General features: G+C 28.3%; 3 protein-coding genes across 11 annotated transcripts; 2 read left to right on the forward strand and 1 right to left on the reverse strand.

Moving 5' to 3' along the window:
• The first annotated feature begins 2951 nt into the window (after nucleotides 1-2951).
• Nucleotides 2952-63749, forward strand: LOC123004858 (hepatic leukemia factor). Of its 4 annotated transcripts, none has more exons than XM_044398378.1 (5): nucleotides 2952-3431; nucleotides 59199-59374; nucleotides 59426-59603; nucleotides 61216-61469; nucleotides 62258-63749. In XM_044398378.1, exons 1-5 carry the CDS (start codon nucleotides 3338-3340, stop codon nucleotides 62342-62344), a joined length of 789 nt encoding a protein of 262 aa, XP_044254313.1. In that variant the 5' UTR covers nucleotides 2952-3337; the 3' UTR covers nucleotides 62345-63749. The 4 variants fall into 4 exon arrangements, with proteins under 4 accessions (XP_044254313.1, XP_044254285.1, XP_044254294.1 ...); XM_044398350.1 differs by lacking the exon at nucleotides 2952-3431 and adding an exon at nucleotides 24380-24689; XM_044398359.1 differs by lacking the exon at nucleotides 2952-3431 and adding an exon at nucleotides 24382-24689 and having other exon boundaries at nucleotides 61228-61469.
• A 7844-nt stretch (nucleotides 63750-71593) lies between these two features.
• Nucleotides 71594-112267, forward strand: LOC123005223 (G-protein coupled receptor Mth2-like). 6 transcript variants are annotated; one of them, XM_044398891.1, is made up of 7 exons: nucleotides 71594-72131; nucleotides 105923-106105; nucleotides 108864-108942; nucleotides 109479-109660; nucleotides 110216-110384; nucleotides 110646-110843; nucleotides 111695-112267. In XM_044398891.1, the coding sequence occupies exons 1-7, from the start codon at nucleotides 71780-71782 to the stop codon at nucleotides 111846-111848; spliced, it is 1317 nt and encodes a 438-aa protein (XP_044254826.1). In that variant the 5' UTR covers nucleotides 71594-71779; the 3' UTR covers nucleotides 111849-112267. The 6 variants fall into 6 exon arrangements, with proteins under 6 accessions (XP_044254826.1, XP_044254834.1, XP_044254818.1 ...); XM_044398899.1 differs by lacking the exon at nucleotides 71594-72131 and adding an exon at nucleotides 75382-75479; XM_044398883.1 differs by lacking the exon at nucleotides 71594-72131 and adding an exon at nucleotides 77899-78622.
• A 2528-nt stretch (nucleotides 112268-114795) lies between these two features.
• Nucleotides 114796-134285, reverse strand: LOC123015659 (pre-mRNA-processing-splicing factor 8). The gene is made up of 23 exons (XM_044415533.1): nucleotides 134154-134285; nucleotides 133811-134001; nucleotides 133593-133761; nucleotides 132950-133543; nucleotides 132761-132886; nucleotides 129914-130167; nucleotides 128726-129106; nucleotides 128450-128676; nucleotides 128073-128399; nucleotides 124721-125838; nucleotides 120828-120974; nucleotides 120626-120776; nucleotides 120394-120570; nucleotides 118409-118645; nucleotides 118166-118356; nucleotides 117804-118109; nucleotides 117472-117748; nucleotides 117255-117415; nucleotides 117009-117200; nucleotides 116528-116894; nucleotides 116185-116472; nucleotides 115074-116133; nucleotides 114796-115023 (listed from the first exon to the last, which is right to left on the reverse strand). Exons 2-23 carry the CDS (start codon nucleotides 133998-134000, stop codon nucleotides 114869-114871), a joined length of 7095 nt encoding a protein of 2364 aa, XP_044271468.1. The 5' UTR covers nucleotide 134001; nucleotides 134154-134285; the 3' UTR covers nucleotides 114796-114868.
• Nucleotides 134286-144179: the final 9894 nt, after the last annotated feature.

Raw genomic sequence — 144179 nt, forward strand, 5'->3', positions numbered from 1 at the left:
TCAATAGTCATTCTATTATTAAAAACATAGTTAAAAATTTTGTCAGGCTCATTATTCCTGGTGAATCACCTAATATTTAAAAAAAGTAAAAGAACACAAAACATAATAAGTGAACAAAACTAAAACGATTAAGAAAAAACAAAATAAACAAAAAATAAGAAACGATAATCTTTACTAATTTTTGCAGTCATATTTTTTTACAATATCTTCTAAATTTAACTTATTCTATGATAAAGTATAATCAGATGTAATTAAAATAAATTTCTTTGAAATTATCTACTGATTCTAGTCACAAAATAGGAATTTTTACAATGAAAAAATAGAATAGTATTTATTTATCAACTTATTTACTCCAGATTATCTATTTTCCATAATACTCCTATTGGTTAACAAAAAATTGATGTTCTCTCGACTACCTACCGTTGAAAAAAATGGGGTCATTCTATTTAAAAAAAGTAAATTATAGCTTTATAGTTTATAAATTTTTTCTCTTCTTTAAATCCATGTTGAGGGTGAAAAAAAAACCCTAAATTCATATAAGGATCTTATAAGACATTTATTCCAGTTTTTGACACTACCCTTATATTCTCTGTGTAGTCATTGGTAGCTGAGATATCGGTGATCAAAAACAAAAAGATCCTTTTTCATTTAAAGTCAGATATCTCAGCGTTAAATTGACGTAAAGAGAATATGAAAAAAGCGTATTAAAGGTAAACAAACATGTTATTTGGCCTATGAATTGAGTTAACTAAAAAAAAATCCCGACGTCCGTAGACCAAAAACAAAAACAACAAAATTTAGAATTTTTTTTCTCCCACTATTAGGATTGCGTGATAACCGTAGCACAGAAAAAAAATTACCGAAAGATCTCAAAACTATAAACTTGTTTTTTTAATCTAGATACGACCATTTTTAGATGAATTACAGCTTTTCAAAAATTACCAAAAAATTTAGGAAAAAATGTTGTTCCTTTAATTTTTACTTTCCTTATCATATAAGGAAAATACTATAATCGGATGAAACTTGACCTACATATATTTTTACAATTTTGGACGAATTATAGCTTCAAGACACCAAAAAAGTTGGTTTGGGCCATTGGGTCGTGTGTGTGTCTGTGTGTATGTCTGTAAACAGCATATCTCGAAAACGCTAAAAGCTAGAAACTTGGAATTTGGTATGTAAGTTATTTGTAGCAAGAGGACGTAGCACGAAGCAATTGGTAAAAATTATACGATTGAAAATACAATAAATTCATGAGGATAAAAATTATTTAGAATCATGAAATATACCTTATTAAATAGTAAAATATGATAAAACAATAATAATAATGGATACCAAAGTAAAAAAAAACTGAACCCCAGACTCGAACCCGCGACAACTATGATCTATTTCGCGTGCAATCCCGCAGATGGCACTAACGCAATTTAGGTTTGCTAGTCGGATTGCCAACACTAAATTATTGTCGTTAGGATGTTTTCCAAATGAGGATAAGGAAAGTTGTGTGATGTTCACACCAGATTTTTTGGAGTAGTGAATATTTTAACAGGTGATAGTAGAGTACAAAATAAGTCAAAATAAATAAACTTTTCTTATCCGAATGTTTATAGTTTCTGAGATATAGAATGAAGCTGCAACCTTCAAAATGGCATCGGAAAAATTGTTTAAAAAATGATAAACGAGGTTTGAACCTTTTGAGTACTTTATCCAAAAGTTTTTACCTTGTTTGTTGTCGGTAACATTGAGGTAATTAAATTCGGTGCTTCAACAAAAAAAAAATGTAAAATTTTTACTTACCGTTTAATAATTTTTTTTATATGAAGAGATTTTTTTCTTCTGCGCTTGTTTTTGCTAATTTTAACTCAATTTTTAAAAACAATTGTAGAGTTAAAGATTGCGCCCCAAATTTAAATTTATTCGACGAACTAAACTATATCTCAACAACTAGATATAAAGGGTAAGGCAAGTTGAATTATTTCATCATTGTAATAATGTATTTAATACCGGAGAAAAAAAAATTGCCTTTATTAACGACATTACTTGGAAAAGATCTAGGTATATACTTTTTCTGTAATAATTTCGATATAACATCAAAAGTCTGTAGAATATCGTTCCAAAAAATTAGGATCATTGAAAATTCAAAGATGAAATTATTTCATTATTTATATTTATTATTTATGCACCTATATATTTTAACAATTATATTTAATTACATCGAATTAAAATAAATTCCTTTGAAATGAACTGATTCACTGATTCTAGTCAAAAATAGGAATTTTTACAATGAAAAAATTGAATAGTATTTATTTATCAACTTATGTATTCAAGATGTTCCATAATATTAAATATTGGTTAACAAAGAATTGATGTTCTCTCGTTTACCGTTGAAAAAACTAAATTATAGCTTTATGACAAAAGTATCAAATACTGTATACATTTTACTCAGTTTGAGAAGGCAAATTCAAAAGTGCAATAAAAATAAATGGTTTCCATTTGAAATTTTCAAGTTGGCATTTTTTCGTAGTTTCAGAATTTCGAACATCTTGAAAATAATTTAATTGAATTAAGAATGGTCGATTTTGATTGCGTATAAAATTCAACGTCGAAGAATCAAATTTGTGAAAGAATATGTTTTTTCAATTTTTTCCCAAGTCACAGAAACATTGACCATAAGAGCCACAAATGACGTAAAAAATGTAGTTGCAATTCAGAATACAATTCCTTTGTTGATTTTTCAAAAGAAAACAAGAAAAAGAAAGACATGCGATTTTGATTGTTCTAATTTGACTGGATTGTTATTTGTTTTTTTCGTTTTTAAATGTTATTTTCAAAAACTAGTTAGTTCCTCTCCTGCAAAACACGTGTATTGCTGTTCGCCTAACTTTTCCTGCAACTCCTGCAAGGTTTTCTCAGATCGGTAGTTGGGTTGCAGCAGTCCAGGCGCAAGCGCCCTCCGCAGTAAAAATGTCAGATCCACAAGCAGGAACATGAAGATTGGTTATGTTGTAATGTATTACAGCATCGTTTAATTGCCGGCTATCATGTGTAATTTTCTATCGGCATTATTATCAGCATCGTTATCAACCTTGGACTGTAACCCGGAGCGGCGGTAGCAAGTCGCCAGAGTGCAGTAATGTCGCGCTGTGGAGCGAACTATTTTAGTACGAATTGATTGTGGTGGTCCGCAGGCCGAACCTCGTCTTATTTATGCAGTAAGTCCGCTTCTGGTGCGGTCACAAGGTTTTTTTTTATGGTATAGTGACGAGTGGTGTCAACACCACTCAAAAAAGCCGCCAAAATTCCGCGCTCAATCTACAATTTCAGTGATAGTGACAGTGAGATGAGCTACAAGGACCGCAGCTCACCAAATCTACTCGAAAGCGGTCTTAAATCCCTCCTTGGACATCCCGGACACAACTATCCTTTAATTAACGGTGAGTTACTTTGCCCTTTACAGGACGCTCTTGCGCGCTGACTCCGGTGCCCTTCCCCGGAGTTTTGTGACTCCGGCATGCACTTTTCATTCAGAAATTTCGTTTCTTTCTCATGTTTCCGGTACTATTTTCATTTACCGTCTACATATTTATAGTCACATGTTTCTTACAGTGTTGCGCATGTGTACAATTAAACTATTGCTTAAATGAAATGTTAATAATAAGGCGAGGAGTCGGTAGATTGACGTGTTCAAATAAATAGCACTAACGAGTTTGTTCTTTCGTGTTTGAAAACTATTTTAAAACTGAGCACATGAACACGTTATTTTTACTATTCTTGACGTCCGAATTATATGAGTGGCCTTGTCTGTGTTTCCTTCCTAAATTTCATAATTGCACTTTATCTTCATTGCATTTTATTTCAATGTTATCAAAAACATCCTTTGAAAAAAATGCTTCACTCTAAAATCAAGAATTCTGGATTCGAAAATATTGTTCATTCATTTTTTAATCAACTAATTAATGCTAATGTAAATTCGATGTCATTCACGTATTTATGTGTGTTAACATAAATTTTGAAAAAAATTTGTCAGTTTGATGACAAAGGCAATATTTTTTAAATTAAGACGTCTCCGAAACGACAAAGTTACATTTAGATCAAAAATTTCCCCTGAACTTTAAAATAATTGGCACGCAAGTGCGGTAATATATCAGGATGTATCTTAAATAACTTATTTTTGCACATTACAACAATAACAAATAAATGCAGCTGAGCTTGAAATAATATACAAATGCTACTAATTGTATATCATATTTATATAGAGTGCGCCAGAACTCGCGCTCCAGATACGATACCAAAATTCTATCTATAAAAATTTTGAAGTTATGAGATTATATTTTACACTTTCCTCTATTTATTTCTGTTGGAAAAATAATTTTTCCAAGTTTTTTTTGCTATAGATTATTAGAGATGAAAATAAGGAATCTGTATCCAAAATTGTAACTCTGTTTAATGTTACTTGTAGCTTTTATTAGCAAAATTTTTGTACCTTTACTAAATAATTATGAAAAAAGGGTGTTTTGGCTAAACCCCATATTAGAAGTATTGAGAGTTCTAACAGCGATATTTATCTAAAATTTTGATTACAGCCATAATCGTTTAGATCTTGCTTAATGAAAATGACAGCAGTTATGTTTTTTAATTGCGTTTTTAGATGACTCAAGTGATTTTGAGGGAGTTTTTATTAGACTTTCCTATACCTAAATTGAAGCGTTTTTGAAATTTTTAGACTTTTTTGAATATTTTTTTTATTCGCATCTTCTTTTCCAAAAATCAATAACTCTACCATTATTAATTAATTTAAAATCGTGTTTGGGCATATGAAAAAGAAAGGTTAGATATTTTCTTTCGTTTATTTATAATTGGAAAAATAATTAACAAACCTTCAAAATTTAAGGTTACGTTTGCGAAGCTTCAAATACTCGTAACAATTTTTTTTCAAATTGAAAGCCCCAATTTTTTCTTTACTAAATGAAAGAGAATTTAATTCTGCATCGATCTGTTTCAATATTCCCTATACCTAAATTTAATGGTTTCCAAGTTATTTTAACTTTTTTTTACAATGGAAGAAATTCATTACTATTCATGTTAGTTTTCGCATAGTTTGCCATGGAAATATTTTTCACCGAAAAAATGCAGTTTTTTTTTACAATTGTGTTATTTTTATTTTTTTTTTTGTAAATACCAATTAAATCTATTTAATCTAAATTATATACAGGGTGAATATAAAGTATGGAACCAAGCGGTTTTATTTTTAATCATTTGCCTCCGGAAAATAATAATTAATATAAATTGAAGTAATATAAAAAATGTGATCGTAATTTCAGAACGAAATTTTGTTTTGTTTTTGAGTTATGCGATTTTTTTTGTCAAAATTGCAATTTATATGAAAAAAATTTTTTGAAAAAATTAAAAATAAAGCAGATAGTTGTTTTCCTTAGAGTACAGCTTTTATGAGAAAAATGATTTTATAGTGGGTTGCTATTTAAAAAATTTAATTTTTTTGTAGAACTCAAAAATAAAAGGAAATTTCGAAAATTTTTATTCTTGTTAAATCATCACATTTTTATAGTACTTTAGCACTCATCAAATAGTTTTTTCAAAAAATAAATAGTTTAAGCAAAAAACGTTTGGTACCATACTTTTTATTCACCTGGTATAATAACTTTGATATTCTATTTTTTTCTTATTTCTATGGTAAAGTAGCTAATGATTTTTTCACAATATCAAAAGAAGTTACTATAACTTTAAAACGGTCAAATATAGGTTTAGGGAATGTTAATATATAGATCTAAGCAGAACTAAATTCTCCTCTATTTAGAGAAGAAAAAATTGGGGTGTTTTATTTAGAAAAATTGAATTAAAGGTATTTGAAGTTTCCGAAACGTAACCTTACATTTTGGCGGTTTGTTAATTATTTTTCCAATTATGAATACATCAACGGAAAGATCTAACCGTTCTCTCTCATATACCCAAATACGGTTTTAACATAATAAAAAATGGTAAAATAGGAAGATTTAAATCCAAAACTTTCTAAAGAGATCTAAATATTCGAAAACGGTTAAACTTAGGTATAGGGAAGGCTAATGAAAACTCTTTCAAAATCACTAGAGTAATCCAAAAACGCAATAAAAAATATAGCTTTCTATTCACCTCCGGTGTAACAAGAAGTGCCGCCGTCTTGAAAATATTTTCATTGAGCAGAATCTAACCGATTATGGCTATAAACAAAATTTTAGTTAAATATCATTATTAGAACTCCTAATACATATAATGTGGGGTTTAGCCGGATCAGCCTGTATACAAGATCATCATTATTAAATAGAGATAAAAAATGTAAAATGTCAAAAAATAAATGTTAAAATTTTTTGACAAATAGAATTTCTTAAAGATGTTTTCCATGTTCTTATTGGTTTCTTATCTTACTTGAAATTTTCCTCTGGGGCGCGAGTTCTGACACACCCTGTATATCTTATATGATTTTGCATTATTTTCATCTCGAAAAACTTGTGTTGATACTAATAGTCTTAAATAATAATATACAGAAATTTATTTGTATCAGTGTAATACCCTCCAATATCGGTATTTACCCACCTCTAATCCATTATTGCCCTTAGTCAATTATGAAAATGAGTAAATTAAATAAGCTTGTTGAGCAATTTGCACTTAAATAAATAATTTCACTCAATGGACGTAATATGTACTTACGTACGCATGAATTGTATGAATGCAGGTTTAAAAGTTAATTAAAGAAATTAAGGTTTTATTTAATTTCTCACTAACACAATAACGTTTTGTCAACATATTTACAACACACAGATTCTGGTGATTTCTGCAATTTTTTTTAAAATTACTTTAACTCTCGCATCAAGTTTTATTTATTTTTTGTTATCATCACACATTTCCATTTTGTGTTTACTAAGGTTCAACATAGAGTTGCTTTTAAGGTAAAAGTACATACAAGTTGGGAAAATTTTTAGCTCTTCAGAATTTAAAACTATAATTTTTTCTAATTTTTTCATGGAGGGTGTGGTAAATTAACAGGCTGCTGGTATTGGGATCTCAGGAGTGCTATTTTGTCACAAACGTTTTAATGTCTAAGCTAGAAAAAATTATAATACATTTATTCGTTTGGAAATTTTTTTATCAAAATATCTATTTAAAAACCACTTGTACAGATAATGTATGTAAAAGGTGAGAATCACAACTTGACGACTTTTGATAGATCAGAGATAGACATTTCAGAACGTGAATAAAAAAAATCACAGTAGTAAAAATAATCTCAATTTGTTTGAAAGCGATTAAAACCAATATGATTTTTTAAAATTAGTTTGTTTTTTATTTTATTAATAATATTTTTTAATAACTTTGGAGTTTTTTGTTTTTTAGTTTTTTTAAGGAAAATAAAGCACACTTTTGCTTCAGTATTCTTTAATGGAAAAACGCATTTGATAGTTATTCACATTATATTTCAGAATGCTTCATTATGTAGAAAAATTGATTAATGTCTTTGGTAATTTACAGTTACAAACATATACCTATTTTATAAATGACGGAAAATAAACTGTATAATAGTAAAAGTAAAAATATTTATTAAATAAGTACCTCACACACACAGTAACACAGAGTTTTTATCTCATTTTGAGTATTTGTAACTGATTGCAAAATTCAATAGTTTTAATTTTTTTTATGAAAAAGCGCATTATCAAAAAAATACAGTAATATAAGTGGGTAATCAACAATACGCCAAAAATAAATAAAAAAATTCTTCCCTACAGTTTTTTTATAAAAAAATAAAATGGCCAAAAATAGAGGTTTTTTTAAATTTATTTTTAAACGGCACCGATAAAAATTTCAAATTTATATATATTGCTGCTAAGGCCATCAAAAAGTTATGATATTTTTTTCAGAATTTTTAAATAACGATTTATTTTTTTATTCAGTATAGTTCAACCTTAATCTCATGAAACAACACGCTTGCTACACACTCCTGAAGTCAAAATCTCTTGATTCTTGATTATTAATTGCTCTATTAACAACACTTTCCATAATCTGTGCATAAGTAATAGATTATTAAATAAATACAATGAAGAAAACTGCAACTTCCTCCGCTCTAACATAAATAAAATAAAAGTGGTAGCAGTTCAAGACTTAAAATGAAGATGTTAATCGTTCCATCACGTTAAAAACTAGAAAATAAAATGAATATTATGTCAAAGATAAGCTCACAAGTGTTTGTTTGTCGTTTAACACATAACGTAAAAGTAAATAGGTAAACTTGAAATACGTCATCCATCCTCGACAACAATGTTTAATGTGTCAGTAAGAATATATAATTTAATGGAATTTACATATTCTTCATTTGTCAGATACTCATTGTTGTTAATAATTTTTTTATCTTAAGGTGTTTTACATTTAAATAAAATTTTAAGGTACGGATATTTCTAATAGAATATTACAACCGAGACGAGAATAGTATATTATATTACAAGGTAGAGTCGAGAGTTTTTATAGCCGAGCTGTTTATTACACGAGATGCGTAGCATCGAGGGAAATAATAAATGGGAGGCTATAAAAATCTTCTCTATCGTGTTTTTTTATTTAAATGGTTTTTAATTTTTTTAATTTTAATTGTTATTAATCGTCTGCGACTCGTTTTTTAAACTTCACCTTCGTGAATAATAGCCATCATTATACGCTCGTTGAATAATATACTATTCTCATTGAGCTCACTGCTTAAAGAATTATAATGCTATTCTATTTTTATGTTTATTGAGATAATTAATGAAGCCTTGACAATTTCCATCATTAAAGACTTCACGCGCTTGTCTGAAATGTGTTATGTTAGTCACGGAGTTTTTGCTCAATTTTTTATCAAGGGGACTCCGTCGTGTCAAACTTTTATTTCTCAACCTTTGATAAATCGAGAACTTTGAACACGAATGTGTAAAATTCCTCTTACTATAATATTACCTTATCTGAAGTCTTATCTGTTCGTTTGTGTCTCCTAAAAGTATAATTCATTTTTTCGAGGATCTTGCTGATAACCGACTTATTTAATAAAATTAGTTGCCAAAATAATTCTGCACGAGTTTTAGAAAAAAAAAAGTAGATAAAAATATAGTTGCACAATTATTTTGAAACTGTTTTCCAAGATAACAATTAATGTCAAGCTATCTAGATGATAAGGTCGATAAAATTTTACTAGACTCCACACTTAAAATTTTGTACTATATTGATAGACTTTTTTAAATTTAGTTTCCTTCCTTGCGATGTTATTTGCATGGAAGTTTTTCTGTATTTTCTATTTATATGCGCATTTAAATCGATTTTCCTTCTCCAATAAATGTTATAAATTTTGCACCGATAACACAATAACCTCCGAAGATCATGCGAATACTAAAGTACACACGTTAATGATATTTTGTTTACTTAATTTTAGTTGTGTTGATTCAATTAATTAATTAAAAATTATGCTTCGAAAGGTCTTCACAAATCAATGGTAAAAATGATTCACTCTGGGTATTTGTAGAAAAAACACTGTAACAAATGCAACGAGACGTTTGATAATAAGATAAACACAAGTATTAGATATTTCTTGACGCCCACATGTGTATTTTAAAATGTGTGTTTTCTGTAGTTTTCGCAGTCAGCTGACTATTATTAGGACAGTGCTGGACTACCATCACGTGAAAATTCCTGACATAATGCCAAGAAAATTACCGATAATACATAGTTATGTTATGTTATTTACTGCATTGAATGAACCTATGATTTTTACACAAGGTAGAGAAGTGATTTTTTTCTAACTGAGCTGTTTATTCCCCGAGATGCATAGCATCCAGGGAAATAATAATAGATACGAGGTTGCAAAAATCTTCTCTAGTGTGTTTTATATATATTTTTTTTAGTACTAGCACATTTATTACCCAACGGTAAATAATATAATCTTATTCACAACTACTATTTTTGTAAATTTATTATTATCTTCGGTAATTTATTAATTACTTACCTGATTTATTATTGTAATTATTGTAAATCTAAGAAGGAGTTTTCTAACTTGATGATAAGAAATATTTGTTAAATAAGATAGAAACTTCAAAGAAACGGGAAAAAGAGTTAAAATGTGCTCTACTACCGGTAGTATTTCAACATAAAATAAACATATTTGTTGTTTTGACAATTTTGACAAATATAGAAGCATTAGAGGTGGGGTTATTCCATTGTTTTTTAATGAAAAAATTTAAGTTGATTTTGCATTAATTTCATCTAGAAATATTTTCGTTAGTACCTGTGATGATAATAAATCTAGATGGATTTGTATCAATGCAATAGCCTCCAATATCGTTATTTCCCACCTCTAATCCACTACTGCCCTTGGTCAGTAATGAAAATGATTATTGATCACTAGGAGAGAAAAACAACTTTATCACTTCTCGATTAAATAATAAATAATGGAACTTTTTGCAACTACTAGTGAAAAAATAAGATGAGGTACATTTGGGATTACAGAAACTAGTTATTCTTTTCAATATTAGAATTACCCAAGTTGGAAATGATTCACGATTTGCGTTGTGCGGTGGAATCTAAAAATTAACTCGCGATAAATGTGGAACAAAATATTTGTTGTAGACGATTTTTGATTAGTGCGGAAACGTATGCGATCATTTAATTTGCGTATTTGGAAATAGTTAATCTGTTTATTAACTTAATTTACTCGTAGTTATATTCTGAATAATGTTATTTGAATGTCACTTTGTAAAAATATAAATATGATAGTTTAATATATTAATATTTTGATAAATTGTCCAAAATACCAAGCGTGGCTACATTATTGTTTATTATAAGTGAATGTCGAGAGATCAACGTTTTTGGGTCAAATTAATAACTAACTACACGCTTTTGTTGAGATAAAACAGATAAAAACCGCTTCTGTTCGATAATGATTTTGATCTACAATTTTTATCTTTAAAAAGTGGAAAAAAATTAACTCAAAAACTTATTAATTGACTATTGTCTGTACCAAATAAAGTTGAATAATTTATTTGCTTTGTCACCTGTTTTGTAAAATGGTTATCAATGAGTTAATGTCAATGTCACTATCCTAAATTATAATACAAATTTTGCCTACAGTTGGTACAATTGTATTACATTACCATCACAAATGATTGCGTAGAAATTTTCCCTAATAAATAGAATAGGATAATATATCATGTCTTGTTAGTTACTACTAATCATGTGACACAATTATTAAAACGGACAAGTTAAAAAAAATATGGGCAAGTAAATTAGAGGAAAATTAATTCAATGCAAATTCCTGGTCAAAATACCTTTCATTTGAGTGCCATTTAAAATTTTGAAAAGGTTGTTTTTATTACAAAGGGGGTTGCTACAACTTTCAAAAGTACAATAAAAGGTGTCTCCTTGTAAATAAAAATTGGCCTGTCCCTGAATTTCCTAATTTTTGTTTAGTTTTCTGAGATATTCAAGGTGGATTGATTATTTGGTTATTAATTATTAAACTTCAAAAATGTATACTTTGAATTTTTGTTTTTGTCATTTTGTCAAATATACAGTGGAACTTCTCTATAACGAGTCCCGGTTATAACGAAAAATCGGCTTTAATGAAAATTCTCCCTCTATAGCGAGTATTTTTCTGGAATTGAAGTGGATATAACAACACTTTTATTTTTTGTCCAATTCTGAGAAATTTCGGAAACAGATCGGTTATAACGAGAGTTCCTAAAAGAAATAAAAACCCTGCGAATTTCCATTACGTATTGTGTATTAGAATTTTTTGGATATGTCGTTTTGCGTGCTAATAGTCTTATTTTTCTCACTTTTTCAGTCTTGAATAACTTTTCAAGCAGAGAACACTTTGTCTTTCTGTATCAATATGTCGTCTTCGAGAAGAAAAATATTTTCTATCAAAGAAAAAATATCAATAATAAAAGAATTCGAAAGTGGTAAAAAATAATCTGTAATCTGCAAAGAGAAAAATTTAGCCAATTCTACATTGGCAACAATTTTGAAGAACAAGGACAAGATTACGAGTTCAACTGGTGAATTTTCGTCAAAAATGAAGAAGTTACATACTGCTAAAAATTAGATAAAGCCGTTCTTACGTGGTCTAAAGTGAATCGCGAATCCAATGTGCCCATAAGTGGGGCCATGTTAAAAGAAACTAATACATTTTGATGCGACTCGTAGCTTTTGTATGTGTTTTTATAAAAAAGAACTTTTCTGAAATACACTACATCACGAATTCTACACATTAGAAACACTCTAATTTAAATTTTTCTTGGCAACACGTTTGGGTATATTTTTTATTTGAAAATAGTCTTAAAAGACAACATTCAGAATTATTTCTCTTTTACACTAGTCCATTAACAATTTTAAAATAATTCAGCAGAGTTAAAAATTAGTTCGTTCACCTTCCAAATTATATTTTCGGATCTTTTTTTAGTTCATTATTAGCAAATGAATGTACAAATGTCAAACTAACCAAAGTTTAATAATCAAGATGGCCACCATTCCTTCTTATTAACATTAACATTATTTTCGAATTTCCACTTTTGCATCAAGGTGACCTAAAAGAAATGACATTAATAAAACCCACATAACATAGGTTTGAAATAATTTTTTTCCAAATCTATTGCTTGCGAAAATTTAAGCACAAATTTCACACACACGTGCGAAAAACCATCATCACGATTACAAATGCAACATGCAACTTGCATTCTTGGATGCATTGCGCTTGTCATTTACTGAACCACCTTCTGCTATCCTGGTAGGTGGGATGCAGTTATGGTGGTGACGTCATAAAGTGCAACTGCACTTGGCCGTTGTCGGAGAGCTGAAAATAACATCACCTGCTGCGGCTTATGCAGCATTCCACTTGACGTTGTTTCATCAATTAATGGAGCTGAAACTCTGGAAAATGAGAGAATAATTTTTGTTACGTTGGTCTAAAGTTTGTATTTTTACAGGGTGAACAAAAAACAAAAAACAAGATCTAGTTTCTAAAGTGATTTGATTTGAAAAAGATTTGCCCTTATATTTAAGACTCGTGCCTCTTAAACTTCTAGATCCTCTTTGCTCAATGATCAGTGGTCATTTTTACAACAAAAAAACTCTTTATTTGCTTTAAGTAAACAAACAGTTTTTGTTTATTCTAATTAGAACAAAGAAGGTGCAATTGACCATTTTTAAGCAAAAGAAGAATTTTAAAACAAATACTTTTATAAAAATGCAATTAACATACATTTCTCCTATATGGCGTAATACTTAAATAGCAAACCTTAACTTCAAAAAATCATATCTTGAAAACTACTCGGTATATTATTTTAAAAATTTGGATTCTTACTAATAAAAAGATGCTCTTCACGATGGTGTCGAAGAAAAAAAAATTACTCATAGGGTTTTTCTTAAATTACTTCGATTTACTTCGAACTTCTTCGAACACGTTCGAAGAAAAGCTTGCCAATATTCTATTTCAAATTTTATATCATTCTAAAGGGCAAGGCCATCTTTTTAGAATGGTCTTTATTTGAAGTAAATCGGCCTAATAGTTATTGAGTAAGGATTTTTTAAAGTTAAAGGATTTTAAATTCAATTAAATTAGAAAAAAAATATTTTGTTCAAAGTGTGTGGACTTTTAAAATTTTTTTTAGTGCATTTGATTTGTCTCACTGAGACAAAATTTGTCAAGTTGTCACGACATGATTTTTTTTGTCGCCTTGTGTGATCGTGTTTTGAGAATTAAATTTTGTTTTGTTTTTGAGTTATGTGATTATTTTCAAAATGAAAATTGAATAAAATGTAAATAGTTGTAATGCTTAGATCATTACTTTTGGGTAAAAAAAGGTTTTATAGTGGGTTGTCATTCGAAAAAATTACAAATTTTGCAGAACTTAAAACAAAAAAAATTCAAAAAATGTTATTTACATCACATTTTTACAGTATTTTGTCGTTCACCTGGTATATTTTTTACTTTATTGTATTTGTATTGTATCTAAACAGCAATTTTTTCTTCAAGAACCATGCTTGTTCTCACAGAAGCAATAATCACTTAATCAACCAAAAATAATTATCAAATATGAAAAAATGAAAGGTTTGGTATTTTAATTAATAAACTGGACTGTCAATTATTTTAAATTTATAATGTTTTAAAGTCTATTTTTTTTTCGTAGACCAAACTAAGATAATCGTCACATGATGGAATTATTTGAAATATTTGTTATATTGTGGTTTTCCATTTGTTTTACTTCTCAAATCCGTACACATTTTGTTTAAAACACGCCCCAAATTAATTAATTGCTTTTCATAAATTAAATATTTAACATTGCTTAATATTTGTTTACCATGATTTATTATTAAAGTAAAAAGATGAATTTAGGATGCGAAACATTGCAAACTATTTTTTATTGGGACTTGAAACGTACGACTATTTCGAAAATCTATTGATTAGAAATTTTGTCAGGGTTGTGATTTTGTAATTTGCTAATTAATTAAAAGAATTTGATGATGCCATGACCTAAGCACCAGACAATTAGCCACGTTTTTATCAGTCGAAAACATGCAGACGATCAACGAAGGAAAATTTTGCCACAGTTATAATACCATACGACAAAATAAACACAATAAAACTTGACACGTGTTTAGGATCCTTTTTCGTTTCCTTGTTTTAATATCAAATGTGAAAGAAAAAAATACTAAATCTGATTTTTATATCAGCACCTGTCTGAAAGCATTTTTTTGATAACATATTTACTTGATACTTAGACCTAGTAACTTCATATCTACAATCATATTATGTTCATTTCCTTAGTATTACTCCACTTTTGTCGCTTACATACAGGCTGACTAAAAACATTAGAAGTATTGGGAGTTCTGATATTGATATCTATCTAAAAATTTGTTTAGGTATATTCCGGATATACCGGAAGTGGACTTTGTTATTTTAAATAGAAAGCAATCTTTTTTTATTGCTTTTTTGGATTTGAGAGATTTTCCTTTACCTAAGTTTAGGAGTTTTCGAAATATTTAGATTTTTTAGATTTGCACCTTCCTTTCCAAAAATGAATAACTCTGCTATTTTTAATTATTTTGATATCATGTTTGGGCATATGAAAGAGAATGGTGAGACCATTCTTTTGTTTATTTTTGATTGAAAAAATAATTAACAAATTTCCAAAATTTGGGAAACTTCAAATACCCATAATTCAATTTTTCCAAATGGAAGGTTCTAATTTTTTGTTTATTAAATGAAGAAGAATTTAATTCTGTATCAATCTGAATCAACATTTTTTATACCTTTGTTAATGGTTTCTAATAGTTTCTTGACACCGGAACACTCTGTATATTTTTATCTAAACAGCATCATTTGAATTATCAAAAAATCAAAAGCTTTAAAGTTCATCTATGACTAATATAAGATAAAAATTTAATTATACTTTAATAAAAGTCAAGATGTTTTGTTTCAAAAAAAAATTGTTATACAGGGTGTCCCAAGTTAAAAAAAAATTGCTAATGCAAACGATAGAGGATTTCAAATTATTAATTGCAATTTTTTCTACATGATAAAATTCTTTGATTTTTGCTAATGGTAACTGTGAAAATTGAATAATGTAAAAGTTGATAGATTTTGAGTAATTAACATTTTAATATTAAAAATATGGAATTCTGGTGTATTTAATCATGTATCGTTTACACTATCAAAATTCTTATTAAATCAATTAGAAATGTTTGTTTTTGTGCCGGCCCTAAAACTTGGGACACCCTGTACATTATTATTTATATTATATTATCATAATGTTTCAACACAGTATTAAAATTTTAATAATTTCATTAAAATTTTGTATAATATATTTTTTTACATTTATATTCCCAGTACTAAACTTGAACTAGAACTAGTAGATTTTAATTTGCAATGTTTGTACTCAATGTTTGAAAATTGTTTAATTTCTTTTACGTATTTGTATTGTCTACACTTTTTTTACGTATTGTATTAATTATTATTACCTGAGAACGGGTACTTTGTAGTTATATTTAGTTTTATATTTATAGCAAGTTATTTATATCTAGCATTGAAAACAAACATGAAAACTTACACCATAGTAAATAATCCTCAGATAGGTATTGTAGCGTAAAAGTACAGGGTGATTTTAATAGTTGTGCACAAAGAACTAAAAAATGCAAGTTTTTTATTTTTTCTTATTCGAATAATGTTGAGTTGTTTTGGCATCTTTTTTCCTCTACTATCACCCATTAAAATTTCTGTAAAACTATTAAAATCACTCTGTATATATCGGTGATGCAATTCTGAAAGCAAATGAGTTTTTATGGTTGCCTATATTCATTTGAATATACACAAGATTATTTTTTCCCACTCTCATGAATATTCGCAAGTTCGAAGAAGATTCAAACGTGATTTGTACTTTTATTTTTAATTTGCTATTCTACTCTACATTATGATAGCGTAACTTCCTATATATATGCTGTTGTCATAGTTACCTGACAAGCCTCGCACCTTAGTCCACGTGAGTTTTATAAACACGGTGTCGAACATGTGACCATTGATCTCTTACTACCATTTCTGTGTTTCTAATTAAAATTCATTCTACTCATAATAAACAAGTATGTTTAAAATATTGCTACCGCAAGCTATGATCCAAAACTGTACTGATTTATTTGCGCAAATTTTTGATACTTAATTAATTAACTGTTTCTTTTCCATTGCCTTAGAGCATGGAGAAATTACGGAAAATTTGACTTTTGATTACAAAAAAATTAAATACCTTTTTTTCTTGCTTTTTTATACAATACACTCTCCATCCACCCACATTTCAGTGCTTTTAAATAAATTATCACAGTTTTAAGGTTCCTTGATTCCGCTAACTTTCACTTCCCCGTTATAATATTATTTATTGCAAATTTATGTTGATTTATCAAGTTACGTTTCGATTTTTGGTGTCCCCTCCTTATTAAATCTTGGAGTAATTAAAACACATTCGCTTTACAAAAATGCTGGTTTTAAAATGCACGAATTTAAATAGAAAGTGCGTACAAAATTTAATTATACGTTCAGCGGAACGGCACGATTAAAAAAAAATTTTATTTAGTATTATCGTTTTGTTCATCTTCAAAGATTTTTACATTTTTTAACTATCCAATGTTTTTGACTATTTTGCAATTAGTAATTAGTAGTAGAATATTGTTTGTTTTGACTTATCAGCCTAAATGTCAAAATTCAAGCTTTCTATGAAAGTACGTTTTTAAAGTAAGAAAACAAATGTTTCAGTATGTGGTCTGAGCAGGTCTGCCTTCTCAGTAGACACCTACATCGTTGGTAACTTTCACTTTTATCGACTTGAAAGAAATGGTGAATATAATATGTGTAGGAATTAATTATCGTAAAAATGAACTTGTTTTATCTTAAAACGAACGATAAACACTGGAGTATTTATTATAGCTAGTTAATATTATTATGCCTTATGTAAAGTTATTCATGACTGATTATGATTATAATCATAATTGTTAATCTTTTAAAAGAGTATGTGTACTAATTAAGTGTGTAATAAGAAAAAATACTGGTGGCACCTGGACATGGAAGTGTGGTCGTCAAATTTTTTAATTAAAAAAAAATAAAAATTAATTAAAAAAATTACACGCCGAAATTAATTTGTCAATATAATTCAACATGTAAAATGGTTAACACAATTTTTTGTGCAAACAAATATTTATTACGTTTATAGGTTAGGAGACCCAAAAAGAGTGCGTTAACAGCCTTGTATGTTTTAATGTTGGTGCAATTGCGCGAAATTTGCTTTTAATAAACTTACTAGTTTTCTGAATTTTCGGTGGCGAATATGAACAAATCGTGAGATTACACACAATAATGACAAATGCCAGACGCAAAATTCCCTAAATTTATTTTTTTTCTCCTTAAAAACGGCTATAGGTGTAGAAAAACTATTTTAAGCTGACTATATTTGACATTTATGCTTTGAGATAAAACGAAATTAGTTTTTCTAGTTGAAACTGAATGAAGTAAAACAAAATTTAATTCTGAATTAGATCAAATTATAAATTTTGATTTTACACACTTATCATATCGAAAGTTTATTTGAACGTGAAATGTTTTATTTATTATGACTACTTGACATAGTTTTTTATTAGGTATCGATCATGTTTTGTCTAATGAAATGGGATCTGAATTTAAACATTCTTTTATTAGCAATAAAAATTGGTCACAATTACTGATTTTATTCGTTTTTGATCATTCAATGGAAATTATTGTCAAATTAGTACATTATCAACTTTTTTAATTAGAATGGTATACTAAAATACGAGTTGCATATAAAATATACTACATAATTTTTTCTATATTGCGTTTTGATGATATTTTTAAAGAAAAAAATTAGTTCTATTAATTTTTTATGTTTACAGCCGAAAATTCAGAAAATTAAAGTCTATTTTTCTTAAAATAATTGTTAAAGTGTTGTCATGTTGGTATCAGTCACTAGTTATTTGATGTCATTACGTTGGCAACGTAATTGCGCTACTGAAGGCGCAATTTAAAATAAAAAGTACAACGGTGAAGGTGGAATTAGTTGGAATTATTTCTGTGACGTTGCGGATGGCGAAAATACGCACCCCGAACAGAGGCGAAATGTTTTTTTTTTGTGGATTCTGCCGTTTTTGGGGAAATTATTACGATAATAAGTCAGTCTAGCTCTCGTACGAGTTGAAATTTGAAAATTTTGAATCAGATTCTGAAAATGAATAAAAATGTATATTATCCATTAAATAAATTTTTCCCGTTTAGCAGTTCCATTTTCCGTCTTATTTCTTTTTGGTAAAAAATTTGCTTGAAACTTTTCTGGTATTTGAAAATTACTAACATAACCTTAAACATAATCTAGGGAGATTTTAATATACAAATGATCCGAAAATAAAGTAATTTTAGTAGTAATTTTAGTAATTTTATTGGCATTGTAATCAACATTAAAAGCAGACAATCAGATACACAAGAAGACCAGTACAATGAAATTATAAAAATAAATGTAAACATTAGTATTTATAGACAAATTATTTTTGTTGGTGGCAATTTTTGAACTTTTGTGACGCTATCTGCGTCTAGGATTTCAAAAGTTTGCTTAAATTGAAGAAGATATTGCTGCGCAAGGACATTAAAATCACTATGAGAGTAGATCCTTAATTATTGTTAATTTTCATTTAAAAAAATTGTAACTTTTTAAAAAGAAAGCAAATCTTTTAGGTATTATTTCAGTCACGTGATTCGTTTTTATACTCTACAGGATGAACAAACCAAGCAGAACGAAATTTTGTTGATAAAAATTGAATAAGATGTAGATAGTTGTAAAAAACAGTTTATAGCTGGTTACGATTTGGAAAAATTAACATTTTTTTTGAAGAAATGAAAAAACGTTTGGTTCACCTGGTAGATTACAAAGTGTGCACTTGTAAATATAGAAGCGAGAAATTTCCGCCGCAACAATAAGGCGGGCACGAGTCGTGGCACGTTGCAAGCTGCGTGAATAAAATCGTCCACGTGTGATCTGGTGTGTTTTGCACCCCCAGACTCTTCTCACCTGGAGGCATATCTTTGTAGTCAGTATTTCCTGATAAGCTTTCAATTTCGGTCGTGCTTAGACCAGTTTTTAGTGATTGAATTTCGACCGTCTTTTACCGTTTGTGTGAAATTTTTTGATTCTTAAGCAAACGGGGTTGTAACATTCCAAATTTTCATTGTTATTATATACCGCGATTGTTAGTTGTGGTCATTTGATACCATTTGCTTTTTTAATTGAGTTGTTTCATTCGATGTATCTAAAGTCTGTTTTTTAACGGAAATCACCAAGTCAAAATTTTGGAGAAAAAAGTGCTGTTTGTTTTCTGTTTTTGTCTTAAAAATTCTGTTAAAAATTTGAATAAGTAAGTACAATGTTGTGGGCAAAAATTAAAAGTCAGACTCACGATGTTATGTACGTTTTTAAATGACATTAAAATTACCGATTTTTTATCAATTTCTGTGCTTTTTCTTCGACCAAATAGAAGTTTTTTGTTGATTTCAGGAAGGTAAAAATGCGAGTTTTCAACTACTCTTTCAAAAACAGTTTAAAGTATAGCCATTGGTATGATAACAGCTTTGCCACATCAAATCAATATGTAGAAATGAAAAAATTATAAATAACTATAAAACTGGAAAAACATTTTTGTAAAAAAAACCTTATTTTATTAAAACTGTTTTTTTTAATGTATTTCAAAAAAAAAGAAAAAAAACGGTAATAGAAGAAAGCAAAATATGTAAAACATTGAAACTTTATCAAATTTTAGGTATCTTAGATCATTTAAATTAATTGATTTAATAATAATAGTTGTAACAAGGAAAAAAAATTGGCTTGTTTCAAATAATATTTATAATAAGTAAATGTTTACACATTAAATTGTCAAAAGCATTATACATCTCATTTAGTAATCGGCGCTTAATAATTTCGATTTGTGCACTCGCTTCAATAAAAATTATGAAATAGAAGAGTATTTAACATTTCCGTTTAAAAAGAAACAGACTTTTCTTATTTTTCGATTTTTTCGTTACATTTTATTTTAACAACTTACAACAAAAAATCAATTTTATTTACTTTTTTTCATTAATATTTTTCAATTTTCACTATTACGCAGTCTTCACCTATAGCTTTGTAAGCAATAGCGTTGGATATTTTAAATTTTGGAATTTTTTTTAACTTTTAGCGGTTAAGTTTTACAATAATCAAATTTGGTTATAAGTAATTTGTATCTCTGTTGTTTACAAATATTTATTCAAAGATGACTACATTTTTAAATTATATTTTTCTATTAAAATTCACATTTTGCATTTAGAAATGTAATCACTAAGCCATAATTTGAAAAATCGTCGCAAAAACGCACCAAATAGTCTAATCCGTTTCCACTTCACAGCTCTTCTGACTAAAAGACTTTGTGAACGCACAAACATTTAATAAAATTCGAACATAGTGTAAAAAATTTCGGGCCCAACATGGCCTCGGGATAATTATGGTTACATTGCAATGAGCGCCGAATATCAGGACCGGGCCCAATTCTACGAGGACCCAAACGGGTCTTACGTTGGATGGGAGCAAACGCGACAATGGATTCCTTCCTTTTATAACAATCCGGGAGGTAATTCCCCGGGTTCACAATCGCATCCACCATGCCAAGGTATAGTCGATGTTAAACGAATGTGAGAAAACTGGAAACTTGCATGCCTTTCGATATTTGTTTTTGACCAGGTAATAGTATATTATGTCACAAAGCTGGTTATTACCCGAGATGCGTAGCATCGAGGGAAGTAATAAGTGCGAGGCTATAGAAATCTTCCCCACCGTGTTTTATATATTTTTTTCACTACTAGCACATTTATTACACTGAAATACAACTTTGAAGTATATAACCTCACTTAATAGGCATGTTGACGTAACATGTCGTTATTTACAATTGAGGTTATGTAATTTTTTAACTTCATAATATGCAATATTTGTTAAACTAACATAGAAACTGCAAAAAAGGGGAAAATTGATAAAATTTGGCCTACCACTGCTGGTATTTCAACAAGAAATAAGCCCTTTGTGGGGTTATTATGGTGTTTTTTAATGAGGAAAAAGTCTTTTTATTTGATTTTGTATTAATTTCATTTCCGTTAGATAATTATCTAATCTTTTATTGCTCTTGGTCATAATGAGAATGATTATTGACCACTAGTAGAGAATAACAACTTTACAACCTCTCGACAAACTAAATTGTGGTACAATTTGTAACAAGTTGTGAAAAAAAATTCCTCTTCTTTGAATACAAAAGGGTTATTTTTTCGAATCTGTTACATATTTATCGAATTGTTGTTAGGCGATTTTTATTGTGTGACCTTGCTAAGAAGACATCTCAAACACGTTTCAAAGACGTGTGTAGTTTTATATCCTTCTTTAATATTTTATTTGTTAGCAATCGTGGTTAATTTTTCTACAATTTCTGTCCTTATGGAATACTCATTTTTATGATAACATGCAGTATTTTCCGGTTATTAATTTCATTTTCCTAATAGATTACATTATCATGGATTCCCATGTGAGAGTTCTGTTTCTTCGATCCAATCAGTTTTATGAAGCACTCTTTATATTAAAATGTTTTAAAACTACCTTTCTAGTGAAATTGTTTTGGTCCCATAAGAGGACACTTAAGCTTATTAAAGGAAATATTTTGCATGACGTTTTTTATTCATAAGTACATTTAAATAATTTCCCTCTTTTTATAAGCAAATTGTGTGCCTAAGACATCTTTTTTCACTTATTTTTTAATAGCTGTTCAAGTTTACTAGTTTTAAAATAGCATGGCCTTGAGTATTTCCCCGAAGAATATTAAAATAACAAAGTAGATGCCTGAGTCTAATCACAGAAATCATAGTTGATGACGCCTCTTGATTCTTATTTATGTCTTTTAAGTGTAAGTTATGGTAAATTTTAAATTAAATTTTAAGCCATACAATATTTTGTTCTATTTTATATTTCGATAAATGAGTATTAGTAGTTACCTTTTAAGAAATATTTGGCTTCCTACAAAGGTTTAGTTATTTCAATTAAAACAAAATCGAAACGGATGGTTTATTTTCAGAAATAAACTAGTCTGAAATTGTCTAACAACAAATTCATGCTTGTTATAGATACTAGAAAAAGAAACTGCACGAAATTTTGTAAATTCGGTCGCCCACGCTAATGTACTTATTTCTTAGAAACACTGTATAATATGTTGTGTTTGAGAATAATTGTATTACTGGATTTATTTTGTTACAAAGCTAACTCCTCTTACAAACAATGAATTTTTATCTATTATTATTATTTAAAAAAAGAGGAATCTACAGGGAGAAGGAAAATAAAATGAATTTGAAAAATTCATCTTTTCAAATTATGATTTTAATGAAAAATATTCGAAAAAGCATTATAACATTTTTGCGTGCTTTATTTTATTTAATTATTTAATTTTATTTAATTAGAAGTCAATTTTAGATTAGTCTTTAATAAAAAAAAAATTGTAACAGTGGGTTGCCATTAATTTTTTTTTTTGCAAAACTCGAAAACTAAAAGGAATTTAGAAAAATGTTATTTTTTGTAAACGGTCACATTTTAATTGTACTTTACGCTACACTAATAATTTTTTTGTAAAGTAGTTGGTTTACGAAAGAAACGTTTAGTTCCATACTTTTTATTCACCGTATATGTTAACTTGTCTTGATGTGGAGTATAATTTGAAACTTCAAACGTAAAAGTTTAAAATACAACATAACAAGAGTTATCTCTGTCCTAAAAAGTAAACGTAAAGAACGTAACACGATTTCTATTTTTCAGTGGCTAACTATTTAATTCTGAAGTTTTATTAATATTGTTTGTTCACAATCACTAGCAATATTCCTAACCTTTTGGAGGTCGGGAAATTTGTCATTACATCCCGTGAAGGGATGTAACTAGCCCATCAAAAAATGTCAAAAACTCAATTTGTTTGCATAGCAACTGTCATTGTATCAACTTTCATAAAAAAATGGATTTTTTATTATTGAATGAAATGTGATTGTGAATAAAATATTATACAAACCTCGCCTCTCGACCGGATATCTATGCCCACGGGGTAGGTAATGAGACCTTTTCCACCTCGCATGTAATTTTTCGAGGGGCCGTTAACTTGCACAGAATGTATCCAACTAATTCCAATCCAAAAAAAATCTAGTAATTCCAAAAAAATACCGAAATTCTATTGTAATTCCAACATAATTTACGTAATTCTAAAATAATTCCTATAATTCCAAATTAATTTTAATAGTTCTAAAAATTTTAATGTAATTTTTAAAAGAAATTATCTCCGAAAATTTAAAAAAGAATAATCCATCGTATTTCTATTGTTTTTTTCCTATTATTACACCTGAGTAAAATAAAATTCCTGATTCGGAAGCTGCGAGCTCGTTAGTTCGATGTTAATGAATTCTTACATAATCCTACATCTACACGTTTATTAGAGCCTGAGAACTGGCTGAAAGAAATTTGGCTGAGTGAAAGTGTTGAGGTACCGAAATCTCCCCGGAAACAAAAAGGTACCATCATGGGGGCTCATTCTTAAATCATCATCGACGTTCTTCACATTCCGCAACAATAATCCAATTAATAAATCAATGATAACAGCAAACGTGTAGTCAAACAACAGAGAAAGAACAACAACAACAACAAACAATAAGCTCAAAGCCGGTAGTTTCCGGCATTTGCGAAACCGAGAGTGTTGTACACCGTCCCCCACCCGCGACTAGGTGGCCCATTCACTCAGCAGGGAGTTTGCAAGTCCTGCTTCATGTCCAGTTGCTCTTCCGGCTCGCAGAAGAGCGCTCAGCAGGTTTAGTGTTTGTTGTTACGGTAGTGCCGGACTGCAGTTAGCATGTTATAACATGAGTTTTGTGGTACCGGTGAAGGAAGCAGCGCAAAGAATGGAATACCAATTGCCAGCGCCGCCAGTGACCGCCCCCAATTTGGGGGCCCATCAGGTGCCTGTGGGTGTCATGCAGGGCACGCTTACCCATGTACAGGCCCAGGATGACCGATGGACGCAGTACCAGCAGCTCTGGAGGCAGCACGTTTACATGAACGGTACGACGTTTGACAACGAGTTTTTTTACATTTTTTGTCCGATTTTTTTCGAAATGGGGGTTTTTGTTGATGTGATAACGACGCTGGCATCACCACCTGTTGATTAGAAATTCGCTCAATTTTATCTCCGGACGACTCTTATTTCAATTTCAGGCAAACATTTACTGATAAGTAATTAAAATAATTTTACTAATGAAAAGTAAAAAAAAAATATTTGGTGCTTCTTGTATTATGATATTTTTCAACTATATTTCTTTCGTAGACACAAAAATCAAATAGTTTATTACTCCTAATATTTTATTAAGCTTTAACAAAGTGAAACATTAATTATTTTTTGATTGTAAATAGTATTTTTTTCATTTGACTAAAAACAAAATAACTTATTAAAGCAGAACCCATAATAATTATGTAGTGATAAAATAAAAAAAAAACATAAAAAGACATCAAACGTTTCATTAATATAGAAAGGCCACACAATTGAATCAAAAAATGAAAAATCTACACGACTGTAGGTTAAATAAAAAAATTGTAAAAAAATTGAATACAAGTTTAATTATTAAAATTGTAATAGATACGAGTACTTTTTTGAAATTGTTTCTAATTTGTTGCAAATAAAACGGTTAAAATTACAGAAATGTTGACAGTTTTACAAGCGTTTTAAAAAATCTGTTTACCAAAATGCTAATGTTAATAAAAAGTGAACTTAATTTTTTTATAGGATACTTTTTATTTTTTTTACTTTTTTGTTAATTCTATAAATTACAAATAACAACAAAATAAGAAATGGTACAAAATAACGGCGAAATAACACTTATACAGGATGTTTTGTTAATATTGTGGAAAATTGCAACCCCAAATACTACATCGAAAAATAACACTAATTTGTCAAATAAACCGTAGGCCTATAAAGTTTCGTAACCGATACCGATACAGGGTGATAAATTTTCATGATAAAAATTAAAATAAGTTTGAAAAATTTTATTCTTAAGAAACAGTGTATTTTTCACAAAATAATTTAAGCAAAAAACGTTTGGTTCCTTATTTTTTGTTCATCTGCTAAAAGAAATGCTAGAAATCTCTTTAAAAAATACAATTCAATGTGAATAATATTGAAATTTGTCTAATGTTCAAATTTAAGACTTTAAGAAGTTAAGAAATATTTTGTTTAAACTGTTTTCAATTTGTTTTCAGGAAAAATCTTTTAAAACTTTGACAAAACGCTATTTTTTTCAAAATATAAAATTTTCGGGTTTCTAAATATCGTACTTAGCCGAGGGGCCGTTAACTTGAAAAAACTAATTCTAATTTAAAAAAAAAACATCGAAATTCCAGTAATTCCAATAATCCTTGGAAATTCTATTGTAATTCCAACATAATTTGTGTAATTCCAAAATAATTCCTGCAATTCTAAATTAATTCTGATAGTTTAAAAAAAAATTACTAATTTTCAAAAGAACTCCAATTATTCTAAAAGGAATTTCAGTAATCGCAGATAATTCCAGTAATTTCAATATTTCAGTATTTCTACTGCTTTTAGATTAATTCCTATAATTACAAATTACTTCTTGTAATTCAAAAATATTTTCTCTAATTCTAAATTAGAGTTTTCTAGGTTTATAATCTCATATTCACATTCAAAAGATTGAGTCCGGAATAATGGAACTTTTGACATATTTCAAAATGATTTTAGTCCAATGCAAATTTAAGAACTTTTATGATAAAATATAAAGATATACTTTTATTCTATTATTATTCACAAAGTTATAGTTTATAAAACGAGCAGAGCGAGAGGAAAATTATACTTAGTCTTTACTCACGAGGTAATTTTGTTATCTCATCATTACGTACTACCTAGACATTATTAGGTTAACTTAAAAAAATTGTGTAAAAGTATTCTATCAGTAATTAGAAAGAAAAAAAATCCAGCAATTCACGAAAAATTCAATTACTTAATTAATTCCATTAATTACAAGCAATCCCAACATAATTTTTATAATTCCAAATAATTCCAAGCAATTTCGATTAATTTTTGATTTTTTTTAACTATTACCTTAAAAAATACAGAATTGCAATTGTATGTATAACAAGGTACAATCTGACAATAAGTATTTTTGTCTAAAAAAAAAGTAAAATCACTGAAATTTTATTGCTGGTAGGTACATTATGAATAAATAATTAGAAATAGACAAAATCAAGAACCAGGCTCAAAATTTCTGTTTCCTGTTTGTCTTGTGCAAAATTGTAAAAACCTATAATGTCATATTAGAATAAAAAGTGCAAATTTTGTCTAATTTAATAATCTGAACACGTAAATATAGAACTATTCTCCCATGTCTTAATAAAAGCATTAATTTTTGTTGAAAGAAAAACATGGGTATTGTAGCCATGCAATGTGTCAATTGTCATGGCCTTCAGTGAGGTTTTTTTCTCAGTTTAACGAACAAAAAATTGGGAACACATGTGGTTCAAAAGTGTAGTAAACCGGGAAATAAATGATAATTTGCCATATGAGCACAGAAGTGTTAAATTTTGTTTTTTAAATATTTCATTTTCATTCTCATGATTTTCCAAAACCTGCAATTTTATGCTAAAGAGCTGCTTAATACTTACTAATTTCAGTCCCTACGCTATTATTTTCTTAAAAGTTTAATTATTCAGGAAATGCAATTTACATTTTGTAAGTGAAATACACATTAATACTTTACGTAGTTTACCAATTGAAAAAAGTTATGTGTTAGGTATACATACAGGTTTTTATTAATGAAGTTTTACTTATTCAAGCTTTTAATTAGATAAATAAATTATATGCCGATGTTAAACTGTTAATTTATAGCGATTTATTTGCATTTTCTTGATTTGTATACACAAGACGTGCCAAATTTTAATTTACGTGAACCATTAATTTGAAATTAAGTTTCTTACCACTCTCCTAGCATTTAAGAGCTAATACATACAGGCTGTTTCCTTAGTATTGCAATAATTGCAAAAATAACGCTCATTTGTTAAAAAAATTAAAATCTATTAGTTCCTCCACTTTATTTATTAGTGTTATTTTTTGATGTAGAATATGTGGTTGCAATTTTTCGTAATATTATGAAAACACTCTGTATATACTGCTCAAAACAACGGATAATTTTATTGATATACAAGTAAATTAATTACAAGTCAAACTTATATTTATGCATCATCAAACCCAGCATTAGTATTTTTTACACTAAAAAAGAGAAATAAATTTTCAATGCTGTGTGCGAATGTCATGCAACAGTTAACATTGTTCTTTGAAACCTTGGTAATTTTTGTTGATTATCAAAAAAAAATCAAGTGTTTTTGAAGTTTTTTCCTAAAAAGACAGAAATTAGAAAAATCGTTTAGATGTTGATTTTTGCAAAGTATTTTCCGATTATATTTGCCAATTGATTAGTAATCAGAAACGTCCTTCAGTCTGTTCTCTTCGAAATGACAATACGAGGTGTGTTGGATAGTTTGATTAGGTACAAGCATTAGATTATTCCGTTTTCAATGTCAAAATTTACCATGTCAAAACGTTCAATGTTATTTTTAACAAAAGCACAATCGCCTCAACCCATTGGTACCATCACATGGTTACAATCAATGGTGCTTTAATATGCACCAATTTATAAAAATACAGCAACTCTCAGAATAAGAAGGGAAAAAGTGTTAAAATTCTACTATCTGTAGTATTTCAATATGAGATAAGCCTATTTGTTGTTTTGACAAAGGAACATTAAGTATTTTATTTGATTTTGCATTAATTTCATCTCGAAATACTTTTGTTAGTACTTGTGATAATAATAGTTTTAAATAATAATAATATTTTAAATATACATAGTGCGCCAGAATTCGCGCCCCAGAGAAAAATGCCACATTTGTTCAGTGTTAACAGCTCAAAACAATTAAATTCACTAGATCTGAGCTGAAAAGTTACCAGATTTACTCCTATTTTCACCAGATTACAAGATTATATCATTTAAAGTTATTTAACACTGTCGAAGATTCACGTTTTTTACATAAATCTGCTCAAAAACTTGCTAAACGCACAAAAAAATAAAAAAATGTTATTTTATTTATTCTAATTCTATAATTTTTTGGCTAGTCTTTAATTAAATTTTGCGAAACACCGAGTGACAAAAAATCTATTGGCTGAATTATTGGTAATCTTTCTAAATTTTTATATCTGAATGTTTTAAGTGACGGCTAAATCAGCAATCGGCCGTCGCAAATCAATGATAATTGCCTATAAAAGTTTGAATTTGAAAGCCAAGGTTGCCAAATTAATTTTTTTTAACACCAAACCAAAAACATGTCTAAAAAAAATAATTACTCAATTTGATGTTTTTTTGGTTTATTTTAGCAAAATCTTGCAATTAACACTATTTTCGACCAAATTTTGGGTTTTTCGTCCTATTATTTTGACAAAATTTTACTCAAAATGAGCTAAATCGAATGAAACAAACGAAATAACATCAATTTAGATTTATTTTTGTTGTGTTTAAGCATGTTTTGACAATATCCTGCAAAATAAATGACTCTCTGGTCATGAACTAAATCGAGCTAAAATGATTCCAATCTAATTTTCTAATTTTGTCAGTTTTTACAAAAATTTGAATGTATTTTAAAAACGTGCTGAAACACTCTAAAAATGCAAAAATAACGCCAGTTGTGGCCTAATTTAATAAATTTTTGGTTTGTTTTTAACGAAATTTAGCAAAAGCGTTCTGTTTCTGGCTAAAAACGCACTAAAACGCTCAGAAATGGAAAAAATAATGTACTTTTTGGCCCATTTTAACGATGTTTTTACCTTGTTGAGTGAAATATCATTTAGAAAAACAACTTTTCTCGATTTTTTAACTTGTTTTTGAGAAAATTCAGCAATTGAGTTTCTGATTGGCTAAAAAACGTGCAAATTGCGCAAAAAAAAAATCATCATTTTTGACTGAATTTATGATATCAATAATTAAAAAAGTTAATTTTACTAACATTTGGGCGAATACTCGATTAAAATTTTTTTTCAAAATACATTAATTTTCTGTTGCAACTACAGTCAGGTTTCTAAAAAAAATAATCAGAAATTAGAATTTTTACACAAGTTTTCACCAAATCTTAAGCTAGTATAAAAATCACCAAATCTAATGAAATTTCATCAGACCTGGCAACACTGCAATTGTTGACACAATTTAGTTTCTTCTGCTGCCAACATAGACACAACCCACACACTAGAAGTGGCGGGCTAGGGGCTGCCAACTTTGCAATTAATTAAATGGCCACAATGAATTAATCGCGACTTTACAGTATTATCAGTATCTTTAGACATAAAAAATGTCAAATGTCAAATTTTTTTGACAGATAGTTTTTAGTTTTTTTTCATGTTTCTGGTATCTTATCTTATTTGAATTTTTTTTCTGGGGCGCGTGTCACACCCTGTATTTACATTAGTGTAATAATACCAATCGATGTTTACCCACCTCTAATCCATTATTGCCCTTGGTCAATAATGAAATTGATTATTGACCATTGGGAGAGAAAAACAATTTTACCACCTTTCAACAAACTAAATAATAAGTAATTTACTATTTTTTGCAAATTTAATTGTTTTTTTTTAATTTGGTGCGTGCGCATGACATTTATCGTAGGTGTTTCACAACTCCGGTACGGTTGAAAGCATTCTGCCCCCGGAGACCGGTTTCAGTTTGCCAGACTGAGCGCTAAACTTTCTCCAAACTGCGAGTTCTTCCGGGATTGGGACATAGTGTATTGTATCTCGTTTCGATTCTTGAAACTTTCAAATACTCCGCTGCGTAAATAATTAAAAATTTCAATCAATTGAGCTTTTGGTAAACATTTTTAATAATCGGTCTGGAATTACGAGTTGATAAGGTAATTGCAGAGGCTATGTAGAGCCGGATTAAACAACTTATTGTAATATATGACTTTCCCATAAGATACATATCTCAGCTTTTTTACGACAATAACAATAATCACATCGATCACAGCAAATTATATACGATACTAAGAAAATATTGTACAACACAGGAAATAACATATTATGGACATCCTCGACTTCTGAATACGTAATTTTTATTTATTTTTTTTTAATACAAGAGATCGTTTTAAGTCAAACACGAAACCTAACATGTTTACCGTAAAAATAAAACCTGGCCCGGAAGAAAAACTAAACTGGAAGCGAAAGTTCCAAATTTTACTAACCAGTTCGGTTCGTGTTCACCAAAACAAATATTAACTGCTGCTTAAACAGAACTTTTACTTTTTATGATAAATTACTCTTAGATTCGCTTTCGGCTGCTAATTACCATCAGTGTTCTTGTACAATTTTCATGCGTGTCTCAGAATGACAAATTTGACTTTTGGTGTGTTTTGTCATTTTTATTATTTATTTTTTTTTTATCATTTTTTGATCGAAATACAAATGAGACGCTTTTATTTTGGCTAAAATCGTCTAGAGTCAATGAATTTGGAAAAGGAAAGTTGGCTTTCCTCGGGATTGGTCCACCTAAAAAACGATACAAGTTTACACAACTTCCTGTACTAAAGTTTCCAGTTTTTTGCACTTGGGTGTAAGTGGGTACACCTTTTTGTAGTATACTTTACTTTTTCAAAGAAACATGGAAAAATTGGGTGGTAAAAGTGGTCGCTGTTGCATAATTCTAAAATGCGGAAAGAATTCACAAAAATTGTTAATTAGGACTGAGTTAATTAAAAAAAAATGTTCAGTTTTCTTTCTTGGTTATAGGATTTCAATTAAGACAACTGACATACATATAATTCAAGAAAACATGGTCGTTAGTGAGAAAATAATTTTATTATCTAATAACATTATGTATATGAAATCAACTTGTGCATAATTTACACATTCACACCATTTTCACTATAACTTGGCTAGTAAGAATTTCCGTTTAGATTTTTTCAAAATATGCCATTTCACATAGGAAGTGAGCTGTTTTAGAATAAAACAAAAGTCACACAAACAAAACAAATGCGCTATCCATTCGCTTATTCTCTAATTAATTAAATCAAATTAAATTTTTGTATTTGTTTTGACTCATTTTTTTCAGAAATGAAAACTAAATATGTAATGTTTTTAATTTTAGTTTGTTTTTGCTGTTAACGAGTGTAGATCACTTTTATGTGTTGACTTATTATTTTTTTCTACGCTTCATTGACACTTGTTTTTTTAATGATTTGCACTTAATTTTTTAGCAAGATATACGAGTAGGTACATATCTTTTTAAAAAAAGTGTGTCAAAAACGAATTGATGAATGATAAAAGATTAAAATTTTCGATTTTTGTTTTGTTTTTGAATTCTGCAATTTTTTTAAATAGCAACTCATTATTAAATCTTTTTTTATAAAAGCTATGATCTAAGGTCTAAGAATTACAACTATGTATTCACATAGAAAAAATACTAAAGTAGTCCAAAATAGTCCGTAAAGTAGTAGTTTTCAGGACTCATATGTCACTAAAATTGCCAAGATAGTCCAAAGTGTGCATAGGTTTTATAATTTAAAAATTTATGGTTTTAGAGAAAAAATAACGCACTATGAGTATAGCAATTTTTTAAAAGTCATAGAATATGGTTATTCGTCAATTTATATGTATTTATTTATTAACTATTAATAGAAGTAGAAATCAAGTTTACAATTTTACTAAATTTAAGAGGATATTAAAAATATTTTGAAAGTGTTTTATGTTTCAATGATTGAAGATGAGTAAAAAATTTAAAGGATGGTTATTACTTAATATACAGGGTGTTAAAAAATATTGTAAAATATTTTAGGAGGTAATGGATGGACTGAAACAAAAGGAGATATTGAAGATTATTCGTTTTTTGAAACATTTATTTTCATTCTGTTCAAACAACAAAGAGTAGCTTCTAGTAAAAGTTCTAAAAAAAAACAAATTACAATCTTTTTTTAACACCCGATATAAATGTCGTCGTTTATAGTGTTGCAGGTAATTATAGTAGTTATTGTTTATCTACGAGTAGATATTATGAATGATAATGTGTAATAATCAAAAGACAAATGAATGAGTTTCCAGACTTCTATTGAAGAGAGACGTTTTAATAATATTTTTGATAGGATTGTAAAAAAAATTGAGTTTTTAAATCAAGAACCTGATTTTTTAATACTTTATTGAAATAGAAATAAATAAAAAAAAAAGTTAAAATTTCTCAAAAAATCATAAACTTCATTCTGGTAGTGCTAGTAGTTGAAATTTCTACTCAAATGATTGATTAATCGAAAAGATGACTGGCAAAATCACTTAAATTTTTATTCACAATGAGTGGTTTAAAAAATCATCGATTTACTGCTGTCTTAGTTTTCTAAAGTTTGAACAATTAAAAGACAATTAGAGGAGAGAAAATATTTAAATAGAATGAGAAAATTGTTGATTAATTTTTGTGTGGCAGATATTAGCTTAGGGTCTAATATGGGAGAATATCTTCCACTTATGGTCACCAAACTGGTTGTAGAAAAATATTAGCATCTCTTCTTTCACGGCTAACAACTTTTTATATATCGAACGAATGAAACAATCCAAGCGATTGTTTCGTTTTTTGATGCAAATTATTAGGTGGGATACTCACTTCACATAAAATCCTTTCCTCCCAACAAGGAATAAAGTGATGCTTTATTCTCTGGTTTTTATCTAAAAAAATTCTGGTTCTTTACTACCTCGGGCATAAAATAAACTGGATTTGAATGAATTGAATATTTTAAGTGCTTTTTGATTTAAATAACCGATTTTTACTCCTAAATTACAATTCAATGAACTGAATATTTTGATTTATGACAAATTTATTATTTTTTGTTATTAATAATTTAGTCTATTGGGAGAAAAATTTTGTATAAATTTCTAGAATATGTCCTTCGCTCTTTTCTTGTTTATTTCTTTGAAATAAATATTAGTTTCTTTATGATTTTGGTTACTAACACTTGGATCTTCAAGTTTAAGAATTTCTGGCAATCACAATAGAGTGAACACATTGTTTAATGAGTGTTCATTGTGGCTCGTCTGCGGAGAAAGTAAAATTAATAATTTTCTACACACGCTGAAAGTGTTACAGTCGACGCATCGCAGGACACAAATGAAGTAACTCTTGCACAATTCACTTTCTGTCTCACCTTTTTTCTAATATTCACACCGAGACTCATTGTTTGGTAATAATTAAGCGCTCAACTGTGAAAAATGCATGAATTAGCTTTACTTATCTTCCTTAATCGAAATTTGGTGGTTTTGATTTGATCGACTTGGTGAACCACAGCACTATCTTCATGAAGAAACTAAGACTTTTGAAAGGAATTGGATTTTAAACTAAATTACGAGGTGAACAAAAAATAATAAATAATGTGATCCTGAATTTTTTTTAAATGTATTAAAATTTTTGAGATAAAAATTGAATAAAATGTAGAGTTGTAATTTTTAGATGATAGCCTTTGTAAGAAAAAGAATTTTTTTTTGCAGAATTCAAGAACAAAAAAAATCGAAAAACTTCTCTAAAAACGGCACTTCATCATTTATCATTTAGTTAAAAAAAATAGTTTAGGCAGACAACTTTTGGTTTCATACTTTCTGTTCACCTGGTATTATTTTTAATGTTGTCAATGCCACTGTGTTTTATCGTCAGTGTCCTTTTTTGGATTTTTTAATTATAAACAACAATTACCAAACGTGTCAATAAAAGATTAGCAAAATTTTTGACGCTCGTACATTCTAAGTTTTTTTCTTTTATAGTTTCAAGATTAATGCTTTGTGTTGAAAGAAATTGTACATACTCGAGACGCGTCTCTAAATTTATTAATTTTGATATTGAATTTTTTTTTTTTTTTTGGGGAAAAAATAAATATTTTTTTTTTGTTAAATGCATAAAACAACACTTTTCTTAAAAACAGCATAAAAAAGTAAAATAGGAAAAATAGTATGCCTTCTGCAACTCGTAGTTTAATTTACAGCCTATAAAATTGTATACTCGTATACTATGAGCAATTGCCTAAAACAAGAATTTGTATATTTTTTCATAAAATTTTGAAAATTTAATTTTTATAGCATCTTTATTATCAACAAAAAAAAATAAATTTTGCACATTGGGAATCCACTTTGCTCTACTTTCTTTATGTATGTTGGTTATATAGGGTGTTCAGTATAGGTTTGATACTGATTTTTACTGTTAAAATTGAACTGTATATTTTAACAAGTTATTTAATATTATTTGACAAATTTGTAGTTTTCTTATGTTATTATTAATTTACTCGGTTGGGAGAAAATTTTTTATGCATCTCTGGAGTAAACATTGTCAATTCCTCGAATTTTCTCTTTATTCTCGGAATTAAAATAGTTGTTTATTCTCTTGATAAATAAATAAATATTATTACTAACCGCTTTACTTTGATTGATATAACTTGTAGTACCTATGGTATAAAATTGTATTGAACACATTGTCTTAAAATCGTCGTACTAGAAACTAGTTTCGAACATTTTTTGTCTATGCTTTTATTTTTACGGTTGCTCTCTATCAATTATGCCACATAAATTTGGTGAAAGTTAACTATTAACAATTATAACAGAAAAAATTACCAAATTGCCATGAAAAATTTTATTACCTTGTGCCAAGTTTTTACAACTTTTTATTGAAATACCATTGTGGGTAATTTCGTATTAAAATGAGATGTAAATAGTGAATAATAAAATAGTTAATACTCAAGATTTGTATTAAACTTTTTAACCGGAGATTTTTATTAATAAATATTAATAAATCAGAAATAAATTTTTATTAAAAAGTTGTATAAAATGGCATTTCAATAAATAATTTTTCAATAGGTATACAAAAGGGTATATTTTATAAATGTGTCTGAAGGATGGTGTTTTTTTGAGAGTTTTTACTGCACGCCATTTTTCTATAGTTGTCAATCGTATGTTAATTTGACGTTCACATGTTAGGAGAGCAAAAATGTTATTTTTTTCAATGAGAAATAATATTTTTTTTGTATATGCTTCTGAAATAGCTGTTTTAGGGATTCATTTGAGTCCCTAAAATGAGTTTAAATGGTCATTTTAGGTACTCAGTCCCCAAAAACAGTTGTCAATTTGGTTACTGCGTTGGCAAAATTTTTTTATTAGTAAGCGATGTGAATACGCTTTTTGGGAGCTTTAACAAAAAATGTTGTTTGTAACACGTATCTAAAACGTTTTGCGGACTTATCTGCTATTCCAGACTCGATAGGATACCAGGAACATGGAAAAAATGTTTAAAAAATTCTATCAAAAAATTTTAACATTTGATATTTTTATGTCTATTTAATGATACTGATGATTTTGTATATGTTTTTTAATAATTATTTAGTAAAAGTGCTAATAAAAGTCACAAATAACATTGAACCGAGTTACAATTTAAGATGCAGCTTCCTTGTTTCCTCTTCTAATAGCCTATAGCAAAAAAACTTTGAAAAATTATTTTTCCAACAGAAATAAATAGTTAAAGTGCAACATTTAAATTCTCATAACTATAGATAGAACTTTTTTTAAACATTTTTTCCATGTTCCTGGTATCTTGCCTTACATGGCATCTTACTCTGGGGCGTCAGTTTTGGCGCAAGGCATTTTAAAAATACGAATTGACTTTAATTCTTCGGATATGAAAAATGTTTAATGTAGTTTTTATTGCAAACATTGCCTTCAGTTTGTAGAACTGTTCAAGTTCCAATTAATGGTAGCAGTAATAATGATTTCCTTTTCAAGCTGCACTGGTGAAAGTTTTGCATAGGCTGCCGAAAATTATTGTCGCATGTGTTATGTGTGAATGTTGCTGAATAATGTTTTAAGTCTTTATCTCGATGGCGATTATATCAGAAAATTTAAAAAAATGACTTGCCTACTTTATCACCTAGACTTTCCCTCGTTTTTTTTTCTATTTTTTTGCATTTTATTTTATTTGTTTTTTGCACTCATGACCCAACAATCTGTTGTAAGTTGAACATTTAGTAAGACTGATTGACGCTAAATTACGTCACCTTAAAGATGGAATTGCCTGTGAACGTTGTTTGCTGTGTTAAACAGGAAGACCTCTTCGTATAAGTCAAATTATTGTAATTATGTTGGGCACGTCAGTACTTTCGTTTTCACTCGATGACTGGTTCAGTGGGACAACATTTGCGTTTTCTGTGCCACGATGTTCAATGAAAGTGAGATCGCACGCTATAATAACACGAAGAATGCAGATTTAGACTTTCATATAACAGATTCCACATTTCACGTAATCGATTCATTTAATTCAATATATTATGAGAGTTTTTTTTCTTTGTTACAGGTACGTTGCAGAATGCAGTTTACACTCTTTAACAAAGATGTGAGTATGAACCAGTCCTTAAATATTTGTCTTTTATTTCAACCTTGGTTCCTGGTTGGCACGTTCTGTAAAATTACATTACCCGCAGCGAAACCACACTGATGTACACTTGAACATGACTTCGTGATTATTTTCCAGGTAAAACCACAACTTGGTATTACGAGCAATTAACAAATGGATTTTTTTAAATACAATGCGGATATTTTTTAAAGAAAATTCATTTGCGTCTGGTGGATTGGCTAACAATAACTCCCACGTTAGCTTTTTTATGTTTATTATGATAGCTAAATTAGTGAAATACGTAATGCAAGCCATAATCATATACACATAATAGAAAACTCTTTTCATTTTATGTCATGTGAATACAAACGTGTCTGATTGTGGTTTTTTAAAAGGATCAAACCACCTGACTGCTTTTCTCATAAACTGTCTTGCCAATCTGCATATTGCAACAGTTTTTATAAAATTATTTTATAATTGTCGCATTTTAAACAGGCTACTTCATGAAAACAAGTTTCTAATAAATTGTGAAACAATATTATAATTTTTTTGGAGATCTATTTTTGGATAATTTTTATTTTATGTATTTATTTTTAGGTTTAGACTTAGGGACTAGGGAATTGCGAATTTTATAAAGAACTAGTTGCCATAAATGACTTATGAAACAAGTTTTTTATGCTATTTTTTTCTATTTTTGTACTTTTTTAACATAAAACTCAATTTTTCAAACTGTTACCCTAATAAGGTGGTGGTTGGTAAATAATAAATGTTACAAAGTTTGAAAAATTCAATTTTCGAAGTGTCAAGTCTCGAACATTTTTCAAAATTTACAATTATTACTGCTAATATTTTATGCACACCACCTGAAATAAGAGAAATCGCTCAAAACGCCGCTGAAAATCACCATTACCAACCTCTAGAAAGTAAATTGTACTAGTGTATTTTAGCACCCGAATTGGTGTTGAAATGGCTCATTAAAACATCAGTTTTGGTATCGAAATAAGCTTTCTTTCAGACCCAAAATAGAAAAATTCATTTGTAACACTATTGTAACGTAATATTACTAATATTGGAATTACCAACAAATTAGTAATAGTAGATCACATGTCAGTCGGAAAATATATGACATTTCCACTGAGGTTTCTATACTATTTTATTCACAATCAGAAAGTAGGAATAATGAAATCACTTTTCATGTGAAACTTCATTTAACAGATGATATGATATATCAGGTTCAAGTTGGGAAGTGGTCACTTCCTTATCAGTGGATATGTAATATGATGTATGATAATGCAGGTTTGGAAATGGCCACTTCCTAACCTAAACTGTCATACATGTGTTATGTTTTTCAAAATTATCGCTAACACGCCTTTGTAATGAAGCATTTCCCACCTCGGTATATAATCTACTATGATTCACAATGACATTTCTTTAAATAGTAAAATATCTGTTTTCTGTCAAAGTTAATACATGGACATAGTTTCCGGCAAATAAATTGAATTTTTGACATTTGTCGTTACTTCCCGACCACGAGATGTAATGACAAATTTCCCCACTTTGAAAAAGGTTATAAATCGGAAATATTTATGTAAGAGAGTTTTTGAAAATATAGCATAGTTGTATAGAATTATTATACTGTATTAGACTTTACAGTTTTAAATTATTTATGACATTTTATATGAAAAAGGAGTTAAAAAATCCAAATTCTTCAAGTAAATCACATGCAAGTAAATGTGTCTGGTTGTTGACACACGATAATGTTTCTTTCTCAAGAAAGTAGGAGAGTCGGCCTCGCCACTGGGTCAACAAGATACCATAGGCTATATACTCGTATACAATTGCAGCGTTACTATAAAGAAAGTGAAATTTCATACTTCCTAGTAGAGTTTGCAGCAATCACGTCCTATTCAAATCTCACTAATAGACATCAGAAACTCATCGATCTTGTTTCTCAATAGATTTTAAAACTACTCATCATTTGTGGTTTTTAATGCGACGCTTATGTCATAGAAATTGCAGCAATTATCTTCAAATTAAACTCAGAGAAAAAAACGATTATGATGGCGATGTCACTTTCTGAACTGTACCGAAATGCAAAGATTAATCTCTCAAGATTGCAAAGATTAATCTCTGTAGCGTAAATAGAAACTTGACAGCTATTATCGTTTCAATAGTAACAGATAACATGTGAACTCGAGATTTCCTCTCACAATCGCCGATTGAAATCACCGAGAACGTGCACTTAAAACTCATAATTAGTTTCAGGAAGACTAGATTAAGCAAAGAATTTATTGCGTTAACAAGACGATTGTTCACTCTGTATCTGGAATTGTATTTTTATCTACGGTTTCGTAGGTTTTTGCTTTCGCTTGTAGTGTTATTTTTCACGTTGTGACGATTTTATTAATGAGAGGTACAAATTAAATGCACGGTTTTGTGCTAAATGTCAAGAATTTGTCTTCAGTAAAAACAAATGCACTATGTGTTACATAGAAAAAAAAATTAGTACACAAAATGATAAACGCTCAGTAAAATAATAAATGTTCAGCAATACAATGATAAATAAATAAATAAATAATATTCTTGCGCAGGGCAATACATTGTTATGTAACCAAGACTGAAAATTTTAATTTTGATTAAAATTACTGAACGTTTGTTATTTTTACTGTCCCAATAGGATATTTTACCGTGCAAAAATTTATTAAATTATGATCATTCATTATAAACAAAGTCGAACTGATTACTGAACGCTTTATTACTATACCCATTAATAAGTACCGGAAGATTATTTATTATTAGAATAATATGTTAACTTTAATTTTATTACATTCTTCAAATATTTGATTATATAATTTAACCAAAATATTAATGATTCTCCTGATTTACAGAAATTGATGATTCATTAATTTAAAAAAGTGAAAGTTAATATTAATAAATTTGCCACTAGTGATAAAAACACTCACATTCAGGTATTTACTAGAAATATGGTATGTTGTTGAAATCAGCTGTAGAACTATGTACTAATAATTTTTTTTTTGTGGACTCACTCAATAATGTGTTTTTCTGCTTGTTTAGTGGTTTCTAGTGGTATAACAAATTATTATTATTCAAGAATTGATCGAATTATTGCATAAACCATTTTTATGTTTTATTCTTTAAAAAAACATTGTTTCAATTCTCTAAGTTGCTGAAGAAATTCTTTTGGAGTATTTTAAAAGAACAAAAGCAATGGAAAGTACAAAGCGTTTTTTTAAATCATTTGTCTTCAGAAAATAATAATTAATGAAAACTAAAGTGTTATAAAAAATGTGATCATGTTTTGAAAATGAAATTTTGTTTTATTTTTGAGTTATGCGATTTTTTTGTCAAAATGGCAATTTTATATAAAAAAAATTCGATAAAATGTACGTACATACATAGTTGTAATCTTTAGATTATAGCTTTTGTAAGAAAAAAATTATGCTTGCTATTTGAAAAAAATGAAAAATTTTTCTGAACTCAATCACAAAAAAATTTTGAAAAATTTTATTCTTGAGAATCGTCACATTTTTATAGTACCGGGTGACTAAATGATAGTCCTTTTTCCCTCAAATTGGTGTCAAATTTAAAATTTTAGTTTGGCAACCCTGACTTAAAAATTCAAATGTCAAACCTTTATAGGCAATTGTCATTTGTTTGCGACGGGCGACTACTGGTTTAGCCGTCACATGAAACATTCTGATATAACAAATTAGAAGAATTGCCAATAATTCAGTGTTGCCAATAGTCATTATTAATCAATTAGTTTTTTGGCAAAAAACGTTTGGTTGCATACTTTCAGTTCACCTGGTATATTATTTTGCAAAAAACATGGAAAAAAACATGAAAAAAAAGTCAGGCAACCCTTCACAAGGAGCAAATTAATTGGCTTAAAGGCCTTGTAGAGTATAACCACGCAAGTTTTTACCCGTTAAGGATGGTCGTATCAAATGTGATGTTACGCAATATGCCCGTTATGGTGTAAAATATTCAAAAATATGCACCTTATCCGGTCGATAATTATAACGCATCTTGAGTTGAGAGAAACTGATCGATCGCGTGTTTAATCTGAATGTTATATAATATGACACTATAATTTTATTGTTAATAAAATTCGCATCTGCATGATACAGGAAGACATCAAATATCAACACAGCAGGCTGAAGTTGTCTCGGCGTGACTTGTTTGGACGCCATTGATTCCATCAATGTTGCCAGCTCAAAAAAATTAAATTCACAAGATCACAATTCACAAGAGTTGAAAAAAGTTTACTGTTTTTATATAAACTGAGTGGTGAAAGCCTAAGAGTTAGGTAAAATCTAATATAATCTTTTTTTACTTTAATTTAGTGATTTTTAATTCGGTATGGCAAGTTTTAAACTAAAAAATCTGTTTAAACGCTTGAAAAAGACAGAAATGACATCATTTTCGGCCTAATTCTGTGATTTTTTTAGATTGTTTTTAACAAAATGTTACAAAATAATTGCATTTTTAGCCAAAAAACGTACTACAACACTGGGGAAATGTAAAAATAATTTAATTTGTTGATTTTTGGGTTGTCTTAGTGAAGTTTTGTGAAAAACCAGAGATTTTATTTCAAAAACGTGTTTAAGAGCATTTTCGACCAAATTTTGTGGTTTCTCGGCTTATTTTTGTCTTATTTTTACCCAAAAATTAGTTTTTGAGTATTTTAATTTTGTAATTTGTTAAACTGTTTAAACGAAATTGTTTGAATTTTTTGTTTTTATCCCAAAAACGTGCTTAAACACTCGAAAAAGGCAAACATAACAGCGTTTTTGGCCCATTTTGTTGAACTTTTGGTTTGTTTTTAAATTTTTGTTTTTAATAATTGTTTCAAGCTGAAAAACGTACACGCATTTAAAAAATGCAAAAGTAAATTGTCATTTTCGACCCTGTTTAGTAAAATCTTGTCAAAAAAGAAATTGAACTTTTTTTAACCAAGCTGGTTTTTCGATTTTTTTTTAGGAAATTTTTAAGCTTCTTATTGAAAAACATGGAAATTGAAAAGATGCAAAAATAGTATCATTTATTTTTGACCTAATTTACTAAATCATTAATTGGAAATGTAGTGTATTAATTGTTTGTTGGCACTAAATCACCAGATTTGGTGAAATTTCACCAGAACTGGCAACACTGCGTTCGATGGGATTTAATACTGAAAGTGGGAATTACCTAGTGTTTCATATATTTATTTTATGTCGTAATAAACAAATGCGTGGAATAGGGTTTATTTTTTTCTTCTTTTAAAATACTTTCTCAATTTGTTTCTAAAGGTGATGCACATTCTTAAGGACACCGTCAATTTAATGGTTTGCATTCATAATTAAGCCATAAGCGAGTTATTAATAATGTCTTAATTAGTGTAAAATTAAGCGCTATAATGGACTCAGTCTCTTAGACAGGACTCTCGTTTTCTAAAATTTATGAACCAAAAACAGTAATTGCAAATGTATATGTACTAACTTGTAGAAATTTTTGTTTGTTTATTTTATTTGGCGTGCAAACAGATGAAAAGGAAACTCCTATTGAGCAGATGTGATGCAAGCGCGAATTCGAGTGAAAGTAAATAATTATTTTATGAATTTGCTACTTACTGTCTGATCATATGTACGATTATTCGCATTTTATTGTGCATTTCAATTAGAATTTTACACGTGAAATATTGCATGACAAATAAGACTGGACATTTTCGCAGTAATAATTGGAATTCATTCGAAGCTTATTTAATATTCGTCGCTTGTAGACACTGAAAATTGTTAAACATATCACGAGACTCACATAAAAAATTGTTTCGGAGTAATCCGTTTCTACATCTTCTAATACTTCTTTAGGAATAAACTTTATATGAAATTCCTGAAGCGTACTTTTCAATAAAATGATAGTTACAAGTAATTGCAGTTTTATGGTCTTGGAATAGCATCATTTCCAATGTAATGTAAGTGCATTGCTGTCAAGGTTTTTATTTTTCAATGCTTTCTTTTATCTTTTATGTTACAAGTATTATGGAATAGTGGGAATGCGTTTTGAATATTAAAATAAAAGTCGACTTGTTGAATCTCTTTCTCCCAAGTTGGAATTTTTAAAACAAATCATTTACTTTACCATGTGCAACGTAATAAAGCAATAATGTTATTAATTTGTCATATACAGAGTGATCCTGAAATACATGACACTATTTAAACCTATAAATCTTGAAGGTATTATAAGAGAAATCGTTATAAAAATTTACTCTCAAAAAGTGACTCACCGTTGATGTAAAATAAATAATTCAGGGAGACAGTGTCGCCAGCCCAAAAAATAGAATTCACCATATCCAAATTGAAAAAGTTGCCAAATTTCCACCTATTTTCATCAGATTATAAGATCACAATCTAATCTTTCCAATAATGTGTTTTTGTTTACATAAATTGAGTGGTTAAAATATAAGTTGGTAAAAACAAGCTAAAATAATATCAATTTCGATATAATTAGATACTTTATCGCAAGTTTTAACAAATTTTAAATTTTACAAAATAATTGTGTTTCTATCTGAAAAATGTGCTAAGATACTAGAAAAAGCTAAAATAATGTCGTTTTCGACCAAATTAAGAAATTTTTCAACCTTGTAGAAAAATTAAGAAAACAATAATTTTTACAAATTTATTAATTTTTTTGACTTATTTTTCAAAAATTTGGCGAAATAATTGAGTTTTTGGTTGAAGAACGTGCAACATGATTGAAAATGCAAGAAATAGTGTAATTTTAATGTATTTTCTAACTTTAATCCGAAAAAACTGTAATTTTAGTTCAAAAACGTGCTCAAAGTTTTGAAGTAAGTAAAAAAAGCACCATTTTCGACCAAATTTTCAACTAAATATTGCCAAAAAACTTTTCAATTGACTTTAAACAAACAAAATAACATCAATTTCAATTTATTTTTATGATTTTTAAACGGGTTTTGAAAAGATCTTGCAAAATAAGTCTCTGGTTCATAAACCTACCAAATATAGCGAGACAAGCCAAAAAAAGGTTTATTTCGATAAAATTGGGTAATATTTTAAGCAAAATTGAAAAAAAAGTTGAAAGACGTTCTTCAACACATGGAAAAGACAAAACTAACACTATTTCTGGCGTAATTTAGTAAATTTGTGGCTTGTTTCAAACAAAATTTTACGAAGTAATTGCTTTTCTCTCTGAAAATGTGTTAAAACACTCGAAAAATCTAAAATAATATTGTTTTAGACCAAATTAAGCGATTTTCCAACCGTTTAGAAAAAAAAACAAAACATTGTTTTTTATTGATTTATTAGAGATTTTTTGTCTAATATAAATAATTGAGTTCTTGACAGAAAAAAATGCAAAATGTTTGAATATTGCCTAATTTAGTAGATAAGCATTTGGCAAAAATTAGGTCAAAATTTAATGTAGGTATTTTTTTTTTTGACAACTTTAACTTGATATGGTAAAATAGACAAAAGTCGGAGTTTTTAGCTTAAAAATCTGCATAAACACTCGAAAAATGCAGAAAGGACATCATTCTCCGCCTAATTGTGTGATGTTTTGGCTAGTTTTTAACAAAATTTTGCAAAATAATTAAGTTTTTAGCTAAAAAAAACGTGTTAAAGTGCTCCAGAAATGTAAAAATTATATAATTTGCAATTTTAATTTGTTGATTTTTGGTTGTTTTAGCGAAATCTTTCAAGAAAACCTGAGATTTTAGTACAAAAACGTGCTTAGAAGCATTTTCAACTCAATTTTGTAGTTTCTCTGCTTATTTTTGTTTTAAATTAGCTCAAAAATCAGTTAAATCGAGTAAAACAAATTAAAATGATATTAATATCATTTCTTTTTGTTATTTTTGGGAGTGTTTGGACAAGATTTGGTTAAACACTTGAAAGAGGAAAAAATAACATAATTTTTAGACTATTTTGTTGAATGTTTGGCTTGACTTTAACGAAATTTAGCGAAATAATTGTGTTTCTAACTGAAAAAGGCAAAAATAAATTGTCATTTTTGACCCTGTGTAGTATAATTTTATAAATTTTCAACTTTTTCAATTTTTTTTGAGAAAATTTGGTGAAATCAAGTTTTTGGTTGAAAAACGTGGAAAATGATCACCAGATCTGATGGAATTTACCAAACCTGGCAACACTGCAGGGAGGTACGATAAATTTTGACCGTCGAGACCGGGATGGAAAAGGGAAATTTAAATTTTTTGGATCTTACATTTTATCGACATGATTACTTAGTTTTATAATTTTTTTTTCATACAAGAGTGTACTTATTTGTTTAATTACTTTGTGTTTTTGCTGTACTTATAATTCAATTACTTTCATAATTTTTTGTGGTCATTAATAAATTTCGATTTTTAAATCTCGTCCAAATTATGTTAGCGAAGCGTATCGAAAGTGTCGAAATCCGAAAAGTGTGGTTTCCGAACTTTCTACCTGCGAGTAGGCACTCGTATATGCACCACGTTTAAAGTAGAAAAAATTTAATTAACGCCACCACACGTAGTTTTCCGGAAAAAGTCAAGATTACTACATGTCGCAGTTCTGCTTTTGGTAGGTATAAACGGGGCCACCAGAATCGATGTATTTGCTTTTTCCTTGTGAAAGTGAGAGTTGTTTCTTCTCTTTCTTGGTAACGTTGAGTGAAATTTACCGTGGCGTTTTACACGTGTACGCACAACAAGCCCGGAGACCAGATTTACGAAATGTTGCCTCATTTTTGAACTGGAAAGATCACTTCCGTTCACTTTTAATAATTATTTTTAATTGCGATTTTCTTGTTACCGGGGACTCACAGAGACCCATTGTGAGTGGGTGGGGGGATTACAACACATCCGTGTGAGCACGCGAATGCATTAGAGTGCAACAAACAGGAAATGCATTGCATCGAGACAGCGGCCGCCTGCTCTACTCTACTGATCTAGTCGCTTGGGGTTTCCTTTTCCTTAATGCTCTTCCTTCATTGCTTATTTAGGAACATTTGACGCGAAACTGCTTTCCGACGCCATAAAAATATTGGGAAATTCATAAAATGCATAAAAAACAATGACAACTAATCTTCATGACTTCATTGCTTGTAAACAAAATATTAAAAATGCATAATAGTTATTTATGTGTCAAGAGAATAAACAACTATTTTAATCCCAGAAGTGAATGAAGAGAGCCGAGGGCATTTTCATTCTAGAGATGCAAAACTTTCCTCCTAAATAACAAAAAAAAAAATTCAGTTTATCTAATTGCAATTTTAAGAGTAAAAGTCGGTATTTCATTTATTTTATTCCTGAGGGAATAAAATACCAGATTATTAGACAAAAACGAAGGAATAAATCTTTACTTTATTCCCTAAGGATCTTAATCGAATTCATTTTTAATATTAGAACTTTCACTCGCTACGCTCGTTCCGAAAGTTCCCTATACACAAAATTTGGCATTTTTTCAATGTATCATAATTAATTAATTAACCTTTCTACGAGTACAGATTTATCAACAAAAAATTACCACCTAGGATTTGAATTTTTTCATGTTGTTTGTAACTATAATTTTTAGAAGTAATTTTGATTGCCTAAGGTTGGTGACTCCTTGTTGACATATTCTGTCAACCTACTGTCAACTATCAATTGAGATATTCATATAAGCTGACTTAACCCACGACTTAACCTAAATTTTTGACAATAGTTACGAAACAAACCTAACCAAATTTATGGCAACCTAGTAACGAATATCCCTAAATCCTAGGCAGTAATTTCTTGTTGATACGACAATATTTTTGTTAACTCAATAAATTAAGATATTTCTATTTTTACCCATTTTAAATAACTTTTGTATTTAACATTTTAAAGGTTGAAATCTAAACAACTCAGGTTTTCTTCTCAGAATTTACTATAAAAATTATTATGACATTTTTCAGATGTTCTAAATTTCTACACTTGCTTGATAGAAAGACGTGTGTCTTTTTGACTATTGCTTAAAATGCAAAATACATAAAGGCAACACTGAAAAATTTTGAATAATAAAATGTTATAAAGAAAATAAAAATTGTTTAAGAATTGTATTTTATTTAATTAACATAGTAAATATTACAAGGTTTGTTATCAGTTGTGATAATAAACTATTATTTGAATGAAAAAAGTTCGTACAGGTCGGTATACTTTAGATTTTATCTGTGCACTTTTCTGCTTTTGTGTTTGTGTTATTAAGACTAAAAATTTATGAAAGTGAGCAGTTTACATACATATTTAAATTTATGATTATTAAAATTTATGATATTTAATTATCCAAAACTTAGGCACCATTGAACCTTTTACCTTGGAAATAAATTTGAAATTGTTATGGCAAAGAACCGAAAAATAATTTTTGTTATAAATGATGCTGTAAAAGTCAAGGAGCGAAAATAGTAACAATCGTTAAATTTTAGTTTTATAATTTATGACCATTTTTTAGGAACTAAGTCTCAAAAATAACTTCAAGTGTGATATAAATTGTAAATTTGTGACTTTTATGAGACCAATCGTTGTACTCCTTTTAAAAAAAACATGATTCAGAAATTTCAAGGTACACTAAGGGAGTTTTCCCCTAACAACGAATAAAGAGAAGTTTTATTCTCCAGTTTTATAATGAATTAATTAATTCTTTTGACATACCGATTATCACTCTTAAAATATATTCACAATCTTTTATTTTCTAATATTTATTTTAATCTTTATTCTCTCTTATCTACTCTATTGTTCTTTTTTCTGTTTTTTTTATATTTTTTATTGTTTTTTATTTTTTTAGTCTTCTATTTCTTATTTTTTGTACACTATTTTTTAACCTCTTTTTTCTATTTTTTTCTCTTTGTTTGTTCTCTTTTATCTTTTCTCTCTTTCCTGTTGGCTGTTTACTATTCTTTGTTAATTTGTCTCTATTTTTTGTTCTCTACTTTTTATCATGTTTTTTTTATTTGTTTTTTCCTTTTTTCTTCTTTGTTTTTCTTTCTAGAGAACAGAGGACCGGAAAAATACACAAAAAAGAAAAGAAATTACAAAAGATAAAAGAGTTTTTATTTTTTTCTCTGTCTTGCATTGTTTATCTTCTATTTTCTATTATTTATTCTGTATTTTTGTCTTCCATTTTCTACTTTCTTTTATCTTTTTGTATCGTTTTTCTATTTGTTCTCTTCTCTGTTTTTTCTAATCTTCTTCCTCTTTTTTCTTTGCTGTTTACACCTTTCTGTTTACAATTCGTTGTTAACGAAAGGAATTTTTCCTTTTTTCTTCTTTGTTTTTCTTTCTAGAGAACAGAGGACTGGAAAAATACACAAAAAAGAAAAGAAATTACAAAAGATAAAGGATAGTTTTTATTTTTTTGTCTGTCTTGCATTGTTTATCTTCTATTTTCTATTAGCATTCTATTTAGCATCTTTTTTTCTATTTGTTCTCTTCTCTGTTTTTTCTTATTTTCTTTCTCTTTTTTGTTTGCTGTTTACATCTTTCTGTTTACAATTCGTTGTTATTCTGTCTCTACCTTCGGTCCTTTTTCTCTTTTTTTCATTCTTTTTCTCCCTCATTTCTGTTCTTTAATCTTTTCTCATTATTTTTTTTAACAGAGAACAAGAAAAGACAAAAAAGAAGAGGAGAAATTCACAGCTATTTGTTTCTGCTTCTTTGTTCTTTGTTTTCTAATTTCGAATTTTGTATTTTTTTACTACATTTACGTAAACGCAATTAAACTTTTCCTTGTGTTAAATCATGATATGTAGTATTTTAAATACAAAAATTACCTTCGCTCAACAGGGAATAAAATGACGCTTTATTCCCTCGTTTATTTTCTCTCTTCGGTAAACCAAACTACATTGAAAAAATGTTTTTTTGGCTACTTTCTTTTTCCTTGTACGAACCAACTCTCAAGATTTATATTGTTGATATCAGTTTGCAAACCTGCTTCGTTTTCGTCTAAAATCCACAATATGCAACTTTCTCCTTTCAACGTGCGGGTGTACTTTTTGACAGTACCAGTATTTAAATGAAGTTTTATTTGTTTCATGGTCGAAAAACTTTTATACACCTAGACGAAAACTGAAAAGTAAAATTAAAGCGAAAGTAAATTAATGTGATTTTACCACGTTATTTTGGGTACGGTTCTTTGTCTGTATGGAATTTTAACTTGCGGCCATCTACGATTTGTCTAGCCATCTGATACGTTCAACCAGTTGCTATGGGCAATATCTAGTTTTAGTTCCACAAACGAGTTTCGTAGGAAGAATTTGCGACTAGAGTTAGGAATTAGATTTTAAGAAACCCGTCGTGGATGCTTGCGCTGCGAGTTTCGTCGTTAAAAAGTCACCTTGATCTCGTGTAAGCGAGCGTTTTACTTTTTTCAATTCTTCCTCCACGTTTCCGTAAACGTACTCCTGCGTAGCAGGAAGAAAGTCGGCGGTTTTTGCGGATTTTCAACAACATTGCCTGATTATGCGTGAAATTATGTAATAATAATTTTATTATTGTTCATTACGTGAAGTGGCCGACTGTGATATAATAAACCCATATTATTTCTTTTATTGGGGCACTTATTTCCGTGTACTTAATACAAGACCATCGACCGGAACGAAGGCTTAAAACTTAGGTTTTGGGCCCGCGACTTTTTTTTTCTGTTGGCTTCCTTCTGTTATTTTAGTCTGTTGCATGTTTAGATGCTAGTTGTTGGCCTTGGAAACATCAGTTCTTTAATTACGGTTTGCCAATACGGAAATGAGGTTTTGCTTTATTTTCTGTTTTTGCCCACACTGGGTCACTCTTCAACAACTGGAATCCAGCTGAAATCTTTTTTGTTCCTACCACAACTCGATTATGTGAATTTTTAAACAACTGTAGAACAACACACTAGTCATCTTTTTCTAATATTTAAGTTTTTTCCAAATGGAATAACGTTGGCACCACTGACAAATTTATTCATGTTAATTTTGATAAAGAAAAATGGTTTTTGACTTAATTTGAAAACAATATCAGCAAATAATCATCTAAGAAAATTTAGAGATGAAGACATAAAAACGGAGACAAATTCGGTACCGCTACCAGTTTTTGGAAATTTGGGGACGAAAAGTGTGAAAAGTGTGCAAGCAAAATGGGAAAAAGTATAATATTTTAACAAAATTACAAATTCAGAGCTAGAAGACAAAAATCTGAATTCTAAAAATAAAAATATTTGTTGTTAAAAACTAATTTTAGTTTAGAGTTTTTGAAATTCCAAAATGTTTGTGTCTGGACTATAATATTTCTATACAAGACATGAGAATTACACAAAATTTTGGCCAAAATTTGTGCAAAAATCTGGAATAAAAAGTTTTGTAGATTCTAGGGTTAAGGGTTCTAGGGTTAACTTCTGAATCTAGAAAAGAAATACAATTCCTTAATTCTTAATCAAAATTTAAATAAATAATTTAATATAGGTATGTACTTATTTAAATTATAGGATTATATCAATTTCTAAAATTCTAGAATGTATCATTTTGATTTTATGAGCTTGAAAAAGTGGAATTCTGGAATAAAAAGTGTCAAAACAATCAAGTGCATAGTTGTTTAATTAAAAAAAAATTAAATAATATAAAAATTTCGTATTCAGAATAATGAGAATTTTAGAATTATTTTCATATTTATCTGAAATCTGAAATTTTAGAAAACATCTTCTGAAATTCTTGATATTACGCATATGAGCTTGAAAATTAAAAATCAAGAATCAAGTGTCAAAAATCAAGTAGGCGCTTAGTTCAAACCATAGACTTTTTCGTCTAATTCTAAAATTGTGTAAAACCTCTTCTAGATTCTAGAATCAGAACTTCTAGAAATTCTTTAATTAATAATTTAATAAAATAATATTTCCTGTTCAAAGTAGTTACAATTATAGAAATATTTTTATATCTGAAATCCCGATGTTATAGTTAAAGTTAAGTTTTCAGTTTCTGAAATTCTAAAATTAGAATGTATGTTTTTATTGGAGACTTGAGCTTAAAAAAGCATCGTTAAAATTTAAACACGATCCAGCAAACTCAAAATTTTAACATGAGAACAATGATATTTCAAAAAAAGCTGCTACCAACTTTTTCAAAAAATCGTTAAAATGATTTGATGAATGAATGACTTGTATGAAGGTCAATCACTAGTAGTGCAATTGTAAAAATTTCAAGGTAATTTTGTTTTAAATAATACACTAAACAGTAGAATTTAGATTACTATTCTAAAAATATTTCAGCTTTAGTTTTTGTGCTTCTGTTGACAACAGAGTAAGTACTCGTACAAACTTAGATTAAAACTAATTAAAATTCAGATGAACTGTCAAACACGTGTTTAGCATTAATAAAATCTTCTTTACGTTTCATTTTGTCCAGTACTCGGAACCTTTTTTCAAATAATGATCGTCTTTGGTAAATTGTATTTTAATGTGATTTTTTCTAACCTTGTTGTTAATGTCTGTTTCATCTTCCCTAGCAAATCTCTCGTATGGTGAGTCGGAGACATCTCTCCAAGGTTTATTTGCAATTATTTCTTCTAAGCATTTTAAAATTTGCTTGACCGAAACTGTCTATTCATTCTCTTTCGTCAGGATAAAAATAAAAACCTTCGTCTCACAGAGCTGATATTCGAGGTCAAAGTGAAGGTTGAAAAATGAAACTAATATCAAAAAAGTATTGGAATAAGTGAATTTGAAATTTTCTAAAGGTGCAATGTTGAGACCTTGCTAATGTCAAGGATGTAGTTGGATAAGTTTTTATTTTGTTAAATGTATTGTTACTTTTAACAAAACTTAGTGTTATTAGAAAATTTTCCAGTTTTATTATTGTACACCAGTAAATAACCAATTATTATTTACTTGCCAAGAATCGAGATTTGCATTCTTCTTATTTGTTCCGCGTTGAATTTTAATTTTCAAAGAAATAATTTTTCAAATACTGTTACATGTTTCAGCTAGATAAACAATTATTTCTCAAAATTTCGTTAAAATCAAGCCAAAAATTCAACAAAGTAATCCAAAAGCGGTGTTATTTTTGCCTTTTTCCAGTCTTTGACCACATTTTTAAGATAAAAACATAAATAATCGAAAATTTTTATTTAAACAAGCCAAAAAATTACAAAATTAAAACGAAATTGATATTATTTTTTAGCTTGTTTCGCTCGACTTAACGAGTTTTTTTGCATTTATTTTGTAAAGTCTTAGTACCCAAAAAAATCTCTAAACTTTTAAAAAATTCTTACAAAAATGCTCAAATGGAAAAAAATTCAGGATTTTTCAAGATTTCGTGCTGCAAAAGACAGTTTGGAGGCTAACGAAGTGCCCAGAAACAAATCTTTAAAATAAAATACCTTATGCTATTTTGAATGTTACTATCCACCACAACTGTGTCTTTAAATCGGCAAAAAACACAGATTTTTTTATTTTTCTTGCACCATTAGTGTTTAGTTGAGTTATTTAAAAATGAATTGTAATTTGCTATGAATAGCCTTGAATCAGGCTGCATCGGTGTGGATCTAAGAAAGCTTATGGCGTCAAACACTTAACATTTATGATTTTATACCAAGACACTTTTTATGGCAATTTGTTGTATTGTCAGGATTTTTCTGCCTTGGGCAGACAATGGTCAAGGATAATATCATTATTTAAAATAATTACTTTTGGTATTTGATTTAATTTTACTCAGATAAAGATGTGTGAGGGTGTGAAGTTTGTGTTAGAAAATAGTTGAAAGCGAATAGTATTGTATTTTCATATAAAAATTACGCGTTGCATGTTGCAAAATGCACTTGAACAAAAACAATGACATTGAAAAGACATGAATGAATTTGATTTCATCATTCTTTCTGTTTAGTGCACTAAAATTATGCACATTGTTAATTGATTCGTTAAATAAATTAAGCTGTTTTTGTCAATGACTTGTAAAGTCTATTATTCAGTATTACAACCTTTGTCGACGAAAATTTTATATCATTAAGAACTGAAAAGTCGTTAGTGTTGAGGAAACAAAGCATCTGGTTCAAGGATACACACATGCAAAATTGCTGGGAATCTAACATAAATTCCTGAACCGTGACAGGATGATGTGACATTTTCAAATGAATCGAATTTATTTTGACATAAAAAAAATTCACGGGGCAGAAATAATAATGATGATAACTTTTCTACTAGGGTTTTCCCTATTTGCAACTCATTTAGCATCTTTTATAAAGTAACCAAATTTACACTTGTAAACTTTATAATGCAATTTTAGTCAATTAGGTATCTTGGGAATTTGTCTGGTTCAGAGAAACAACAGTTTCTGGATTTACCACCTGGCGAAGATTTTCTAGGCTTTGAAAGTTTGTAGATAATTTATTTCGTTTAATTCCCACATGATTCAAGGAAACTCGTGTTTTATGAAATTAATAGTAGATACAATACATTTTTGCAAAAATTTGTGGTAACTCGCATTTATACAGGGTGTGCCAAAATTTGCAGAGAAAAATGCCATGTAGTGTGAGATACCAAGAAAATGGAAAAAATGTTAAAAAACTTCTATCTATAAAAAAAATTCAAGTTTGAGAGTTTAAATTTTGCACTTTGACTGAATTTATTTCTGTTTGAAAAGTAATTTTCCAGGTTTTTTTGCTACAGGCTAGAGGAAGCAAGGAACTGTATCCTAAATTGTAAGTCTTTTTAATTTATTTGTGGCTTTTATTGGCAAAATTTTTGTCCCTTTACTAAATCGTTATAAAAAAAAACATATACAAGATCATCAGTATTAGTAAATAGACATAAAAAATGTCAAATGTTAAAAAATAAATGTCAAAATTTTTTGAGAAAATTTTCTCTGGGGCGCAAGTTCTTTAAGTGATCAAAGCTATTGTTTAAATTAACGAATAAATTTTCTTCATTTTCTCTTTATTTTTCTATTATTTGCCTAATTTTATCTTGTTAAATATTAATTAAAATATGTTTTTTTCGTGTTTTCTTTTTTTTCAATTTTGTATTGTCATTACTTTGTTACTAGAACTTTGAAAAATTCTAGTTCTAGTTCAATAATTTGTTGTATTGTTTTTCAGGTTTACTCCACTTTTGTTTATTTACTCATATTTTCTTTGTTTTTGTATAATTTTCTGATTTTTACCTCACTTTAGTTTTCTAATTTTGTTATTTTTTGTTGCTTATTCAAGATTTGTTTATTTGAATTCAGCTTCTCAATTTTGTTTATTTTTTTCTCAATTTTTTAGCATTTGTTGTTCTTTTACTTAATTTATTTTTCGTTGCTCTTATTTTCCAACTTTTATTACATCACCAGATTTAGTGGGCTTTTTTATTTTCTAATGATTTATTTTTTTAAACTTTTTCTATTTATTTAGATGTGCCTTATTTTTTACTACATTTGTTTCTTTGCATTTTTTAATTTCTTTTTTAACAAGTAAATGGACGAATCAGTAATAAACTTATACTGGGTGGTACTAAAATATGTACAAATATTTTAACAGGTGATAAGTAGAGCTCAAAAGAAGTCAAAATAACTCAACTTGTCTTATCCGAATGTTTATAGTTTTTGAGATATAGACGGTTTTGTTCGTCGATATTTTAAATTTGGGGCGCAGCCTTAACTTCACCAATTCAAGTTCTAAACAAATATGACTTCTGAGGTTAGCTCTCTAAAATATATTACACTGTTTTTAAAAAATTGAGCCAAAATTAGCAATAACAAGAAAAAGTGTTCTCATATAAAAAAAACGAAAACGGTAAAAAGTTTGGATCCATTTTTTGTAGAAGATACTAATGAATTTCATTACTTCTAATATCACCGACTATTAGCAATGTAAACTTTGGGATAAAGTCCTCAAAAGTTTCAAACTTTGTTTATATTGCATTTTTTTTTGAATGCTAAGTGCTAAATGTTTTTCATTTATTTTTGTTTTGCTAGATTTTGTTGTAGAGTTTTTATAGAAGACCCACTATTTTTTTAATATTTGAAACTTTTTGAAATTGTTCAGTATTGTAAATGGTTGTAATGAAATCAAAAAGATAATTTAAACTGACGTATTTTAAAATATCTCCACTTTCAAAGGAAAGAGAAAAAGTATACAGATGGTCACGTCTTATTTAATTAAATATTGAACGTTGACATTTTCAACCAAAAATTGTCTTGTCCCACTTTTATACTATTTTTAGTTTTTGTCACGTTAATTATCTCCTTACCTAAAAAATATTTTTGCACACAAAACCAACCTCTTCCTTGAACACTACCCAATGGCATTTTTTTATTTGCTTTGTGTGGGCTTTACCCATATCAACAATGACTATTATTTTTCATGCTTTATAGTCAATAAGTGAGTATTAATTACATTCGAATGCAAAAACGCGGTACACGAATCTCCTCCTGTTGTGCCCACGGCTCAAATCATTCTTCGTCCCTGAACCACTCCACATGATTGACGTTAGAACAATGATTTTTGACATTCGTACTTTATAACTTAGTAATCAACGGCAGTTACTCATCGGCTAAATCACCAACGCGTTTTTATTTGAATTATTTCAAATATCAAGATCAATATTCTTACTTTCAAGCAATTTGTCTAACGTGTAGTTTTTTTTTTAAATCAGAAATCACCAACTCAAAAATTTGGTGAAAAAATTGGTAACAACTTACCTTCATAGCTAGAAGTTTTGTTTGCTTTTTGGTTTTGTCCCTAGATGGTGGATTCATTGATTATCCCCAAAAACGGATCCACCATCATCATCATTGAAAGGTATGATAGTTAAACTAGCAAGAATATAAAATACACAATAAAACCTCTTGGCATGGTGTTATAGAGCGATAAATCAAATTTATTGCATACGAGTTAGGTCTCTGTACGTTTTAGCTAGTTCAGGTGTGCCGCCCTCACAAAACCTCCTTGACCTTACTCATATCGTGGGAGGCAGGACTACCAATACATTTACTTCCTTGTATACTTCACGAAATCGATTTCTGCGGAATTTTAATCAAGAGTCTTTGTCTATGATGATGCTTTCGGCTGCTTCTTGATAGTCTCGATAATTTTTTAACTCCAAAGTGGTAAATACATACAGTTCAGTGTAGATAGTTGGTTGCAGTCAAAACATGATTCAGATTAACATAATATGTTGTTTATTAATTATTAATTATAATACTATTACGTGTCAGTTTTTGATGTGGTTCAATTAGTACTATTTTCGTGCTATTGACTCACTTAACTGATGAGCGCTTAAAGCGAATGTGATAGTAAAGATAAATTCGAATTCACCTATAACAAAGATTTTTATACTATTTACATGAAGAAAGGTGAGTCATTTTTAGAGTATTTAAATAGAAATGTCAGAATTATTATGGCATTCAAAACATGTAAAGACTGTTTTTGCACGTGGGGGAGTAGAATCCAATTTTGTTGTGTCTATGCTTATGTCAAAACTGTGACAAAAGTCAAAATCCTCTCGTTGTCAACAAATATTTTTTATTATGATTTCAAGAATGCCAGCTTTATGCTAATTTTTAAATTTTATTAAAGAATTATAGCCAATTTCGTTGTGCAAAAATAATATACAGGCTGTTCCGGCTAAACCCCATGTTAGAAAAGAAAATATTGGGAGTTCTGACAATGATTTTTATTTAAAATTGTCTTTATAACCATAATCGATTTCTTAATAATTTTGTCATTTTTGACACATAAAAGACACTTAACTGTACAAAGTTTTTTTATATTTCTAAGGCATACTTGATTTTTTCAAACTGACATTATGTTAGAAATTAGTCTTTAACCAAGCAGGGCTGAACCTCAAAAAATAAAAATTTAAATCGAGACTTTTTTATCTTTTATAAGAGTCGTTTCACCTATCCGGGGACACACTATATACTATTGGAGCGAAAAGTTTCAATTAATCTCATTATTAATATGAAATAATGATTGTTGTGTCCATTGGGGACAAAATATCCTGGATATCATTTACTTTCTGTCACTTCAAAAAAAAATGTGAACCAAGCCTTAACGTTAAGTCAACAACATTGATGACAATTTCAAATTATTGACTTTTTTTTGTCCGTGGATGAGACTGACAGTCACAGTCAGGGGCAATGTTTGACAGTAGTAAAAAATAAGATTAACCTTACAACTTTATGTCACTCAAGTGACTTTGACGACCAAAATAATTTCTCCCCAACTGAAATCCCCAATAGAAATCTTTTGAGTTTTTGAAATTTTTTTTTAATTACAAAAGGTTTTGGGCTTTTTCATTTCTATTATTAGTCTATTTTGTTTATTTGTACTTTTTGTTTTGAAATGTTTTATTAAAAATTAGGACATATTTGTTTATTATTATTGACAATTTGAAAGGTAAAACGACTAATAATAGGAAATAGGACCGTTCTTTTTTGAAGGTAAATCATAAATTTAGTTATTAAAATCATTATCTTTTTGATCATGCCATTTTAGCTTTCGACTTGTCATTTTATTTGACCTTTCACAGACATACGTTTTTGGATCTTAATCTCTCGATATAAACTCTTATACACCGTGATTCAAATGAGTTGGACAATCTTTTATATGGTTACAGAAAACATTAATAGAAGCTCAGATTTGCTTTTATAATGTTTCTGCGTGGTTTTGAAAATATGAATATTTAAAAATTGGCTACGTTGCAGTACATTTTTAACCACATTGTGTTGTAAGATTTGAAACGTTTGTTACTAAAAAAACCAACAAATTTTTGATGTGCTGTTGCCATCTTAATCTCTTCACAAAATCTCTTCATCGAAAAGAATTTTATGTACGTTTTTTTAATTTATTTTCTAATATTCTAGAAACAAGTTTTTCGTCTCAGACTAATAAAACATAGAATTAGTTTTCCTAATTAGAATTGCATTTTTAAAGAATTACATCTACTTAAAAAAAGTTAGTACAACATTTTTGTTTGCAATTTTAAAAGTAACCATCCAAGTTTTTTACGGTTCTTATTATAGCTTTAAAACTGTTTGATTAGATAAACCGAATTTGTCTTTGACACTTATGTATTGAGAAACTTCAAATGTCAAAAATTTATTGATTTGATTAAAAAAATTGAGCGTGAATAAAATAGTATATAAACCCCTATGGTAATGACATTACCGCTCGAACTTCTTTCAAATTTACAATATCCAGAAGCCTCGCGAAATGACATTTACCAACTCGATTGTAATATACTATTATGTATTTCTAGTGGATTTTTCTATGATGTTGGTAATAATTGAGTTGCTACTCTCCTATGTAGTCATTATGGGAGTAGTAATTTAAAATCGAAACATTTTTGCTTTTTATTTCGTTCAAAATTCAGAATAAAGTGTGGGACAGTTTTATTATTTTCTATTGAAAAATTCTACATATTAGATTTTTTTTTAGAGTAAGTTACAAGAATATTAATGCATATTAACTAAACTTGTACCCAGGATGTTTTCATTACAAAATACGAACAATAAAGTTAATAACTTGAAGAAAATTAAAATACAACAGTTTTAATGTCTTAGATGCAAATAGGCTTATTTAGAAGAACTATTAATGGTTTCAAACTTGTTCTCTATAGCTCCGCCTCAATACCTAGGTCCATAAGAACGATTTCACTATTAATTTCTCTATTTGATTCAAATCAAATGAAAAGTTAATTACTGATTTCCGTTAGTTTTATTGGTAATGTAAATTTACTTGTTATTTATTTACTAACTATGAAATTAACTATTTTTGAAGATTTTTTTATTTGAGTTTCAGATACGACTTATTTACCATTTTCCGATTCATTGTATCGTATTTTCAACCCACGCATCTTAGTTTTCGTTGAAAACTACTTCTGATTTTTGTGATATGTATTTGAACAAGTAGATAATGACTTTAAAAACCAGAAACCCCTATTCTATCCGCAGTATTTCTCTTCTTTAACTTTGTTGAACATCTCGGAAGTAGTTTTAGTGTTTATCTAACTTTTTGAAGGGCGAGAAAAATGTAGATGTATATTTCAAACGTACTTGTTTAAAGTCAAGTTTGTTCTTCAGTTACTGATTAACTTCAAACAATTTGCTTAGTTTAATCTTTGAATTTGTTTAGCTTATTCTTGACGTGTCTTTTTGCTTCCAGGAAATAGCAAACCAACTCATCCTCACGGTCACGGCCACTCTACGATCAAAGATTTGGCAGGGAGCATATTAGGTGATGACAAAAAAGACGATGGAGAACTTTGGAATAATGTTGAAGCCCAAACAGCATTCCTCGGACCTAATTTATGGGACAAAACATATGAAACCGATCTTAAAGTAATTATTTATATCATGATAGATGTTTTTTTAACGTTTTTTGGTTTTTAGTACGTGGATTTGGACGAATTCTTATCTGAAAATGGTGTATCAATGGATGGTTTGGGGTCACATGGCTCACTTGGGCCCTTGGCGAGTTCGCATCCTGTGCCCAAAAGGGAAAGATCTCCAAGTCCTAGTGACTGTATGAGTCCAGATACCATTAACCCCTCATCACCCGCCGATTCAAGTAAGTTTAGGGAAAAAATCCACTTTGAAAATTTCAAAGAATTTTTAAAAATTAAAGAAATTAAAATTATTTTTGTAATTTGCCTCTATTTTGTTCTCTAATAGACATATTAAAGCATCATTTACGATGTCTTAACAGTCAAAATTTTGACTTTTAAAACAATCTCTGAATCGATTAAAGTAAAAATTTTTGTTTAAAAAAGGCATAAAGAGGGTAAATTACGGAAAAGTAAAAAAAAACTTGTTTCATAAGACCTTGAAGCACTCTTTCTTTAAAATAACTCGTAGGTTCGCCACTCGTTTTTTACACTTGAATTCGTGTTTCAAGACTGGTCTTATAAAACTTGTTTTTTTAATATACTATTAGTAGTGGATTTTAGTCTTAGACACTTCAGGAAAGACAATCTACAGGGTGTTCCAGCTAAACCCTACATTAGTTCTGGCAATGAAAATTTGTCTTTTTTATTGACATTTTCGAAATATTTAGACTTTTTTTGGATTTGCACCTTCCTCTTCAAAAAACCGATAACTGTCATTTTTTATTTTGAAATCATATTAGGGTATATGAAAGAGAAAGGTTAGATCATTTTTTTTTCTTAATTGAAAAAATGAAAGGTCAAAATTTTTTCTTCACTAAATGGAGCTAAATTTAATTCTAAAACGATCTTTACCAACATTCCCTATACTAAACTAATTGTTCACTAACCAATTTTTAATAATTTTTGACTAAAACAAAGATAAAAAACAAATAAAATAGAATAACCATAGAACAATTATATTTTTATTAAAATGATAAAAATCGAGAAAAATTGATGTTTTTTGATTAAATAAACCTCTTTTCATTTTAAATTGTAACTTTACTAAACAATTTTTAATAATTTTTGACTAAAACAACAAAAAAACTGTTTTTGAGTATAACTTTTGATTGAAAAATAAATAAATGAGAGAATATGACGAGGCGAAGCCGAACTAGCAGTTATATCAACTTTTTTCCTACCTCGCCAGAAATTTTAAATAAATAGTAGGACAGTCATCGACCAAACTATGATATTTTGAGTTATAATTCTTGCAACTGGAAACAAACAGATTACATTTTTTCAGTATTTTCTTAAAAATTTTAGTAATTTTTGACAAAATCGTAAACCATGGTAAAATAAACTATTTTGGCTAGCCGAGGCTAGCAGTAACATTAACGTTTTTCCTACTTAACAGTACCATTTGTGCATAGTTATCGACAAAAGTAGTGTCGTATTTACGTCATACGACATTAATTTTGATAGCAACTGTACTCTTAACAGTAATATTAATGCATTTATATAAAATATTCATCATGATTTAAGGTAACTTAAGATTATTTTAAATTATGACGTTGTACCTAGTGCAAATTTAACTCTGTTTTAGATAATTATGTTGGCAATAGTAAGATGTTTGCATAGTTATTGCAGAGTTCAATTTGCACCGAAAAGCCTTATTAAACTTCAGAAAAACGAGTCAAATTTGCCTCTTTTTTGTCCTTACTAGATTCGTAGTAGTGATTGAGAAATTTAGTAAGGCAATGTGAGAGAGAGTAAAATTATTGTGTGTTTTGCACAATACTAATGTCTAAAATGCAGTTTTTTCTGAAGCGTTGTCAATGGCTTCGAGTTGTCGCGACTTCGACCCACGGACAAGAGCATTTTCAGATGAGGAGCTGAAACCACAACCCATCATCAAAAAATCCCGTAAACAATTCGTACCAGATGACCTTAAAGATGACAAGTATTGGGCTCGACGTAGGAAGAATAATTTAGCAGCAAAGAGATCTCGAGACGCCCGCCGAATGAAAGAAAATCAAATCGCTCTCAGGGCAGGATATCTCGAAAAAGAGGTAAAAACACTATCACATTATCAGATTTTCTCAAAATTTATATTTTTTTTATATGAGGCTCTTAAAGTCTTAAACAACATTTCACAAATCGCTACCTACCTATTCGATCTATTTTTTTTGTTAGCTTAATGGGTATGACATCAATTTTTGAATTATTGAATTTTCACAATTTTTCTGCTAATAAACTGGAAATCTATTTTTTGTTAGTTTAGTGGTACATCTAGTTTTTGTTACGTCGATGGAAATAATAAATTCATGTCTTAACCTAAAATTACACATTTCTTCGCCAAATTTCTTTTATATTGAGCTCTTAAGGTCTTCACACTACACAAATCACTACTTTACTATCTCAAGTCAGTGTACTTCCGTTTTCCTAATGTTTTCGTTTGATTTTTTTGAAGAGTGTGAACCACATTGACGCGAAATGTCACCAACTGTCAGATTGAATGATTGAAAACCAACGCACTCTTGGTTATTTTTTTTAATTTACATTTTTATAGATTTTTAGCCTAAATAATATTAATTAACGAAAATAACCCGTCTGGTGCAGTAAAGGTTGGATTGAATTTTCATTTTTCATCATCGTTTACTGTCTAAAGTTTGATTTTTTTTGCTATAGTGTCTAACAAAATTGCTCCAAAAACAATTGCTATTTTGGGCGAGAGAGATGGTTAATTAATTTTTACACGGGTTGAGAGCGTTCAAGCTATCACGTTTTAAGATATAACACAATTTTTTTGTTTTTATTTATTCCATTTTTTGTAATGTGTATTTTTCTTGTTTTTCAGAATGTTGGTCTCCGTCAAGAACTTGAACGACTGAAAAAAGAAAATTTGATGTTACAAAATAAATTGGCGAAATATGAAGATGTGTAATGTTACAGTTTGTAACCAACTCGAAAACTGTTCAGTGAAAAGTGTTCCTTCGAAAGGCGATCCAACATTTGTAAATAAACATGCACATTATGTAGTCATCATGTAGTTTTAAGTTCATTGCTAGTAGAAGAAAAATTAAGTACATAAAATGTTCACTTTGGTCAGGAAATATTTAGTCGGGGCAGTAATATCATTACAGCACACTTTTTTGTGATATTAAATAAATAATCAATGTAAATACGATAAAGTTTTCATTATTCTATTATTTTAAATCATCTTAAATCATTGTTTAAGCTATATTCTATATTAGAATTGAGCAAGAATTGTATTAATTCTAATACAATCATTTTTTATGTTACTAAATAAGTCCTGACCAAGAAATACTGCCCCAACAATGGCAGCTGATGACCTCTGTTATATTTGTAGACTTATTGTTGATTGTTTTTATGTTTATATAGTCTATTTTTTGGTTGAAGTTACTTTAGTCGTACTATTAAGCAAAAATAGTAGAAAAAATGTAGTATGCTCACAAATAACAGGAATAGGAAAGGACGTTTTCACAGGGATTTATAGAAGAAACGTAGTGGCGCTTATCCTTTGAATGTGCTACAATTATTGCAACTTTAAGTTATTTATATGTGTCATTTTTGGTTCAAAATTTTGCTGTTGGTAATTGATATAAAGGTTGATATTATCAAGGTTGTAAAAATTTCATACATAAAGTGATAAAAGAACGTTATAGGATGTTACCGTAATATTAAGATTACACAAATTGTAAAAATGACTGCAGTTGAACGTTTTACTTGTTCTTCATTACCATTAACAACTGCCTTGATGGCATGCCTTATACAATGAAATTTTTAACTTTTATATGTATTTGTTGGAAAAAAAATGTTTCCACTGCAGTGGACTTTTTATATATACGTACTGAAACGAGGAAAATTTATTTTAAGTAAAGAAATTTATACGTATTTACAAAATGTTACTGTTGAATGTAAAACTACAACAAACTATTTATTTATAATGATTTTTACAATACAATGCAAATGTTAATAAACGGCCTCAACATGTAATTTTTATGATGCAGCTTATCTCCGCAAAAGTACAACATATAATGTAATTTACTAGGAATAAAAGTGTTCAAAAATAGAAATATCTAAATATAACATCTGTAATTGCTGTTGTGAGCATTAAATTATGTAAAATTATTAGATCCTTTCATTCCGAAATGTAGTCGTGAGAAGGCTATTTTAAACTACCCACTTTTTTGTATAAGATTTTCTTTCCTGTTTTGTTTCTTTTTTGTTCAAAAATTTTTGCCAAGAAAATTTTATACTAGACACTGGGTCGTCTGAAACAACCTCAATCAATCAACCAGTTAATTAATTAAACATATTCAATACTTCTTGTTTTAATTCAATGTGAAACAAGTATCCCAACATAATTCTTTCAGTGGTCATCTATAATAAACGTAAAAATTATATTGTAATTGTTAAAAAATGGAGAATAGTTATTAAAATACGAGTTACAAAAGACACCCTTCAAGCAAGAGTCTGAAATCCCAATACGAGGCATGTAGCGGCGAGTTGAAAAGATTCCTTATGGTAAAAAATGAAAGAAAAATCGATCGTGGTCACAAAAAATTAAGCAAAAAATCGACTCAGGTGCAAAAAAATAAGATCAGAGGAGTTTGAATTCGAATTTTCCAAAAATTTTTAAAGAGTGCTTATGGTAATAAAAAAATGCAACCAAAAATCGCTTGTAGTCACAAAAAAGCAAAAAAATCGCCTTCAAGTGCAACAAATGGTTTTAGAAATTTATTAAATTGTATCAGGAGTTTGGGTTAGAATTCTAAAAAAATTTAAAATTTACTTATGGTATAACATAAAATGGAACAAAAAATTACTCGTAGTCACAAAAATCGCCTTCAGGCACAAAAAATTCAGCAGAAAACATAAAATATTGGTATTAGGAGTTTGAGTTGAAATAAAAAAAATAATATGGTAATATACAAATGAAACAAAAAATTTTGCAAAAAATTGTTTTCAGGCGCAAAAAATGAGTAAAAAACGGTTTTTGGTTTCTGGAAATTGAGTTGAAACAAAAATATTGCTTATAACATCAAAAAATGGAACAAAAAGTCGTTTGTAGTCACAAAAAATTAAGCAAAAAAAAGTCACCAGCGAAATCTCTTTTTGGTCTTTGTTAAAAATTTAAGTCTCAAAAGTTTTGAGTTGAAATTAAAAAAAAAATATATTGCTTATGGTAAAATATTCGTCTTCAGGCACAAAACATTAAGCAAAACATGATTTTTGTTTTTTGCTAAAAAATCGTCAATTGTTTTTTATTGTCAATATTAGGTACATACTTATAAATTTTCATATTCGACCTAAAAACACAACTATTATATATATTCTTATTTCTAAGATTCATTACTTCGAGAAAAAAGTTTTTTGGAGTAGGTATTGTCTGGTTCCTCGGACGAAATCGATTCCTGTTTGGGTTCCTGGAAGTGACGTTGCCACTGATTGATACATTTCAAAATTTTGATACTCTTTGTCTTAAAATTTTCAAAAAGAGTTTTCAAAAAGTTTTTCGTTTCTTAATAAATATTTAAAAAAGCGTCTTCTTCAGCTAATAACAATTTAATGTATAAAATATATTAATCAATTTTTAATCGACTCACCGTTTTTTTATCATTCTTGGCTTTACTGATTTGACCTTTAAAATTTTACTTGCTTCTTCAAACAGTTCGCATCGATGCTTCAATTGCCAATTTTCAATTCTGAATCGTTTAAAAATTAACAATTGAAACTAAAAACAGCAGTAAATACCACCAGAAGCTCACTTTTTATTACATTATATTCCTTTTCCATTTTTTTTTCATTCTTTTAAAAATAAGAAAAATAAATTGTAATAAAATAGAAAAATTAAAAAATGTAATATTTCAGGCCTTAGGGCTTTAACAATTTTTAAGTGTTTATCAAATGTTATTTTTTGTGAACCTGTATTAAATCTAACTGATAAGTGAAACGAAAACCACAAAGAATGTTAACAAAACAAAATCAGAGTGCGAGGGAGATAACAATTAAATAAAAGTGAAATTTCTAGAAAACAGGAGAGTTTTAAATGTTGAATTTTGTTTATCTATCAACAGATTTCAAATCTACCAACGACATTCCACTGCCGAGACTTGTTAAAAAATATTTTATTTTTTTATATTTATTTACGTAACTTTTCGATTTTTCGTTGTGTTCAATCTAAAAAAAAAAATTTAATAAGTAATTTACACGAAAATCTGAGACCGATATATATCGCATAAATATTCATAAACATCGGCTATTGTGATATAGTAAATTTGTTGAATAAATAATTATGTCACAGTATCATTTTTTAAACAAAAGGAAACTTACTACGATTAATTACATCCGCTTGCCCACAAAATCACTGTTTAGGTGCAATATTAATAGATGAACGAATTCAGTTAACACACATCATGTGTAACTTACAAACGGTGCTTACACTTGTGTTTTTAAAAGCGTTGTTTGTGATTAGTGTTGATCCAATACTCAACCATGATACAAATGATGATTATAGTGTTTGTGAGCGTGGCAATTGCATAAAAAAATGTTGTCCGGAAAATCATATTTTGAGCAAGAAAAAATGCATCAAATCAGATGAAAACAACTTCAACGTAACCGTTTTTGAAGGCACAGAAGAAGTAAAGGAAAATGTGTCTTTCAGTGTCATACATAACCGAGATTGTAAAGATAGTAGCAGCAGGTTGCGATTGTCACCAGCGATTTATAAAGAAGATACATATTTCTTACAAAGAAATGGATCTTTATATATGCCGTATGCCGATGAGAATCCAGTTATTGTTAATTTTGACAATTTTTGCATGGACTTCATACAGATGAAAAATCGAACAGAATTAGGAGTCATAGTTTGTTTTTCAGACGTAGTACCAGAACCCGAAGGAGTTTGCTCATATGGTAAGTTATTTTTTTTTTAAATAAAATTTTGGAGAAAAAATTGGTAGCAGTTGCTTTTTGTTTTTGTTCCTAAAAACTGTGTTACAAATTATGTTTTTTGACTTTCATGAATTTTGTGTGCTTGTTTTCTCTTTGAATGTCCTATAATCGAATACCTGAGGACAGACATCACTATACCTAATATCTAAAAACCTAATTTAGGGCTAAAATAGTATATTAAAGGACGAGTTCCCACAAATGACTTTGAAACAATTTTTTCTATTTTGCGCGTTTTGCGTATTTTTTATAATTTAAGAACTTTTAAATGTCGCAAAGTTTGAAAAGTTCTATTTTCGAAATGTCAAGTCTCGAAAGTTTTTCAAAATTTTGTGTAATTTTTTGATGTGAGCTCGAAGTTGATGCATGCTCCAAATTCTTCTTTAATTTTAGTTTCAAAATTGTTATTTTTTTCAACTCTTTCCTCAAAAATTGTGCAAACAGACACTTACTTAATTGCGTTCTTTTTTATTCATAGTTATTTTGCATTACATTTTAATGGTGGTCTTTTGTGACTTCTGCTTCACATTTTTTGCCTTCAAATTTCCAAATACTGTTAGCTTTACCAAAATTTGTTCTCGTTTTTGTGTTTTCGTCTCTGAACATTCTTAGATAATTTTTTATTGACATGGTTTTGAAATTAAATCAATTTTTTGCAAAAATTTTTAGCCATTTTTTGAAAATTTAATATACGAAATACCAATAAAGAGTAAAAAATTAACAAATGAGCAAAAGTTGTAAAGTCAAAATAACCAAAAAAGTTCAAAATTCTTAGAAAACAAAAAATCCTACTTCTTATCAATATTGTTATTATATTAAATAAGGTGACGTAAAAGTAGGAAAATAAAACAAATGAAGAATAAATAGTAGATAAATTGGAAAAAAACAAAAATTTTTGAGAAGCTAAATTCAAAGAAATAAACTTAAAGAAGAAACAAAAATTTACAGAATTGGAAAACTGAAAAAAATAAAAAAGTAAAATCACAAAACCCAAAAAGTTCTACAAAAACAAAGAAAAAGTAAATATTTAAACAAAAGTAGAAACAAACCTGGGAAATAATGAGCAATAGAGCAAAAGTTGTAAAGTCTAAATAAGCAAAAAAGTTCAAAATTTTTAGAAAACAAAAAATCCTACTTCTTATTAATATTGGTCTAAATAAGGTGTCGTAAAAGTTGGAAAATAAAACTAATGAAGAATAAATTAAGTAAGAGAGCAAAAATAGTAGAAGAATTCGAAAAAAAACACAAATTTTTGAAAAGCTAAATTCAAAGAAATAAACCTTAAAGAAGAAACAAAAATTTACAGAATTAGAAAACTGAAAAAAATAAAAAAGTAAAATCAGATAAAACCCAAAAAGTTCTACAAAACCAAGGAAAAAGTAAATATTTAAACAAAAGTAGAAACAAATCTGGGAAACAATATAATAAACATTATTTTTGAATTTTTAAAATTTTAATAAAAAAATATAAAATTTAAAAAAAGCGATTTTTGTAAATTTAACATATCAACTTACTCGTCTATTTTTCTTATTCTCTATAGATTTTCTAGTTTGTTGGAAATAAAACATCGTTAAACACTTTAAAATAAGAAAAAACAATGAAGAACACAGAAAAATTAGTAAATAAACAATAGTAATAAAATTAAAAAAACTCAGGGCTAAATAAGCAAAAAAGAAAATCCAATTTTTTTATTCACCTTTCCTTCGTTTTCGTTTCTAAATTTTCTTATACAATTTTTTTGTCGACATTGTTTTTAAATTAAATAAAAAACCAGAAGTGCCAACTTCCTTTGCTAAAATTACCATGCATCAATTTGTTAGTGGTGTCAACTGTTTGACATTTTTTGTGTCATAGTAATACCGTTTTTCAGAAACCCTATTTTAGCATTTTAAAGTAAACTTTGTATTACTCACAATAAGTATGTGAAGTTTATTATCTTTTGTGGATTCTTAATATAACTACTGGAAACAAATACCTCAATGACAAAAGGACGATTTCGAGATTTTAGCGGTACTTCTCAATAGTGGGAAGTATTTTGTATCTGATTATTGAAATTTTTATTTAATTTTGCTCCTGTAAATAATTCAATTATTGTAAATATTGTTTTTTTTGATAAAACTGTAAAGTTTGTACAATAATTAGAATTTTTATTAAATCCACAAATAAATAACAATAAATTGAAAGTTTTTCTTGGAATACAGAACAAATTTTATAAAGACATAATTTAATGATAGCTTATTTTTTGTCCTTGTTATCACCTATTTTTATGTGAAAATTATAACGTAAGAGCTGTAAAATATTTTTAATAAATTAATCGTCTTAAATTAAAATAAGATTGCCATTAATTAATTAATAATCTGTAAAGAAGTTAATTAATTAAAATTTCATATTCAATTATTATTTCGTGGAACTTGGACATAACCATTTTTACTATTTTACCTACTACTTATCGAGTGATAAATACAGGATGCGCCAGAACTCGCGCCCCAGAGAAAATTTTTAAGTAAGGTAAGATACCAGGAACATGAAAAAAATGTTTAAAAAATTCTATCTGTCAAAAAATTTTGACATTTATTTTTTGACATTTGACATTTTTTAATTTTATTTAATAATACTGTTGATCTCGTATATGTTTTTTTACAATTATTTAGTAAAGGTACAAAAATTTTGCCAATAAAAGCCACAAATAACATTGAACAGAGTTATAATTTAGGATACAGTTTCCTTGTTCCCTCTTTTAATAGCCTATAGCAAGAAAACTTGTAAAATTGTTTTTTCAACAGAAATAAATAGAGTCAAGTTGCAAACTTTAAACTCTTATAACTTCGAAATTTTTATAGATAAATTTTTTTTTACATTTTTTCCATATTCCTGGTATCTTACCTGATATGGCATTTTTCTCTGGGGCGCGAGTTCTGGCGCACCTGTATTTGCCTTAAAGAATTATTCACTAAAAACAAACTTATAATTTGTTCCATTATTGAAGCAAAGATGGCGCGAGTATTAAAGGAATTTGTGATTTGTAAATAACATGGGAAATAACAGTCTTAAGATAGGTTAATCACAGAAAACATAAATGTAAACAAAACAAAATTACTTCTTTATACCAATGTAATCAACTTTATGTTTTTAAAACTGTAAAAAAGCGAGTTATTATTTTTATTCACAATCATAAAGTAACATATTTTTTGACGTTTGTTTTTTTTTATCTATTTAATGTTACTGATGATTTTGTATATCTTTTTTTATAATTATTCAATAAAGGTACAAAAATTTTGTCAATAAAAGCCACAAATAACGTTAATTAATAGCTATAATTTAGGATACAGCGTCCTTGTTTCTTCTTCTAGTAGTCTGCAGAAAAAAAAAACAGAAAATAATTTTTCCAACAGAAAATCAAAGTGCAAAATTTAAACTCATAATTTCAAAATTTTTATCGATAGAATTTTTTTAACATTTCTTCCATGTTCCTGATGGTATCTTACCTTATAATGGCATTTTCCTCTGAGGTGCGAGTTCTGAAAAACCCTGTAAATACAGGGTGGGCCAGAACTTGCGCCCCAGAGAAAAAGGTAAGATAAAAAATGTTAAAAAAATTCTATCTATAAAAATTTAAGTTATGAGAGTTCAAAGTTTGCAAAAAAAATTTTCCAAATTTTTTTGCTATAGACTATTAAAAGAGGAAACAAGGAAGCTGTTTTCTAAATTGTAACTCTATTGAATGTTATTTGTGGCTTTTATTGGCAAACCTTTTGTCTCTTTACTACATAATTGTAAAAAAATTTATACAAGATCATCAGTATCATTAAATAGATATAAAAAATGTCAAATGTCAAAAAATTTTGAGAAATAGAATTTTTTTAATATTTTTTTCATATTCCTGGTACTTACCAGGAAGATTTTCTCTGGGGCGCGAGTTTTGGCGTACTCTGTATATTGTTGTTATTTTCAAAATTTAATTTTTTTCAATTAAGTGTTTTATTTTTAACTCAAGTTTCGCTTTCGGTCAATTAACCAACACTAAGCTATAGCTAGTTCTTACTCGATATGTAATATACTGTTATTTATGGTTTTTGTCTCGCAGTTTGTTGTTTGAGAATTAGTTACCCAATATTCTAAATTTCTTTGCCTTCTTCCGGATCCTCCTTAAAGTTAGGATCCGGAAGAAATAAAAAGGACGAATTGTGAGAAAATCGCATAAGGATTCCACAAAATAGATTTCTAGTTTAAACCAGGATATGAAATTTCCAAAAATTGCTTACAGTTTTGTTATTTTCTCGCCAAGACATTGAAAAACAGAACTATCTGTAAACCTCAGTTTTTTCAAAAACTCATAACTTTGTCCACTTTTTGAAACCTTTGCAACAACGCGAGCGCCATCTTATGTAAATCAAGTCAACTGAGGTCAGGCCCCTCTTAAGTGTTTTAGTTCTTCTTCTAGCATACTAACTTATTTGTAAACCATTTCTACAAAAAAAACTTGTGTTTTTTTTTAATAAACGTGTCATTAAATTTGTAAGTAGGACCATTTATGAGCTAGATTTTTTTATACAGACACAAAAAGTGATTTTAATACAATTCACAGGACACAAACGTGCTTCAATTTATCATATTATTTCCTACCTGTTAATTTATTAAGTAAAACTCGTTTTCCAGTGTCTTCAAAAAGAAACAAATCATCTTAAAAATTGTTAAAAAAAACGGTTAACTTCTTGCTTCTCAATTGGTTTTCAGTCTCTACATTAAAACTTTAGTGATTGATGTTTATGCTCATCTCATCATCACGATTATTTTATCAAATCAAATGTTTGAAAGAAACAAAAAGCTTTCTGATTGAAATGGGCTTTTCACAAATCCTTTAAACTCATATTTCTTTTCTAGAAAAATTTAGGTTTTCAAAAAAATGTTAATTACATTTTGAGTTATTTGAAAAAAATCTGTCTCAAAGTCGTTCAAAATTTTCATTTACTTGTTCATCGGGCTATAATATTCCGATTAAATTTCTAATTTGTTCAAATTAGAAACATAATTTTTAGATAGAAGAGTCATAGGCTGGTTGATAACAATAAGGAAAAGTGAATCATGACTTCCTGTCTAAAATGACCAACATTTTTCTTGGAGCACACAATGTTATTCAGTCTGATTTCTGACACCAGGAACAATGTTTCTGTTTAATTTAATTCTCTATTTATTACTACATTACGCTCTCGGTGAAAAATCTCCTTGTCCCGAAGTGTTAAGCGTTGATATAACCGATGGTACAAAAACTAATAACAATACAATAATTAAAGATAACGTGAGGTTTGAAGAAAATAATTATTATGTTTTGAACAACAGAATTTTCGGTTGTATATGCAATATAAAAAAATCGTGTATAAGAAAGTGTTGCGGACCTGAAGAAATTATGGTAAATAAAACATGCACTCCAAGCAATGAAGTACTGAACTTGACACTGCATCATGGAGACCAACCCAAACATAATGGAGAACACCATTTTATTCATAGTAGCAGTGATTGTAAAAATGAAAAAATGCTATTAATGCCTCATTTGATGCCTACGGACGAGTTTTATATACAAAAAAATGGTTCTCTGTTTTTACCCTATTACAAAATAAAACAAATACGTCACCCGGAGGACTACTGTGTCGAAATTTTTCATAATAAAAATTATGAAATGGATCATATGGTTTCTGTACTTCTCTGTCTACATGAAGATGAATTGCTTGAGGAGTCTGCCATGGTCATGTTTAAATATGGTGAGTTTTATATCTTATTGTTATTGCATTTCTGGAGCCTTTTAGTATGGTCTTCAGCTAGAAAAAGACAAAATTTCGTGAGAAACAAGCCAAAACCTCGACAAAATTGACAAAAATTTTGTTATTTTTGTCTTTTTCGAGTGTTTATGCAGGTTTTTGAGATAAAAACAAAAAAGTGACACTTTTTTAAACAGACTTGAAAATTGCAAAATTACGCCAAAATTGATATTTTTTTAGTTTGTTTTGCTCGATTTACTTTTCTTTTGGACCGGAGACTCATTTATTTTGCAAAATCTTGTCTAAACACGCCCAAAAATCACAAGATTTGATATTAATGTTAATTTGTTGTTTCACTTTTTTTTTCAATTTCTTATAATGAAAATATTGTTTTTGTAAATTTTGTTGAGGAAATAGTCTGCACAATACTCCTCGTGCATGCCAAGTTGATTCTAATTTTGTTTCGTGCATTTGACAAAATTATCGACAATTTGGCATGCACTCGGGATATTACTATAAAAATTATATTATTTTTACATTTTCAGAGCGCTTTAGCACGTTTTTTGGGTTGACACAATTATTTTGAAAAATTTTGTGAGTAACAACTCAAATATTTAACAAAATAAACCAAAAATGGTATTATTTTTGCCCTTTCGAGTGTTTAAGCACGTTTTTAAGAAAAAAAAACAAAAAATCAAAAAAATTCGTTTATCTACACAGGCTAAAAAATTACAAAGTTAAGTCGAAATTGATATAATTTTTAATTGTTTTGCTTGATTTACCTCCTTTTTGAAGCAGAGACTCATTTATTTTGCAAAATCTTATCTAAACACACCTCATAATTGATATTGATATGAGTATTTTGTTTGTTTTTTTTTTTTAAATAAATGAAGTGGTGTTTCAACAAACTCATGCGAATTGTCAGTACTCTAAACTCGAAAATTTTAACATATCCTAGCAAGCTTCATTATAATATAAAGACAAATCAAGAAGTCGATTTTTGTTTAAATCATTTAAAAACCAGTTGCAAAATTGACTTTGACCAATTCTCTCATTTAAGTCTTGGAACAGTTTTTTGTTTCTTCTGATACTTTAGGTTTTTCTGTTGATTTTTTTATGAATACTTCCTTTTTCATTACATTTTTTTATTACTCTCGACACTTTTTGCTGAAACGACTTATTATTCTTCGCGAATTTTTTAAATTGACTGCTGCCAAAACTTTTCGATGGTCCAAAAAAAAGCAACGCAAAAATTCGATCTTTATCCCCTCCTACTCGTCTATAAATAACGCTGTTTCTTCAATTTTCAGCAGTTATGGCCTCTGGTATCATTCAGTGACATAACCTCCCTTTCTCCTCCTTTTGTTGTCCTGAAAATGTCCTTTACAAGAGCGAGCGAAACGTTTAAACCAAAAAGACCCAGATTTCAACAATATTGCACATTGTAATATTTACTTTTGCTCCATCAAAATAATGGACTCACATATTGCTATTGGTTGACATAAAAAAGACTCGAAAACAAATGACGTCATAAATGGCACTATAGTGTCAAAATATAGCATTTAAAAAAAATAAAATGTCTGATTATAATTTTATGCGTCATTATTTGTAAAAGAATTTGGAAAAAAATACAAAATTTTAAAGTAGGGCTCAGAACTTTCAAAGTAGGGCTTAGCCCTACTTGCTCCCTCCCCACTAGCTACGGGCCTGCCACAAATAAAAGTAAAAAAAACAAATTTTATATTATTTGGTCAGTTTTAAAGTTATTACGAAAAAAAAACTTTTCATTCCCAAATTCTAAAGGCTGTTAAATTCTTAATAGTAGAGATAGGACATAAGCTGCTATTTAAATTAACATAATTTTATAGGTCATTTTGAGGTTCCATTATTGCTTAATATTTAATAAACAACCTGTTTGTAAGTTATATACAGAAAAACCAAAAATAGCACACAAAATTCATAATTTTATGGGTTATTTTTTTTAAATACCCGAATAGGTCGATTTTATTTTTTTAAATGATAAATGTAGGTACAATACTATCCAAATGTAGCATTTATAAAAATAAAATCGACCTACGAGTATTTGAGGATTTTTTTGAAAAAACACCCATAACAAAAATTATGAATTTTGTGCATTAATTTTGGTTTGAAAGCTCGTAAGCAATTTTTGAATCGGTTTGATTGTGAAGCAAAAAATTATTTATTTGGTTGAACGGAATGGACGTTTTTCTTTTTTAATTTTTCAAATTTTCTTTTTTTTAGAATTATTTAGGTGCAAAATTGAATTAGAACCCTGTAACGATATGGAACCAAACGTTTTTTGGTTAAACTATTTATTTTTTGGAAAAACTAATCGATGAATAATAAAGTAGGTACTATAAAAATGTGACATTTCGCAAAAATAATTTTTTTCGATTTTTTGCGTTTTTGAGTTTTGCATCTTCTTTTAAATTGCAAAACCTTTTATTTACAAAGCCTAGATGATCTAACTAACTTTATTTGATTTTATGGAATTTTGAAAATAAAAAACCAAATAAAATTCATTTTCCAAACATAAAGCAAATAATTTTAAAACATGCTTGATTCCATACTTTTTGTTCACCTTGTATATTTAATTTTACGTTTATTGAAGTCTAGTATCTTTCCCAAGAAGATTATACATAAAAATCGGGTTTTCTCGGTGGAAAAGGAAGAGACATTTTCCGGTTGTGGTAAACGAAATGTGACATTTATTTCAACTTTGCTGCACATTTATAATCAACATCATGGTGAAGTGTGTCTCAATTATCTTAATTGCTGTAATTTTTTCTACTTCATGTGAAGACCTCTGTCCAAAAGTGTTGACAGTGGACATAACAAAAGGTGTAAAAACAAATAATTCAATAATCGAAAACGGAATTATTTATAAAGAAAGTGATTATTTTGTGAAAAACGGTACAATTTATGGTTGTGTTTGTAACATCAAACCATGTATAAGAAAGTGTTGCGGTCCTAATGAAATTATGGTGAATAAAACGTGTATGGTAAATGATCATAACTGGACTTATTCCATACATGCGGGATTGGTTCCAAGAAATATTTCGTCGAAACACCATTTTATTTATAATAAATACTGCAAAAATGGTAGAATATTGTTACTGCCCCATTTGGAAGCTTCACAACGTTTCTACGTGCAAATCAATGGTTCCTTATTTTTGCCGGGTTTTAAGAACAAAATGCGTAATCCTGAAAATTACTGTTTGGAAGTTTTTGATGTTTATCGTTTTAAACTGAAAAAAATGGTTTCTGCGTTGGTTTGTTTATCGGAAGAGGATACAGTCGATGCCCAATCGTCGAAATTACTTTCAATGGGTAAGTTTTATACTTATTTTTGTCTTTAATAAACACAATTTTATTAATTTATAGGGCAAAATTAATTTGACACACGACCACTTAGACCAATTAGAATTGCATAACTATTCAAAAAATAAAATAAAATTAGTCATTAATTAAAAAGTTATGTAACCTAGCATTTCAATATAATAGTATATTAAAGAACGCGTTTCGTAAGGCAAGTTTTGTGGAACGAGCAGCGAAGTACGAGTTTTATAAAGAACCAGTTCCCACAAACGACTTATAGAACTAGTTTTTTGTTCTATTTTTTTCTAGTTTACGCGTTTTACGTACTTTTTTAACATAAAAGTCAATTTTTCAAAATTTAGTAAAGTGTTGGTTAGTAATAAATGACACAGAGTTTGAAAAAAATCGATTTTCGAAGTGTCAAAACTCGAATACTTTTCAAAATTTTGTTGAATTAGCAATGAATACTGCAAATATTTTATGTACATAATCTCAAAAAGCCGCTGAAAAGCACCATCGGTTTTGGTTTTGGTATCGAAATAAGCTTTCTTTCAGACGCAAAATAGAAAAATAAGTTTTCGATATACAAATGGATAAATGCGACTGATGGTGTCTTAATGCACTCCACGTTTTCTCATAGTTATCAATCCTATATGTTAATTTGACGTTTACGAGTTAGAAACCAAAAAAATATTTATTATAATTTCTTCAATTTATGTGTTATGTACAATTGCAACCATTAAATTTTAGTAGGTATGTAATGTTATTTTGAAACTTCATCTTTTTGTCAAAAAAAGTAGTTTCCCTGTGTAATTTTGTCTGTTATCAACCTTCTTTCAAAATGAATATAAATGTGAAAACACCACGCTAAAAACTGATTAACAATTTTTTTGATTATGTCGTCACAGGTCAGCTCGTAAGAAATTTGAATTTGAAGACAGATATATTTGAAATCCACACGTTTATTACCAAATGACATTGACTACCAAAATTTAATGCTCGAAACTGTACGTTATTAATTTATTAAAAAATTCATGAAAAATAAAAGTAGGAAAAGTTGTCAACGTTGTAAAATAATCGTAATTTTAAAATAACTAAACAGTATTTGCTTTTAAACAATTTTGGTTAGGAATTTTGTTAAAAAAATATACAACTTTTGAAAAAAAGTTACATTTTAAAACACACGCATATTTTCACACTGCAGTTGATGAAATTGCTGCAACCTTTGATTCCAATTTCCACAAATTTTGTTACAGAATTAGCATTTTATTGCTTTCTGTGCTTTTATAAACCATTGTTTTACGCAATCATTCTTGAAACAATTTTAAATTCTATGTTAACTAAATAGGTAGTGACATTTTTCATTTTTGACGTTTTACATTTTTTTTATGTTGTAATAAAAATAAAAGGAAACAAAATACAAAACAAACAAAAAAAACTAAATTATAAAAACAACGATTAATGAAAGATGAAATTCATTCCATCACAGGTTGCTAAATGTCAGTTATTTATGTTACAAGATTCAAAAAATTGTTAAATAAAAAAATCAAATATGATTCAAAAAAGAGCAAACTCACGACAAAAAAAATTGGGACAGCCATAAAACGTTTTGCACGGTAAAAAATGTTATTTAACCACAAAAATGGTTATTACTCTTATTTAAATTATTATTAATTTTTCGTTTTGTTACTCATGAAATGTTTTATTATCGTACTTTTTCCTTTTTGTCGTTTTGAAATTTTATTATCGAGTCCAAAAAAGCTCATTTTAGAGATTTATATGAATCTGTAAAATACCTATGTTTGAGAGCATTAACAAGAAATATTATTTTGTGTTTCATGATTATTTGTTTGTCTATAATAAATAACTAGGAGCGCTACATGCAAAAAATTAGTTGCACAATACAATTGATTCAAATTAAAAGAAATCTACCAAAATTTCAGTAATTTAAACTTCATTTTTGTCATTCCAAAATAATGTATTTCCAAAAATCCAAAGATAATTTTAATAATTACAAATACTTCCAAATAATTTCAAACAATTTCGATTAAATTCCAAAATTTTGTACAACTAAATCCAGAGAAAACCGTCTCTGTAAATAAATTAATAATTATGTAAATAAGAATAAAGTCCGTTTTTATACGTTTGAATCAATTAATTCGAAAGACGTACCAGATTGCTATCTCTTTTCAACATTTGTAAACAACCACTAAATAAAAATAGTTACTTTTTGTGCAGCAGTAAATTTTTTGCAACATTGACTTCTCCTTTTAACTCATTCATCACTTTGTGAAACTTTGTACATTAACAAATCACCCACCTCCTACATTTTCAACAAAATGCTTTAATTATCCACACCATGACTTAATAATAATATTTAGCAAATCTTGCTATTACATTTTTGTTTAGCACACATTTTTTTACTTTTTCTTTCTAATTTTAGCGAGTGTGTGTACTGTGTTAATGATATTTTCCAGTACCGTGGTCAAGATATGGATATTTAGTATGAGCACGGAAATCCTGTAAGCAACACGAAAACATAATGATTTTCTTGTGTTCATTTTTAATGATAGTGCAAGTGATAAATGCCAACGAAATTATACAAAACGGTCTTTTAGTGAACTCAACGGACAATAGTTTTTGTTTAAATAATTTTTCAGTCAACATTACAGATGGCGAAAATAATAATGGGGTTATATACAAAGATGGGATTAATTACACCAAGGGGGATTATTATGTAACTGGTGATGGTATTTTTGGTTGTGTTTGTAATATAAAATCATGCGTAAGAAAATGTTGTGGCCCCAATGAAATAGTGATAGATGGATGCACAAATGCGAATTATAGTTTCACATTTAAAATTTATAATGGTACAGCCTCAGTAGTAGTAAATGAGAGTGATTTTTATGTACTTTATGACTTGGAGTGCGATTATGGGCATTTTCGTTTAAACCCAAATTTCTATGAGCAAGATAATTTTTATGTCCAATTAAATGGTTCACTTTACGCTCCTTATGTAGATGAGAGAAGAACAGTGTATGGAATTGAAGAATACTGTCTTGAAACTTTTAATGAGGGTGATGGAAACATATTTTCAGCCGTGATTTGCCTTGAAAACAACATCGAAGAGCCACCAAAAATTATTAACCATATAGGTAAATTTTTATATTTATTTATATGTGTTTATTTTTGTGATATTTTTATAACAATTTTGAAATACTCTTGAGAATTTAATTTATTAGCTTGCCCGTTATAATAATTGATTAGGGTGCGTGTTTACATAGTATCCACCTACCGTACTACATGAAATAACAAAAAAATGGGTGTTCTTGTATCTAATAAGCTTAATGCGTGTGTGTTCTATAAATGCTTTGTTTCAAAGAATACATTTTCATAAGACTACTAGTATTTCTATGAATTTACACTGATATTCAATAGGTTTGAGAGAGAAATTAGACCAAATTCTGTTTATATAAATTCTAATTATATAAATTAACTCATTCTAAATTAATTAATTAGATTATACCGGGTGAATAAAAAGTATAGAACCAAACGTTTTGTGCTTAAATTATTTATTTTTTGGAAAAAAAAAGTACTAAAAAATGGACGTTTTATTAAGAATACAATTTCTCAAAATTTTCCTTTGTTTTTGAGTTCTATAAAAAGTTTATTTTTTTTTTAAATAACAACCCACTCTAAAACCATTTTTCTCATGAAAGTTATGGACTAACAATTAGAACTATCTACTTTATATTTAATTGTTTCAATTTTTTTTACAAAGGTACCTAAATTGTAATTTTGACAAAAAAAAATACTCATAAAATAATCATATTTGTTACATTACTTTAATTTATATTAATTGTTATTTTTGGTGGGAATTGATTAATAAAAACTGCTTAGTTCCTTACTTTATATTCACCTGTATCTACTTTATTAGTAACAAAATTCTCCATTAAAACAAACATTGTTAAAAAACATTTTCTTTTTATTTTCTGTATTTTATTTCAACGAGTTCTGTCAATGTTTGGGGAGGAATGTGCAATGGTCTTTTTGTTAAATGTAGCAGAAAAAAAATTAGACAATTTCTTACGTAAGAAACAAATAAAAATTATTTTTCGAATAAGTAAGTGACAATTTATTTATGGTTACGCTTCCTATCGCTTCCTAATGAATAAATTGAGTGTAACTTCGATTAGTTGCGAGTCGCATTACCAGTTTTTTGGATTACAGCAAAGCCAAAAAAATTCTTTTCTGTAGAACAAAATGAACAACACATTTTTTATTGCTTCTGGCAATTGGCGCAAAATCAAGGACTTTGTTGTGGACCATTCACACCATTTTTAGTATTCATTGAAGATATGAATGAATTTATCAAAGTATCAAACAAAATTTTCGTATTTTGATTATCGAGACCTATTATCAAAAACAATTTCTATATCTCAATTTCGGGTTAATGCTCGTTTTGATTTAATATTAACTAAATTTTTTTCCCAATTTTTATCCAAGGTTTCAAGTAGAAAATTGAGTTTTAATAATTTTCTTTTTATATTGACAGTATCAACAATACGTTATGTTATTTAGAAAGTATGTTTAATTGATAGGTAAACCAAATAATATTTCAAGTATTTTAAGTAAAAACTAGTTGTCTACTTTTAAGATATACCTACAACTATCTGTTAGAGAACGAATTCAAACTATTTCAAAATTTATCATTTTTTTTTCAAAGGGAAAAAAATAAAAAAAGTTCAGCCAGTTTAAACCACGTTGTTTTAATTCAACCTGGCTATAAAATTCTTCTATCCCGTGGTTTATACATATATTAGTTTTTTGTATTACTAGCACTTTTGTGTAACTCTTATTCAATTATAATGTGGAATACAAAGTTCGAACGAATTTAAGATATCCATGAAAACCTAGTGGAAAGTTCTTTCATTAATCAAATCACCCCTAGCTCATAATAGTTATAAATGACACACCTTTTTTTTCACCACGATTAAAGAATATAGAATAATAATATTTTTGGTAAGTCTATAACACTTTTCATGGATTTTTATGTTATATGTATAACCATCAAACTAATAATCTGACCATTAATTGATTCTAAAAAATACATTTTTTTGAAATAAATGACTTTTTTAATTGTCGTAGAAAAAATTGTGTACAAAACTCACAGGTGGCTGACGCCTCGTGCATAAGACTCCACACACTTGTGAGTTATTTGTCACTTTCTGCTATATCTATTCCTACTACAAATATAATTATGTATTTTTTTTAGATGGATATCTGACCCATTTTTTTCCGTCACAGTTTATTTAGATAACAAGAAAAAACCCAAACTCTATATGTTTCACAATATATAATAAACTATAATTTTATTACGAAGTGTATTTTGTAATAAAATTTTGAAACTTTGAATGTAAATACTTATTTATTATCAGGGTGCGCCAGAACTCGCGCCCCAGAGAACATGGAAAAAATGTTTAAAAAATTCTTTCTGTCAAAAAATTTTCACATTTATTTTTGACATTTGACATTTTTTATGTCTATTTAATCATACTGATGATCTTGTATATGTTTTTTTACAATTATTTAATAAAGGTAAAAAAAATTGCCAAAAATAACATTGAACAGAGTTACAATTTAAGAAACAGCTTCTTTGTTTCCTCTTCTAGTAACCTGTAGCAAAAAAACTTGAAGAGTTATTAAAAGTTAAAAATTAAGATAAAAAGTTAAAACTAGATACATATAAATTTTTGAGATTACAGTGGAACATCGATTGAGTGTACGTTATTTTTACACCATGGTTTGTACCGAACACGAAGTTCTTTACGTGTATCGAAACAAGTATAAAGTAATATAATAATAATATACAAAGTGAACCAAAAGTATGGAACCAACGGTTTTTTTTAATGATTTGCTTTTATAAAATAATAATTAATAAAAATTAAAGTGGTTATAAGAAATGTGATCGTGTTTTAAGTATGTATTAAAATTTGTTTTGTTTTCGAGTTACGCAATTTTTTTTATAAACATTTCTTTTGATTCTTGGATTAGAGCTTTTGCAAAAAAAATGCTTTATAATTGGTTGCCATTTAAAAAAACTGCAATGGTTTAAGAAACCAAGTGAAAGTTTTTTTCGGATCAATACACATCAATACATCAATACAATGATTAAAATGCACAAATACCGCGGAGCATTTGCACGAATGGGTAAGAATATAAATGCTACACGCTCAGCTGATGCGCCGCCATATTGGCCTTGGCCATTGCGGGCAGCAGTAATGCGACATGCGATAGATGATTGAGGCGATGTAATATAAGTTTTATTTTAAAAATTAAAAAGTATGCAAAACTTGGAAAAATTAAATTTTTTTTTTTTTTGATAAACGTCACATTTTTATAGTACTTTAGCATTTATCAGTTAGTTTTTTCAAAAAATAAGTTGTTAAGCAAAAAATACTTTTTGTTTCCTTGGTATTAAAGAGGTTCTACTGTATTAAACACTACTATAAGTATATCAAATCAGCAATTACGGAATTACTATCGAAATTAATACATTTATCAGTTGGTTCAGTGAATGCTCCGCGAATATATCAAAAATTTTATCAATGAGCTATTTATTTTGGTTTAGTATTTTTTCCTGTGTGTTTGTAATGGGTTATAGTAGTGAAGATAAACAGTTAACAATACCAAAATGTTGTAAAAATTTTGAAGTGTTAAATGAGACAAAAAAATGCACTTTTATCTTTGATCCAGGATTTTTAATTCCATTAAGTGTAGACATTTATAAACATACTGTTAAAGTCAGGACTGAAAATCAGTTTATATTTGAACAAAATGTAAACTGTAAATTTAAAATATTTTTGTCTCAGTTTTTTCTTCAAAGTGATGGGTCACTTCATGGAACACTTTATGGTGAAAATGTTTTTTTACCACCTGAAGATTTTTGTTTAGAATTGGATACCATGGGCAAGTTTTATGCGTGCCAATGTTACAGGGGTGATATTGAAAAAAAAATGCCTCCTATTTGGATTACTAGGGGTAACTATTATTGCACTTTTCTATTCCATCTTTTCTTAAATGAAAGTATTTATTTATTATTATTTATATTATTTATCACTCTGTATTTTATTTAAATACCTTGAACTGCAAAAATATAGCTAGTGATATTTAACAAAAAATGAAATTAGCGGCAAAACCTAAGATTCTTAGTCGGCAGCTGGTGCTAGTATCTAGTAAATAAATTTTTTGTTTGTTGAAACATTTTGAAAAAATATGCTCAATTAAATATAATTATAGATGAGCAAAAATCTACATAATAAGTGTGATTCAAAATATAATAAGAAAAATACTACATTTTTTGTATGAAAAATGATGGAAGGTTTTATCGAAAAATTACTACTTTCTACCTTATTTGACAAATGTTTAAAGAAGTTAACAAAAATTTAAAACGGCTGTTAAAAAATTGCTAAATAAATAATACTGAGTTGCTAAGTAAGATATTCTAAATGCTAAGTATTAAAATAATATTTGCTATGTGTAGAAAAAGTGGAACAAATTTTTATCTTTTAAGCACTCAAAATCACTCACTGAACAATCCTATATCTACGGCCCCGGCGCAAAAATACAGGGTGCGCCAGAACTCGCGCCCCAGAGAAAAAGGTAAAATACCAGGAACATGGAAAAAATGGTAAAAAAATTCGATCTATAAAAATTTTAAAGTTATGAGAGTTTAAATTTTGGAATTTGATTTTATTTATTTCTGTTGGAAAAATAATTTTCTAACTTTTTTTTGCTACAGGCTATTCGAAGAGGAAACAAGAAAGCTGTGTCCTAAATTGTAACTCTGTTCAATGTTATTTGTGGCTTTTATTAGCACTTTTACTAAATACTTATAAACAAACATATACAAGATTATCAATATTATTAAATATACGTAAAAAATGACAAATGTCAAAAAAATAATGTTCCTGGTATTTTATTTTACTTGAAATTTTAAGTAATTTATTGTTGGTATTTATTATTATTAAGTATGGTGACACTTCAATACTAAATAACTATATACAATAATTGGAACCTATACATTTTTTATATTGTAATTTCAATAAAAACACATCGTTTTCTAGGTTAAAGGATTGTTCGTGCCTGTTTTCATAATTCCCCAGTCATGGCAACATTTTTTTTTTGTAACTTTACTTTTGTTTTTGTTTAGTAACAGTTTTTTATAATAACTTTATTATCTTTACCTAGCGTTCAGTTTTTTTTACATAGCGCTTAGTATTTTTCACTTTGAAAATGTACTTAGCATTTTTTCCCATTTAAAACATGTCAAGTGATCAGTGAATGTTCCTTTCCCTCTTTTACTAATAATAAACTAGTAAATTATAATCACATGTATTTTTGTATTTAGTAAGTGTTATGATGAAATGATATGATTACAAGGGGCTTACCTAGTTTACACCTGTACAATTTGCAATTTATTACCTAGAACTGATAATATTGTTTTTAATCCTAATTCATTTTGTTAATACCTACTCAAAATACATTACGCAAATATGGATGTATTAATGTTTTGTTTTAATGTGCAATAGATATACAGAGTGTTCCGGCTAAACCTCGTATTAGAAGTATTGTGAGCTCAGAGCTTTGTTATTTAAGCATTTGCAAATGACTGTAATCGGTTAGGTCCGGTTCAATTTATAAGTGAAAAATAATGAATTTTGCTTGTTTACATCACGTTTTTTGTAAGATTCTGTTAAAACATATTGAAAAATTACCAAATTGGGTTGAAAACGACCTTTTCATGATTTTTTGGGCGTATTAGCACGTTTATCAATTAAAAATTTACAAAATTATTTCGTCACAAATCGCTAAAAAATGGTGTTGTTTTTACTTCTTTAGATTGTGCTAAAAAAATGTTCAAAAATAATACTATTTTTCCGTTTTAGGGCGTTTTTTGGTCAGAATCGCAATTGTTTTAAAAATTTTCATCGATAATTAGGTAAAAAATGAAAAAACTAAAATTATTTTTGCTTCTATGGAGAGCTTCAGCATAGGTATTTTTGAGCCGGAAAATTATCTGGTTGCTTTTTCAAACATTTTAGCAGGTTTTTCAATCAAAAACACAAAACTTCGGCAGAAATAAGCCGAAAAATTACATAATTAATTCGAAAATAATGTTATTTTTGCTTTTTTCAAACATTTAGTTGCGTTTTTAAGTCTAAAANTGTTATTTTTGCTTTTTTCAAACATTTAGTTGCGTTTTTAAGTCTAAAATAAAGTTTTTCTTTAATATTTGCTAAAAAACATAACAAAAAATTAATACATATACCAGACTAAATAAAAAACGACGTAATTTATGTTTTAAAACATTTTTCAATAAAAAACGCAATTATTTCGAAAAATTTTGTGAACAATACGCCCGAAAGTAATTGAATTAAGTAAAAATAGTGTTACTTGTGCTTTTTTAAACATTTATTTATTATTATTTATTTAAACATAATTTAACACTTTTATCCACTGTTTATTCAACAATCCGAGTTGTACATAGAGCTTTAACATTTAGTAATTTCATTCCTAATAGAAAATAACACTTAAAAGTCTGATTCAATAAAAGAATATTGCGAAAAAAATTGTTTTAAAAGAAAATACCAGTTTTCAAAAAATTTTACATAACCCCTTAATCCACCCCTTCAATTGTGAAAAAAGTTTATTCAGTGATCCTTTCATCAAAGAAAGGATTTAACTTTTCTCCTTCATGTATTCAAATCCGATTTCAAGATAACTAAAAACGGCAGTTATTGATTTTGAAGTAAATCCAAAAAAAAAAAATCAAAAAAGTCTAAATACATATTTCGAAAACATTTAAAGTTAGTTAGGTCCAGGAAAGGATGATAAAAACTTTCTCAAAATCCAAAAACGCAGGACCTAATTGATTATGACTACAGAGGTAAGTATGTATATGAAGATTTTTAGGTAAATATTATTGTCATAGCTTTTGGTGTTTATACGGAACATCCTATTATATCCTCTGGATGCTATAAAATATTTTTGCCAATATGTACAAATAAGAAAATTTGCAAGTTTTTGACGTTTTTTGATATTTAATAACATTATGACAAAAATCACATAATGGAAAAAAAGTTTTTTGGAAAATTTCACTCAATGTTAAAAATTTTGGATTCTGTTTTTTTTTTCATTTTTTCGAAAAGAACTTGGTTACAAAAAGTACGCTACCTTGAAAATATATTATTTGCACCTAAATTAATTAATTAACCTGTTAGGATATTCAGGTTTTGTTAGAAATATACTAACAAAAAAGGAAAAACAACAACGCCATCTGTTACAATATTTTTTGAAAATTTTTGGATTAGCACCTTCCTCTTTAAAAATCGATAATTTTACCATTTTTGACTATTATGAAATTGTATTTGAGCATTTAAAAGAGAAAGGTTTAATCTTTCTTATGGTGGATTCATAATTGAGAAAATGCTTAACAAATACCCAAAATTTAGCGTAACATTTGGCAAATAAATACTCACAACTCAATTTTTCTAAATGAAACGCCCTAATTTTTAACATTCCATATACCTATGTTATAGTAACTTTTTTAGTCATTAGCCATAGCTAGTTTATGAGTTTCAATTGAAATAAGAAAAAAACGAAGAATCAAAGTTATTCAAATTTAGATTAGGTAAATTAATTAATTTAATTTGTATTTACGAAAAGAATAACATAAATGAAGGGGTGAGTGGATAAAGGTATCATGTGCATTAACCTATATTTGGAGTTATAAAAATTTTAATATAATTTATAATAAATTTGATATTTAATAACATTATAACAAAAATTACATAATGGAAAAAAAGTTTTTTGGAAAATTTCACTCAATGTTAAAAATTTTGGATTCTGGATTTTTTTCATTTTTTCGAAAAGAACATGGTAACAAAAAGTACGCTACCTTGAAAATATATTATTTGCACCTAAATTAATTAATTAATCTGTTCGGATATTCAGGTTTTGTTAGAAATATAATAACAAAAAAGGAAAAACAACAACGCCATCTGTTACAATATTAGCAATAACTATTCAAACATTTTTACACTTAATTTGATTAGGTATTTTAAAGATAAAGCGGCATCAACATAATATTAACAAAACCAACACTGAAATTGAATATTGGCGTATATCTGAAATATTTTGCAAATAAGACCATTATTCTGGATTAGATATAACATATTAGTGATATTCGTGATAAAATAAACAAACGACGTTGCTCGAACAAAGCTTTTGATGAGTGAACGATTAAGCAGTCTCTTATAAGTATCGGCGTCATTAAACGCACAATGAATTTCGCTACGATCTTTATCTCTCAGTTTCTAACAATATCGGTTTGTTTTTGTTTTGTGATTAGTGAAATTGTAAACACAGAACAATGTTTCAAAAAGTGTTGTTCAAATGACTCAATTTTGTCGTCCGAAATGGGACGATGTATAAAAACGAATGAAACAATCAGTTTGTATTACAAAAATGTTTGTATGTTACCGTCAATTATAAACTGTAAAACTGTCATCCCAATACCGGAAGACTTCCATATACTTGAAAACAAAAGCCTCGTTTATGAATTCGAACAACACACATTGCTTTTGGATCCGGAAAATTACTGCATCGAGTATTTGGATAATGTGAGAAACTTCACAGCTCTTGTGTGTGTTGACGACCTTAAAAATGAAAAAATTAAAGAACTAGGTGAGACAACGAACCTTAAAGTGATCTTAAATAATGATTTTAATAAACTTTCAACTGGAGATGATTGCATAAGAAAGTGTTGTCCTCACGATTCATATATCTCAAATGTTACCAAAAATTGCATTCAAGTGAACCAAACTGTCCAATTACCGTATGAAAATGTATGTCGTGTGAGTAGAAAAACGTGTTTTGGCAACAAATTGTCGGGTGAAATACCTCAAGAGACGTTTACAATTACTGAAAATTATGATTTGGTTTATACATTCAACAAGATTTCAATGACTTTTACTAAAGATGACTACTGTTTAGACTATAAGGACCAACTGGAATTTCTATCTGCATTAGTATGTGTTGAAAATAACGATCCGGGAAATTCGGCCCCCATAGGTAATGTTTTTGAATTTTTACATACATACAGATAAACATAAATCACTAACCACTTATTACAAATTTATCCAATTAGTGTAAAAAATTATTACACTCTAAAACACCACAAACCAATATTTAGTTTTAAGAGGGTGAACAAAAAATTTGGAACCGACGTTGTTTTGACTATTTGCCTTCAGAAAATGATAATTAAAAAAAATGAAAATAAGAATGAATTTTTGAGTTTTTGAGTTATTAAATGGCAACTTATAAGTAATTTTTTTTCGAATATAAGTAAAAATTTGATTCGTGAGAAACGTCACATTTTTATAGTACTTTAGTTTTTTCAAAAAATAAATAGTTTAAGGTTCTATACTTTTTATTCACCCGGTATATTCACATTTGTATGATAAAAAACGATAAAAACCTGCGTAGAATAAAAGTTTGCATGGTTGCAAATATGACATTAAATATTTTAGTTTGATTCAAATATTTCAAACAAACATTTCATTCAATGACGGTTTATAATAATCGTTCTATATTTAACTGTTATTGTTTTAAATTTTTAAATTCTTTCCTGTATGTACACATTTTGGTTAGTCATCATTTTGAATATATTGCATTTTTTGACGAAAAGTGTAGATCAAAAAAGTTGATTTCTGTGTAAACTCTTTTTACAATAAAGTAATGTAAGGTGGGATTTCACAGCACGACAACTTTCTTTATAAAACAAGCCCGTAGGGCGAGTTCTGAATTAGTTAGAGCGTTGTAAAATCATTTTTCATCAGTCCATGTTGTTATTGTACAAATAACATTCAACAGTTTACAATCCTTAAGGTCTGACAAGAGGTTTTAACAGTCCAATTTTCGCTTTAATGTTGGCTTTTTAACAGCTTTGACAGTTTAAATCTTCAGATACTGACATCTGAATTTGCAAATTCATTTCTTAATAATTTTGTGTTAGTTGTCCTTGAAAAAAGCATTTTCTACGCAATCAGGCTTTCTTAATAATGCTGTTAAGGGCCATAACAACCGCGGGGAGATTAAGGACCTCCTTAAACATCTCTCTCGCTTGTTATGAACTTCTTAACAGTCCTTAATTCGTAAATAACTATTTTGGCCTCCTAACCCGTAAACATCCAATTAACATATGATGGACAATTAAGATAACTGTGCTGTGTTAAAATTTTTGCGGATATAAAACTTTTTAGCTCTTTTATTTTTTTTATTTTTTTATTTACTTACTTTTCCTTTGTATCTTCCTGGAGTTTAAAAGTCCAGGTTATTAAAGAAAATATATAATTAATGTTTCACTAATTTATTTTTTCTAATTAGGAACATTTTTAAGGGTCATTGTGATGATAAAGTACCAAAAACTTCAAGTTTACATTTGAGCCTTTTGATACAACCATGGTATAATAAGGCCCAGAAGAAGAGTTTTTAAAAAGTCTAATATCTTTAAAAATATCCTTTTTAGTACTATTTTTTTAAATTTTTGTAGTAATTCAATTAATAAATTTTATAGAAAACTACAATTTGTTTTTTTAAATTACAAAATATGCAGTTTATTGCATAAGTAAGTTAGGTGGGTCTGAAGGCTGGTGCGTTGTGTAAAATATTTTTTTTGACTATTTTATTCTATTTGGAAAAGCGCGTCATAGCCAAATTTAATTAAATAATTTAATTTAATAAAAAACTTATTTCTGATTTTTTATAACAGTCTTTGGTCAAAAAGCTTAATACAAAATTTGTGTGTTGACCAATTTACAGGAATCAATTCCGCTACGCGTCGTGTGTCAAATTAATTTCGTAAAAAATGAGTGTAAATACATAATTATTGTAAAAAAACATAATTTTTAACTATACTACTCCAAATAATTAAAGGAACAAAAAATTTTAAACGGCTGTAACTTATCGGAAAATGGTCATATCTAGATTAAAAAAAAACATTTTAAAGCTTTAAGTTTCTAGTTTTGAGATGTTTTGGCAAATATTCTTTTTGTGCTACGGTTATCACACAATTCTAAGTAATAGCGCAAGAAAAAAATTCTAAATTTTTATGTTTTTGTTTTTGATCCACGGACTTGGAGATTTTTTTTTAGTTAAGTCAATTTTTTTCTTTACAATTTATCGCTGAGATATCTGACTTTAAATGAAAAAAGATCCTTTTCCCTTTGAGCATTGATACCTCAGGAACCAATGATCACACAGAGGATATAAGGGTAGTGTCAAAAACTGGAATAAATGTCTTACAAGATCCTTTTATGATTTTTTGAAAAAAAAAAAATTTATTCTCAACATTGATTTAAAGAAAAGAGAAAAAAGTCACTTTTTGCAATGTTTTAGTAAATGTAGTGTGTATTCACTAATATTGATGGGGAGACTTTTAGGTGTTTTTACAGCTTAATGTAATGACTTTCTTTACAATTTTGCATTAGTTATTTGCCAAAAATAAAATAAAATAAACAAAAGTTTTTTGTTTTTTTTTAATTTGTAAAAACATTTAAGAAACAATACTGATTAGTTTTTGAAAAACAAAATCAAAAATATTTTTTTGAATTTTGTTTGGACTTTAATTCTTTTGCAAAACTTTCATCAATCGGTCCGAGAAAACGGTTTGATGGATCGATTTAAAAATTAGCAGGGCTGTGGGGGATACTTTGAGCTGTAAAAACACCTAAAAATATTAGTCTCCCCATCAATATTGGTGAATATGTGGTAAATTTACTAAAACACCGCAAAAACTTACTTTTTTCTCTTTTCTTTAAATCAATGTTAAAGGTGAAAAAAAAAATTTCCAAAAAATCATAAAAGGATCTTATATTAAAGCTTAAAATGGTTTTTTAAAAATCTAGATACGACTATTTTTCGATGAGTTACAGCCTTTCAAATATCACAAAAAAAATTTCCTAAATTTTTTGATCCTTTCATTTTTTGGAGTAGTTTATTTTCAAAAAAATAGCCATAAACACACAATATATGTACACAAATAAATTGAAATGACAACAGTACCTTGTAAACCTTAATAAATTTTTAAGGCAAATACGAAATATTTTTTTTCCAATTTGTTGTAAAAAGTTACTATTGTGATATGTCCTTGTAGTTGTTAATGGGCTTAATTTTATCACTAGTGTTAAAAAGTGTGACATAAAAATAACAAATAACACTATTTTCATAGCAACGCCACGACACTAGTATGATTTTGGAAAATTATTGAAATTACAGATTTAAAATTCGAATTTGATGCGACTACATTGGAAAAAATCTTGTTGGAAACACGATGCAAAATGGCTATTTTTTGCACACGATCTTCACAACTAGTGAAAAACACACTCTTTCTGCAACTTGTTGCATAAATAGATATTTTATTTTTCTACCTCAATGAGAAATTTGGAAAAAGAATTTTTTTATAATTTGTGTAAAAAACACATTTAAAAAATTAATAAAATATTATTTTTACGCCTTAGACCTTTTGTTGCATTAAAAACCCTGTGGTTTAACACCTACAGGAACAAATAAATTTGCACAAGTAAAACCAGTATCAATATACACATTATTCATATCAAAGAATACAACATGTTGAGTAAGGAAATGATTACGAGCAAATCTGATAACAATAACAATATGCCTATTTTTGTAACAGTTCTGTGAAATCTATAGAGTGACATTAATCAGACTAAAAGTTAATCAAAAGTTAATTAAGCTAATTGATTAATTTGATAAGGAAAGAGAAATCAAAGTTCATTTATCCTTTTACAATTTTAGGCAGGCATTTATACCAACACGTACCTATAAGAATCAAGTAACAAAAATTTATCATTATCAATTTGTTGTTCTTTTTTTAACTTACTTTCTTTTTCTGTTTTTGTTTATTACACTCCACACATGTGTATTTCTTATCATTTTTATCTCTATTTCTTTTTGTTTTCTTTTCGTCGACAAAGAAGTGTAAATAAATAAATAAATAAATAAATACGCGTTTTATACCTATACGTTTTAAAATGTGCCAATTTATATGTAAAAATTAAATAATAAAAATTTAATTCAAAATTAAATTTATGTGATTACACTGTCATTTACATTACATTGTTAAATATATCTTTTTATCAAAATTTTTGATTTAAAGCAACTCTTAATAAGATATTCAAGTAGCAAGTGTTTAATAATGTTTACTTTATTATAATGACAGTCTGCAAAAAATGTATGAAAAATTTACACGACTCATCATTTGTGTGCTCTTGATTTTAAAATAGCGATGTCGTCAAATGGCAATTTGTTATCATTAGTAAATTTTAATGGCTTATTGTTTTGTGAAATTCTAGTTTTTGAAATCATCATTGCGTTATAATAATTAAAAAATGATAAATAGTACTTTGAAATTATCATTTTTATTTTATAACATATTAACTCAGATATAATTTTGTCTGAATTACTGAATATTTTTTTTTTATTTAGAATTCTTAAGATTGACTGAAATTTAATCTACATATTTGAAATACAGGGTATGTTAGAACTCGCGCCCCAAAAAAATTTCAAGTAAGATAATATACCAGGAACATAATTTTTTTTTTTAATTTTATCTGTTACAAAATTTTGACATTAATTTTTTGACTTTTGACATTTTTTATGTCTATGTAATGATCTTGTAGATGTTTATTTTACAATTATTTAGTAAAGGTACAAAAATTTTGCCATTAAAAGCCTAAAATTGAAACTGTCATAACTTCGAAATTTTTATAGAAGGAATTTTTTGAACATTTTTTCCTTGTATCTTATCTTACATTTTTCTCTGGGGCGCGAGTTTTGCCGCACCCTGTATAAATAAATATATAATGCAAAATATTTAATGTATTACGCATAATTATGTAGAAAGAACTAATTAAAGGAAATTATTAGTTTATATATTTTCTTTTATACACGAGTTTATTTAATAAATAATAACTGATAAGATAAGGGTATTAGTTTAAGAAATTGGTTTTTATTCCTTTATTCATAGTTAGTAATGTTTATCAGAAAAATTGTGCAAAAACTGTTTTTATTTTTACTTGCTTGGTAGAAAGGAAAAATTAAAATTTTTATTTTGATTTTTCACAGTCAATCGAGTTGTCTTAATTCCTTAAAATTTAAGGATTTATTTGAAAAATACAGAATTGTCCCTAATATACTCCTTATTTTTCTTTTATCATCTCTGCTTTGTTTGCAAATTTAAAGCTTACACGATTGACATATTTTTTTATCACAATTTTAGAGTAAATCTAATACCTAGTTATTTATTATACAAGACGATAAAGAAATTGTTTATCTACGAGTGAAAAGGTTACGAGTGACGAAGTCATGAGTGGACTTTTTTCACGAGTAGATAAACAATTTTTATCGTCGTGTATAATATTTCGTTTTATTTTGTACTCACCTACCAGAATTTCTTGTACAAAATAAAGAATATAAACAGTAGATAAAAATTACTTTATTTCACTAGATGATAAAATACTACTTTATCTACTGAAATTAGTTGATAAAAGCGCTCATTAACATTGAGTACAAAATAAATATGATTTATTACCTAATGACACATTTTTGTTTATGGTTTGACATATTTCGCATAGAAATATAATTTGGTCAATTTTGGTAGTTTTTAGACCAAAATATCGTATGATCTACTAAATTTGGAGTCAAAGCCGAATTTGAAACACAAAATTCGAGTGTTTGCTTATTTTCAATTGAATTGAAGTCTGTCTAAACATAATTTTTTTTTTTTAGTATATATCATCATAACAGATAGATATTTACAAAAATGCATTTATTGCGTTAATTTTTATTGGTGTCTATTTTTTAAATGGTATGATGTGTAATTTATTACCAAAGTTTATTAATAGATTGTCTATAAATTAGCCCACGTTACCTCTGTTTGCAAGAAGCAAATAAAGAATATTTGCGATGATTAACACTCCACAAAATCATTATTTGGGGAAACAGAAAACCATTACCACTTCGTATAAATATTTATTCGACAATGAAGTCTGTTCCACAAGATAATTGAATCTAGTTAATCGCATTCATTCAGTGTCTTTTAACAAGTTCACATATTCCGTTGTTTCTTGCTTATCTAATCTACCTTTTAACGGCGTCTTATATGATCATGATTCAGTATCAGTGGTGATATCATTTAAAATGGGTGATAATTTAAAGTTCGTTATTTTTTTACTCTTTAAATTTACGTTGATTTATGCCAGTGAAACATATTGTGAAACTAAAAATTGTATAAGAAAGTGTTGTGAAGATAACGAATTTTATAATTTAACTAAAAGTGGCTCAAAATGTGAGAAAAACAATGGGAAACTACTATCGGAATTCCCCGAATACCAGGATATTTCGTTGTATCAAATTATACACGGCAGAAGTTGTGATGTTGAAATGATAAAAATACTACTTGATGGTGTAAATATGAAATTTACATTAAACGAGAATAAAGTGGTGTGGGAAAATATGGTATTTAATTATACAACTTCGTGCATTGATATTTATGATAACAGATTAGTTGCTCTTGTCTGTACTTTTGGAGACGAAGAGGACCAGCTTGTATCAGCCATAGGTATTGCAATAGAATAAGTTTTTAATTTTTAATAGTATTATTATTCAACAAGCAATAATTATTAAAAAATAGTCTTTATACAGGGTGCGCCAGAACTCGCACCTCAGAAAAAAATATGAACATGGAAAAAATGTAATTTTTTATCTATAACAATTTCGAAGTTACGAGAGTTTAAATTTTGCACTTTGAATGTTTTTTGTGGCTTTTATTGACAAATTTTTTGTACCTTTACTACATAATTGTAAAAAAACATATACAAGATCATCAGTATCATTAAATAGACAAAAAATGCCAAATGTCAAAAATTTTTGACAGCTAGAATTTTTTAAACATTTTTTCCGTGTTCTTGGTAAGTATAAGATATCTTACTTAATTTTTTTTCTGTGGCGCGATTTCTGGCGCACACTGTATATTTGAGTAGAATACGATGTTTTATCTACGATCTTTTTGATAAAACACTTTCTGCTTACAAAATTTATATTTGTTATAATGACAGATCTGTGACTTATGATGATAAGTCACCAGTGTGACAACACTGTCAACAACACCATTGACAGAACTGTGACTTACGATAAGTGTGAATTATGAGTAGCATAATGTACCTATAGTTATGTAAATAACAAATGTATTATTAAATGATCGTAGATAATTTTTTTTATTTTTCTTTATCTTTTTTAATTTTTCAACTTTTATTTTTTTCACACATTGGAAAACTTCAAAGTCACAAATTGTGTTTGCTTTTTGTTTTTGTTCCTAGAAATGTTGTGTTTATGTTTTCATGTTGTCAAAATTTCAGAAACTGTTAAAATCTAAATTTGAGGTATAACTAATTATCTTAAACAAGAAATTTTTATTTTATTTTTTCGATTAAAGAATTTCTATATTTAGAAGTTTTGATTATAGATGCTAAAAGACTTGATTATTAGAGATTTTTACACAATTTTAGAAACACACCAAAGTCTATAGTTTCAACTATGCACTTACTTGATTTTTGACACTTGATTCTTGATTTTCATTTTTTAAGCTCATTTCTCTCAAAGAAACAACCCAAAAACAGACATTCTAGAATTTCTGGAATTTTAGATAATGATAATATACAATTCTACAACCTTCATTAAGGATGTATTTTATTTAAAATATATAAAATAAAATCTAACATTTGTTAAATTTCTATTTTATTTAAATTTTGTTTAAAAAATTGTGTTTTGTTTCTAAATTCAGAAGTTTTGATCTTAGAATCTAGAGAATTTGATTGTTTTTTAATTCTTACTAATCTTTCAAAATAGTATACAGGGTGAATATAAAGTAGGGTACCACGCGTTTTTTTTAATCATTTGCCTTTAGAAAATAATAATTAATATAAATTGAACTAAAATAAAAAATGTGATCGTATTTTGAGAACATATTTTTGTTTTTTTTTTTTTTGAGTTATGCAATTTTTTTGTCAAAATTTCAATTTGTCTAAAAAAAAATTTGGATTAAATAGATAACTGTAATCCTTTTACATCATAACCTTCACGAGAAAAATGGTTCTATAGTGGGTTACCATTTAAAAAAATTAAAAAATTTCTAGAACTCAAAAACAAAGAAAAATTTGAAAAATTTTATTCCTGTTAAGACATCACATTTTTATAGTACATCATTCATCAATTAGTTTTTGCAAATAAATAGTTTAAGCAAAAAACGTTTGGTTCCATACTTTTTATTCACCTGGTATGTGTGTACATACATAATTTTTGACACTTGATTTTCATGTCTGTCATAGAAATAGCTCAGACTTTTAACTAAAATTAGTTTTAAGAACAAATATTTTCATTTTAAGAATTCAGATTTTTTTCTAAATCTAGACTTGTAATTTATTTAAATATGTTGCTTTTTTCCCTTTTGCTTATACTTACACTTTGTGTCTCTAAATTTTCTTAGACGATTTTTCATTAAAATAAATCAAAAACCGGAACTGCCAACTTCCCTTAATAAACTTATCTTGAATGAATTTGTTAGTGCCAACGTTAAAACTATTTGACATTTCCGTTTAAAAAAATAGACTCAATGTTTTGTGTGCTTTTTGCTTTGAACTATTATTTATTTTAGCCATGACGAATAGGAAAAGTCTGTTTCGGGAATAATTCTACGAAAGTTAAACAAAGGATGTTTAAATTCTATTAAATATGAGATTAAGATTAAATATTTAGAATAAAAAGTTGATACAATTATTAAGTTCAGCAACAATGATAATAAAACTGAAGGCCAAACATAAACTCCTAAACGTATCAAATTACCTTAAATGTAACATGCGAGTGATCTGTTTTGTTTGTTATTATTTAAATTTTATTGATCAGTGAGTGTAGAATTTGAACAAAATCTGAGTTATATTTATTTGTGATGGGTATTTATGCGTTTTTTCTTGTCTTCCTCCTAAATTTCTTCACATTTGAGTCAACTTGCGATAAAGAAAACGACGAATTTCATCTATCAAGTGTAATATGGAAATGTTGCCCTTTCGGACAGCAGTTTGTTGATAAAAAGTGTAAAAACGTGGGTGATGATACTGATGTAAATTTAGTTAAAACAGTTAATTTACCATATTCTGCAAATATAACTATTCAAAGCAATTATTGCGATGTTAGTAAAAAAAATTTGTTTGTGATAAATGAAAATGAAGAAGCTTGTAGTGTACAGTGGAATAATAAACTCTATTACAGACATGAGTTTTTAGATTATTTTTGTGTCGATTATAATACTGATAATGGAGGTCTGCGAGTGTTGATGTGCGAGGATAGGACATCAAAATATGATTCATCCATTACTACTCTTGGTAATTGTTAAAATTACATCAATATTCGATAAATTATGTTTTTGACATTTAATAGTTAGGTAACGGTTCACTCGAAGGATTCACAATGTTTATTAATAAATTAAAAACAACAAAAATGATAAATTTAAAACCATTTATTGTGCGTTTACAGTGTTCGGTTTTATTAAAGCACTCAGCTTCAGTTCGTGCTTCAAACCTACAATGTAAATAACTATTTTTGTATGATTTCTTGTTCGAGAATTAATGACAAATTATCTTATCTCGTTTCCCGAATACTGATTCTAATAATTATGTTTCCAGTACTTATATCTAATCTAATCTGCCTCTAAGGACATGCTTTTTGAATGAAGAGTCAGTTTTATTTCTAAGTTATATAGTACAATATGTCTAAATTAAAGTGTGTTGTGTTTATATTTTGTGAAATTGTAATTTTTGAACTCTTTAATCTAGAATTCACAAATGCAACAACAGTTTACAACATAATTAATCCAAAACCTAATAGCAACACAACGGACACATCAGAAAATCAAATAGCTATTTTCCATGCTGTTGGTAATACTTACATTGAATAAAAAGTATGGAGCCAAACGTTTTTTGCTTAAACTATTTATTTTTTGAAAAAAACTAATTGATGAGTGATAAAGTACTATAAAAATGTGATGATTTAACAAGAATAAGTTTTTTCGAAATTACCTTTTGTTTTTGAGTTCTACAAAAAAAAAATTTTTTTTAAATGGCAACCCACTATAAAATCATTTTTCTCATAAAAGCTATACTCTAAGGATTACAACTATCTGCTTTATATTTAATTTTTCACATAAATTGAAATTTTGACAAAAAAAATCGCATAACTGAAAAACAAAACAAAATTTTGCTCTGAAAATACGATCACATTTTTTATATTACTTCAATTTATATTAATTATTATTTTCTGGAGGCAAATGATTAAAAATAAAACCGCTTGGTTCCATACTTTATATTCACCCTGCATACAATACTGTAATTAAGATATTCATAAATGTCACTATTTCGTTTGACGACACAAAACTCTAAAAAAAAGTAGTCTATTTTTTTTTCTTAATAACGTTTTCTCGTATTTGCCACATAAAAGGCACTTTACAGAAAAATAACTTTTTTGAAAGTTTCCAAAACATACCTGTTTTTTCAAAATTAAAATTATGTCAGAAATTAGTATTTAACCAAGTAGGGCCCAAAAAAAGTAATTTAAATCAAAAATGTTGTATATTGCATCTATCCGGGGACCTACTGTATATCAATGATGCTATTGCATTTATACAGGGTGGTTCAGAAGTCTGGAAACGATTTTATCTGGCGAAACTATAAATTTTTTTGGCAAATAAATTTATAGGTGTGCAATGGCTATAAAAATGCTATTAAAAAAATTTGAATACTGATATTAATTTATTGTTTATACTTACGAGATAAACATAGTAACATTTTTTTTTAATGGAAACCACCTACCACATTTTTTTACACAACGAACTTGTTACAAGAATTGTTGCTGTGCAAAAAAATTTTTGTTAAAAAATGCTTGACTTACAAGAATTAAAGAATTTTTTAAAGTAAACTACCAGTTTTTTTGGAAATAAATTAATAAATATTTAAAGGTTGTAAAGGAGCGATGCCAAAATATTTTTTATTTTAATTAGTTGTTTAAACTTTTGAGATTACCATACTTACTAATAATTTCTTTTCTTAAATAAACGGTTTTTTTATTTATTGTTTTACAAAAATATGTTTTATGCATTATATAAATCTACAAAAATAGTTTTTGAGCGTCTTGTATACAAGGTGCGCCAAAACTCGCGCTTCAGAGAAAAATACCATATAAAGTAAGATACCAGGAACGTGGAAAAAATGTTAAAAAAAAATTATTTACAAAAATTTCGAAGTTATGAGAGTTTAGATTTTGCACTTTGACTATTTATTTCTGTTAGAAAACTATTTTTTCAAGTTTTTTTGCTACAGGCTATTAGAAGAGGAAACAAAGAAGCTATATCCTAAATTGTAACTCTATTTAGTGTTATTTGTGGCTTTTATTGGCAAAATTTTTGTACCTTTACTAAATAATTGTAAAAAAACATATACAAGATCATCAGTATGATTAAATAGACATAAAAAAGTGTGAAATGTCAAGAAATAAATGTCAAAATTTTTTGACAGATAGAATTTTTTGAACATTTTTTTCATGTTCCTGGTATCTTATCTTACATGAAATTTTTCTCTGGGGCGCGAGTTCTGGCGCACTCTGTATGTATTAAATTATATTTTAATACCACATTGCACGAAAGTACTAAAAGGAATAGATAAGACAATGAAGTTCAAGTACTAATACCTAAAACCTAAAAAAATTAATAGAAAACATATTTAGTAAAAAATAAGAGCAAAAACATATTTCTCAATCTGAACATTCAAGTCAAGACAAAGCTTAAATATTAAAAATAAAATATCTGACATGAATCACTGGAATTTCCGATATTACAAAATCAAATTTTAAATCTTACCTGTTGATGTGATAACTGATAAACTTAATAAATGATAAGAAAAAGAAAACACTTCTGCTTAGTTTTAAACTTATTTGAAACAAATGCTGTATTTTTTAAAACAACTCACATAAATACTAGGACTTACAGTTACAGGCTTGTCAAAAAGTTGGCACAAAATTCAGATTTCTTCTAATAAATTAACAAAAAAGGAAAAAGAGGTCTATTACAAGAAAATGTGAAAAACGGAATATTAATTGATAAAAAATTACACGTAATTAGAAACTTCTAAGCAGCTTTTAAAACGGGAGTTACGAGTTTACAATTAAAATTTTTTAATGAAATATTCGTAGATGAAATCAATAAAAACAAAAATTAAGTTCCGATTTATCATTTCACAGGTTGTTCTTGACCTATTACTAAATTTCGGAAATTTCTTCTCACAATTTAAATGAACTTACAAATTTTATAGCCAATTAATTTTTAATTAACTTTATCACTATATGATATTGATCTTATTTGTTACTTGCCTTGACAGAAATTATTTCTCACTTTTCTAACAACTAGGTATATGTGTTTTAACACCACAGAAACAATACTTTTTGTAGTGGATCACTTAAACTAGGCCAAATAAACTTCAAACTTTGTAGGTCAGAAGATAAACATTGATAATTTTAAATCTTATGGTATAAGAAACTAAACGTTTTTATTTTTTACAAGAAGACAATTTTTCGTTTTGCAAATTTTTTATAGAAACTCACTAAAATCTTTTTTTATAAAGGCTATGATCTACGGATTACTACTCGTATCTGCATTTTGTTCCATTTTTTTTCGATTTTTTTTTATACAAGAACTCGTGCCCCAGAGAAAAATCTCATGTAAGGTAAAACAGGAACATGAAACATAAAAATTTCGAAGTTATGAGAGTTTAAATTTTGCACTTTGTTTATTTCTGTTGGAAAAATAATTTTTCAAAAGTTTTTTTGCTACAGAGGAAACAAGGAAGCTGTATCCTAAATTGTAACTCTGTTAAATGTTATTTGTGTTTATATGGGCAAAATTTTTGTACTTTTACTAAATAATTATAAAAAAAAAACTTATACAAGATCATCAGTATAGACAAACAACTTTTTCACTTTTCGACTAACTAAATAATGGTATTTTTTACAGCTAGTAGTGAAAAAAAGTATGTTAAATTACATAACGAAAATTTCTTTATAAGATAAACGATTGTTTACAGTTTTTTCAAGCCGTTCAGAAATTAATATCACTTGAATTCAATCTAATCTTCGTCCGCACTCGACCACTGTCGTTGATTTTTTTCAATCAAGCTTTGAAAAAACGTGAACCGTCTGCTTGTTTCAGTCACCTGTAGATCAGATATGTGGAGGTTGTGTTTATTACCAAACAGTGAGTGGAGAGAGTGGACAGTTCGTGTCATTTAAACAATGTATCAAGCAGCAATTTTCTGCTTCCTAACACTAATACCAAAAATAACATCTTTAGATTTCTGTGATACAAAAAGTGCAGTTTTAACCAACACCACATCTTATTTATACAAAGGCCTGAAAGAAGAAAATTGTAACTGTGCACGTCGAACTTCTTGTTTAAGAAAATGTTGTGCGGTGGGATTTTACGCTAGTAAAGGAGTGTGTCTTCGATATGATAATCCGGATTTTGTTTTGAACATTCCGGTTTATGATGGAAAAAAATTCGTGCGCAATGTGAGCGCTAATACAAATATTTTGGCGGGAGTTATGAGCTGTGATTTTTTTATTTTCGGATCGAACGAAAAGGATTGGTTTTATCTACAAGAGAGGGGGGGAATTCTCACATCCGAATACGGATTAGTGGAAAATGATTTTTATTGTGTTGATGATATTAAGGATAAAGGCTTGGCGGCGTTTATTTGCTATGATAGAATCACTACCGAAGCTACGTCGAGAAAAATTTATGCTGCAGGTAATTTATATTTTATCATGTTACATAAAATGTTGGAAAATCCATTATTATAACATAAAATAATTACTTTACACGTTTCCCGTAATTTACATTCACATTTATATTTGTTTTTGCTTTAAAATTCAATAAAAATCAGCGTGGATTTAGTTTGAAATGACCTATTTTAAAATATATTGTGGTTAGGAAATAGGACAAAGTCGGCGGCTTTTTGTGTCGTTGAATTTGTAAACATTGAAAGATTTTTAACAGCTGCAGGAGTTTCAAAACGTAATAGAATCCAGATGCACTGTTGCCAGCTCAAAAAATTAAATTCACTAGATCGGAGGCTTTTTTTATAAAAATTTCGTGATTTTTGACTAAGTAGGGTAAAACAGAGTTTTCAGTTTAAAAATCTGCTTAATTTGTGGAAAAGGCAATAATAACAACAGCATTTTTGGCCTAATTTGTGGTTTCACAGCTTGTTTTGAACTAAATTTTACGAAATAATTACATTTTTAGCTCAAAAATCAGTTGTAAAACATTTTGTCTATTCGTGCGTCTATTCCATATAAATTATTTTTGTGATTTTTAGACTTTGAACAAGATTTTATAAACTAAATAAACCCCTGCTTCAAAAACAAGAAAATCAAGCAATAAAAAATATCAATTTCAATTAAATTGTTTAATTTTTGGCGTAGTTGAACTGATTTTTTCGATTTTTTTAATTTTTTATCCAAAAACGTGTTTAAACTTAAAAAGACAAACCTTCACAAAATTTTGCAATTGTAATTGTATTTCTACCTGAAACATGCCAAAACTATCGAGAAATGCAAAATAATATACTTTCTAATATAATTTTCAACTCAAATTTGTTGTTTTTTAGTTTAATCGTGTAATTTTTTAGAATGTATATACAGGGTGATAACGGACATTCATCTGAGTTAAAAGGTCCTATGACAAAAATTGTTAGAACCTTTTTTTCACAAGATATAGCTCTTCAAAATTTAGATTTTGGATTGTTTTTCGTAGTTTCCATTATATAATCTTGAATTTTCTTAGCTGAAACAGAAGATCTTTTAAGACTGAACAGATTGGATTGGAAAAATCAACAATTTATGTCTTATAGTGTAAAAAAAATTACCAAATTAGCAAATTTAACAATAAATTAAATCTAACAACATCGGAAACAAAAACTAAGAAGCTTACATGATAATATGAAACAAAAATCTGAATTCGTTTTTATGCTTAGCTGAAAGTCTTCCATCACCATTCGAGAATTAGTCCGACATTTTTGAATCCACCCTATATAAATAATAGTTTTGGTTTTTTCGTTGTTATTTCAAAAATGTGCCTAAAAACTCGAGAAAGCCAAAAATAATAATTGTTGGCTCATTTAATAAAATAATAAAATAATAATTGTTTTTAGCATTTATCTACTAAAGCATTAGAAAAAGACAAAAATAAAGTTTTTTTCGACCCTGTTTAGTAAAATTTCTTAAAAAAACAAATAGAACTTCTTTTAACCAATTTAGTGTTTTTTTAAGGAAAAATTCGGGAAGTAATCAAGATTTATTGATTGAAAAAAATTGAAATGTGTGAAAAGGAAGCAAAAATATAAGTATATCAATAATTGAAAAATTAGTATATTAATTTTTTAAATGCAGAGTTCCAAGAGTTTTTTCGTTTCCAAAAAATCACAGTTTCTACCAAATCACCAGACTAGCATTAAAATCACCAGGTTTGGTGAAATTTCAAAACACCTGGCAACACTGTCCTGACAAACAATGACATATTTGACACTTTTATTAATTACGTAAGTGATCGGCGTGGCAATAAAAGGACTACTGGGAATCAATGAAAACAAATCAACTAATTTCGTAAATGTGTTAATCTTGTTTAGGATCTCATTCGCAACTAAATAAGAGACAACTATAATGTTATTTTTAGAAAAGTGTTTACAGGAAATTCGTTTAGTACTTTTTTAATTATTATTCATTTATTACGACTAAATATACAGTACTTTGATATTACTGGAAAGGAAAAACATTTTTTGATCCTGAAACGAGAAAATCAGTAATTAAAACTTCATTATTCTGATAATTTCTGCTTTTTAAGTCCTTTACATTGGCGGTTTTATTTATTTTAATAAAACGGTATCTGATAGGGACAGTCGTTGGTTTTTCGTAAACATCATGAATATTTCATTAGAATAAATTTTTTTCCGAATTACAAAAATAACTATTCTCATGTGATAGGGGAAAAACCTGTGGGTGAACAACAAAAATTAGTGGGTGAATCAAAAATTGTGTTAGAAGATTTTGTTAAATTGTTTACTTTTTCATTTTTGCTTTGTTAAATAAATATAATTTGACTTCAACGATTTTTTTATACAGGCGATTTAAATGCTTAATTAAATTTTTTGAGAACTACTCTTGTATTTTCTTCTTTTGATTTTGAAGCACTTATTTTTTCTTTTTTAGGCAATTTTAAAATATAGGCAATGAGATTTTTTTTGTTAATTGCATTTAGTTAAACATTTATAGAAAAAAAAAATATGAAATTTAATGTGTTAAGATGTTTTGCTCAAGGTGTGTCAGTAATAAACAGAATAGTATTAATCTGAATTTATTTGCACAATTAGCATAAAAACTGTTTTTAACAATAATAAATATCAGAAAATTATAATTTACGAAGTGTTTTTACACTAAACTTCGAAAATTTCCATATTTATGTCATTATTAATTTCAATTATTATTATGTTAAAACGTTTTTACTGTCATTTTGAATTTAATTACTTAAGTATTAATGACAAATCTTGATAAAATGTAGTTAGCTCACGTACAATACCGGATATAAAATCGTAAACGTACTTTTTAGGCTAATTGTGATGAAAACGATTATAATTTAATTTAATAATTCTCATAGCTAATGAAGTCGTCTTCGGAAATTTATTACCCATGCCCTATTGTCTTTATATTACGTGAAATCATTGACATTTCATAGACTTGTATTTTTAGAGAAAATAAATTTTTAGCTACTGGTCAGCTCTATTATCTATTAATAATATAGAATTATTTCGAGAATATTTTTAGTAAATATTTTTTTAAAAATAAAACTTTATTTTTGTATAAAGTAAAATAAAATCGCAGTTAATTCTTCTCTGGGAAACGGAAATTTTTGATAATTGACAAAATTTCGAGGTAAATCAACTGGTTAGGTGATATTTGGGAAAAACGTGTTTGAGTAGGTATGTAAATACATCTCTGTTTTTTTAATTAAAATTTTATGACGACATAATTAAAACAAGGTTACTATAAATAGAATTATCTTTTTTAATCTTCCTATAATAAATTATATCTAAATATTTTTTTTCTTTTTTTCAATAAGTGCAAAGTACAATATGACGAGAACAATTAAAACTGCTGCTGTGGATGACTAATAAGTGTAAATACAATTAGATTTGTAAATTCCTTGATAAAGTCCTTGTAAGGTTCTTTAAGGATCCTTGAAATTTTTTTTGTTACATTTATATTTTTCCAATGAATTCATTATGTATGCCTTACGATAATTTACACTACTTTGTATTGAACATGTTGTCCAGCTCATGTTCGAGGAATTTTAAAACCAGTTACATTTAGCACCAAGTTTGCAAGAAACTCAGAGAAATAATTTTATTCAAACTGTGTTATAATGAGTATAATTGCATAACATATTAAGTAATATCTGTGCAAGGGAAAGTCTAATCTTTGTAAATAAAGTGGCTAATGGAAAAAGGAAAAAATGTTAATCCAACAAAAACAAAAGATGTTCGTTCACTTTCTCTCCGAAGATAAACTACGGCGTGCATTTTTTTAAGTGTCTTAACGTTGGCACCACTAGTAAACTAATTCTTGGTGATTTTACTAATTTACTAAAGTTGGCAGTTCCGGTTTTTGATTTATTAAAAAACTCAACAAAAAAATTATCAGAAACAAAAACACGAAAACTGGGACAAATATGGTACCGCTAGTAACAGTTTTTGGAAATTTGGAGACAAAAAACGTGCAATCAGAAGAAAAAGACCACAATTTGAAATGCAGGTTTGATAATTTTCCTCTAATTTTTATTAAAAAATTGACGAGGATAGAAAATAAACATGAATGAGAAAAAAACGTAATTAGATTTTTGAGCAACAAGTTGAAACAAAAACTGAAGAAGAATTTAGAACATTTATCAACTTTAAGCTCATAAAAGTTAAAATTTTGACATTTTTGGGACAAAACCAAAAAACAAACAAAATTTGTGGCTATGGAGATAAGCTGCTATCAATTTTTGTACTAAAATTTTGACTTGGTGATTTTTGTTTTGAAAAAAATAACAATTCAAGAGTACATTCACCACAAATTTACAAAACACGTTTATAAACAAGCGATATACTCTCTAAAGACACATTAACAGCACATTTTTAAAATCTGGGAACCACTGTTTGTCTTCACACAATTTTTTTTTCTAGGTATGATAATATCTATGCCATTCCTGCTCCTAACATTCATCGCATATGCTCTTTTACCGGATCGGAACCTTCATATGAAAGCTCTTATGTTTTATGTCATCAACTTGATGTTTAGTTACCTACTTCTTGTCATCATCCAGCTTACAGAGAGTCAATTTGCTGAAGTTACTTGCAAATCTCTAGGTAAGTAATATTTCAGTTAAGTATTTTTACTAATTCTGTAGATGTATTATTATTTATTACCCACTCTTCATTAGCTTTTCAAGTTAGCAGTCAAGTTGTTTTTTATATTTTAATTATTGTTCAAACTTAAGTGAAGCATTTAATTAAACGGATGTTATGTTATGTTCCATTCGGTGAAAAATCAGGACAACGAAAAAAAATTTCTATTTTCTTTCCGATGGTAAAACGCATACAATTATTGCATGGCATAATTAATATCTAATATGAACTTGTTTAATTAAATGATCTTTAATATTTAGTAATTTTAAAGTATTAAGAGTAAGGTAAGATGAGAGAAACATAGAAAAAATGTTTACAAAATTGTAGCTATAAAAATTTCAAAGTTTTGAACTCTATTTATTTCTGTTGGAAAAATTATTTTCCAAGTTTTATTAGACTATTAGAAGAGGAAACAAGGAAGCTGTATACTAAATTGTAACTCTGTTAATGTTATTTTGGTTTTTGTTGACAAAATTTTTATACCTTTATTGAATAATTATAAAAAAAAAACATACAAGATCATGAAATAGACATAAAAATGTCAAATGTCAAAAAATAAATTTTTTACATAGAATTTTTTTCGAAAATAACATACCCTGGCGGCAACTCTTCTCAAAAAATGGATATTCGCGTTTCGTTAAAAACTAATATTAATTTTTCTAGTTTTTTGATTCTGACTTCCATACTCTGATTTTTCCCGATTTTTCCTGATTTCTCCAATTTTGTATACCGATTTTTTCTGTATATTTACTCCTTGCATTACTTCTATTTTCAGGTGTTAGTAATTGAAAATAGAAATGCAACATCATGAAAAAAGTAATACTTATTTATTCTGAAACTTTTTTTGTTTTGTTTTCTATAAATATATACATCGTATATATATTTTTTTTATATTGTAGGTGCGTCCAATTCATAGCATCACAATACATTTTTTCCTAGACGTTTTTCTAAATACATACAGGGTGAATATAAAGTATGGAACCAAGCGGTTTTACTTTTAATCATTTGCCTCCAGAAAATAATAATTAATATAAATTAAAGTAATATAAAAAATGTGATAGTATTTTCAGAACGAAATTTTGTTTTGTTTTTGAGTTATGCGATTTTTTTTTGTCAAAATTGCAATTTATGTGAAAATTTATTTTTGAAAAAATTATATATAAAGCAGATAGTTGTAATCCTTAGAGAATAGCTTTTATGAGAAAAATGATTTTATACTGGGTTGCCATTTAAAATTTTTTTTTTGTAGAACCCAAAAACAAAAGGAAATTTCGAAAAATTTTATTCTTGTTAAATCATCACATTTTTATAGTACTTTATCACTCATCAATTAGTTTTTTCAAAAAATATATAGTTTAAGGAAAAAACGTTTGGTTCCATACTTTTTATTCACCTGGTATAATGGATATTTATGTAAAATTCGAATAAAAAAAAGTTAAGAAACATTTTCTTCTCAAAAAAGTGATAGCGTAACTGAATTTTTTGATTTAAAATTGGATTGAAAATATCGCTAGTAAAAGCCAAGGAACATTTTTTAACTCTTACGATTGGCTAACAGGACTGTTAAAAAATAACCAACAAAATTTTTGCTATAACATAATTCTTTACTGTGAAGTATTTAATGTCCTATCTGCCTGTCATCATCTTCATTTAAATAAAACAGTTTTTATTTAGTTGCTCTTAAATTGTAGACACGCTACTGAGACTATCCTTGAATGCATTGATCTGTTTTTTTTTAACTAAACATAGGGCTATGTTAAGAATTAAAAAAAATCTTGTATGTACTTTGTTACACACTTGGTTTAATTCTATCGTTTTTTTAGCCTTAAATAATAGCACAAATGTGGTATTTAAATTTATTACCGAGCATGATAACAACGCGAAATTTTTACTTTCTTGGATTATTTATACAGGGTGTTTTGGCTAAACCCCACTCCGGCGATACCGGAATTTGTTATTTAAAGCTTTTTTATTGCGTTTTTAGATTTCCCGAGTTATTACCGACTTTCCCTATAATTTAGCCGTTTTTGAGATTTTTATCTTTTTTGTGCTGTTTTTAAGTGTTATGAAATTGTATTTGGGCATTTAAAAAAAATGGTTCTTTTTTTTGTGGTGTAAGAAGAACTTAATTTTGCTTAGATCTGTATCATTCCCAATACCTACGTTTAATAGTTTTCAAGATATAGTAACTTTTTTTGATATTGCGAAAAATTCATTAACAATCATATGTTGCCATGGAAATAAGAAAAAAAAAAAGGAGAATTAAAGTTATTCAATTTTACCAGAAGTAAGATTTGCTAGATTCCGAAATATGATTTTAAAATAATTGGAAATAGGAGAGTTTAAATATTTTAAAAACCTACCTATAGAGAAAGCTGATAAAAACTCTCTTAAAATCCCTTGAGTAATCCAAAAACGCAATGAAAAACATTTGATGCCCACTTCCGGTGTAACCGGAATTGCCGCCATCTTGAAAATATTTTCATTGAACAGAACATAACCGATTATGGCCATATACAAATTTTTAGGTAAACATTATTGCCACAAACTTCTAATGTGGGGTTTAGTCGGAACAGCCTGTATTTTAATCATTTTATAATACTCATCTAAATCCATTCCACTAACCATGACCATGAGTAACATATGGTGTAAAAAAATGTTCTAAAAATAATTAAACTATCTCACTATGTCTCTACATATGTTTTTGTTATATTTTCAGGGTATTTCTGTCTGTTTTTCTTTTTGGTCTCCTTCTTCTGGATGAACGTCATTTGCATTGATATCTGGTGGGGTTTCAGGTGAGATTTTTGCTTAACACTTTATTCTTCTGCAGTGTTTTGTCCCAAAAAATAATATACCCACGATATTATCATAACCACGTCTTCCGTTTGATATGATATTCACACAAACTGACGCATGTAAAAAATTACTAAATAAAATAAACTTCTTGTCAACCGCAGTTTCAAGGATTGAGAGAAATATATTGCGACATTAAGGAAAAACAAAGTAGATGAGTCAATACTGATAATAACATATGTGTCAATTATTTTTCAATGTATACCTTGCTTATCCTAAAAATACACTTTACATTCACTTTTTGGATTTACATAATAATCAAGTCAACTTATTTCAAGAGAAAGTCGAAGACATAAAACGATAGATGATCCAGCTAACCTTAATTTTGACACAAACAATGACGATATTGGAATTAATTATTATTTTTTGTAGTTTTATTACCGTATTTTTGCCACTAAAAATCATAAAGAATATCCTATTTTGTTAATTAATTTGTTTTGTATTCACATTCTAATACACGTATTTTATTCTTTTTTAGCGGTTTAAGAGGTTTTACTGGTAGTCAGAAAACTGCAGAAAGAAAAAGATTTATTTTTTATTGTATCTACGCCTGGGGTATGCCTGTAATTCATGTCCTAATTGTTTACCTTATCGACAGTGTGGCAAAAGAGAATTCTGTGCTTAAACCTGATATTGGTAATGGACAATGCTTTTTGAAACGTAAGTATTTTTGAAGTTTGTATTTTTTAAGAAAACGTGCATTCAAAAAACAATTATAATTTTGAAAAATTAACGCCCGATACACATGTTATACATTAGTTAACTACACAGGATGATTCTTGTAGGGTCTACATTTGCATAAATTGAATTATCTTAGAAGATTTTTCAAACCTTCTGTTATCAAATGCAAGAAAATTATTCACTTACCGCAAAGGGGTTTTTTGAAATGAAAATTTTGACAAAAAATTCACATATGTCAAAAACTATAATGAAAAACTGTCAACAACTTGAATTTCATCAATTAAAATGTGTGGTTTCCCTTTAAAATATTATTAAAGTTGTCGCCAGTTTTTCGTAGTTTCGAAAATTGAGTCATTTTGAAAATAGTATTGCCCACGACCATATACGAAAGTGACATTTTCCATACAATCAATTACCCACGAAAGTTGACGATGTCGAATGAATCGCATTATTTTCCTAACACACGTGTGTGTTAGAAAAATAACGTAAGAGCTTGTGTGATTGGCGCGTGTTTGATTTTCCATTTTATTGCAGGTGGTTTCCCAGAATTACTCTATTTTTATGGACCCATGGCTATATTAATAACAATAAACGTGGTGCTATTTACTATTACTGCATTGAAAATACGAAAGATAAAAAGAGAAACTGCAATGCTGAAAAAAGAAGACAGTAAACGCCATTCTTATGAAAATGATAGACAAATGTAAGTATAGTTTAAGTGTGAAATTTTATTAAAACACCAAAAACAGTGTCTTAATGAAGGCTATTGTTTTTGTCATATTTGCAATATCACGCAATTTCTGATAGTGAACTTTAAATATCTACCAAAATCAAACTAGAAATACCAAACCAAACATCATAGACCAATTTTCAAGGATTTCTAAAAATAATATAATTAAATGTTTTTTGACTAGGCGCAAGTTGTGTGAAACACATTGTATAATATTGTTTTTTTAATCCACAGTTTTAATCTCTACCTTAAACTGCTTTTTGCCATGGGTGTTAACTGGTCAATGGAAATAATATCATGGGCTGTGATTTGGGCAGAAGAAGCTCCTGAAGCCATCTGGTATTTGACCGATTTCTGCAATGCTATTTACGGAGTCTTCATTTTCTTCATTTTTGTATTCAAGAGGAGCATTTGGAAGTTGTTGAAAAAACGGTAAGTTACTTTAATACAACTTGAAATTTCTGTTTAAAACAAATCATTTTTATATTTTGCCTATAATTAATTTTTTTTTGTATTGATTTTAAGCTACTTTTAGATTTTACTGGAGTAAACCAAAGATAGTTCAAACAATGAGTACAATCTTATGAGATCGAAAGTAAAACCGGATTTATATATTTTTGAATTAGCAGTAAGTTACCAAGTGTGCAAATGCAAATTAAACTTACTTGGTACTTGGCTAACGCTTTTGCAATTCTTTGTTTTCTACTTTTACACAATTGTTTGAATGACACTTTCAGATATTGGCTTGGGATTCTTACACTGAAACACAATTTTTTTAGTTTATTCGATGTAAATACCGAAAGTTCAGGATTTGTGGTTAAGGGTTTATTAAAAATATACCAATTAATTAGGAAAAAACAAAAGTGACTAACCGAACGCATGCTACTCTTTGTTCCGTTATACCGGGTGTTTTGACTAATCCTCACATTAGAAGTATTGGGAGTTCTAACTATGAAATTTATCTAAAAATTGATAGAAGTGGATATCAACTTTGTTATTTTAAATAGAAAAAAAAGTTTTAGATAAATGTCATAGTCAGACCTCCTAATATTCTAATGTGGGGTTCGGCAAAACACCCAGTATATCTCAAACCAATTAACTTTGCACTTTTATTATACACCAAACGAAATCAAATCTAGCACATTTTGGTATTTTTCCGGTTTAAATTCTCCAACAGCATGCGAGTAAAATCAAAAAAAACATTATAATTATAACAAGTGTTTCAGTTAATTTTCCATCTTTTCTTAAACTGTTACCAAAATTATTTTTGTCTTCATTTCCAGTTACTACACATTTATTGGTAAACATCATTTGGCCCACTCCATGACGATGACTAACACGACAAGAGTTACAAGTTATTCAACCACTGCTTCAACAATGCAAGAAACTCCCCATGGGGGCGATAATGATACAAGCACATTGAAGAATGAAGCATGAGGCATGATGGTGTTTTAGTACAGTAGCAAGAAAGTCTAAAATTTACCAAAGATTTATCTATTCTTAAATTGCAAACTTCTAATAAATGTAAAATTTGTATTATATCAGATAATAATTGTTGTACATTTTTAATACACGTATGATTTCCATGACATTAGTTTAGAATATTTTTATATTTATATTTTTAATATGAATGACATCCAAAAACTGTTTTCTGTAAAATTGACATACATAATTTAATTACGAATTATTGAATTTAATTTATGTGAAAGCAGGAATATGTATTTTGTTCAAACATACGTGTATAAAATCACTGATGTAGTATATGTGCTTAATTTAAACGTAAATGTTTACTTGTCAACTTACAACATATACAGCAGGTAAAAAACTTAAGTCAAAAATAAAATTTTTATTTTTTACATTATGTTTTATTTCTGATGCGAATCTAATATGTACTACAATTCGTGATTTATGTGGTTACTTATAGAAAATTGTAGTTTATCGAATATACTGCAATGTATATTATGTCATATTGTGTTATCTGCTATGCTTTATTAATTGCTACTTGATATGTATTTTTTATAAAATTATCACTTGTTCTGCAATTATCTTGATTATTTAGCTATTACAATTACTCTTTTATTTTTTTTTAACATTATTGGTGCTTTAATATTATGCACACAACTGTTTTTAATTTTAAGATGTTTTTCATTACCTACCTGTAAGTATTTTATTGCAATATATGTGTATGTATGTATGTCCGAAATATAATGATAAGTTTACATCTGCAATTAAACTAGTAGTCCGGTCAAAATAGACATTTCAAATAACAAAAATTCCGACAGAGCTAAATTTTGGTGGAGACCTTGGGTACACCATTAGAAATAAAGTGTCAAAAGTCCCCATCGATCCCATGTGTGCTAAAAAAGTTATTCGGGGTCAAATGCCAAAATTTGAGGTTTTATGGATTTCCTTCGAAAATGGTAAGTTTTATCAAAAAAGTAGTCCAGACAAAAAAGATAGACCTTAAAATTATCTACAAAAAAGGTCCTTATACTTTTTTTTCTAAGAATTACCATTGCTGAGATATCGGGATTTTAAAAGTTGAAGGAGTCACTTTCTATATGATATGCACATACAGAGTGCGCCAGAACTCGCGCCCCAAAAAAAAATGCTATGTAGGGTAAGGTACCAGGAAAATTTTTTTTCAATATGGCAATTTGCCAATACATTATGCATGTATGAATGAAAAGTATGGTTGCGACATTGTGAAATTACTTCTAGAAGTGGGTCAAAGTTTAGATGTTTTCAATAAATATGGTAGTTTACCATTACATTTCGCATGTCAATTTGGGAGCGTGGATGTCGTAAAATTTCTTCTTGATCATGGTTCGAACGTAGATGTTCCCGATAAATTAGGCCAATTGCCAATACATTTAGCTCATATAAATGCAAGGAATGGTGAACAAATAATACAATTACTTCAAAAAAGGTGCATTTTGTAACAAATGCAAGAATTTCTCAATGAATTGATAAGCATATCCAGGAAGGTAGGAAATGCCGGGGGACAAATTATAACAATTTATAGACAATAACACATCATTTTTGTATTGCTTTTTTTCTAATAATTTGTATTTGCATGTATTTGTATTTTTTATTTTGAAATATAAACGTTGCTGTTATAACTTATGTTAGTTTTATATTACTTTTTTTCTAATTGTTAAAAAAACAATTGAAACAAAAATTAAAATATACTACGAGTATAACTATGAAGTACTTGCAGATAAAATCTCTGATGTTTTTTCAATCAAAAAAATACCTACCATTAATAACAACCACTTTCTTTATATTTTTTACTAATTCTACTCATCTAGTTGTAATTCTGCTAAAATGTATATAAGTAAATGAACTAAATATGTTTTATATGCAATCATAATTCTATTTTATATAATATGAGTAACACACATCTAACTAACACTCACTTGAAAAAATTTCACAAATGATGAACTGAAGACTGTCCCATAAGAAATTAAACAGCTCCATAATTTATAATTAGGGTAATAATAAAAACACCATTTGAAACATTTATAAATTTTTAACATTTTAGTTTGTTAATAAAAGAAGATGAAAAACATTCAAAACCTTTAAAATTATTCTTCTTAAATACGAAGTAACCAAAATGTAGTAGAAAAAGATAAGGTAAGATGTAGATTTTTTCGAAATTGCAGTAAACTTGATTTTATTTTTAAATTTCAGGCTACCAAAAAATTTCACCACTTGAAATGGATAAGTTTTTTTCCAGGACAACTGTCTTCTGCACAGAGCCCGGATTATAGAGAAAGGGTTCAACAACCATCCGGTAGCCGGCAAACTCAACCGATTTGAAGCCCATAGAAAATTTAATTAGATGGTCTAAGCCTCCGCGTGGTTGTTGCTAAACAAATTAATTTTTTGTTTCATTGTTTCTTTTTTGGTTTAATTTTTGTAATAAACATTTCAAAAGGATTCAACATTTGTACCCTTTACACTACCTCAAGCTGTAAACGCTTTAAACAAACAATTAAAAGCAAATATTTGTCATTTACTGTACAATGCCCTATCTTTTTTTTGCAGACGTTTTAAAAATCTACCTTCGAATTAACTCTGTTAAGGACTGTAAATATTTAGAGGACACTATTACTAAATCAGCACATTGGTGTAATATGAATCGATTAATGTTTAATGTAAATAAATGTCAAGTTTTCACTTATATTAAAAAATTACAACCTCTTTATTATATAGAATTTCGACAGAAAATAAAACAACGATATAAGGAAGTGTTCAAATGTGATAACAATATTGATGTAAAAATTTAAAAAATGGCAAGATTTATTAAATATAAGAAAAATTTATCTAGAAAAAAAAACTGAAAACACTCAGGAATTGGAAAAGTTCATAGGCTAGAAAACTAGATTAAGAAATATTTATTTTCATTCATCAAGTAAAATATTTACAAATCTAAAACTAAAATCTAAATCAACTTAAGCAAACATATCTTCCCGATCAGCTCCAGCCCCATCGCCGTCCTCTAAAGACGAGAAATTTAAGAAATGCGCTGGTCTATGTATTTCATGGTAAAACTCCTTAGGATTAGCCAATTGCAGCTCATATTTCATACTTGGATCGTGTCGAACACCTAAAGGAAAAAAAATTAGCCAAAGTAACCCAAAATTAGATCAAATTTACCCATAAAATTGTAATTCCATGAACCCTGTGCCGGGACCATGAAAAATCCAAGAAACCGATCTGAGAGCAACATCTGTACCTTCTCATAGTGACTTGGTAGGTACCCTTTTGGATTATTCCCTTTATCTGTGTTAGCCCTTCCCCATTCATACCCCGAAGGTGTCAATTTATAAGCAGTTAGAGAACAAGATCCTGGCGTGAAAGAACACGTAATAATCACTGTCTTCTCCCCATCCCATGTGGGGTTATCAGCCATCAATTTCGCATGAGTTGTTATATCTTGCGGTGATAATTGAGGCAATTCGTTAGGTTGCGTATGAATCCACCCCAAGGGCTCCATATCCTTCAAAAATGGGTGATTTGGCGGTGTGTTCGGTATATGAACAGTTTGATGAGTGCCCCATTGTGGGGGCAAAACCAAACAACGCAATTCCTTGACTTGCGGATTATCAGGAGGACTAACTCCATACAAAAACGCACAAATCTGTGCTCGCAAATCCGAAATAGTGACAAACTTTTTGAGAACATTCTTGGGTAAAATATACGTATAACCAGTTTCTTTAATATCGTCTGAACTGACATAAATATGGTTTGTTCTCAAATGTAAATTCGTCGCTGATATAGCCCTAACTCTCCATTCAGTTTTCGAACTAAATGTTTGCGTTTCGTAATTACTTGTAGTACTTGTAATGATTTCATCACCATGTTTATTGACTGTTCTTGTTGTTGTTGCTGTTAGTTGAGATTGTTCTTTTGTTTGTTTTTCGATTTCTGCGATTTGTTGTCTTTGGGCAGAGGGTGCACTGATTTCCATACCAAGAATGATATCACGAATTTCACTCTGAGTCAATGATGCAACATTAACATTATTTTTCTTTCCGTAGTCGGCAAGAATCAAATCTTTTAATTGTACTTCCACTTTGATCCATTCATCGTCGGAAAGAGTTGGCCAAATGTGGTGTGGTTCTGTGATTGTTGTTTTATCAGGTTTTAAGATAACTTTTGTACGTTCTGTATTAACGTGTAGAGCTCTCAAGATCAAAATGAGACGAGAAAATGCCTATTTTGTCATAATTAGATTCACAAACCTAGTCAAATAATTTATACTTACAGTGTACGATGAAATTGTCTTTAACCAATCATCATATAAATTGAAAAGTACCATTTGTGGTTCAGTTGCTTTCAAAATCAAATCACCAAATTTCTCAATCTTTAAACAAGCCTGGAATGGTAGTTGCAACTCTGATCCTTTAATAACAATATTAGGGAAATCGAGAAGATGGACTTCTAGAGGATCCAACATTCCCTTTCTAGTCACAATTATCTGTTTTGGTTGTTCTTCAACAGGTAAAGAACGAATCAAAGCTGCTACTTCTTCGGCGGTTTTCCATTTTGCCAACTAAGAAAAACCAAACATAAAATCGATTTATTAAAAGATAAAACGGTTAACATACTTGACCCAAACGTTTTTGGCCCGCCCATACTGAAGTGTGAATGATTTTCAAAAACAATTGCCCAGTTCTTGGATTAAAGATAAAGATGGCTCCATTTATTGGTTTTGTTGTTAAATTACCCTCAAATGTTTTATGAATTGTGACTCTGTACACATTTGTATCATCGACAAACCAAATAATTTGGTTAGAGAAAAGTTCTCCGTAATTTTGACTGGACAAATAAGGTTCAGTTGGTTCACTTGAATACAATTGCAAAGCTTTTCTGATACGTTCACGCAACACGTATAAAGCAGGATTAGCTTTCATTATTTTAGCCATGGCTTGTTGTATCAACGGTTTGCATCCTGGGAACCAATTTCCATAGGCACTAAAACAAAAAACTTTCATTATTTATAAACTGTAAATTTTGTGTTGTTCTTCACTCATGGCCCCGCCATACAAATTAGTAGCATCAAATTATAACAGACATTTTTCAACTTACCTGTGAAGATTGTAAGCCAAATCAATGGCAATTAAAACACCCGTTGGAGATGGATATATAGACATATTGTCTGTAGTATAATCCAAAAATTTTGCTCTTGCATATCTTTCAATATCATGGGAATCATAATCACCCCATCTGAGCTGAACATCAATCCAGTATTTTTGAGTTGTTGTATTATCCATTGTATCTCTGCAAAAAAATTAGTTTAACAATTGAACCACCAATTTCTTCAGAAATATTTACTTCGTATCAGCTAGTAATGATGGTCGTGAAACATTCCACTTATAAGCTGAGAACAAAAGAATATCAGCACAAGACGAATTCATTTTATATGATTTCCTAGGATGAATCGTCTCTTTTTGTACAGTTTCAATTTCAAGTGCATCCAATTCTTGATCAAAAACCTTAAAGACATTAAGTTTAAATAAATAAAACTAAATAAATAATAAAAATAACTCACTTGACAAAGATCCATTACAATACTCTCATGCACTTTTTGCCACAAGTGAGCACGAAAAATTTGAATTAACGAAATTTTCAAAGTGGGAATTTTCCCGTGCATGAAAATACCAGTCAAATCCAATTGTACTTGAAAACCAACATAGACATTGGCACGATTTATGGTAGGTGACCACCATAAGGTAAAACGACGATTTGGAATTTGATTCAAACCGGATCTTTGTGCATTAGTCAATTTTTTATATTTCATTGACTCCTCGAAACCGGAAGCTTTTTCCCTATTAATTTAATTGGTTAAAATATATTACTAAATCAAAAAACCCTATTAATTACCAGAAAAGACCTTCCCAAGTTGGAAAATAAGTGCCTTTGAAAAGAGTGTGTTCTAGGATACCTTCCACACCTCCTAAAGCTTGAATCATATCAGTTCGATAGTTGTTCAAGTTCCATAATTTGCCGTCGTGGCGTTGGTGAGTCCACCAAAATGGATTTTGTTTCAATACTTGATACTGTTTAAATTCAGTTCTAATTCTCCAGCCTTTATCATAAGCCAATGTATGACGATCTTTCTGGAACAAAGTATTGATTCTCGGAATGCCTCGATCCCAGGAATCTTCCAAGTCTTCTAATGTCAAACGACTACAATTGAAAACATTACTAAATAATCAATTTGAACAAAAAATACGGTTTTGTACCGATTTTGTGCGTTTGCTTCTTGTCTTTTAAGTGAATATTCGGCCCAGACTCTTTGCGAATCGATAAATTCAGATTCCCAAGGTTGTATATAACGATACAAGTTGGGAATAAGTTGATCTTCGTCATGGCTCATTCCAGAGCGGAAATGAGTAATTCCGACATCAGTTTGTTTAGACCATCTCAAATCAGACTAGAAAAATCTTTGAAAAAAACTACAAAAAAAAAAAAAACGATTTATTTACCTGAGGGATCAAAACATGCCCCATTGAAAGCATACCAAGTCCACCCAATTCTTTAGGCGTATAAAACACAACAGGTGGAAATCTACTTGGCATTTTTGAATTCAAACCAATTTTAATACGAGTCTGAATTTTATTTTCACATTTGACTAATAAGTCTAACAGTTCTTGGGTGTTTACTACTGCTTCTCGAAAGTAAGTCATTAGACCGATTAAAGCAGTATTCCATTTATTGACAATCTGTAAAAACAATTATTTAGAATTAAATTAAAAATGTGAACATTTTTAGAATTTATACTAGAAGCTTCTTTTTTAACAAATAAATTTTTCAAAAAACGAATAATCTTTGATTTCTCCGAAACCGTTACATGTTTATTAAGACTTTTTTTTTGTCTTATTTTACATCGTAATAAGAATTATGATACGAAAAATATATATTAAACATCACACCAGAATTCTAAAAACATTCAAAATTTGTAAAAAATAAGAAAAATAGCATAATAAGGGATTTACAACAAGAATTAAAATGTAAAACAAAAAAAATTTGAAATTGTCACGGAGATCTTCCGAATTTCTTTATCTTTTTCATTATCTTCACCTTCAGTTTTTTTTCGACATTCCTAGTTTTTTATCCGCTTTTCTTGTATCGTTTTTATTTTTTGTTCTCTAACTTTTTTGTTTTATGTTTTCCCAATTGTTAAATTACAGTTTCAGGTTTTGTTACAACTATTGTTTCTTTTATTCTCATATAAATAATAAAGTTTTTTTTTCTTTATTTTTTGTGTTGCTGGATAGTTTTTTTTATTACGCCATGACAATTTGATTCTACTCAAATTTCACTTCTTTATTTTTCATTTTTATTAAAATAATTCTTCTCATTTTCTTCTTCTTCAGATTAAGTTTTCAAGTTTTTATTTCATCCAAAACTCAAAATTGGTCAAGTCGGTGGCAAAACAAATAAAACCACGTTTTTTTCATTTGAAAATTATCTGTTACTAAAACGAGATAGCTCCAACTCTCTCAACCCGTGTAAAAATTAATTAAACTTACTCTCTCGCAGTAGCAATTTTAGACATGCTAAAAGTAAAATACGGCAAAATGCGGAGACTAAGCAAAGTTAGAAAATGGAAATTTAATTTTTTAGATTCAGAAGGGGGCGGCGCCCCCCTTTATGAATTTTGACAAAATCTGATAGTGTGAGATTTAGAAAGGGGCGAGCGGCAAAGCCGCGAGTCCCCTTTAAAAATTTTGATAAAATGTGACAGTGTGAGGTTTAGAAGGGGGCGAGCCTCCCCTACGAATTTTGATAAAATCTGATAGCCTCCAATAGTCTCCCCCACTCTCTTTTGCAACACGATGTTTCAAAGAATTCTCGATTGAGATTTTTTAAATTTAAGTATTTCTTTAAGAAATTTTTAAATGTTTTTTTGCAAGTCTAGAATTTTTTATCCAGTACATTTGACACTTTCTTAGTCTCTCCAACTGCCTTTTGTAACACTATTTTTGTTTTACATTGTAATAAGAGAATAAAATACAAAAAAATACACATACTAAACCAATATTCTTTAAAAAATTTGGAAATATAAAAAAAAACATTCATTATAACCGAAAAAGAATAAAATTTAAGAAATTGTCAATTAAATCGTCTTTCTTTCATCATCATCTTTTTCTTTAGTTTTTTAATTTCATTTTCTCGTTTTTATTTTTTTGTTGTTTAAAGTGTTTATTTAATTTTTTTCTCAATCCGAAACCGTTACTTTGCGAACTCATGTTTATTAAGACTTTTTTGTTTGTTTTGGTTCATACTATTACCTCCTAAAATATTTTACAATCTTTTTTTAACGCCCTGTAAAATAATTAACACACAAAATTTGTATTAGTTTTCAGTTCAGTAATTAAAAGTAAAACAGTAAAAAGTTGTGTAAAACAATATAAGTTTTCGATACACAAAAGAATATATTTTATAAATGTGTCTAAAGGGCACTTACTTTTGTGAATGTTGTTGATCCTGACGCCATCAAAATTTGCCTGACTCTGTTATGAAAACGGCTCATTGACTCATCGTCAACTCGCAGAAAACACTGAGCTGTTCTTTCTTTACTCCCTTCATGTTGCAAGTTCCATACTCCATCACGATGAGTGAATTCTTCATGTTGAGTACGACACTAAACCAAATAAATGTTAAAAATAAACATAATAAACAAGTAGTTAATTACATACTTTTGGTAAAATTCTGCATTCAAAACCGCACATATTAAATAAAAGATTAGGATTATCTTTTGAATACACGCTAACAAAACTGTTCTCCCACTGTATGGTCGTTACAGATCGGGGTAAACGATTTTTAATGTCCCAAAATACAGCTCGACCCCTAAAATACAAAAATAAATATAAAAAAAAATAATATAAGTTGTTAAAATACAAGTTAACGTCATGTTTCATCAATCTCATTCTAGCATCCCTGGGCCAACATTTCTTATTATTGTAACCAACGATATTTTCATTGTTTGGATCAGGATGTTCAGTTAAGTATCTTTGTATCAATTCGCGAGCTTCCTCAGCTGTAAATCTGAAAAAAAAAAATATAATTCGCTTTTACTAAGAAAAAGCAGTGTTTTATTAAATTAGTAAAAAATTATGTCAGAAGCGCAATTCTCCAACCAATACGCAACTAACCTATGTTAGTGTACGCACTGGTTGCTGGCCTACAGTTTGACCAGCTTCAGGACCCCTGCGCGTTTCATCATTATTATTATTATTTATTTAAAAAAAAATTATAAAGTTTATAAACACTAAAACAGGCAAATGAGAACACATCGTTCTTTAACGACCGCCTATTTAACAATTACCACATTTAAACTGTCTAAAAGATGTTTTTAAATTAAAAAAATACAGGTCCAAGAATTTTTTTTAATTTTGTTGCAGGTATATTAATTTAAGCTGTAACTTCAGACGTTTTCTTGATTTGCCCAAGTGTCTTTTGCAGCACAAAATCTTGAAAACTCATTAACAATTTTTATACTTCAGCATTTCTCTAAAGAAATTTTAAAAGTTTTGCAAGTCTAGAAATTTTTTCAACCGATAGTTCTGGAATTGTCAATTATTTTTTTGATATTTTCTTTTGAAAATCTTGTTAAATTTTACAGAAATATCGGAAGTAATTTGGAATTAGAGGTAATATTTTACACATTTTTTTCAAGTTTTCAGACCCTCAAATAATGTCTAGGAAGTATGTAATCATGAGATTACATATTTTTAATCAAAATTAAACGTAAAAAAAATGAAAAGTAGAAATATTTCAACGTGAAAACGTAAGCATATAAAAAAATAAGAAACGTAAGAGAGTAAACATGTAATATATTATTTAACAGTATCATAGACAAAGTGGCCATTATACAGGTGGTCCAAAAGTCTGAAAACGATTTTATTCTGACGAAACTATCTATTTTTTTGGCAAATAAATTTATAGGTGTGCAATGCAAAAACTGGTGGTTTACTCCAAAAAAATTCTATAATTCTTGTAAGTCAAACATTTTTTTAACAAAAAAGTGTGAGGTTTACAAAAAAAATTTGCACAGCAACAATTCTTGTAACAAATTCGTTGTCTAAAAAAATTGTGGTAGGTTTCCATTTAAAAAAAAGTTACTATGTTTATCTCGTAAGTATAAACAACTAATTTTTTTTTGAATAGCATTTTTATAGTCATTGCACACCTATAAATTTATTTGCCAAAAATTTGATAAGTTTCGCCAGAATAACATCGTTTCCAGACTTTTATACTCAAATGATTAAAAAACTCTCGCTCTGCTCGTTTTATAAACTTTATTTTTGTGAATAATAATATATCTTTTTATTTTGTCGTAAAAATTCTCAAATTTGCATTTGACTAAAATCATTTTGAAATATGTGAGAAGTTCCATTATTCCAGGACCGGACTCAATCTTTTGAATATAAATATGAGATTATAAACCTAAAGACGTAGAAAAATCTAGTTTAGAATTACAAGAAATATTTTGGAATTACAAGAATTAATTTGTAATTATGGGAATTAATAAAAAAAACAATGAAAAAACGATGGATTATTGAAATTACTGGAATTATCTGTGATTACTGAAATTATTCTTTGAATTATCGGAGATAATTTCTTTTAAAAATTACATTGAATTTTTTAGATCAGAATTAATTTGAAATTACGCAAATTCTGTTAAAATTTTGATGGATTAATGGAATTACTGGAATTTTTTTGGAATTGGAATTAGTTGTACAGATTTTTTTCAATTTAACTGTCCCTCGATATGCACTTTTCCGAAGTATCGGGTAAACACATTATTATATTAGTCATTAACTCATTACTAATTATTATTAGATTCTGTACACCATAGAAGACCAATAACTGTGTAGTCAAAATAAATTTTACTACAGATGCATAATTCACGTAAAATATTACGAAATTTGCAGTAATTTATATTAACTTGGTTCATTTCGATGCACATTTTAAAAAACGATGTTTATTTTTGAAAGTTTGTTCGACTAGTATCGAAGTAAAGTAAATGTTTTATTTCTATAATTTGGACGTAGTACACGAAAATTTAGTTTGTTAAGCAGTTGAGGCCAATCAAATTTTAATAATGGTAATTTCATACTTGGTTTCAAGATTAGAAAAACTGAAACTAAACGAATTAAAGGGTAATAACTCCCACCTTCTTTATATAGCAAAAAATTCAAAGATTTTCTTTGTACATTTTTCAACTTTTCAGAAAAACTATTTCTACAAGACTAAAAAAATATTTTTTCCTATTTTATTAATTTCGGGTAGACTATATCCAAAATCAATCTGTTTTCGCTCGATAGTACTTGTTAAACAATCTACTATTTTTTAAATTAAAACTGCTTTCCAATCTTTCCAAAATCTCCACAGAAATCAAAGAAAAAACAAAGAAAACAACTTTAAAATTGAACTAAATAACGTTTTTTACATTTCTAGAGATCCTCAACATTAAAAAAAAATGCATAAGACAAGTTTGAAGAAATCGAAACTCTTGAAATGTCTCAATAAATTATAAAAATAATAATTTATCAACTTTAAATTCTGACTAAAAATAAAATAATCTGACTGATTTTACTTACGAAAAGTAACGTTTTTCTGAATAGAAAAAATTAAAAGTATTCTACAATTTTTAAAAAGGCTATTCTTCATATTTATTTAAAAAAATACTTGCTGGGCAACATTAGTTTTTCTTAAACTTTGAATTTTTCATTTTGACAATTTTTATGAGAATTTCAAATAGTGGTAAAAGAAACTATGAAATAACCTTAAACATAATCTGCTACAATAGTCTAAAATCATGCCGAATTTTCTTGTTTGGTTATTTATTAAACAGTCGATAAAAAAATATTTAAAAATCAAATCAAGTATTTCCTATTTAAACACGATGTATACCAAAAACCATTGACTTTTTTACAAATTAAAAAAATATGTAGGTAGAATTTTGATTTTATCCAATGATAAATTTATATATGATAAGTAATATAAAAATTTTGCAGAACTCAAAAACAAAATAACAAATTTGAAAATTTTTATTCTTGAGAAGCAACACATTTTTATAGTACAGTCAGTCGATTTGAAAATGTCGTGTCCATTAAATGAGCCCTCCCCTCCCTCCGACCGCAACCATCCCCAATAAATCATTTCGCTTTGTAAAATTAAAGATTCTTTACCTAAAAACCGTGGCAACGAAATGTGAAGTTTCGTATTCACTCAAATTTTAATATTTTATTATAATTGATTGTTAGTTGCACATTGTTTTAAAGATAAAAAATCCGTAAAATCAAATGTTATAATCCTCATTAGAAAAACTGCACGAAAAAAAATTAATAATTATTATCATTTAATTTTACTCGCGTTATGTTTATTTAATGACAGTAGATTTTTTTAAAAATTACTAATTTCGTCGATGATTATTGAAAATACCTAAGTTAACTGTTCAATGTATTTAAATTAACAATCAAAAGTAATAGCTTTTTAGTGAATCAAAGTAAAAAAAATACTATTTTTAAGAAAGTCTCCTAATAGTTTGGGAATTGGAACGTTTTATTTAGGAAAACTGATTTTTGAATAGGAAGCTGCAAATGCAAAAAAATTCAAGAAAGTTTAAATATTTCGAAACGGTTAAACTTAGGTATACGACATTTTCAAATCGATTGACTGTACTTCACCAATTTGTTTTTTCAAAAAATACTTTTCAATAAAATTCAATATTAAAATTTCATTCCTATTAAAAGACAAGAATGAATTAGTAAAATTAGTAATCTTACCTGAAAAACATATGAATCTTGTCAACGTATCTACAATAGAGCCTTATAGGATGGCAAGTTTCCGTTGAAACATCTTGAAATGTGAGAAAATCATTTGGCATTTGAGGCGGACCTGCCATTTCACTGGCCCTTTGCAACCCAAGCACCAATAAATCCAAAACCAAACCATAATACTGTGTTATAAACGAAGCAAATTGTAAACCTCTTATAATCCCATAACTGTTGGTATGATTCATATCTTTGTAATTAATTACAACGTTGTTTTTAGCCGTCATGTAATCAGCAATATTATGATCGACAATCAAACGTAACAATCGATTTAAAAGAGTTAAATCAATTTTTTCGTAGAGTTTCTCAAACTTTGATTCTAAAAGAACGTTACATTCGCCTTCAGAAACATCCCAAACATCTTGTAGATTGTTAATTCCTTGACACCATTTGTATACAAGTAAAGGAGGTGGTTCAGTATCAGCAGGTTTGATCCATGGTGGAAACAATCGTCTCTTATCAGCTTCATACCACAAATATTGGTCTAAATAAGCATCAGTGATTTTCTCAAGTGGTTCAACATCATAAACTGGTATTAAATGACTATACAAGTCCATAAACTCAATTCCAACTTCTTTAAAAGCTCTCTGTGTCAATAAATGACGTTTAATTCGTGAAAGAGCTTCATGAGGATTGTCATAAGCTTGTTCAATAAGTCCCAATTCTTCTCTTTGACTCTGATTAAGTCGAGATTTCACACTATAAGCTTCTTTGAGACGTTCTAATGCAAGAATTAGGAGTTTAGTATCGTGTTTGTATGACAATGGAGGGAATGGAATTGGAGCAAATCTTCGAGACTCAAGCCAATGAACTGTTGTGGTATAAATAGCAACTGCTTCTTCGGGACTAATGTAAGGACCATCTTTCAAGTAATTGTGTTGTCGTTCTTGTTCTGCTTTTAAATAAAGTCTTGTCAATCTTCCTAAATTCTTTTTGCACACTGTTTTATCAACAGTTGCTCCTCGACGTATTCTTTCTCTATTGTAATGAGCTGTGTTTGTCCACCAATCAGCTTTCATTTTCACATATCGAAGAATCATGTTTTCGATCGGGATTGGTAAACCAGGAACCTGTAACATTAATACCACAACTAAGCAAAAATGATGATATTTAATAGTTTTTTTTCGGACACTTTGTATAATCAATCAGTTGCGCATTATCCAACCAATGCTGTTTTGACCTACGTCAATGTAAGCATTAGTTGTTGATCTACATTTTGATCAACTTCAGGACCCCTGCGCGTCTCATCACATTTTATTATCATCAAATCAACAACAAAAAAATATAGTATTTGTTTTAAAGGGAAATGTCCTAACGTTGGTACCCCTAGCAGATTTATTCATAGTAATTTTAATAAATAAAGTTTACAGTTCCAACAGTTTTCAGTTTTCCAAACAGTTTTCAGGGTGTTCCAGAAACAAGTACATCAAAATTTGACACTAATAAGACCATCCAAATGGTATTACAAGAAGTTATCAGTAACATTGCTGTTTGTGACGAGTGGTTTTGGATAAGTTATTTCTGGAGCAATCTGTATATTTTTAATGTTTCTATTTATGTCAAAAAGTCTTTTATTTTTATTAAAAACATGCACATTAATAAAACCTCAACACTAGAAAAATATCTACTGAAAATTGAAGACAATTTGCTAATATACTCAGAATGGCAGAAATAGGCACATTATTTTTAGAATTTATCAAGTGCAACTTTATTATTATGCATATTTAATAGTTTTAAAAGCAATATAAACCTTAAAAAAATTAAATTTCGTATAAGAATTTCGGAAAAAAATTGTCATTTCAAAAGAAAATTCATTAGAGTTGTATTTTCTTACTCAAAAAATGATATCAAACTGCGTGTTAGGGAGACGTGATAACGTGATAAAATTTTATCAAAATATCACTTTGTCATGAAAATTATTAAATTTTAGAACACAATTTGTAAAAAATGTCTAAAATACTAGGAATCTTCCGGTTTTCTTATGGTAGAGCACTTTAGACTTTAAATACCAAAAATTAAAAAAAATCTTTTTTTTAACATTTTTCTTGTTGTCTAGAGCACTGCCCTATGACACAGTGTCACGGAAGTGCTCGATTTCTTAAACACTCTGTATATGATTTTATTAAATTTTGTTTTGTTTTCGAGTATGTTTTTTAGATGGCAATCCACCTTGACGTTTCATAGAAAAAAAATCTTTTTTAAAGTGGCGAAATTTTCTTTGATAGTTTTAGCACTGCATTGTAATGATTTATTAAAAAATTTTCAAAAAAAAATGAAAAATATTATTACTAATATCACAGGCCTAAAAATTAATTCAACTGCCGGAAAAATCCTAAAACTTCTAAGATTTTGTTTTTACACAAAGACTTGAAAAAATATAAAATAAAATCATCTGCGAAACAAAAATTGTCCCATAACGAAAACAAAATTGTTTGCTTAAAAAATTGTTTAGAATCAATATTTAGGCCTCTATTCCAAATTTCAAAATTATCCACCACCTATGATTTTTCATTTTGTTCCAAAATAATTGCTTTTTATTAACAGGAAAATGTAATTATTTTTATTCATAATGAAAAAAAAATAGAAATAAAATTATTTGATTTGTGAATTAGTAAACATAAAAAAATTAAAAATCAAAGTTAGCCTAGTTTTTTTGGAAAATTTCCAATTTTAAAACTAAAATTGTTAGAAATTAGTCTTTAAGCAAACAGAGCTGAACCTCAAAAAATAAAAAATTAAATCTAGAATTTTTTATCTTTTATAAGAGTAGTTTCACCTATTTGGGGACACACTGTATGTATAGTGGCACTGTTATAATATTTGATCGAACAAAATGACAAAATGAAAAACAAACCGAAAAGAAAATTTAAACCAAATCTTCAAAATTAATGCCAAAATCACTGTCGTCATCACTTTCCCTCAAATTTATAATTAAAATTTCCAAAACATTTTACAAAATAAAAAAATCAAAAATTTATAAAACTTTTCAGTTTAAAGCTGACTACCTTGAAGACCTATTTCATTGAAGAAACAGATAAAAAGTAATCGCGGCTTCAGTATGAATAACTAAACAATTTTCAATGTTTAAAATTTGACAATAATGAATACGATTAAATATATAAAAAAACAGAATTTTTAAGTTTAAATTTAATAATTACCATTTATGAATAATTTCTATCAATACTATTAAATTTCTAGGGTCAAAACCAAAAAGTAAACAAAATTTGTGGCTAATTTCACCAATATTTTGCCACATTTCCAATAAAAAAAAAACACTATTTGGCTAGAAATTGGTATAACTCACCTTCCATGGAATATTTGCCTTCCAACACCGCCAAGCCTCAGACAAATGTTGCAAAATGGTCCTTGCTTTGTTCTGTTTGATACCCTCAGGCATCATATCAACAATATCGTGCATAACTGATGCCCTCAATTCAAGATCAAAGTGAGACTCAACCCTTTGTTTCGTCACAGTTTTAGCAACACCTTTCGAATGTCTTCCTTCAAATTGACGTGATAGTAAATTACCCAACCAACGTTCAAGTAGAGGTGTAATTCCACGCATAAAAAACAACCAAACCCTCCAACCTGGAGCCCAAAATCCACAACCCGGACCTTTTCCAACAGGACCCTAAAGAAAGTAATTTCATTTTTCAGAATTTTACAACTTTAATCACTTACTGTATTAAAACGATAATAAATCAAATGTTTTAAATCTTTACACATTCTGATTTGTCTCATCAACTTGTATTTGTATCTGTACATGCCAGTTAATTGACCAACATGAGCAAAAATATACTGTAAACCATCGGCCAATTGAAATGCATCAACGTTGTTGAGTCTGTATTGAACATGGGAGTCGATGATTAGTTTTGTTAAACGTAAAATTTCTCTACATAAATGGAAAGCTGCAAAAAATTATAAGAAAAATCATTGTTAAAAATTCAAATTTTTTACCATTTCCAAATCGGGATTTTTTTCGTTCTTTTGTTGTTAAAGTCTTGACCGGTTTCAAGTTAAAATTGTAATCCAAATGAAGATAATTCAGATTTTTCCGATGAATAAGTAAATTGAGCATGTTGTACCCTTGTCTACAAACTTGTAAACCAGCTTCGACCCAATCAAGAGTCGTAGTTTGGAAAAATTTCGTCGATTTGAAAGAACGGAATAAATAGCGTTTTTTCTGTGCTTTAGGAGGCCGATGTTTAAGGGCATTAAGAACGTAATATTTTAACAATTTCTGGTAACTAACTCTCACTTTAACTGGTTGTCCAGGAGGTGAATGTTCCATGTACCATGTTTTCACTAATGGTACATCAATGGCTCGGCGACAACGTCCTATAAATTAATATTGAAATAAATCACAACTTCGAAATGAAATAACACAAGGCGACAAAAAAAAAGTCATGTCGTGACAACTTGACAAATTATATATCATTTTGTTCGTCTCAGTGAGACAAATCAAATGCACTAAAAAAATTCAGTCCACACACTTGAACTAAATAATTTTTTTCTAATTTAAATGGATTTAAAATAATTTAACTTTGTTTGTTTTAAATAAAGAAACAGTTTTTGTTTATTCTAATTAGAACAAAGAAGGTGCAATTGACCATTTTGAAGCAAAAGAAGAGTCTTAAAACAAATACTTTTATAAAAATGCAATCTTAAGTTAGATTAACATTCATTTCTCCTATTTGGCGCAATGCTTGATTAGCAAACCTTAACTTCAAAAAATCATATCTTGAAAACTACTCGGTATATTATTTTAAAAATGTGGATTCTTATTAATAAAAAGATGCTCTACACGATGGTAATGTTGAAAAAAAATTTACTTGTAGAGTTTTTCTTAGATTATTTCGATTTACTTCAATTGCCAATATTCAATTTTAAATTTCATATCGTTCTAAGGGGCAACTCCATCCCTTTAGAATGGTCTTTATTTGAAGGAAATCGGCCTAATAGTAATTGAATAATGATTTTTTAAAATTAGAGTATTTTAAATTCATTTAAATTAGAAAAAAATTATTTAGTTCGAAGTGTGTGGACTTTTTGAATTTTTTTTTAGTGCATTTGATTTGTCTTACTGAGACGAACAAAATGATATAAAATTTGACTTTTTTTGTCACCCTGTGTAATTATTATTACCAGAACGTAAATTGAACGGTCTAGGGGCCCATAAGAGGGCAATACCGTTAGCGGTGTTATCTGTATAAAGGGGTGTTTCTTGTAAAAAGGGTTGCACGTGTTCTGGTAAAATGTATTCTTCGTCATCTTCGGGAAGAGGTTCCAAACTTTTAACAGCATGTCGGTGCGAAATTGGGTTTATTAAAGGATCAAAGTAAAATGCAGGGAGGTCTGGATCTTCCGTTTTAATGTAAACAACATTTGGAGCGTGATACCTAAAAAAGTACTAATTTAATTTTTCGGCTTATAAGAAAATAAAAAAACATAAAGTGGCCTCGACAAGGCGCATATTAAATGTTTTCCGAAATCGCAAATTGGGACAAAATTTGTTTAAACTACTTTGGAGGTTAGGTTACTACAGGATGTTTCAGAATTCGCCCCCGAAACATGGAAAAACTTCTATGTCAAACACTCTGTATATTATTGTTGCAAAAAAATTATAGACATAAAACACGAAAATGCTTATTTATTTGGGTTAATTGTTATATAACAATTTGAATTCATGGAAATGTTTACTGGTTGCAGTAAAAAAATGTCGTATAATGAACTACTTTAGTGCCGATTTTATTTTTTGCTGACGATTTTATGTAACGATTTCGAAAGAAAATAATTTATTCATATAGAGTGCTTCAAAAATATTCGGAAAAAACAAAATGACTAGAAAAATAAAAAAACTTATGAAAAAAGTCTATTTTTTAACACAAAATGGTTTTAGATATTTGAATTATGTAATTTTTTTTATCAAATTTTAAAATTCTCTAACATATTTTTTTTCCGTAATAGTAAAACTATTCACTTTTTCAAAAAGAAAAAACTAATTTATAAACGATAACCTTTGTCAGACAAATGCAAAAATAAAATGATTTTTGTCTTATTTGTTGATTTTTTTTTGGTTTATTTTAGCAAAATCTCGAGCATTTTCGATCAAATTTTGTAATTACTCGGCTAATTTTTGTCTTAATTTTCCTCAAAAACTATTTAAATCGAGCGAAACAAACAAGATAAGAATATTACATAATTCTTTTTGTGATTTGGGCAAGATTTTGGACAAGATTTTGCAAAATAAATGAGCCGCTGGTTCAAAAAGAAGTAAATCGAGCAAAACAACGTAAAAAATAATATCAATTTCAATTATTTTTGTATTTTTTGGACGTGTTTGTACAAGATTTTCCAAAATAAATGAGCCTATGATTTAAAAATGAAGTAAGTCAAGCGTAAATAAATTAAAAAATAAAATAAATATCGATTTATTTAATTTTTTAGATTGTATAAGCAAAATTTTTCAATTTTCTTTGTTATTATTTACTTTTGTATTTTTTCTACTTAGAAAAAGACAAAAACGGCACAACTTTTGACTGGTTTCTCGCAAAATTTTGCAAAATAATTGTGTCTCGAGCTGAAAAACGTGCTAAAATTCTCGAGGAATGCAAAAATGACGCATTTTCGCATTTTTAACCTAATTCTGTTATTTTACAGCTTGTCTATAATTGCGTTTCTCGCTGAAAAACGCTCCAGAAATGCAAAAATTATATAATTTTCGACTTAATTTGTTGTTTTGGTATGTTTTCAGCGAAATTTTAGGAAAAAAACGGAGTTTTTAGTACAAAAAAAAAAACATTTAAACGCATTCTCGATCAAATTTTGTAGTTTCTAGGCTTATTTTTGTCTTAATTTTGCTCAAAAAAACAGGTTAAATCAACTGACACAAACGAAATAACATCAATATTAATTTTTTAACAAATTTTGGGCGTATTTGAAGAAGATTTTGAAAAATAAATGACCCTCCGATTCAAAAACGAAGTAAATCGAGTAAAACAACGTAAAAAATACACATCAATATCGATTAAATTTGTAATTTTTTAAGTTAAACAAATTTTTCGATTTTCTTTTTGTTTTATCTCAGAAACGTGCTTACACTCAAAAAAAAAAACAAAAACAACATTTTTGGTCCACTTTGATAAATTTTTGACTTTTCTCACCAAATTTTGCAAAATAATTGTGTTTCTAGGCGAAAAACATCCTAAATGTTCAAGAAATGCAAAAATAATATAATTTTCGACTTAATTTGTTAATTTTTTAGTTGGTTTTAGCAAAATCTCGCGAAAATTTTAAGATTTTATGTAGTACAAGAACGTACAAGCATTTTCGATCAGATTTTGTATTTTTTCGGCTTATTTTTGTCTTAATTTTGCCCAAAACAAATTAAATCCCCAGAAACAAACAAAAGAACATTATTTCATTTGTGATTTTTAGACGTGTTTGAACAAGATTTTGCAAAACAAACATGCACAAAAGTCGAAATTTAGAAATAGTGACATGTACGAAATCTATACTTTCTTGTATAATAAAAACAATAACAAACGACAAAAAAATATTACAACTTGCAAACAGCACCAGAATAAAATTCTTTTAACAGTGTGAGATTACTGATCACGTGACCAAATTGAACCAATCAGATGCTCAGATTCACGGGTTAATCGTGCATTAACTTTTAACAACGAATTAATTTTTATTTTGCCTTCTATAAACTGAGTTTTACTAGTTTTATTAGCTTAGGTCTTTGTTGCTCGTCCCAACCACGAAATAATTTTTTTTTGGTAAAATTTTATATTTTTAAGACATCAAAGCAAGTCTAATAAAAATAACACATGTATGTGATATTTCAGCATTTTCATGAAGACTTTTCAATGAAACGAATATCATATCACCGTAATTATCTCCCACACTGCTAGTTTACCCGTTCTACGCTTCAAAAACGAATAAAAAACTAGTGTGGATAGCACGAAAACAAACCAAAAAAATACATACCACGACAAATGCACAAAATGAGGCATGTTGTTGTACAAATAGGGAAAAGCAATCCTGTATTCGGTCCTAATTGGTTGTCTAATGATAATTTTATTAATATCATTAAACTCATTCCAATCCTCGTCCCTGCAAACACAACAAACAGTAAGAAAAAAAAAATTAAAAATTCAATAATTGTAAAATTCTTACGCTGGATTCATATCTTTAATTAGAGGTTCAAATTTTGGTCCTCCTGGAATTGCCATATTTAAAGCTTTCGCTGTAAAAAAGCTCTTAGTGTCAAAAAGATAGAAATAATTATTATCAACTAAATCAGTCAATAGTTGATTTGCCAATCGATATAAAGTCGCCATCATTGGTAGTGTTAAATTCCATTTTCTATACGTTGGACCATTCACATACTTAGTACCAACTAATGGTTTATGGTCGTAAAACCATTTCGCAACCTCAGCATCCTCCTCTGCATCCAACTCAATTTGAATTGCTTCAAGAGGCTCAACATCTAGGACGTTATCAGCATAATCAAGGGGTGGTTCCTCGTCATCAAAGGGCGGAAACCGCATTCGTTTAAAATGTCGACGATCGCGTTTTTCACGTCGCATCATAATCCACATTGTACCCCATTGGGCTATATAAATGGGCTCAATCACCCATGGAATCTCATTAACGAAAGTTATAGCCCCAGTTATATGGTACAACACTTTCACGTCCCGAATTTGTTCCCAAGGCATGGGCATATTCTCCAATAACTTCATTACAGCATGAGGCATGTATTTCAAAGCTCTGTTAAAAAAAATTAATAGAAATGTGAAGCTTAAACAAGACAATTTACCCCAAATAAACGCGTTTATCGTGTCGATATTTCCGACTGCTCATATCACCGTGATCTCTGATAATTTTCCGGATGTGCTCGGGGGGCATGTCCTCTTTTTGGGCATCAACAAAGCCCAGTTTTCGTTTATCGGCAAATCTTTTAGACTGGAGTTGATGCCATTTTTGGGCTGGAATGTCGGACTTTATGAGAAAATGTATCAAAAAAGTCGAATTTACCTTTTTCTTGAAGTTTTTCTTCAGTCATTACGTCCGATTTTGGGTGTGGGGGCGGTATTTGCTGTTGTAAGGCATGGGCATGGGCCTGGGCTGCAGCGGCTTGGGCCTGGGCATGGGCTGCGGCCAGGTGCTGTTGGGCCATCATGGTGGCCCATGGGTTGGGACCCAATAAATAAGGGGGCAGCGACATCCTGAAATTTGTGAAAAATTAATACAAAACTAAAGTAACGCTGTTTTGAAGGTTATCTTGATGATAACCGATAAAAAGAGAAACATGCAGTTATTATACAAACATAAATAATGAAATATGTGAATTACCTAACTTAATATGGTATAATCTTACCTTATTTCATTGAATTGTGAATAAAATTGGAGTTTTAGTGCTTGAATGCGACTAAAACGTTTGCTTTACGTTTTAATGCGGCGTACATTTTCACACATCACACACCGCCAAACGCCATATTTGTGATTACCAACCTCACAACTAAAATAATACTAACAAATAAAAATGGCCGTCGTTGCCAACTTACATTAAATTTTTAAACACAAGTGTTTTGCTAGTTGCATAATAAAATACTCTGCGCGATCATGGGTGCCGACTTTTCATATTTTCAATGGGTGCATAAACAAAAAATTTAATAAATTAATCGTCTTTAAAGCAATATAAATAATATACAAAGTTTCTTTTTAGATTTTTTCTCTTTTTTGCTGAATTTAATATGTTTAACATTCAAAACATTTAAAAGCACTATACAAATTTGTCAACAAAAAATTAGCACCTAGAATTTAAACTTTTAGGAAAGTTACGTTTTTTATGTTGTTGGTAACTATAATTTTCAGAAGTAATTTTGATTGTCTATGGTTGGTTACGGTTTTGTATGTCACCAGAAACCAACCAAACCCACATTATGGCAACCTATTCATGAATATCCCAAAATCCTAGGGAGTAATTTCTTGTTGATACAACAATAGTTTTTTGTATTCCTAGTACAAAAGAAAAAATCAATAAATAACATATGCAATAAAAGTGTAAAGAAAGTAGTACATGTTTAAAGTTACAAAATGCTTCAAGTTGTTGAATTTTGAAAAATAATGCATTACTGTTGAATTTGAAAAAAATCAGAAACAATTTAAAAAATTGTTTTTTTTTTTTGAAAATCTGTATGAATGTTAATAAATCGAGTACTCCTGAATACCGCTTGAGGGTATCAACTTTTAATTAATGCAATTAATTTGAGATGAACAGAATTAGGTTATATAAACGCTAAATAGCCTCAAAAATTAATTTTCAAAAATAAAAAAAAAATTTTTTTCGTTTTTTTTTTTTGTAATTCAACATGCAAAATTGTAAAAAAGTTAAAAAAAAATGTTAAAAAAAACCTAGATACATTAGTCTCTCCCTCAATATTTGTGAATACGCAGTAGATTTACTACAACAACACTTCTTTCTACTTCTTTGTCCTTTCTTTAAATCAGTGTTGCGAGTAAATTTTTTTTTCAAAAAATTGTAAAATCATTTTATAAAGGTTTTATTTCATTTTTTGAAATTTTCCTTACATACTCTGTGCGGTCATTGGTTGCTGAGTTATCGATGATCAAAGTCAAAAAGATCATTTTTCATTAAAAGTCAAAAATCTCAGCCCCAAATTGACGTAAAAAGAACATAAAAAAACAAATTGAAGCTGAATGAACAAACTATACGGCCCATGCATGATTTAACCAAAAAAAACAATTAAAAATTACATATTACGTTTATTTCTTAGGATTACGAAATAAACGTAGCTCAGATTTTTTTTTGAGAATAGACCTCAAGACAAAAATTTGAAATAAAAAAATGGATTTTTTAAAATCTAAATACGACCTGTTTCATTGTGGTACAATATTTCAAAAATCATCAATACATTAAGAAATTTTTTTGTTTATGTAGAATGTTTTGTTGTTTTGAAGTATTTGAGATAATAAGAAACATTTTTTCAAGGAGTTTCTCACTAAAAAGTTTAATTTTAGATTAATTTAAAAAATGCACAAACAAAATAGAAAAACATAAAACAGAAAAATAGAAAACGTGAGTTAAAAGTGATTTTTAAAAATACAACGCTACTTATAATAAAGATTAGAATAAGTATAAAATTCCAAATATTATTAAGAGTTTTATTATTTTTTTTACCTGAAGCAAGAGTACATTATTTTGAATGGGTGCATCCGCCCCAATACTAAAGTTCTGAACTTGTAGTTTGTAAAATTACCTACTACCCAAAGACTAAATGTTTGAATTGAAAATATAATAATTACTAATTGGTATTTGTTTATCCACTTTGCACTGTTAAGAAGAATAGAAAGTTAAACGTACGAATTATCTATGAACTATTGTTATATAATAATTACTACAAATAAATTTTGTTATAACATACAATGTTGTGAGATGAGGCACTTTTGTATGCAGTGCAACACTCAAAACATTTAAAGTTTGAATTAATTTTTGTACACAATTAAATTTTTATTCTTGTTAGATTAGTAAAATTGGCAAAATATACAGGCTGCCCCACGAGTAATAATGAGCCCGAAAACTTTTTTGAAGCAACCAACATTAGATTTCAAAGATAACGTGGATATAAAATATTTAGATTAGGCGTTGAGACTGTAAACCAGACTTTAATTTTAGTTCCACAAAAGTTACTAATGTGAACATTCTTTAGATTAATATATTTTTTTATCGTTTGTTATTGTTTTTGTTACACAAGAAAGTATAGATTTCGTACATGTTACTATTTCTAAATTTCGACTTTTCTGCATGTTTGTTTTGCAAAATCTTGTTCAAACACGTATAAAAATCACAAAAGAAATAATATTCATGTTCTTTTGTTTGTTTCTGGGGATTTAACTTGTTTTGGGCAAAATCAAGACAAAAATAAGATGAAAAAATTAAAAATTTGGTCGAAAATGCTTGCACATTTTTGTATTACATATAATCTCAAAATTTTCGCGAGATTTTGCTCAAACCAAATAAAAAATTAACAAATTAAGTCGAAAATTAGATTATTTTTGCATTTCTTGAACATTTAGGATGTTTTTCGCCTAGAAACACAATTATTTTGCAAAACTTGGTGAGAAAAGTCAAAAATTTATCAAAATGGACCAAAAATGTTGTTTTTTTTTCGAGTATGTAAGCACGTTTCTGAGATAAAATAAAATGAAATTCGAAAAATTTGTTTAACTCAAAAAATTACAAAATTAAATCGATATTGATGTGTATTTTTTTACGTTGTTTTGCTCGATTTACTTCGTTTTTGAGCCAGAGGGTCATTTATTTTGCAAAATCTTGTCCAAACAAGCCTAAAATTTGTAAAAAGAATTATTATTGGTGTGATTTCGTTTGTAAATTAAGAAAAAGTATGTCGAGAAACTACAAAATTTGGTCTAGAATGCTTTTAAGCAGTTTTTTGTACTAAGATCTCGGTTTTCCCGAAATTTCGCCGAAAACATACTAAAACAACAACAAATTCAGTCAACAATTATATTATTTTTGCATTTCTGGAGCATTTTAGAACGTTTTAGTGAGAAACGCAATTATTTTATAAAAATCGGTTAAAGACAAACTGTAAAGTCACAGAATTAGGATGAAAATGCGAAAATGAGTCATTTTTGCATTCCTCGAGGATTTTAGCACGTTTTTTATTTACAAATTCAATTATTTTGCAAAATTTAATAGCAATTTTCAAGCCATTTTGGTATTTTCAGAAGAGTTCTCCGCCCGCAAGATTGTATTTTTACCCAAAAAATAAAGTTTTTTGACTTTTAAATAACATTAAGTCCCCCTTTGACAATCAAACTGCATTATGTCCAAGACATATTTGTGTTTAAGTACTCCAGCTGTAAAATTAGTGTACAATTTGTATATATTTTTTTACATTTATTGGCACTGGTATAAAACATTAAAATGATTTCTTAAAAGAAGTTTTTGCTCTCTTCTCCAAAAATACAAATTTGGACAAACTGCTTTTTGAAAGTCTGTTCCTCAATTATAACGTCAGTATGTTATATTATTACAATAACTCTAAAATTATTAATCTGACCATTAATTTTATTCATTCTAAAAATTAAATATTTTTCAATTAATGACTTTTTTCAGTGTCCTAGGAAAAATGGTGTACAATTTTTTTTTATTATTTTACTAATGCCCGGTTTCTGGAACGATTTAGCATAAGATAAATTTTATCAGTTCGATGTTACTAATTAGGTAGAGCTGATCTGGTTGGTGTTTCTATAGCAATTATGGAACTGATAAAATTTATCTACCTATAAATCGTTTCAGAAACCGACCCTAAATAGCAACCAATTTTACATAAGAAATAGTCTTAACAAATACCTGCGAATAAGCACATCTCCGAATGAATTTTCTTCACTAAAATATTTCATTTTTAAACTACTTAACATAATTATAATTTCAGATTAGGCGCTAACAAGATTTCTTCAAGAAGAATTATTTCATTAGATTACCAAATAAATCAAATTGTTAAATAATCATTAATAGCATTTTTATTTTGGTATTTTCAGAAGAGTTCTCCCCCCGCATAATTGTTTTTTACCTAAAATTTGGCTTAAACTATTTATTTTTTGAAAAAACTAATTGATGAAGGATAAAGTATTTTTTCTACGATCCTATAAGACAGATGTCAATTTCACACAATGAAAGTTGACAATTTCATTCATATGTCAAAATTTTGTGCGTTATTATAACGCACGGTTATGAGTTATAACTTATAACGTAATAATTTACTTTTATCAAGTAGGTATGTTGCTTTGTACGTTATTATCATAACATAACACATGGTTACAACGTAATAAAATTGTGAGCTAAGTGGTAAGTTTATAATACAACGTTTTTATGTTATATTATTACAATAACTGTCAAATTAATAATCTGAAGATTAATTTTACTGATTCTTAAAAAAAAATATTTTTGCACTAAATGACTTTTTTCAGTGTCGTAGAAAAAATAGTGTTCAAAACTTGCTGGAACTGTGACCTCTGCACGAGATCGTGACTCCCTATTTGTCACTTTCCATGCTCGTTATGTAAAATACCAATAAAAATTTGACATTTTAACAAAAATAAAATTTTCCAAAATTTTCTTTTGTTTTTGAGTTCTGCAAAATTTTTAATTTTTTTAAATGATCAAAGGATTACAACTAGATATCTACTTTATATTCAATTTTGCCATTTTGACAAAAAAATCACATAATTCAAAAACAAAACAAAATTTCATTCTCAAAACACGATCACCTTTATTATAGTAGGTAGTCTCATTTTTATTAATTATTATTTTCTAGAGACAAATGATTAACCAGCTAATCTGTGGAAATACGTCATAAAAATGACATTTCTATTGAATTCTGTCTAAAAAATAACATATAACTAGTAGTAAAGAGAGGAAGGTTGCAAAGTTGAGAATTGAATTGGAAAAAAACGGTGAAATTTGGAGAAAAATTGAAAGAAAACCAGGTACTGCAAGGAAGTAGAAGTGCATATAACAAGAATAATGTCAAATAGAAGAGAATATAATAATAATAATGGCAAAATTCTTATGTGCACACAGAACAGTAAAAGATATACAAATTGGGAGAGTGTAAATTTTGATTGGAACCCGAAGAGAGGTGTAAAATATGTGAAAAGGAGAGTGCGACAGTTGAATATTTACTAAATGAATGTGATATCCCTAATGAAGGAAAGCAAGATAAGCAAAAAACTAGCAGTAGAATTTAAAGTTACATTTTTTAAAATAAATTTATATCTTTTTATTAGAATTATTGTAATCTTTAAAAAATTAGTTGTAACAACGGCAAACTGCTTCTCGTTCTCTTTGAGTGAGATGAGGTAAAGATTGTCCTAACATTGTTGTTCTCAAAACTTTGTTTAGGAAAAAAAATATCCTGAAAAATTTGTCTTGAAAAAGACAGGTTTTCTAAAATGAATAAACGTGGAACAGAAGGGACCATAGGAGAGAAAAAGCACAAAATTTGTTAAAAGCGACAATTATCACAATTTTTGAAATTGAAAATTGAAATTGAAATTGAAATTTTCAGCCTCAGTGGATGCAATCGTACAAAAATGAACAACCTAGAACTCTCAAAGTACAAATGTTGCCACCTTAAATTTGAATTTCCATGACCTACGAAGATGTAAGTCCCTAAAAAGAGTCTTTTCCCAACTCAATAAAATAAAATAGAACGTAAAATGGTTTTTTTAGGTCAGTTTTTCCAGACGAAAAAGTCAAATTGGTAACTCGGTTTCGCTTCGACTGGAAACGCAAACATTGCATTTTAGGTAACAAAAATAAGTATTTTTAATTTCAATTTTCAAATTTTACGCATAATCATCTTTAAATACTCATGTGGTAGACATAATTGTAACTAATTTTATATACGATACAAAAACTGGAAATATTACAATTACTTTTAATGCTATCCATTCATATGCAAAGCTTCAAATAGCTTAAATTCTTTGGAAAAGTAATCATTTGGCGTCCTTATATAGATATAACCATGTAAGAGATCTTAAAGGTTAAGGATATTTCAGCACCTATAAAATATACGAGTAGCATCTCACAGTTCTTCCATCAAAAATTTGAATAATTAATGAAACCATATTAAAAATGCGAAAGATGTTAGGTATCAGGCAAGAAACATTTTGACCATGACATTTTGCGTGTAAAACTCATCCTTTTGCACACTATACACACGATTTACATTAGAAGAATATTTTCAACATTTGATATCTTATTTTTAAACTAAATCAAACTTACGGGGAATATTGAAATATCTACAAGGTATACCTACAAAAAGTATGGAACCAAACCTTTATTTCATCATTTGCCTCCAAAAAATAATGATTAATAAAAATGGAACTACCTACTACAGTAAAGGTGATCGTGTTTTGGAAATGGAGTTTTGCTTTATTTTTAAATTATGTGATTTTTTTGTCAGAATGGCAAAATCGAATATAAAGTAGATATCTAGTTAGTATTCCTTTAATAGGTTGCCATTTAAAAAAATAAAAATTTTGCAGAACTCAAAACAAAAGAAAATTTCGAAAAATTTTATTTTTGATAAAACGTTACAGGTTACAGGTCCCAGTTCCATCTAGTTTTGTACAGTATTTTTTCTACGACACTGAAAAAAATTAATTAAGTGCAAAAATATTTCTTTTTTAGAATCAGTAAAATTAATGGTCAGATTATCAATTTGACAGTTATTGTAATAATATAACATAAAAACGTTGTGTTATAAACTTATCAAAATCAGTTCTGACCTACTTGATAAAAGTAAATTATTACGTTATAAGTTATATTATATCATAACCGTGCTTATAATAACGCACAAAATTTTGACATATGAAGTTGTCAACTTCTATCATGTGAAATTGATATCTGTTTTATAGGTTCGTAGAAAAAATACTTTATGCTTCATCAATTAGTTTTTGCAAAAAATAAATAGTTTAAGCCAAATTTTCGGTAAAAAACAATTATGCGGGGAGAGAACCTTTTCTGAAAATACCAAAATGGCATGAAAACTGCTATTAATGATTGTTTAACAATTTGATTTATTTGGTAATCTTGAAAAATTCTTGTTAGCGCCGAATCTGAAATTATAATTATGGTAAGTAACAAATAGTTTAAAAAATTAAATATTTTATTGAATGAGTTTTAAGTATTAGCGACAAATACAAAAGTTTTGACAATGAAAAATATTTTGACGTTTATAAATCAGGTACTGATAAAATGTTTCTGTTAGCAAAAATGGTTAAAATTTTTGGTCTAAATGATTGTTGCAGAAAATAGGAAAAAAGAAGAAAATTCATTCGGAGAGTTCTTATTCGTAGGTATTTGTTAAGACTATTTTTATGTAAAATTGGTTGCTATTTAGGGTCGGTTTCTGAAACGATTTATAGGTAGGTAAATTTTATCGGTTCCATAATTGCTATAGAAACACCAATCAGATCAGCTCTACCTTATTAGTAACATCGAATTGATAAAATTTATTTAATGCTATATCGTTCCAGAAAGCAGACATAAGTAAAATAAATAAATAATAAAGTAATAAAAATTAATAATTACTGATTTTTTTTTTTTTATAAACATCAACAATATGTAATAACAGTAATTAGAACTAATAAGTTAGTTCTAATAGTTAATAAAAGTGCCTGTTCATTGCCCCAATTAAATTGTGTAGTCTTACATAATTACACATTCATATAAAAAAAATATTTCTATTTATTGTTTTTAGATTTTCTATCTATCAGTATTGCCAGGTGTGGTAAAATTTCACCAAATCTGGTGATTTTCATGCTAGTTTGGCGATTTAATGAACACTTTTTTAAAAATTCTAATATCTAGTGATTTTTTTGAAATGAAAAAAACTGTTTTTCAGTATTTTCCACGTTTTCAACCAGAAACTTGACTGTTTTGCCAATTTTTTCAAACAAGTCAAAAAACGACATTATTTTTGCCCTTTCCGAGTGTTTAAGCACATTTTTGAGATAAAAACAAAGAACATTCTAAAATTGAAGTAAGCAAAAAATTACAAAATTAAATCAAAATCGATATTATTTTTAGCTTGTTTCGCTCTACATCGTTTTTAAAAAAGAGGCTCATTTATTTTGCAAAAACTTGTCCAAACACGCATAAAAATCACAAAAACAATTGATACTGATGTTATTTTGTTTGTTTCACTCGATTTAACTGGTTTTTGAGCAAAATAAGACGTTACTTTTTTAAAAACAAGCCGAGAATGCTTTTAAGTACGTTTTTGTATTACAATTTCAGGTTTTTTGCGAGACTGGCTAAAACGAACTAAAAAATCAACAAATTTTGTTGAAACTTACATTATTTTGCATTTCTTGAAAGTTTAAGCACGTTTTTCAGCTAGAAACGCAAAATTTTGTTAAAAACAAGCCAAAAAAACACAAAGTTAAGCCAAAAATAATCTTTTTTGAAAATTCAAATAGATTTTTAAGCTGAAAACTCTGTTTTTTCGCGAGAGTTTGCTACAGAGTGTCAAAAATCAAAAAATCGTTATAAAAAAATAATCAAAAACCACTGAATTGGTTAAAAATAGTTCTATATGTTTTTTACTAAACAGAGCCGAAAATGTCAACTTATTTTTGTTTTTGTGGAATGCTTTTTCAGCTAGAAACACAATTATTTTCCTAAATGTTTTAAAAACAAGCCACAAATTCTACTAAATAGCGTTTTTTGTCTTTTTGAGAAATAAAAACACAAAAAGTTTGAAATATAGCACTGAAACAGGCTAAAAAATTACAAAATCAAATCAATCAAACATTGATATCCTTTTTTAGCTTGTTCACCCGACTTAGTTCGTAGGTTCATTTATTTTGCAAAATCTTCTCCAAACCCGCCTAAAAATAACAAAAAAGATTGATATTGATGTTATTTTCTTAGTCTCACTCGATTTTGAGCAAAATAAGACAAAAATAAGCCGAGAAAACACAAAATTTGGCCGAAAGTGCACGTTTTTGTACAAAAATCTCAGGTTTTTCGCTAGATTTCCCTAAAAAACAATTAATAATCAAGAAATTAAGTCTAAAATCACATTATTTTTATATTTTTCGAGCGTTTTAACACAAAACACAATTATTTTTCAAAATTTCGTTAAAAACAAACCGAAAAATCACAGACTTAAGCCAAAAAGAATGTCTTTTTGCTTTTTTCAAGAGTTTACAAATCGTAGTCTGGTGAAAATTTGGCAAATTTTTCAACTCGAATTTTATGTTTTTGAGCTGGCAACACTGTACCCAATATTATTTAAAACTGCTGAAATGGGAAAGATATATCGATATTTATTTCAGAATTACCTATTTTCCAAATAGTTGTTAATTACTTTTGAAAGGTTTGTTCCTACAATTAGGTATGTAGGTATTTATTTGTTTTTGAATTTTTTGTGGATTCTTTGTTAATACTAATACATATTTTAATGTTTTTTTTATTAGAATAGTAATTTATCAGCGAAACCACTAGTTTGTTTATAAATGATTTTAAATAACATAACTATTCCAAAAACTCCGGAATTATTTTAGAACTTAACAGACATCAGTTACTTTCACGCAAAAGTAGATGTAATTAGTATATTAAAAAACAAGTGTTACAAATGCACGAGTATTTTTTCAATTGAGGAATTTTTAAATTGAATTGGCAGTTATGTTTTTAAATCTGAATTCATTTTTATTCTTAGCTGAACATCTTTCTATCAGCATTCGAGATTTGTTGGACACTTTTGAATCACCCTATATAAAAAGTTGCGTTAGCCTTGGCAAATTGTGTGAAGATATTATAAGCGATTGTGTTAAACAACGT

Source organism: Tribolium madens, unplaced genomic scaffold, assembly GCF_015345945.1.
Source record: "Tribolium madens isolate multiple individuals breed KSU strain unplaced genomic scaffold, Tmad_KSU_1.1 Scaffold_11;HRSCAF=98;Tcas5.2_LG3b, whole genome shotgun sequence".
In the NCBI taxonomy this organism is placed as follows: Eukaryota; Metazoa; Arthropoda; class Insecta; order Coleoptera; family Tenebrionidae; genus Tribolium; species Tribolium madens.

What these genes read in the sequence shown, in the direction of transcription:
- LOC123004858 (XM_044398350.1), top strand. Translation starts at nt 24,491, where the DNA reads ATGAGTTTTGTGGTACCGGTGAAGGAAGCAGCGCAAAGAATGGAATAC. An exon ending in CTCATCACCCGCCGATTCAA is followed by an intron (nt 59,604 to 61,215) that starts GTAAGTTTAGGG and finishes TCTAAAATGCAG; the next exon opens with TTTTTTCTGAAGCGTTGTCA. An exon ending in CAGGATATCTCGAAAAAGAG is followed by an intron (nt 61,470 to 62,257) that starts GTAAAAACACTA and finishes CTTGTTTTTCAG; the next exon opens with AATGTTGGTCTCCGTCAAGA.
- LOC123005223 (XM_044398883.1), top strand. Translation starts at nt 78,010, where the DNA reads ATGATTTTCTTGTGTTCATTTTTAATGATAGTGCAAGTGATAAATGCC. An exon ending in GATATCTGGTGGGGTTTCAG is followed by an intron (nt 108,943 to 109,478) that starts GTGAGATTTTTG and finishes ATTCTTTTTTAG; the next exon opens with CGGTTTAAGAGGTTTTACTG. An exon ending in TGGAAGTTGTTGAAAAAACG is followed by an intron (nt 110,844 to 111,694) that starts GTAAGTTACTTT and finishes CTTCATTTCCAG; the next exon opens with TTACTACACATTTATTGGTA.
- LOC123015659 (XM_044415533.1), bottom strand. Translation starts at nt 134,000, where the DNA reads ATGTCGCTGCCCCCTTATTTATTGGGTCCCAACCCATGGGCCACCATG. An exon ending in ATGAAACATGACGTTAACTT is followed by an intron (nt 120,777 to 120,827) that starts GTATTTTAACAA and finishes TTTGTATTTTAG; the next exon opens with GGGTCGAGCTGTATTTTGGG. An exon ending in AATGCAGAATTTTACCAAAA is followed by an intron (nt 120,571 to 120,625) that starts GTATGTAATTAA and finishes TATTTGGTTTAG; the next exon opens with TGTCGTACTCAACATGAAGA.